This window comes from Glandiceps talaboti, chromosome 7 (assembly GCF_964340395.1).
Source record: "Glandiceps talaboti chromosome 7, keGlaTala1.1, whole genome shotgun sequence".
Lineage (NCBI taxonomy): Eukaryota > Metazoa > Hemichordata > Enteropneusta > Spengelidae > Glandiceps > Glandiceps talaboti.
Window position 1 is genome coordinate 16,936,115 of NC_135555.1, and position 144,179 is coordinate 17,080,293.

Below are 144,179 nucleotides of genomic sequence, written 5' to 3' on the forward strand. Positions count from 1 at the left end.
AATAGCCTAAAATGGGCTTTAAGAGTAAAAAAATACACCTGTAGAGCTTCTAGGGGAGACTCCCTAGGACCCCCAAACACACACACACACACACACACACACACACACAGAAGAGGTGGACATATCCTAGTCTTAAGCTCTTCCCCTATCTCTAGCTGTCTATTAAACCTTATTTAAAAAATATGTCACCCCTACATTTGTATGTATAGTTACCTTTTACATGTTGGTGCTGTCTTGTAAAGCTGAAAAAGTATTGCCTAAATAAAGTTTAAAGTGTCTGAATAGTCTCAAAATTGCCTATTAAGAGTAGAAAAACCTCAAGGACTTTGAGGGGGAGATCCCCTAGGACCCCCATGAGAGGTGTGCATATTCCCTTCTCAAGCTTTCTCCTATCTTTCACTGTCTAGATGCTATTAAACTGCATTTTGAATATATTTACCCTGTGTTGTCAATAATTATGTGATAGAGCTATCCAAGGATCTTGTAAAGTATTTGTGAGACAGTCAAGCCTTCCACATTAAGTCACGAACAAAAATACCTATTATGTGAATATGGTAGATGGGGGGGGGGGGTCATCATGTTTTAGAATTAAGTTCGGAGGGGGGGGGTTCAGCCTGTTTTTAGTTTTACAGATGGGGGGTGGGTCAGTGACATTTGTCGGGCCAATGGCAAAATCCACCCCCGGCTGGAGAAACTGACCAGGCCCTAATTCTGTCAGCGAAAATCAATCAAAATGCCTCTATATGTTAGTTGACCCATTGGTCTTATCTGCCAATAATTTGCCATTGCATTGTAGTCATTAATTCGGTTACGCATGCATGTACACATACTGGATTGTGACACAACGGTTCCAGTTTTCTATTTAGTACCATCTCAGACAACTAAATTAGTTAGTGGTCTGTCGTACCATTCATATTTAAAAACTTAGATGGATCTTGTTAGACTGTCTTACAGTCCTTGGAGTTTTGCATCGCTAAAAGGGTTGTTTTGTGTGTACCGATATACTCTACTCGAATATCCTTGTACTTTGCGCCCTCATCAATCACATAGGGATAACCATTCGTTGACGTGTCATGACTCGTGAAGCCCGAGGGCTTCGGAATAACACAGAGCGTCTCTCTCTCTCTCTCTCTCTCTCTCTCTCTCTCTCTCTCTCTCTCTCTCTCTCTCTCTCTCTCTCTCTCTCTCTCTCTCTCTCTCTCTCTCTCTCTCTCTCTCTCTCTCTCTCTCTCTCTCTCTCTCTCTCTCTCTCTCTCTCTCTCTCTCTCTCTCTCTCCAATTATTATACCTGGATGACTGCTTTAAATTCAACTGTCATTTATTTATTTACAGAATCATTCCGATATATCTCGTACACATAATGGTAAAGTTGCCCTGGTAACTGGATCTAGTGACGCTGGAGGAATTGGGATAGCGATAGCCCGAAGTCTTGCACGCAGGGGGTGTTCTCTTATACTAACTGGCAGCCGACAACCTGAACATGTAAACAAATTAAAGACGGAACTTGAAGCGTATGTTAATGTGTTTCTACTAATTAATGATGTAGTTGCATTGTGAATAATTTTTCCTCTTTTAATGGTGCAGTGTTTATCGAATAATGTTATCTTTAGTGGTGCTTTTTACACAGTTATCTCTAAAAGTTCCATATAAGAAGATTGTGTATCAATCTTCCCTTATGAACAATATATTCAAGAAATAAATTTACGACACATTTCCAAGTTTGACACTATAGTATAGACAAAACATTTCGTTTCTCGTATTATATTCTGTAATCAGTCTTACATATATAGGTGTGTAGATATTCCACTGATGAAGTCAACCGGCTTGACTACCTATGTACAATTATTAAGATGTACACTACACCATGCCAATTCAATGCTCCTTGTCACAAAACATGCAATCATATATAACAGACTAATTCACGTATTTCACTAATGACATCCGTTCCTCTCTCTATCCGTTTTACATTTTTGTCAGACAATATGGAATACCAACTCATTATATCTCAGCTGATCTGAGTGACTTGACTTCAACAAAGAAATTGCACGAAGATGTCAAGTACATCTATTCTGATGGAGTGGATATACTTGTCAATAATGCAGGTAAGTACACCTATTCTGATAGAGTGGATATACTTGTCAAAAATGCAGGAAAGTACATCCATTCTGATAGAGTGGATATACTTGTCAAAAATGCAGGAAAGTACATCCATTCTGATAGAGTGGATATACTTGTCAATAATGCAGGTAAGTACATCCATTCTGATAGAGTGGATATACTTGTCAATAATGCATGTAAGTACATCTATTCTGATTGAGTGTATACACTGATGGAGTGGATATACTTGTCAATAATGCAGGTAAGTACATCTATACTGATAGAGTGGATATACTTTGTCTATAATGCAGGTAAGTACATCTATTCTGATAAAGTGGTATATACATGTGTACAATTCAGTTAAGTCAACACCTTAGCGGGTACAAAAGACTGCTCGTGGTGTTTACAATTCTGATAATAATGTGATATGATATGATTTCAGATCTGAATCCCCCTCCTAAAAAGGCAAATCATTCTACAGAATACTTGTCAACATCATAACATACGAAAACACATGATTGGTTCATTCTGATATCAAGACCATGAGTATTCAGTACTCCCACAGCAAAAGTATTTGAAGCTTAAGTCACCGGCTTTGAAATATGCAGATGATACATAGCTTATTTGCATATGTATTATCTTTATTTTGCAAATTCACAGGTATGGCGGTTGAGTTTAATCCAATTGAAGAAATACCCACTGACGACTTTGAAAAGTGCCTTCGAGTTAATTTAACAGCTGCCTTTTATCTAACGCAGTTGACCTTGGCGAACATGAAACAAAAAGGTTAGATAACTGTAAAAGCTTTTTTAAGTTACAATTATTATTAAAATTTTGTTATAAGTTCCCATTTCTCTACTCAAGTTTATTTCAATCAGTAGAAATTTATAGTAATGTCCATTAAACATATTTAGACCTTGTTACTTTCAGAATTACATTGTAACAACGAAAACAACAACAACAACAACAACAACAACAACAACAACAACAACAAATCATTACTCACATCTTATTTGATGTTTGTATGCTGTTAGTGTATTTATCATTCCATTTTTAGCCAGGATCATGGACTAGATTACTCCCAAGTGGACTATATCCATGGTCCTCACCAGAAACATGCTATCATTTATTGTGAACATGTACTTTAGGTACTATATTATTAGCTATTGTATTTTATTGTGGTATGTTATGTTCTCATTTTCTAAGTTCAATTCAATTTATTTTACCAAGTTGTCCTTTCCAGATTAAAATATTCAATATTCAAATGCTATAGATTAGAAATTTGTAGGAATCAGCAATGTGCATCACACCTATTTAGACCTTGGTAGTTATAATTTCAAATTAGAATACATAAGACATACAGGATCTGAAATGGTTACCTCCTTCTATAATGTACAGGTATCACATGTCTAGATCTCTTTAAAGAAGATATATTTGTCATGGTTATTTCATATCTTTTTACATCTTTCCATTTCTGTATTCGCATAGCATGGGGACGGGTAATCAACATCAGTTCAATCTTAGGACTGGCTGCATATGCCACAAATGGACCCTATACGGTAGCTAAGCATGGATTGCATGGTCTCACAAAGGTTCGTTCAATGTGTTGTCCGATATAGGTGATATTGATATTGTGGCGAGCGAACTCTCTCTCTCTCTCTCTCTCTCTCTCTCTCTCTCTCTCTCTCTCTCTCTCTCTCTCTCTCTCTCTCTCTCTCTCTCTCTCTCTCTCTCTCTCTCTCTCTCTCTCTCTCTCTCTCTCTCTCTCTCTCTCTCTCTCTCTCTCTCTCTCTCTCTCTCTCTCTCTCTCTCTCTCGACGACTGTTTACAAGCTTAAAATTAGTGATATAAGGAAGTCAGCCAGTCTCTGGTAGTTAGACCAACAGATCTATATTGGTTTGTTTTCGTATGGATATGGTTTCGTCTTACAGAGGAATCCATTATATATAAATATTATATTGTGTGTTTTAATTAACAGGTAGTTGCATTGGAAACTCTAGGTTCAGGAGTGACATGTAATGCCATCTGTCCAGCTCTTGTAAGAACAACCAGTAAGTTTTCTTTTATTAATTATGACCTCAACGTTTTGAAATAACGTTTAGAACTCACTTGGAATACCTTCGATCAATTAATAGATTTGTCACTTCATTTCTTTTTCTTTCTGTTATTTTCAACCATCATTACAATTTGACATTTCAATAATCCTAGTCAAGTAATCATGTGTGTACGTATCACCAAGCCCGCCTGGGTATACATATGTGTGTATGTATGTATGTATGTATGTATGTATGTATGTAATTATATAGTGTAATTATTGGTCGGAGGTATCTTCTCCTGATGGAGAGGAGGGAAATATGAAAAAAAAACTACATCCATACATACACATGGATGTGGGTTTTTTTTCACTGCCCTCTTAATACTTTGTCATGTATTTATTTATTTATTTTTAAGGAGACAGACTTGACTAGCAAGTAGCTATTTTTCTGTCTCCATTTACCTACCTCAAAACTTGTATTATTTTATTTTGTCTACAAATGTAAAATTTAATTAGTAGGTAATAAAGAAAATATGTATGTATGTATGTATGTATGTATGTATGTATGTACGTACGTACGTACGCACGTACGTGTGTGTATGTATGTATGTCTGTCTGTCTGTATGTATGTATGTATGTATGTATGTATGTATGTATGTATGTATGTATGTATGTATGTATTGTCACATACACTCCTAAGATAAAATTGACCTTAAAGTATTTTGTACCTAGTAAGCGTTCGGACACTATTGTCTTTAACCCAGCACTTTAACAAAACCAATTTCACAAGTTTAGATACAAAGAACAGTGTTCCAAATTGATACAATAAAACATGGATAACAAAAGAAGGCAACTGATGAAACAATGGTGAAAGCTATTATTGGTGAGAACAATGAGAATTTGAAATTCATCTCTGGTTGTATTTGTAAAGCCTTTGTTAGCTGTAACGTCAAGTTCAAGCTGAAGGTGCAGAACTTAAGACAAAAAAGACTATTTTATGCTATTCGGATGGGGGTGACAAAATGTCTACCTACGTCATTGACGAGTTGATGTCAAACAGACGTTATTACGATTTCATAGAATCTTATGGGTCATAAGTCGGTATCACCTGTCATAAGAATATTTTAATAGTATTTTTTATGTATTTCTTAAGAAGTAATGAGCGTCGGTACGCGGAGATGACAATCTGAATATCACGTCATTATATGCAAATTAAGTGTTATGAACTTCAATCCAATCAAATATCTAAAATTACTAGGGACGTGAAACTTCATGACACATTTAAATAAGGTTTGTGAAATGATTAAAAATATGCTTTACATAATTGAGAAACGCCCCTTTTCTTGGCTATATCTGTTGTAACTTAGAATGTATCTAGGTCTTATCCATCTTATCCGTCCAAGTTATTGATCTGTACCTCCTCTCCTACTGGTTGGACAGACAATGTGCAACGAAATAACTCATCTTGGCGTTTGTTTGTTTGTCTCTATAATTACAGTGGAGGAAAACAAAGTCAGCGAGCTCGCCATGAAGGCTGGAATCCCCGAAGAAGAGATGGAAGTAAGTCTGATGGATTGCTTTCATTATAAATGAGCGATACCACATCATTTGTGATGTGAGACCCTTTCGACTAACTACGTCTCTCTGTGGTAGTGTATATGCCTAGGATAGCATTATATATCATATTATTAAATAATTATAGATAGCAATATGTTCGTTGTAAGTTTTTTAATAATGAGACATATGACTACTCCAATATTCACCATTTTGACTTTACAATATCACTGTTAACATACTTTGCTATTAAAATCCCATTTCTTAACTTCGAGAAAATATCATTTGGACAACAGATGTACATGATGTCAAATACTGATATGAAACTTTACACATAGGTTGTTGTCTACGAATGCCAATGACGTAATATTTCAATCAGTACAAAATGTAAAAGGTAAATTTGCATAAATCACTAGAGTAAGGACTAAGCATTATTTTTTTAACACATTAAATTTACCATTCAAGAGGTTTTTAATTTCCTTGTCCCTTTTCTCCTCCTGTAAAGAAACAATTATTGGAGGCGTTAAATCCATCCGGCAAGTACATAGAAACGGATCAGGTAAGTAGGATTGTAACGTTTCCTTACTTTGTATTCAGGTTATCGTCAATCTAACATTACTTCGAATCCACCACTTAATACAATAGTAATGCTGTCTTGTGTGAAATTATTTAATGTAATATCAGAATAATACTGTTCTTTATATTAAAGACAGGTTTAAAATGTCATGTTCGTTTTTCTAATCTTTAAACAATGGACATCTCTTGTAAGGGTATAAACATGTATCTTGACGCTGTTGGAAAATACTTTTCAAATTTTCTGTTTAAAGAGCCACTCTGAAGAATTTTCTATTTGTTCACTTTCGATAACCCTGCCACTCACTTTTTCTTACAATTCCTGTTTTCAACAATTATATTCTACCAATAATCCATCAACATCAAACCAATCTACTTAAAACTTCTAATGTTGAAATAAACGAGTGAAACTATTCGAGATGTTTTGAATAGTTAACACTTATTGGTTCAATGACTTTATTTATCTTTCTCCTCTCCACAGATCGGCGAATTAGCAGCATTTCTGTGTTCTCCTGCTGCTGATCAGATAACTGGTACAACCATTCCTGTCGATGCAGGGTTTCGTGCTAAATAACCATAACACCGTTAATTTACAACTCAAAACCCATAGGAAACAACTAATTCTACATCTTTTATAATGCAATGTTGCTTATACTTCCAATAACAGTGACGATTAGTACATAATTACAGTCTCATCCAAACGGAGACTGTATAGGTACTAATCGCATCAACATAAAAATTATATAAAGTTGGTCTCAGATTCAGAATCAAATTCACACTGCAGGACAATATGATACTCGTCTGATATCGAGCCTCAGATTCAGCCTTATGTACGGAAAAAAAGCTGTCATACAAGAAATAATACCATACGGACTACAGGAAACGTCTAAATTCACACACCACCATAAAATATTACTTCTCTAGAATGAATAGGCCTTTCTAAAAATTTGCCATGGTGGCGCACTACATCCTGTCTGTGTGTACTTTGGGGGTATACATGGTATCGGTTACTCAGTTAATCATAGAGCACTACTGCTTTCCTCGATGTATGAACAATACGAAACACATCGCCGATCTAGACTTCGACAGAATACCAAGTTTAAAAAACGGTACAATGACGTCAGCTGAACTTTGACCTCTCACAAATGTCTCGGTGACAAATTTTTATCAATGATTTTCAGATAAGTTTCCCGTACAAGCTGAGACATCCCATCTTCCATCAAGTGAGTGTGAAGAGGGAACATTTTATGTAGTCACAACATTATCATTTCTTGCTTGACTGCTTTTATTTGGTGTCATCGTGAGACCAACTTTACTGTTCTAATTGTGCATTGATATCTTTTGCTATTGTGGTATTTTGGTAGATGTAGTTACTTCTAGCTAATATTATACGTGACAGCCTTTCCATTGATATGTTTTGCTACCATAGTATTTTGGTAGAGGTATTTACTTCTAGCTAATATTATACTTGACAGCCTTTTGTTTGTCCTACTCGATCAGTTCTCAAGTGATTTCATTATTGTATCACAACGTATTCCAACATTTATATATTCTGCTACATTCAATAAATGATTACAACAACATGGGTAGTGCCAAACTTGCAATCATAGTTTCATTTGTTGTCTGTGTTTTTGCCTAATTTAGTATAACATCAGTGGATATGATGAATACATGATATACCAGCATGAGTCTGTATCGTGTAAAATAGACAAGAAAAGAATTACCAATGAGAAAAAGGAAAGGATGAGAAACACATGAAATGTTCATAACATTGAGGAAGGCGGTCACTTTTCACGATAAAATTCAAATTATATTATATCATGCTACTATGCGCCATTCTGATTGGATAATAACTGTGGTAAAATCCCATTTTACCACGGCTGGCAGTGGTAAAATGGGCCCCTAAACTAGCATATGAATAGTATATACAAGCTGAATGTGGAAACCAAAGGGGGGGGGGGGAGTGCGTTTGACTATTAGGAAAATATGGGGTTTAAAACAAATAAATAAATAAAATATAGCATATGAATAGACTCTGTAATGTCACGTCTCAGATTTACTGTCTCGAGCTTTCTCCGATTCAACTGATTCAATGCCGAGACATCTATTTTTAGCAGTGTACAAGATTGTATTGTTCTTATGTAAATATCCAAACAAAATTGTTACTTTCTTAGACCTCTTGCCCCGTTTTCTTTGTTCCTAGTTTTCGTTATGCATTGTATGATGTAAATAAAGTAATTTATCAATGTAATGCAATGCAGTGTATGGTTTGTGTTCATGCAGTGTGTGTGTGTGGGCGACATGAACGTATCCACTCATCAAAATATGCTCGTTCCCGACGACCTATTACCGACGATCTTTTTCTGTACGTGCGAATTCGCCTTTTCAGGCATATAAATAACCACAGAATCACATTTAGAAGAAATAGACACATATTTTGATATAATATAATAGCAATAACCCCCGCCGAAGGCGGGTATACACTCGAATTTGGTACAATTCGCTCCATATAGCACTCGCCATTCGGCTTGTAAATTCGTCTCGTTTGCACGACAAATACGTTCAAGTAAAATAAAGCTATATGTGGTTCAGATTGCTAGAGTCTACATAGTTTCTTGCCCACCGACCATACACTTCTTTAAATAATCAAATACATTTCTCTTAAATTCCACTCAAAGCTATACACCCTTATTGGCAGTTTTGGCCAATACATACAATTTAATGCCTTTGAAAAAGAAATCGTGTGCAAAGTGCATCTATGGTTGCACCCTTAGTAGTGTTCGAGATATCACATCGTATCAGACAGACAGACATACAGACAGGCAGGCAGGCAGGCAGGCAGGCAGGCAGGCAGGCAGGCAGACAGACAGACAGACAGACAGACAGACAGACAGACAGACAGACAGACAGACAGACAGACAGACAGACAGACAGATATAATGGCATTCCCAAAATATGCGACGTGCAGAAAAGATTAACATGATTATGATGTTTTTGATAAACGAAGTTGAGAGAGTAAACTCAAAATTGAGAGTAAAAATGTTATAGATGCCAAGATAATGTCAGTGAAATTTTCTCTCATATTCTAGTCTTAATTTGCATTCAAAATAAACAAAATAGGGCAACTCTGTCCTTTAAGCCAAACATTGACAGTCTTGTATGTATTCCAAGCAAATAAATACACACCATGGTAGCTATGATGCAGATCCATGGAAATAGCAGGTAAAATGGTGGCCATTATTGTACATAATGTTTCAGTTTGCAACAATTCTTTTGTAATTGACTTTTGTACAACTATTCATCAATTCTTCTGGTCTTCCATGTTGATGCTCTCCGGCCTGATCTTGTATACATATAAATTTCACTCTCACTGACTTCAGGTGACCCAAACTCCCTTTCCACTATATCTGAGTCAGATGAATCATTGTCACTGTCAGAATAACTGTCAGTATCAGAGCTGGTTGAAGAATCACTTATGTTCTGTTGGTGGTAGAAGTGGGATCTAATAGCTTCTATCTTGTCAGCTTTTATCATTCCTGGTGCTATGGGAATGTTTATTTTTTGGATAGGAGAAAGTTTCACTCAATAGTACTACACAATCTAGACATTTTAGATGAGCCTAATTTGCAAATACTATTAGTCCGTGTGGTTATTAGCCCCATGAAGGGTCTCAACAACAATCTTATTTGTAACTATGTATTTGTATTAGTATCAAACCTGTTGATCCACCACCACCAACCAAATATCAGTGACAGGCTATTTATACTCATTTCACATTTATCAAAATGTGCCTTCAGATGCAGAGCTTGATGTCCTTTGCTCAAAACTTTCAGTAATCAATCAGGTACAAATGGATAACAAATAATTAAGGGATGGTGCAAATTTAACTTTTAAACGATTAAACTATCTAATTTTTACAAAATTTATTTATATTTATACATTTTTTATTTACCAGTTTACATTCATTTTACAAATATAAATTGTAAGAAATGTCACAAGTACTTTCTGCCTGAAATCATAAAGGATTTTATATACATGTTTTTTGGAAGAGTTTTATGTATCGTTGTTATTTATTTATCTATTTATGTATGTAGTTCAAGATAGTTCAAAACGTTTATTTAAAAGATTAAAATTCACTTCAGGACAGTTCAACATGCCATCAGCCGATGTCGAGTATGATAAACAGTTGAAATTGTCAATAGACTATGTCATACTCATTTTGCAGTGATTTTGGGCTATCTATATTGTGCAGTCTCTTCCTGTGCTCATTTTACAGTTGGTTTAATAGTTGTGATCAACAATGGGCGAGATAAGCAACTCAACACACACTTAAGTTATTAAAAAGACACTGGGTATCTCAAAATGTGAAAAATATTTTAGGACCCCCCCCCCCAAAAAAAAAAAAAAAAAAAAAAAAAACCACCAACAATTTTCAAGTCCCCCCTCCCTCCACCAACCTCCAAATTTTCAAGGTTCCCCCTCCCCTCAATTCCTCCGACCCCTCCCCCTCCCATTATTTGTGAATACAGCCTTATGCTTTGCCACCGGACCTCGTTTGCTAGACCATAATTCTTTGCTACCCATCACCCTAGTGGATCACCATAGAATTACGTATGCATTTAGGTCACTCTACAGTCTGATTTTACCATTACAAATTCTAGTGTTAAGATTTGCTTAAAATGTCTCTCTTAAGATGCATCACCTCAAGAAGATATTTAAGAAGTGTGTACCTTGTAGTGAGAGGACTATCAAGTTCAACGGTAAGCTAAAACCAGTTTACTTGAATGACCTTTACGAAGACCCCGAAACATTACCATAATAGTGTCGCAAAACAAGAATTGATATTTGATCAGAGCACGGACCACTACAGGACATTGCTATAGTGGTCTCAAATTACAGCAACTTTAGCTGCATTTTAGGGTAATTCTGTCAGAGAATGGATCTGCATAATTAATTGGCACCGCCACCGTAGGAGTATCACGCCACTGGGGGGGGGGGGGGTCAAGGGTTAAGAATCTTGTCTTGAATAAATATGTCGAAGGCGATTAGATGACAGAAGAGGGTAGTGAATTCCAGTCAACAATTGTTGTGGTGAAAAATGAGTTCTTTAACATTTCAGTTTTTAAATCCAGGTGTTAATATCTAGCTGGATGGAGTCGTGTACTTTAGTTGGTACAAGACGTTTCTTTGCTGCAGTGACATTCAGTTCACCTTTTCTGATTTTGTATAGATTCGTAAGTTTAGCAGCTTTTCTACGGGTTTGTAATGTAGGCCACTCAAGATTTTCAGGCATAATTGTTACACTGCTATGTCGATTATAGTCACCGCAAACGAGTCTGGCTGCAGACCGTTGTACTTTCTCCAACTTTGTTATGTTCTTTTGTGTGCATGGGTCCCATATGGGGGCCCGTTCTGGTCACAATTATGTAGAAATAATAAAACTACTGCTGTAATTAATATTATGTATTCCTTGAATTACTTAAATGTGTTTTGATTAATTTTATGTACCGGTCTTAATTTTATGTAGTCTTATGTATTCCTTGAATTAAATTTATGTATTCCTGGAATTGATTTCATGTAGTCTAGAATTAATTTACGTACGCCCCGAATTAATTTATATATGTCCCGAATTAATTTTATGTATGTGCCGAATTATTTTTATGTATGTGCTAAATTATTTGTATTTATGTCGTGAAGTAATTTTTTGTATGTCCTGAATTAATTTTGTATATGTCACGAATTAATTTTGTGTATGTTCCGAATTAATTTTATGTATGTGCTGAATTAATTTTGTGTATGTGTCGAATTAATTTTGCCCTATCCTTTGCGCGAGATTTCTTATTCAAAATTATTCAAAGCTCGCAGTGCAATCTGATTAAAATCCGATGTAGATGTCGGCTAATCGTTCATTGCTATTTTACCTTCGTTATTTTGCCTGAATTGACCTTCTTGGTACATGTTTACATTTTTTAGCCTGATCGCCTCCTCTACAGGAGAGAGAACCCGCCGAGCATTATGTACAGATTTTATTTAGAAAACTACATATTTCATACATGTTTGATTTTCAATTGAATAAACATCATTAACAGTTTTTATGCCATGGTATGATGACACACTGAAAATACAAATCGGAAACTTGATTGGTGAGCTCAAACATTCAGATAGACCGGTCAGTTTCTCCAGCTTGGGGGGATGGGGGGATGTCAGTATTTTTTTCCATTGGGCCAACAAAAAGTCACTGACCCCTGTGAATAAAGTTTCATAGCATCTGCCAGTAAGCTGTAGAGGGAAGAGCTTTGAGACTGAGATATGTCCACCTCTTGTGTGAGAGAGTGTGTGTGTGTGTGTGTGTGTGTGTGTGTGTGTGTGTGTGTGTGTGTGTGTGTGTGTGTGTGTGTGAATGGGGGGGGGGGGTTCTAGGGTCCTAGGGGTCTCCCCTAGAAGTTTTTCAAATTTTTTTACCAATTTTGGTGCATCTTATTGTTGGTTAAACGAATGAGTGGCCACTGGGGTGTTGGAGTCCAAGGGGTTCCCCCCTGCCAGACCTGCAGTTATTTGTTTCTATTTAGGCAATTTTTAGGTTATTCATAGCCTCTGAGATATATATTGCCAAGCATCGAAAAGCTAAAGTAAATATAACTTTTTAAAAAGGTTTTCCATGTTATAAAAGTGGGCCTGTAACATTGGTATAGGGGCATTGATATTGCATGCATAGTAAAGTTACTGATGTGTGAGAGCACTTTAGGAGGTCATACCTAGTGTATAATACAAACTTGAATTTGAGTTGTGATGTCGATACATGTAATGTCTGAAATAGGAAGTATATCATCCCTTCTGACAAATTCATACTGAAGAGACTAGAACAATTTAGATGAAGTTCTTTTATAAACTATCCAATAGTATGAAGATTACCATTACAAAACCTTCAAGTTCACTTTTGCCCCAAAGTGCAAGATAAGTGAAGCACTGATTGTGAAACAGCTGAACACGGCATGTTCTGTAACTAGTGTGGTAGCTAGGTAATACATGTATTATATATATAATTTTATGTATAGTTATGTTTGAACCCTTACATGAAGTAATATTTCAACCATTTATGAAAGAAACAGAGACAAGAACAAATATATATATATGTACCACAGGCTAACGAAACTGACTGGTCCCTGACATGTGTTTGAAACTGTTTGTCATGATTTGATATATGTACCACAGGCTAACGGAACTGAGTGGTCCCTGACATGTGTTTGAAACTGTTTGTCATGATTTGACAAGTGTCCTGGTTGGAGAGGTGCAAGCAGGTTGAACAGTATACTCGAACTTGTGCATCATTTCTCTGGCAAGGAATTTTTTTTCAAGCAGCAGTGGTCCATCTTTTTTTTTCTGTCACCCACTCATATCCGAAATTTTTTTTAAGCAAATCCGTTTGGCATCTTTTTCCCCCCGAAATCTTCCAAGCCCCCCCCCCTCAGGATATCAAATGGTCCACCCCTTAGTGCGATGACTGTAAACGAAATCACTTTGTGTTGGCTGCAAAAGTCGCCATTCGAATCAAGGTTATCAATCGTCACAGAGCATAGTACAACATGTCCCTCGCTAATAGTAATACACCCATGGTTCACAACAGCGAAAGAGGTAACAACTGCTGTGACTGAATTCAGAATTTGTACGATTAGAAAACACATGAATTCACGTTTATATATATATATATATATATATATATATATATATATATATATATATATATATATATATATATATATATATATATATATATATATATATATAGTCGAGATGTCGACGTCGAGCGTGTTGCATGGCTTGTCGAAAGTTAAACTGGGCATAACGACCACGAGTGAAATTGTTAACATGCATGAGAAGACGTCTTCACTTATTTCTCGAACGCATGAACGTATACAGCGATAAAGAACACAAGGCAGTCTCTACAACGTCAGACATGTTGTTCACATGCGTTTACGCCGGCGGATAATGGTGTGTGAACACATACAACTGATCCCCTCTGTTTACTTATCGTTCTCACCTTTTTACATCAAAGAAGAAAAAACGCACGAAAAAAGCAATATGAACATGTCTATTGTCTTTTAAGATGTGAAATGTTTGCCAAGATAATCATAAAATTACCTTAAAACTCCAAATCTCCCTTCACAATGATACTAAAATTAGATGTGCTGACCTTTACTGAAATTATTGCCTGAAAGTGTCGGAATAGCCTAAAATGGGCTTTAAGAGTAAAAAAAACCAGTAGTAGTAGGACCCCCCCCCCCCAACAAACAAACACACACACACACACAAACACACACACACACACACACACACACACACACACACACAGAAGAGGTGCACATATCCTAGTATTAAGCGCTTCCCCTATCTTTTACTGTAAAGATGCCATTAAACCTTATTTGAAAAATATGTCAACCCTACATTTGTATGTATAGTTAACTTTTACACGTTGGTGCTGTCTTGTAAAGCTGAACAATTATTGCCTGAAGTTTAAAGTGTCTGAATAGTCTCAATATTGCCTATTGAGAGTAAAAAAAGTTCCAGGACTTCGAGGGGGAGATCCCCTAGGACCCCATGAGAGGTGTGCATATTCCCTTCTCAAGCTTTCCCCTATCTTTCACTGTCTAGATGCTATTAAACTGTATTTTGAATATATTTACCCTGTGTTGTCAACAATTATGTGATAGTGCTATCCCAGGATCTTGTAAAGTATTTGTGAGAGACAGTCATCATGTTTTAGAATTAAGTTTGGAAGGGGGTTCAGCCTGTTTTGGTTTTACCATAGATGGGGGAGGGGTCAATGACATTTTGTCGGCCCAATGGCAAACCCCCCCCCCCAGGCAGAAGAAACTGACCAGGCCCTAATTCTGTCTGTGAAAATAAATCAAAATGCCTCTATATGTTAGTTGACCCATTTGTCTTGTCTGCCATCGCATTATAGCCATTAATTCGGTTAAACATGCATGTACACATACAGGATTGTGACACAATGGTTCCACCATCTGAGACCAATAAATTAGTTAGTGGTCTGTGGTACCATTCATGTTTTAAAAACTTAGATGGATCTGGTCAGACTATCTTACAGTCCTTGGAGGTTTGCATCGCTCAAAGGGTTAAAAGGGTTGTTTTATGTGTACCGATATCTAAACTATACTCGAATATCCTTGTACTTTGCACCCTCATCAATCACATAACCATACGTTGACGTGTCATGACTCGTGAAGCCCGGGAGGGGCTCTCTCTCTCTCTCTCTCTCTCTCTCTCTCTCTCTCTCTCTCTCTCTCTCTCTCTCTCTCTCTCTCTCTCTCTCTCTCTCTCTCTCTCTCTCTCTCTCTATCGATGACTCTCTATCGATGACTCTCTCTCTCTCTCTCTCTCTCTCTCTCTCTCTCTCTCTCTCTCTCTCTCTCTCTCTCTCTCTCTCTCTATGGCTGCTTTATGGACAATTGCAATTCAATTGTCATTTTTAATATTTACAGAACCATTCTGACATATCTCGTATACATAATGGTAAAGTTGCCCTGGTAACTGGATCTAGTGACTCTGGAGGCATTGGTATAGCGATAGCCCGAAGTCTTGCACGCAGGGGGTGTTCTCTTATACTAACTGGCAGCCGACAACCTGAACATGTAAACAAATTAAAGACGGAACTTGAAGCGTATGTTAATGTGTTTCTACTAATTAATGATGTAGTTGCATTGTGAATAATTTTTCCTCTTTAATGGTGCAGTGTTTATCGAATAATGTTATCTTTAGTGGTGAGTTTTACACAGTTATCTCTAAAGTTAAAGAAATTCCATAAGAAGATTGTGTATCAATCTTCCCTTATGAACAATGTATTCAAGAAACAAATTTACGACACATTTCCAAGTTTGACACTATAGTATAGATAAAACATTTCGTTTCTCGTACTTTATTCTGTAATCAGTCTTACATATATAGGTGTGTAGATATTCCACTGATGAAGTCGACCGGCTTGACTACCTATGTACAATTATTAAGATGTACACTACACCATGATAATTGAATGCTCCTTGTCACAACACATGCAATCATATACAACAGACTAATTCACGTATTCCACTAGTGACATCCTTCCCTATCTCTATCCGTTTTACATTGCTGTCAGACAATATGGAATACCGACTCATTATATCTCAGCTGATCTGAGTAACTTGACTTCAACAAAGAAACTGCACGAAGATGTCAAGTACATCTATTCTGACGGAGTGGATATACTTGTCAATAATGCAGGTAAGTACATCTATACTGATAGAGTGGATATACTTGTCTATAATGCAGGTAAGTACATTTATTCTGATGGAGTGGTATATACATGTGTACAATTCACATAGCGGGTACAAAAGACTGCTCGTGGTGTTTACAATTCTGATAATAATGTGATATGATATGATTCCATATCTGAATCCCCCTCTTAAAAAGGCAAATCATTCTACCGAATACCGAAAACACATGATTGGTTCATTCTGATATCAAGAGCATAAGTATTCAGTATTCCCACAGCGAAATTATTTGAAGCTTAAGTCACCGACTTTGAAATACGCAGATGAGATATAACTTATTTCCATATATATGCATTATCTTTATTTTGCAAACTCCCAGGTATGATGGTTGAGTTTAATCCAATTGAAGAAATACCCATTGACGACTTCGAAAAATGCCTTCGAGTTAATTTAACAGCTGGCTTTTATCTAACGCAGTTGACCTTGGCGAACATGAAACAAAAAGGTTAGATAACTGTAGAAGCTTTTTTAAATTTTGCTTTAAGTTGCTATTTCTCTACTCAAGTTTATTTCAACCAGTAGAAATCTATAGTAATGTCCATTAAACATATTTAGACCTTGTTACTTTCAGAATTACATTGTAACAACGAAAACAACAACAACAACAACAACAACAACAGCAGCATCAACAACAACAACAACAACGACGACGACGACGACGACGACGACGATGACGACGACGACGACGACTACGACAACAACAACAAATCATTGTTCACATCCTATTTGATGTTTATATGTTGTTAGTGTATTTATCATTCCATTATTAGCCAGGATCAGGGACTAGATTACTCCTAGTGGACTATATCCACAGTCCTCACCAGAAACAGGCTATCATTTATTGTAAACATGTACTTTAGGTACTATATTATTAGCTATTGTATTTTATTGTGGTATGTTATGTTCTCATTTTCTAATAAGTCCAATTCAATTTATTTTACCAAGTTGACCCTTCCAGATTAAAAATATTCAATTCAAATAATATAGCTTAGAAATTTATAGGAAACAGCAATGTGCATCAAACCTATTTAGACCTTGGTACGTATAATTTCAAATTAGAATACGAAAGATATACAGGATCTGAAATGGTTACCTCCCTCTATCATGTACAAGTATCACATGTCTAGATCTCTTTACAGAAGATATAACCAAGTAGTATATTTTTTAATGATTATGTCATAATGTCTGTTTATATATTTTCATTTCTGTATTCACATAGCATGGGGACGGGTAATCAACATTAGTTCAGTCGTTGGCCTGACTGGATATGCCACACATGGACCTTATACGGCAGCTAAGCATGGAATGAATGGTCTCACAAAGGTTCGTCGAATGTGTTGTCTGATATAGGTGATGTTGATATTGTGGCGACCTCTCTCTCTCTCTCTCTCTCTCTCTCTCTCTCTCTCTCTCTCTCTCTCTCTCTCTCTCTCTCTCTCTCTCTCTCTCTCTCTCTCTCTCTCTCTCTCTCTCTCTCTCTCTCTCTCTCTCTCTCTCTCTCTCTCTCTCTCTCTCTCTGTCCCTCTGACAAATAAATAAAACAACCCCGATCTGTTGACAAGAAACACTCATTTTGATCTTACAAAGGACACTATATTCTCAAAGCATAATACCTCACACTTCATAGTTAATTTTACATGTTACATTTTCAGTAATTTTAAGTGTATCTGGTAAATTGCTAACCAAAATCCATTGCTTCACATGTATAAAGCTCTTTAGATAGGAACCCTATGAGAAGTATGATTGTCTGTTCAAGGACATACAAAATATTCATGGATTTAAATAACTATGGTTTGCGATTATCTATATACACGTCACAGACGCCGCCATAATCCGCGAAGCGACATAAAGCGCGAAAATAAAGAACGATTATTCATGACGTCCCAAATGAATAATGGAAGATTATAACTTCAGGCAAACAAACGAATTCTTTGTTTAGAGTAGGTTTTGAAACCGAGAATGAAGCTCTCTCTTTCTTTCTTTCTCTCTCTCTCTCTCTATCGATGACTCTCTCTCTCTATCTCTCTCTCTCTCTCTCAATGATCGAGACGACCATTTACAAGCTTAAAATCACTACAATTAGTGATATAAGGAAGTCAGCCAGTCTCTGGTAGTTAGACCCAGAGATCTATATGGGTTTGTTTTCGTATGGATATGGTTTCGTCTTACAGAGGAGTCTATTATATATAAATAATATATTGTATGTTTTAATTAACAGGTAGTTGCATTGGAAACCCTTGGTTCTGGAGTGACATGTAATGCCATTTGTCCATCTCTTGTAAAAACAACCAGTGAGTTGTCTTATATTATGATCTCAACGTTTTGAAATAACGTTTAGAACTCACTTGGAATACCTTCGAACAATTAATAGATTTGTCACTTTATTTCTTTTTCTTTATTATTTTCAACCATCATTACAATTTGACATTTCAATAATCCTAGTCAAATAATCATGTGCATACGTATCACCAAGCATGCCTGAGTGTGTGTGTGTGTGTGTGTGTGTGTGTATGTATGTATGTATGTATGTATGTATGTATGTATGTATGTATGTATGTATGTGTATTCATTGTCACATACATTCCTAAAATAAAATTGAACTTAGTGTATTTTGTACCCAGAAAGCGTTCGGATACTATTAAAAAATCACTTTGGTATGGATTTAATGGCTTCTGTTGTCTTTAACCCAGCACTTTAACAAAACCAATTTCGCAAGTTTAGATACAAAGAACAGCGTTCCAAATTGATACAATAAAACATGAATAAAAAAGAAGGCAACTGATGAAACAATGGTGAAAGCTATTATTAGTCAGAACAATGAGAATTTGAAATTGATCTCTGGTTGTATTTGTAAAGCCTTTGTTAGCTGTAAAGTCAAGTTCAAACTGAAGGTGCAGAACTCAAGACAAAAGAGACTATTATATGCTATGCCCATGTGGGTGACAAAATGTCTACCTACGTCATTGACGGGTTGATGTCAAACAGACTTATTACGTGCTTTCCCCAATGCTGCAGCGGTCTTATGGAACAGTCTCTTTAAATTGTCAGTGAACTTTGAGACTCTTTTAGTATGTTTCCACTAGTAGTTTTTATTGCTTTTGTAGTGTTTCAGCTCCTATGAACTTTTAGGATATATGGCGCTATACAAGTGCTATTATCGTTATTATTATTATTATTATTATCACGATTTCATAGAATCTGTATGGGTCATAACTCGGTATCACCTGTCATAAGAATATTTTAATAGTAAAGTATTTTTGATGTATTTCTTAAGAGGTAATGAGCGTCGGTACGCGGAGATGACAATCTGAATATCACGTCATTATATGCAAATTAAGTGTTATGAACTTCAATCCAATCAAATATCTAAAATGACTAGGGACGTGAAACTTCATGACACATTTAAATAAGAATTGTGATATGATTATAATATGCTTTACATAATTGAGAAACGCCCCTTTTCTTGGCTATATCTGTTGTAACTTAGAATGTATCTAGGTCTTATCCATCTTATCCGTCTATCTTATTGATCTGTACCTCCTCTCCTACTGGTAGGACAGACAATGTGCAACGAAATAACTCATCTTGACGTTTGTTTGTGTGTTTGTTTGTTTGTTTGTCTCTATAATTACAGTGGTGGAAAACAAAGTCAGAGAGCTCGCCATGAAGGCTGGAATCCCCGTGGAAGAGATGGGAGTAAGTCTGATGAATTGCTTCCATTATAAATGAGCGATACAACATCATTTGTGATGTGAAACCCTTTTGACTAACCACGTCTTTCTGTGGCAGTGTATATGCCTAGGATAGCATTATATATCATATTATTAAATAATTATAGATAGCAATATGTTCGTTGTAAGTTTTTTTATAATGAGAAATACGACTACTCCAATATTCACCATTTTGACTTTGCAATATCATTGTTAACACACTTTGCTATTAAAATCCCATTTGTTAACTTCGAGAAAATATCATTTGGACAATAGATGTACATGATGTCAAATACTGATATGAAACTTTACACATAGGTTGTTGTCTACGAATGCCAATGACGTAATGTTTCAATCAGTACAAAATCTAAAAGGTAAATTTCCATAAATCATTTGAGTAAGGACTAAGCATTATTTTTTTAACACATTAAATTTACCATTCAAGAGGTTTTTAATTCCCTTGTCCCTTTTCTCCTCCTGTAAAGAAACAAATATTGGAGGCGTTAAACCCATCCGGCAAGTACATAGAAACCGATCAGGTAAGTAGGATTGTAACGTTTCCTTACTTTGTATTCAGGATATTGTCAATCTAACATTACTTCGAATCCACCACTTAATATATAATAGTAATGTTGTCTTCTGTGATATTATTTAATGTAATACCAGAATAATACTATTCTTTATATTAAAGACAGGTTTAAAATGTCATGTTCGTTTTTCTAATCTTTAAACAATGGACATCTCTTGTTAGGGTATAAACATGTATCTTGACGCTGTTGGAAAATACTTTTCAAATTTTCTGTTTAAAGAGCCACTCTGAACAATTTTCTATTCGTTCACTTTCGATAACCCTGCCACTCACTTTTTCTTACAATTCCTGTTTTCAACAATTATATTCTACCAATAACCCATCAACCCAAACCAACCTATTTAAAACCTCTCATGTTGAAATAAACGAGTGAAGACATTAAAGATGTTTTGATATTTAACACTTATTGTTTATATGACTTTATCTATCTATCTCCTCTCCACAGATCGGCGAATTAGCAGCATTTCTGTGTTCTCCTGCTGCTGACCAGATAACTGGTACAACCATTCCTATCGATGCAGGGTTTCGTGCTAAATAGCCGTAACACCGTTAATTTACAACTCAAAACCAATAGGAATCAACTAATTATACATCTTTTATAATGAAATGTTGCTTATACTTCCACTAACAGTGACGATTAGTACCTATACAGTCTCATCCAAACGGAGACTGTATAGGTACTAATCGCATCAACATAAACATCATATAAAGTTGGTCTCAGATTCAGAATAAAATTCACACTGCAGGACAATATGATACTAGTCTGATATCGAGCCTCAGATTCAGCCTTATATACGGAAAATAACGATGACACACAACGAAAGCTGTCATACAAGAAATAATACCATACGGACTACAGGAAACGTCTCAATTCACACACCACCATAAAAAGAATGAATAGGCCTTTCTAAAAATTTGCCATGGTGGCGCTCTACTTCCTGCCTGTGTGTGCTTTGGGGGTATACATGGTATCGGTTACTCAATTAATCATAGAGCACTACTGTTTTCCTCAATGTATGAACAATACGAAACACATCCCCGATCTAGACTTCGACAGAATACCAAGTTTAAGAAACCGTACAATGAGTTCAGCTGAACTTTGACCTCTCACAAATGTCTCGGTGACAAATTTTTATCACTGATTTTCAGATAAGTTTCCCGTACAAGCTGAGACATCCCATCTTCCATCAAGTAAGTGTGAAGATGGAACATTTTATGTAGCCACAACATTATCATTTCTTGCTTGGTGTCATCGAGATTTTTCGAATATAAGACTATATGAGGCCGAATCTAAGACTATTTAATTCTGAGACCAACTTTACTGTTGTACTTGTGTATTGATATCTTTTGCTATTGTGGTGTTTTGGTAGATGTAGTTACTTCTAGCTAATATTATACGTGACAGCCTTTACATTGATACGTTTTGCTACCATAGTATTTTGGTAGAGGTAAATTCAAAATAGAAGCTAATTCGTCTGTTAATTCGTCTCGTTTGCACGACAACTACGTTCAAGTAAAATAAAGCTATATGTGGTTCAGATTACTAGAGTCTACATAGTTTTTGCCCACCGACCATACACTTCTCAAATACATTTCTCGTAAATTCCACTCAAAGCTATACACACTACCGATTCCTTTCTATTCTCCCCTGCCCACTCTGCTGATATAGTTTTATTGGCAGTTTTGGCCAATACATACAATTTAATGCCTTTGAAAAAGAAATCGTGTGCAAAGTGCATCTATGGTTGCACCCTTAGTAGTGTTCTAGATATCACATCGTATCAGACAGACAGACAGACAGACAGACAGACAGACAGACAGACAGACAGACAGACAGACAGACAGACAGACAGATATATAATCACATTCCCAAAAGATTGAAGTGATTATAATGTTTTTGATAAATGAACTTCAGAGAGTAAACTCAAAATTGAGAGTAAAAATGTTTACATACAGAATAGATGCCAGATATAAGAAAGTAGCATCAGAATTAAATCTGGGTAAAAGATATTAAACTTTGCACAAAGAAGAATAAAAGATCGAAATAAAAAAGTCTCTATTTTCAAGAAGTACAATGTATAACATGTCATTTTTGTCGTAGACTATTTGATACTGTATTCTGTATTTGGTACATACCAAGATATTATCTGGTTTGATGTAATAATTATTCCAAACTCATGTAGAGCTGAAACGCCATTAGCAAATGCTACCAACAGTTTAATTTTCTCAACTAACGACATCTGCAAACCACCAACATTATTATTATGTTAAGTAACAGTATTTAACATGTATTGGTGACGTTAACATTACAACCACTCCAAGAGAACAGTAGTGCACTGTTCAAATAATCAGCAAAATAGTTCGTGCCGCCACTTTCCTGCCACTCCCCTTCGTACCCCGTTTTTTCATGCCCCCTTTTCTCCGCAGCCCCCCCCCCCCCTCCGCTGTCGTAAATTCTGCTTGTTCCCTTAGATTATGATAGAGGATGTTCCGCAGACTTCATTGACTTTGGTAAAGTAGGAAATCATGCACAACACCTCGGTAGTCATGCAGTATCTCACCTAACGTTCACGTTTGCGTAATTCCCAGAAAAAAATATTTATACTTACAAACTATATGACAAATGTCATTTTGATTACAATTATCACAACTTACAGGATCTCTTATTCGGTATACCAACTTCTCGAGATCCATTCAATTTGCAAGTTCCAGAGTCGTACCAAAGATGTGGTCATTGCAAACACCACAACCCTTGACTATGTTCTCATACTGGAGATGTCGAAGTTTACTAGAAACAGAATACTAGTAGTCATAAGAATGTGGTCAATGATATACTAATAATGACCCATGTAAAATAACTGAGAGCGGAGGAACTCAGTCTACGCTTAGTAAACATTTTCAAGAAGAGACACACAACGTACACACGTAGAACAATATGTTTGCAAGAGTTTAGCAATATGTTGAAATTACATGTATTTGTATCAGTGCCAAGTACATATATATTCTTATGTTCCTATAAACCCTGAAATCGTGTACAAATTTGTACAATTACGTTCACATGTGACTCTCTAAATAATGATGTATTTCGCTTTGAAAGTATAAAACGGTGTGGGTGTTTGTCAAACTTTTTTACTACTCATTTAATGTGTGAAGATATGTAAAATTGAAAACTCACCTCATGATTATTATTTCATTTTCAGCTGGGAAGGTTTTTGTGCTATTAAAGCATTTCATGGCGAATCAAGTTCTTATTCCTGTCAATTCTCGTATACTGTACCAAAAGCACCGGTGCCGAGTTTGTCCCATGGGTCAAAGCACACGTCGTGTATATCAAAGTCTGTGGTTCAATCGAAAGAAAGGGTTTAATCTTTTAAAACTACAAATAATTTAGCAAATGCATTACATTTATTAGACTGGGTTTCAAGATTGAATATGTTTCAAAGGAACAGCGATTTTTGAGTAACGTTTTGTTCATGCCATTTTTTAGGTAACTTCAACCTCTAAGCTAATTAATCTCTCGTAAAAGCCTATACTCCAACCGGAAGAGGAGCACTACGGGGCATTAATGTGCGTCTTCACTCTACACTCTACATATACGTTCACATAAGTAGTACAATACAATACAATACAATACAATACAATACAATACAATACAATACAATACAATACAATACAATACAATACAATACAAGCAAATTTAAAGTTGACTTGATTTCGTATTCTCAAAAAGTATTCCACCACTGTGCCATTGAGTTCCCCTTCTCGTCGTAGTTAAATGTAGTATTCCCCATTAACATTGCCGAAAATCGAGACGACATCGTCCTTGGCATCATACTCACTTCATTATTATGCTTGGGTTCGTCGCCATGGATACATTCCTCACTATGCTCTTCTACTTTCTTTTAATGTTTTGATTTTCGCCCACAATATCCCTCGCAATCCTTTACCAATCCGACGAAAAAATCTACGGATTGGACCTTTACTATTTGTACTTCTACCCTCTTGTTCCTTCTCCTCGGTGTCAACAACAGCTACAACGGCACTATTGTTAAATACACCTGAGAGAGAGAGAGAGAGAGAGAGAGAGAGAGAGAGAGAGAGAGAGAGAGAGAGAGAGAGAGAGAGAGAGAGAGAGAGAGAGAGAGAGAGAGAGAGAGAGAAATAATTTCGTGGAGGGTTTATGATTTATTCAATATCATGTATACGTAGAACAATTTCCAATTTCGAACTGAAAGTTTTCTTGGTTAAATGTACCTTAAATGTTTTCTGGATGAAAATATTTCATTTACTTTACTCAACACCAACTGTAATAACACGAGTATCAAAACAATCAGCATTCGATTCATATTTACAAGTATGCTAGTACAGAAATCGTTCGGTTGCAAAACCTGCTTTAAACAAAGAATTCATTTGTTTACCTGCACTTGTAATCTTCCATTATTCTATTTGTGACGTCATGAATAATTATTCTTTCCTTTTTGGGCGCTTTGTGTCGCTTCGCGGATTATGGTGGCGTCTGTGGCTCGTGCGTATACTACAGAAATATGTAACACATGAATTTAAATATACGTTTATTTGCAAATTCAACAGCCAAACAACGCAAACTCTGCACAAGACTGTGTACATATTTCATGCACACGAATTTGACTAGAAAAACTACCCATGCCCTTGCCAATAACTATCAAAAATACAGAAATGAACTTGAAATTACTAAATTCAATGTACATCTTGTCTATTCTGTCACCTATTTGCAATTGTTGTCTAATGTTCACTTGAACCACAAAACGGAAAACAGCAAGTCATGCAGATTGGCACAGTCCTCATTCAGATATATTCATTTATCTGTGGCGTTTTCTTATCGGTTTGCCAATAAATAAACAAAAGAAATCTCTGACTGAGAAACGAAAACGATATTTTACAATCATGCGAGCTTCGGCAGTCTCGCGAGATTTTAGCTTTATTCAAATGAAGTAATCGGTGATAATTAACTTAAAATGGGATCCTAAGCGAAATTCTAACTTATCGTATACATTACTATGCTCTCAATAATCTATTCTGTGGCAAAACCATGAGATTATATTTACACTCGACTGTTCACAAAATGTAATCAATGCCTAGTAGTCTACTGTCAATCTATAAGAGCCAGGGTTAAAACTATTGGTTAAATAGCTCAATTTTACAAGTGAATTAAAAATACTTTCAGACAAGGAAACGAAATTGCCTAAATATTAAATAGTCAAATATTGGTCTATGACATATTCCCCTCCGCTCCATCAGGAGAAGATACCTCCGACCAATAATTACATTACATAATTACAAACATACATACATACATTGTTCATACATACATACATACATACATACATACATACATACATACATACAAACATACATACATACATACATACATACATACATACATACATACATACATGCATGCGCATGCATGCATGCATGCATGTATACATACATACATACATACATACATACATACATACATACATACATACATATTTCTCTTATCAATATGAACAATTGCACAAGTTTAGAAAATGGCCATAAGTTATGCTTTGCGACCTCGTTTACTAGACCATAATTCTGTGAACTACCCATCACCCCATAGGATAACCATACATAATATTACGTATGCATTTAGGTCACTCTACAGTCTGGTTTTACCTGTATATAACAAATTCTAGTGTTACGATTTGTTTAAAATGTCTCTCTCAAGATACATCACGTCAGGAAGAGATTTAAAAAGTCTGTACCTTGTAGTGAGAGGATTAACAAGTTCAACGGTAAGCTAACACCAGTTTCCTTGAATGACCTTTACGATGACCCCTAACCAACATAATGGTGTAGCAAAACAAGAATTGAATATTTGATTAGAGCACGGACCACTACAGAACATTGCTATAGTGCTCTCAAATTACAGCAACGGTAGCTGCATTTTAGGGTAACTCTGTCTGAGGAAATCAATCAGGATCTGGATCTGGATCTGGATCTGGATAATTACATTTGTAATTGGCACCGCCTCCTTAGGAGTATCACGTAACTGGGGGTTAAGGGTTAAAGTATGAATACTACTGATCTCTAAGTCTTGTCTTGAATGAATATGTCGAAGGCGATTCAATGACAGAAGAGGGTATCCGGTAGTTCATTCCAGTCAACGATTGTTCTGGTGAAAAATGAGTTCTTGAAAATTTCAGTTTTTGAATCAAGGTGTTTTCCAGCTGGATGGAGTCGTGTACTCTAGTTGGTGAAAGACGTTTCTTAGCTGCAGTGACATACAGTTCACCTTTTCTGATTTTGTATAGATTCGTAAGTCTAGCAGCTTTTCTACGGGTTTGTAATGTAGGTTACTCAAGAATTCTTTATGTACAGTTCTCATTTATTTACAGAATCATTCTGATACACATCATGGTAAAGTTGCCCTGGTAACTGGATCTAGCGACGCTGGAGGAATTGGGATAGCGATAGCCCGAAGTCTTGCACGGAGAGGGTGTTCTCTTATACTAACTGGCAGCCGACAACCTGAACATGGAAATAAATTAAAGATGGAACTTGAAGTGTATGTTAATGTGTTTCTACTGAGATGACCTTATAATGGGGATTGAGCATAGCGCTCTCAGTGGCAATTATGTACGGTTCGAGCAGAGCATGCTGCGGTTTGGTGTCTGCCATATTGTTTTTGTATCGTTTGATGTCTGTGTTGTGTGTCGTCGTCTATGTAATAAAGCATGTACATGATGTAGTTGCATTGTGAATAATTGTTTCCTCTTTTAATGGTGCAGTGTTTATCGAATAATTTTATCTTTAGTGGTGATTTGTACATGGTTAAAAAGTTAAAGAAATTCCATAAGAAGATTGTGTATCCATGAGGGGAACATCGCCTTTACCAGCAAAGTGCAATTCTTGCACTTTCTTATCAATCCTTATCAGCTCATTACTATAACTAAGTGTTTGCTTTTTGTAATTACATCTGATAAGCCTGAGTCGTTGCTAGTACAGGTGCTAGGTCAAGACTAAAATGCTGTCGACCGAATGTGTGCAAGTACTATAGTGAGTGTGCTACTCCACCACGGGGCACAACTGGCTTGGGTGAGAAAGGTCACGATCCAATCACGATCATAACATTAGGATACATCGTGCACCGTACATTGACGATGTTACATGTGGTATATGGACATCAGATATGGGAATTTGCTATTTAAGTATCTCTGTGCTTAGTTTTTCAAAAAATATTTAACTAACTATGGAACGAGAAAAACTGTAGTTCCGAGTGCAAGGTTACTTTCAAGGAGTGAATCGTTTGACTCAAGGGACGTTATCAGCTGTTACAACTTTTATAATCCTATTACAGTTGACATTGCAAACAGATTTAGAGATTGTCAACAACCAGACTTGCCTATTGATGAACTCGGGTTATCCGTAGTTTGGTTTTACTGAGGCGTTTCCGACATGCAATCTTCCCTTATGAACAATATATTCAAGAAACAAATTTACGACACATTTCCAAGTTTGATACTATAGTAAAGATAAAACATTTCGTTTTTGTCGTACTATATTCTGTAATCAGTCTTACATAGGTGTTTAGATATTCCACTGCTGAAGTCGACCGGCTTGACTAACTATGTACAATTATTAAGACAATTGAATGCTCCTTGTCACAAAACATGCAATCATATACAACAGACTAATTCACGTATTTCACTAATGACATCCGTTCCTCTCTCAATCCGTTTTACATTTTTGTCAGACAATATGGAATACCAACTCATTATATCTCAGCTGATCTGAGTGACTTGACTTCAACAAAGAAACTGCACGAAGATGTCAAGTACATCTATTCTGATGGAGTGGATATACTTGTCAATAATGCAGGTAAGAACATCTATTCTGAAGGAGTGTATATACTTTGTCTATAATGCAGGTAAGTACATCTATTCTGATAAAGTGGTATATACATGTGTACAATTCAGTTAAGTCAACACCTTAGCGGGTACAAAAGACTGCTCGTGGTGTTTACAATTCTGATAATAATGTGATATGATATGATTTCAGATCTGAATCCCCCTCCTAATAAGGCAAATCATTCTACCGAATACTTATCAACATCATAACATACGAAAACACATGATTGGTTCATTCTGATATCAAGACCATGAGTATTCAGTACTCCCACAGCAAAAGTATTTGAAGCTTAAGTCACCGACTTTGAAATATTCAGATGAAACATAGCTTATTTGCATATGTATTTTCTTTATTTTGCAAATTCACAGGTATGGCGGTTGAGTTTAATCCAATTGAAGAAATAAACATTGACGACTTTGAAAAGTGCCTTCGAGTTAATTTAACAGCTGCCTTTTATCTAACGCAGTTGACCTTGGCGAACATGAAACAAAAAGGTTAGATAACTGTAAAAGCTTTTTTAAGTTAAAATTATTATTAAAATTTTGTTTTAAGTTGCCATTTCTCTACTCAAGTTTATTTCAATCAGTAGAAATTTATAGTAATGTCCATTAAACATATTTAGACCTTGTTACTTTCAGAATTACATTGTAACAACGAAAACAACAACAACAACAACAACAACAACAACAACAACAACAACAACAATAACATCTTATTTGATGTTTGTATGCTGTTAGTGTATTTATCATTCCATTTTTAGCCGGGATCATGGACTAGATTACTCCCAAGTGGACTATATCCATGGTCCTAACCAGAAACATGCTATCATTTATTGTAAACATGTACCTCAGGTACTGTATTGTTAGCTATTGTATTTTATTGTGGTATGTTATGTTCTCGTTTTCTAAGTTCAATTCAATTTATTTTACCAAGTTGTCCCTTCCAGATTAAAATATTCAATATTCAAATGCTATCGATTAGAAATTTATAGAAATCAGCAATGTGCATCAAACCTATTTAGACCTTGGTACGTATAATTTCAAATTAGAATACGAAAGATATACAGGATCTGAAATGGTTACCTCCTTCTATAATGTACAAGTATCACATGTCTAGATCTCTTTAAAGAAGATATATTTGCCATGGTTATTTCATGATATCTTTTTGCATCTTTCCATTTCTGTATTCGCATAGCATGGGGACGGGTAATCAACATCAGTTCAATCTTAGGACTGGCTGCATATGCCACAAATGGACCCTATACGGTAGCTAAGCATGGATTGAATGGTCTCACAAAGGTTCGTTCAGTGTGTTGTCCGATATAGGTGATGTTGTTATTGTAACTCTCTCTCTCTCTCTCTCTCTCTCTCTCTCTCTCTCTCTCTCTCTCTCTCTCTCTCTCTCTCTCTCTCTCTCTCTCTCTCTCTCTCTCTCTCTCTCTCTCTCTCTCTCTCTCTCCGACTGTTTACAAGCTTAAAATTAGTGATATAAGGAGGTCAGCCAGTCTCTGCTAGTTAAACCAACAGATCTATATTGGTTTGTTTTTATATGGATATGGTTTCGTCTTACAGAGGAATTCATTATATATAAATATTATATTTTGTGTTTTAATTAACAGGTAGTTGCATTGGAAACTCTAGGTTCAGGAGTGACATGTAATGCCATCTGTCCAGCTCTTGTAAAAACAACCAGTAAGTTTTCTGATATTAATTATGACCTCAACCTTCGAACAATTAATAGATTTGTCACTTCATTTCTTTTTCTTTCTGTTATTTTCAACCATCATTACAATTTGACATTTCAATAATCCTAGTCAAGTAATCATGTGTGTACGTATCACCAAGCCCGCCTGGGTATACATATGTATGTATGTATGTATGTATGTATGTATGTATGTATGTATGTATGTATGTATGTATGTATGTAATTATATAATGTAATTATTGGTCGGAGGTATCTTCTCCTGATGGAGAGGAGGGAAATATGAATAAAAAACTACATACATACATACATACATACATACATACATACATACATACATACATACATACATACATACATACACACGTATGTAGTTTTTTTTACTGCCCTCTTTATACTTTGTCATGTATTTATTTTTAAGGAGACAGGCTTGACTAGCAAGTAGCTATTTTTCTGTCTCCATTTACCTACCTCAAAACTTGTATTATTTTATTTTGTCTACAAATGTAAAATTTAATTAGTAGGTAATAAAGAAAATATGTATGTATGTATGTATGTATGTATGTATGTATGTATGTATGTATGTATGTATGTATGTACGTACGTACGTACGTACGTGTGTGTATGTATGTATGTATGTATGTATGTATGTATGTATGTATGTATTGTCACATACACTCCTAAGATAAAATTGACCTTAAAGTATTTTGTACCTAGTAAGCGTTCGGACACTATTGTCTTTAACCCAGCACTTTATCAAAACCAATTTCACAAGTTTAGATACAAAGAACAGTGTTCCAAATTGACACAATAAAACATGGATAACAAAAGAAGGCAACTGATGAAACAATGGTGAAAGCTATTATTGGAGAGAACAATGAGAATTTGAAATTCATCTCTGGTTGTATTTGTAAAGCCTTTGTTAGCTGTAAAGTCAAGTTCAAGCTGAAGGTACATAACTTAAGACAAAAAAGACTTTATGCTATGCGGATGTGGGTGACAAAATGTCTACCTACGTCATTGACGGGTTGATGTCAAACAGACGTTATTACGATTTCATAGAATCTTATGGGTCATAAGTCGGTATCACCTGTCATAAGAATATTTTAATAGTATTTTTTATGTATTTCTTAAGAAGTAATGAGCGTCAGTACGCGGAGATGACAATCTGAATATCACGTCATTATATGCAAATTAAGTGTTATGAACTTCAATCCAATCAAATATCTAAAATGACTAGGGACGTGAAACTTCATGACACATTTAAATAAGAATTGTGATATGATTATAATATGCTTTACATAATTGAGAAACACCCCTTTTCTTTTGTAACTTAGAATGTATCTAGGTCTTATCCATCTTATCTTATCGATCTGTACCTCCTCTCCTACTGGTTGGACAGACAATGTACAACGAAATAACTCATCTTGACGTTTGTTTGTTTTGTCTCTATAATTACAGTTTACGAAAACAAAGTCAGAGAGCTCGCCATGAAGGCTGGAATCCCCGAAGAAGAGATGGAAGTAAGTATGATGAATTGCTTTCATTATAAATGAGCGATACCACATCATTTTGTGATGTGAAACCCTGCCCTTTTGACTAACTACGTCTTTGTGTGCCAGTGTATATGCCTAGGATAGCATTATATATCATATTATTAAATAATTATAGATAGCAATATGTTCGTTGTAAGTTTTTTTTATAATGAGAAATATGACTACTCCAATATTCACCATTTTGACTTTACAATATCACTGTTAACATACTTTGCTATTAAAATCGCATTTGTTAACTTCGAGAAAATATCATTTGGAGACAACAGATGTACTTGATGTCAAAAACCGATATGAAACTTTACACATAGGTTGTTGTCTACGAATGTCAATGGAGTAATATTTCAATCAGTACAAAATGTAAAAGGTAAATTTGCATAAATCACTTGAGTAAGGACTAAGCATTATTTTTATTAACAAATTAAATTTATAATTCAAGAGGTTTTTAATTTCCTTGTCCTTTTTCTCCTCCTGTAAAGAAACAATTTCTTGCGGCGCTAAACCCATCCGGCAAATACGTAGAAACCGATCAGGTAAGTAGGATTGTAACGTTTCCTTACTTTGTATTCAGGGTATCGTCAATCTAACATTACTTCGAATCCACCACTTAATACAATAGTAATGTTGTCTTCTGTGATATTATTGAATGCCATACCAGAATAATACCGTTCTTTATAAGACAGGTTTAAAATGTCAAATTCGTTTTTCTAATGTTTGGACATCTCTTGTAAGGGTATAAACATGTATCTTGACGCTGTTGGAAAATACTTTTCAAATTGTCTGTATAAAGAGCCACGCTGAACTTTATCTTAAAATTTCTATTATTTCACTTTAGATAACCCTGCAACTCACTTTTCTTACAATTCTTGTGTTCAAGAATTATATTCTACCAATAACCCATCAACATCAAACCAACCTACTTAAAACTTCTTACATTGAATAAACGAGTGAAGATTCGGGATGTTTTGATATTTAACACATTGGTTCTATGACGTTATCTATCTATCTCCTCTCCATAGATCAGTGAATTAGCAACATTTCTGTGTTCTCCTGCTGCTGACCAGATAACTGGTACAACCATTCCTATCGATGCAGGGTATGGCGCTAAATAATAGCGTAACATCTTTTCATATATTTACAACTCAAAACTCACAGGAAACAACCGGTTTTACACCTTTTATAATGAACTGTTTGTTATATTATTATTTTATTCCAATAACAGGGACTGGGTTTCATTCGTCACATCAAAACAGAGACTGTATAAGTACTAATTGCATTAACATAAAAATTAACAGGTTATTATGAGTACTAAAAATTAGTTTGATTTAAGAGAATTGTCCTAAAAATATCGTTAGTTATGAGTGTACATAAGACGAAAGAATGCTAATAGGGTTTCCAAATATATAATTCACAGTTTTTCGAAGATTTTTTTTTCTATTGTTCATTTCAAAACTTGCAATTGCTGCTTTCCTCGATGTATGATCAGTACAAACAAATCCCCGAGTTAGTCTTCTACAGAAACAAAAAGAAAAGGTTTTTAACAAACCGTACAATGAGTTCAGCTGAACTTTGACCTCTCACAAATGTCTCGGTGACAAATTTTTATAAATGATTTTCAGATAAGTTTCCCGTACAAGCTGAGACATCACATCTTCCATCAAGTGAGTGTGAAGAGGGAACATTTTATGTAGCCACAACATTATCATTTCTTGCTTGGTGTCATCGTGATTTTTCGAACATAAGACTATATGAGGCCGAATCTAAGACTATTTGATTCTGAGACCATCTTTACTGTTGTACTTGTGCATTAACAGTTAATATCTTTTGCTATTGTGGTATTTTGATAGACGTAGTTACTTCTAGCTAATATTATACGTGACAACATTTTACATTGATATGTTTTGTTATCATAGTATTTTGTTAGAGGTATTTACTTCTAGCTAAAAATATACTTGACAGCCTTTAAAGTCCTAATAGATAAGTTCTCAAGTGATTCCATTATTGTATCACAACGTATTCCTTCATTTATATATTCTGTTACATTCGATAAATGATTACAACAACATGGGTAGGGCCAAACTTGCAATCATAGCTTCATTTGTTGTCTGTGTTTTTGCATAATTTAGTATAACATCAGTGGATATGATGAATACATGATATACCAGCGTGAGTCTGTATCGTGTAAAATAGACAAGAAAAGAAGCCAATGAGAAAAAGGAAAGGATGAGAAACACATGAAATGTTCATAACATTGAGGAAGGCGGTCACTTTTCACGATAAAATTCAAAATAGAGGCTAGGGTTGTAAATTCGTCTCGTTTGCACGACAAATACGTTCAAGTAAAATAAAGCTATATGTGGTTCAGATTACTAGAGTCTACATAGTCTTTGCCCACCGATCGCGACCATACACTTCTTTAAATAATCAAATACATTTCTCTTAAATTCCACTTAAAGCTATACACCCTTTCTATTCTCCCCTGTCCCCTGCTGATATAATTTTATTGGCAGTTTTGGCCAAAACATAAAATTTAATGCCTTTGGAAAAGAAATCGTGTGTAAAGTGCTTCGATGGTTGCACCCAAGTGTTCTGGATATCACATCGCATCAGACAGACAGACAGACAGACAGACAGACAGACAGATATAATCGCATTCCCAAAATATGCGACGTGCAGAAAAGATTAACGTGATTATGATGTTTTTGATAAATGAAGTTGAGAGAGTAAACTCAAAATTGAGAGTAAAATGTTATAGATGCCAAGATAATGTCAGTGAAATTTTCTCTGTCGTTATATTCAAGTGGAGTACTGAAATGACGTCACTTGCTAAAGGTCATTTACACTACATAAACAATCATCAAATTACTTCGTCTTTCCTTCATCTCAAAAACCTATCAAATATGCAAAATAGACAGAATGCACAAACATACACAAACAATGGTTTAAATAATGAAAATAGCATTTTCTGTGTATTTATTTTCAGGAATCGTCAGAGAGGCTTTAAAGGGTATCTTATAACTCGTCACTAACGGTCTTGCCTCTTTTCACCCTTTTTCTTATAATTGTGGTTTTGATTATTTTGGTCATGTCCATAAATTGTGAAAAGGCGATCGGAGACAGACTACCTCCGCCATGCTACAACCCAGTGCCCGTACATTCATCGGGGTGTCTTTTAGAGAGAGAGAGAGAGAGAGAGAGAGAGAGAGAGAGAGAGAGAGAGAGAGAGAGAGAGAGAGAGAGAGAGAGAGAGAGAGAGAGAGAGAGAGAGACAGACAGACAGACAGACAGACAGACAGACAGACAGACAGACAGACAGACAGACAGACAGACAGACAGACAGACAGACAGACAGACAGACAGACAGACAGACAGAGAGAGAGTGTGTGTGTGTGTGTGTGTGTGTGTGTGTGTTACGCTCGGTTGCAAAACCTGCTCGAAACATAGAATTGTTTTCCTGAAGTTATAGTCTTCCATTAGTCTATTTGTGACGTCATGAATTATTCTTTATTTGCGCGCTTCATGTAGCTTCGCGGATTATGGCGGCGATGTTTATCGTAGCTTGTAATATAAAAGAAATTAGACGAATAAACTTACTAACAGACAGTGAACGTGAAAGTGTCTGCCCTCGCAGACAATTTGCGCTTTTTCTTTTCTTTTTTCTTCACGCCATATCAATTTCCACGCTCATGTATGCACACGTCAAGTCTTTTCAATTTTCTTTTTACAAGCGGTTTGTTCTTGACATTGTTGTAAAATATATTTATAAATAGGCCTATAGGTCCCATGACAATGTTATTTTCACCTGTTGCAAGGTATGTATGATGAATAAAATGCATATCCACCTTGGTGGTTCTGTTGGGAGAATATCTAAACACTGGAAACCATGTAGCAACAACAAAACTACATATTTATGGTATGACTTAACTCTGGATATGGTTCCTCCTATAAGGAAAACGCGCGACTATGTGCTTGTTTCATGAGTAGAAAAACTACCTATGCCCTTGCCAATACCTATCAAAAATACACAAATTAACTTTAAATTCAACCTACGTCTTGTCTATTCTGTCGTTTCTTGTGTCTAATATTCACTTGAGCCACAACACGGACAACAGTAAGTCATGTAGACTGGCGCAGTCCTCATTCAGATATATTCATTTATCTGCGATGTTTTCTCATCGGTTTGCCAATAAATAAACAAACGAAATATCTGAATGAGATGAAAACGATATTTCGCTTTGGCAATCTCGCGAGATTTCAGTTTTATTCAAATGAAGTCATCGGTGATAATCACTATACGAAAAGTCAAATTTACCCACCTTCACCCAACCTGTGACCCACCTAACTACCAACTCTGTCAAGGGGTAGTATGAGACGAAGTGACACTTTTGACCGCATACAACCCCAGGGGAGAGATCACAGGAGGTAATTTATGTCAAAGGTGTCACTTCGTCTCATACTCACCACATTTACACATCCTCTGCTAAAGATTTACCCCGGTGGAAAGACATGGTCAAATATGACTTTTCATATAGTGAATTAACTTAAAATGGGATCCGAAGCGAAATTCTAACTTATTGTATACATTAAGACCATAGGCTCTTATTAATCTGTTCTGTGACAAAACCATGAGATTATATTTATACTCGACTGTTCACAACATGTCATCAATGCCTAGTTATCGCCTGTCAATCTATAAGAGCCAGGGTTAAAACTATTGGTCTGATAACTCAATTTTATAAGTGAATTAAAAATACTTTCAGACAAGGAAACGAAATTGCCTAAATAGTAAATATTTAAGTATTGGTCCGTGATTTATTCCCCTCCGCTCCATCAGGAGAAGATACCTCCGACAACTAGTTAGATTATGTATGTGCTGCATAAATGCCTGCCACAATTGCATTAAAGACGTATGTACGTACAGTATATAATAGTAAATGTATTAACTTAAGGGTAAAGAACCCAGCTGAATGTAAACTATAACACAGAAAGATAATCTTACAGATAGAATTAAAACACAACCATTTTGACTTTGTTCTTATAAATTTAGACAGTAAGAGGTAATTGTAAAACAATCCATGTTTTATTTATTGTATAGTACTTACAGTCTCATATACATACATACATACATACATACATACATACATACATACACACACACACACACACATACATACATACATACATACATACACACACACATACATACATACACAAACACACACACACACACACATACATACATACATACATACATACACACACACACATACATACATACATACATACATACATACATACATACATACACACACACACATACATACACATACATACATACATACATACATACATACACACCTACATCCATTCATACATACATACATACATACATACATACATACATACATACATACATACATACATACACACACACACACACACACTCATACATACATACATACATACACACACACACACATACATACATACATACATATACACCTACATCCATTCATACATACATACATACATACATACATACATACATACATACATACATACACACACACACACACACACACACACACTCATACATACATACACACACACACACACACACACATACATACATACATACATACATAGCATACATACATACATACATACATACATATTTGTCTTTAGAAAATGGCCATAGGTTATGCTTTGCCACCGGACCTCGTTTGCTAGACCATAATTCTATGCTACCCATCACCCCAGTGAATTAACATAGCATTGCATTTGCATATAGGTCACTCTACAGTCTGATTTTACCATTACAAATTCTAGTGTTAAGAATTGCTTAAAAATGTCTCTCTCGAGATGCATCACCTCAAGAAGAGATTTAAGAAGTATGTACCTTGTAGTGAGAGGACTATCAAGTTCAACGGTAAGCTAACACTAGTTTACTTGAATGACCTTTACGAAGACCCCGAAACATTACCATAATGGTGTCGCAAAACAAGAATTGAATGTTTGATTAGAGCACGGACCACTACAGAACATTGCTATAGTGCTCTCAAATTACAGCAACTTTAGCTGCATTTTAGGGTAATTCTGTCAGAGAAAATTAATCTGGATCTGGATCTGCATAATTAATTGGCACCGCCACCGTAGGAGTATCACGCCACTGGGGGGGGGGGGTCAAGGGTTAAGAATCTTGTCTTGAATAAATATGTCGAAGGCGATTAGATGACAGAAGAGGGTAGTGAATTCCAGTCAACAATTGTTGTGGTGAAAAATGAGTTCTTTAACATTTCAGTTTTTAAATCCAGGTGTATCTAGCTGGATGGAGTCGTGTACTTTAGTTGGTGAAAGACGTTTCTTAGCTGCAGTGACATATAGTTCACCTTTTCTGATTTTGTATAGATTTGTAAGTTTAGCAGCTTTTCTACAAGTTTCTAATGTACGTCACCGATTTTCAAGCATAATTGTTACACTGCTAAGTCGATTATAGTCACCGCAAACGAATCTGGCTGCTGACCATGGTACTTTCTCCAACTTTGATATGTTCTTTTGTGTGCAAGGCCAATGACACAATTAATTTGCTTTCTTCACTGTGTAGTCTCTATATAGTCAGGGCGCCAAGGCTGACATTTTGAAAAAAAAGTACAATTCCGCCATATGTCTAAGGTCTCTCTCTCTCTCTCTCTCTCTCTCTCTCTCTCTCTCTCTCTCTCTCTCTCTCTCTCTCTCTCTCTCTCTCTCTCTCTCTCTCTCTCTCTCTCTCTCTCTCTCTCTCTCTCTCTCTCTCTCTCTCTCTCTCTCTCTCTCGTTTCACACATATACCTGGATGACTGCTTTATGTACAGTTCTCATTTATTTACAGAATCATTCTGAAACACATCATGGTATGGTTGCCCTGGTAACTGGATCTAGTGACTCGGGAGGTATTGGGATTGCTATAGCCCGAAGTCTTGCACGGAGGGGGTGTTCTCTTATACTAACTGGCAGCCGACAACCTGAACATGTAAACAAATTAAAGACGGAACTTGAAATGTATGTTGATGTGGTTGTACTCAATTAATGATATACTTGCATAGTGAATAATTGTTTCTATTTTGAATGGTCAAGTTATTATCGAATAATGTTATTTTTAGTAGGTGATAAACAATTGAGTATACCTGTATTTTTACACGGTTATCGCCAAAGGTTAAAGAAATTCCATAAGAAGATTCTGCTTGCTTATGTATCAATCTTTTCTCATGGACAATATTTTCAAGAAACAAAATTACGACATATTTTCAAGTTTGACAATATCAATAAAACATTTTGTTTCTAGTACAGACTGCAATCTGTCTTACATAAGTGTATGTTTGTACGATTAAGTTGAGATCAGCTATTTCACTCACTGACACAAATATTCAAACTACTATATTTCTAAAATTTACGACTACTTATGTACAATTATTAAGATGTACACTACACCAAAACAATTGAATGCTCCTTGTCACAAAACATGCAATCATATACAACAACTAATTGAAGTATTTCATAAGTGACAGCTTTTCCATTCTCTATTCCTTTTTACATCTTTGGCAGACAATATGGAATACCAACTCATTATATCTCAGCTGATCTGAGTGACTTGACTTCAACAAAGAAACTTTACGAAGATGTCAAGTGTATCTATTCTGATGGAGTGGATATACTTGTCAATAATGCAGGTAAGTACATCTATTCTGATAGAGTGGATATACTTGTCAATAATGCAGGTAAGTACATCTATTCTGATAGAGTGGATATACCTGTCAATAATGCAGATAAGTACATCTCTTCTGAAGAAGTGGATATACTCTTATATAATGCAGGTAAGTACATCTATGCTGATAGAGTGGATATACTTGTCAATAATGCAGGTAAGTACATCCATTCTGATAGAGTGGATATACTTGTTAATAATGCAGGTAAGTACATCTATTCTGATGGAGTGGATATACCTGTCAATAATGCAAATAAGTACATCTATTCTGAAGAAGTGGATATACTCGTATATAATGCAGGTAAGTACATCTATTCTGATGGAGTGGATATACCTGTCAATAATGCAGGTAAGAACATCTATTCTGACAGAGTGGATATACTTGTTAATAATGTCGGTAAGTACATCTATTCTGAAGAAGTGGATATACGAAGCAAAATTATTTGAAGCTTAAGTCACCGTCTTTGAAATACGCAGATGAGACATAACTTATTTCCATATCCATCATTTTTATTTTGCAAATTTTCAGGTATAACGGTTGCGTTAAATCCAATTGAAGAAATACCCATTGACGTCTTCGAAAAATGCCTTCGAGTTAATTTGACAGCTGGCTTTTATCTAACGCAATTGACCTTGGCGAACATGAAACAAAAAGGTTAGCTAACTTTAGAGGTTACAATTTTTGTAACTTTTGTTTTAAGTTGCTATTTCTCTGCTCAAGTTTATTTCAATAAGTAGAAATTTATAGTAATGTCATTAAATGTATTTTAGTGGACACTGTTACTTTCAAAATTATATTGTAACAGCAAAAAAAAAAAAAAAAAAAAAAAAAAAAACCACTAACAACAATAATAACAATAGCAAATCAGTTACCTAGTGGTCCTATCCAGATGAAAATATTCAATATTCAATGTTGAAATACTGTAGATTAGAAATTTATCAGCAATGTGCATCAAACCTATTTAGACCTTGGTAATTATAAGTAGAATACGGAAGACATACAGGATCAGAAATGGTTACTCCTTCTATCATGTACAAGTGTCACGTGTCTCTTTAAAGAAGGTATAATATAACTAAGTAGTCTCAATTTGAATAATTGAATAATTACGTCATAATGTCTGTTTATTTTTATTTCCTTATATTTATACACATAGCATGGGGACGGGTAATCAACATCAGTTCAATCTTTGGACTCACTGGATATACTACATGTGCTGCTTATACAGCAATTAGGCATGCAATGAATGGTCTCACAAAGGTTCGTCCAATGTGTTGTCCGATATAGGTGATGTTGCACACACACACACACACACACACACACACACACACACACACACACACTCTCTCTCACTCTCTCTCTCTCTCTCTCTCTCTCTCTCTCCCTCATAATATACTCTCTCTCATAATTTACAAGTATAAAATCACTACAATTAGTGATATAAAGAAGTCTCTGGTAGTTAGACACACATATCTATATATGTTTGCATTCTTACGCATAAGGTTTCGTCCTAGACAGGGGTCTATTGTTTCTAATTGACACATAACGTGCGTGTGTTTTAATTAACAGGTAGTTGCATTGGAAACCCTTGGTTCTGGAGTGACATGTAATGCCATTTGTCCAGCTCTTGTAAATACAACCCGTGAGTTGTTGCATATTATGATCTCAACGTTTTGAAAAAAATTGATACCACTTGACTTACGTTCGAACAATAATAGATGTGTTAGTTAATTTAATTTTCCTTTATGTTATTTCAACCAACATTTTGAATTTGATATTTCAATAATCCTAGTCCATTAATCACGTGCGTATGTATGACCAAGCATGCCTGAGTATATGTACGTACGTATGTATGTATGTATGTATGTATGTATGTATGTATGTATGTATATATATATATATATATATATATATATATATATATATATATATATATATATATATATATATATATATATATATATATATATATATATATATATATTTGTCTATATGTTTACAGTGGCGAAAAACATGACTAGAGAGATTTCCATTAAGACGGGAAAACCCAAAGAAGAGATAGACGTAAGTCAGGCGAATTGCTTTCATTATAAATCAGTGTTACCACATCAGTTATGATGTGAGGCCCTCATCTCTTCTTTTTGCAGTGTATATGACCAGGATTAGCATTATATATCAAATAATTGAATAATTATGGGTAGAAAATATCAATACAGTCGTTGTAATGTTCTTTTATAAAGAAAAATATGAATACTCCAATATTCATCATTTTACTTTACAATATTATCGTTAACATGCTTTGCTATTTCAATTGAACACATTTGTTATTTCAACAACAGACGTACATGATGTCAAATACCGATATAAAACTTAGATTTGACGCATAGCTAATTGTCCACGAATCATAATGATGTAATATCTCAAAATGTACAAGGAAAATTTGCATATTTCCATAAATCACTTGAGTAAGGCCTAAGCCTATATAACAAAAACACACATTAAATTTACCATTCAAGAGGTTTTTAATTCCCTTGTCCTTTTTCTCCTCCTGTAAAGAAACAATTATTCAAGGGGTTAAACCCATCCGGCAAATACATAGAAACCGATCAGGTAAGTAGGAGAGTGTAATGTTGCCTTACTTTGTATTCAGGGTATCGTCAATCTAACATTACTTGGAATCCACCACTTAATACAATAGTAATGTTGTCTTGTGTAATATTGTGTAATTTGATACAAGAATAACAGCGTTCTGATAAGACGGGTTTAACATGTCAAGTTCGTTTTTCTTATTAAAAAAATAATATCTTGGTAAGGGTATATAAATGTATCCTGACGCTGTTGGAAAATAACCATATACTACTTTCCAGATTTTCTCTATAAAAAAGCCACTCTGAACTTTATCTTATATTTTCTATTCTTTCACTTTCGATAACCCTGCCACTCACTTGTTCTTACAATTTCTGTGTTCAACAATTATATTCTACCAATAACCAGGAACATCAAAACAACCCACTTCAACATCTCATGTTGAAATAAACGAGTGAAGATATTCAAGGTGTTTTGATAGTTAATACTTATTGGTTCTATGACGTTATCTATCTATCTCCTCTCCACAGATTGGCGAATTAGCAGCATTTCTGTGTTCTCCTGCTGCTGACCAGATAACTGGTACAGCCATTCCTATCGATGCAGGGTTTGGCGCTCAATAATAGCGTATATTTACAACAACTCAAAATCCATAGCTTGCTTGGCGGAAACAGCCAATTGTACACATTATACTACTTCCCATGACAGGGACAGACAGGGTTCGTACACTTAAAGCAAAACAAAATTCCAGGACTTTCCAGGGGTTTTTCGTCAGTTTTCCAGGCGTATTCATATTGATTTTGGCCATTTTCCAGGGGTGTTGACACTAAAGTATATTTTTTGAATGACATCTAATTGTCTGATGTGGACGAGAAAAATCAACAACAGTTCCCATATGTCACAAAACATTTTAAAGACAATCGACACTATGCAAGATATTGATTTAAAAACCACGTTTACACGCTAAGATTAACGGAGAAACCTCTGTCCTACCCCTAGCTAAGTAGCCGTTTCGTCAAGCTGGTGCATTGCTCGTGTAAGATTGAGTCGCAGCATTCGTCAGTCTAATTCAGACATATCCAGAAAAATAAATCAAAAAGTAAAGTTTGTCCTCATTATTGTTTGGTTTGATGTTACTAGATTTATAAGCCACCTAAAATAATTTTTTTCTTCAAAATTTAGAATAAAAACGTCATTTACGTAACGAAATTTCTAGCTATGAATAACTGAATACATTCATCGCTTGCGTCTCGATGTTTATGTACCGATGCCACGAGTTGCGGAACATCGCGATTTCAACTCAAATTTGACCATTGACGAATGTTACTGTACCGACAACATAAAACAGTAGTTTATTCTTTTAGAACATGTAACACAAATACCCATTTATCGACAAAATAAAAGTCACAACCGTACTTCCACAACCCGGAAATTCAACTGCACTTCTCTATAGCCCTAGCTTGTAGTATCAGTCGACTCGTGCGCCGAACTTGTAACAATTTCTAATCGAGGTTGATGATGCTTTGATACTCGCTACAGTGTTACGATAATCTTGTTAACAGACCTACTGTACATGTTACCCCGGCCGGGACTGTTACAATATCATGTCCCTGAAATGACGACTGGGAGATGTACGGAGTAGCAATATATGCAAGATCGAAAGGAACACTGCGGCGCCCATTCAACTAATACGCACGGTCTGTGGGGCAAAGTGTCTCGTGGAACGATCGCTTGACTGTCTGGGTTCAATCGGCGTGAATTTTGATTCATCACCCAGCGTGGCGAAAGACTTTGAAAATATTTTCGCGATTTCACATTTACGAGATTCAGAATCATATGAATGGGTGGCTCGAGCACGGACATGACGATCGTCAATATTAATCGATCGATTGAAAATGATCATTTTCCAGGGTTTTCCAGGGGTAGGGCGCATTTTTCCAGGGTTTTCCAGGGTTTTCCAGGGAGGGTTTGAAATTCCAGGGTTTTCCAGGGTTTTCCAGGACCGTGCGAACCCTGGACAGAGTTGTTTTCATCTCATCAAAACAGAGACTGTATAGGTCTGGTACTAATCGCATCAACCAAAATTCACATGTCATCATGAGTTCTAGAAATTTGTTTAATTTAAGAGAATTTTGCTGGTGTATTTACATTGGCCTAATTATAAAATATCGTCAGCTATGACGTCACTTATGAGTGCATAAAGGGCAAAAGACAGCTAATAGGGTTTCCGTGTATCTCATTCACAAAATTTCGAAGATTTATTTATATTGTTCATTTCAAAACATGCTTGTCTTGACGTGTATGAAGTTGGTCTCAGATTCAGAATCAAATTCACACTGCAGGACAATATATAATACTAGTCACATATCGAGCCTGAGATTCAACCTCATGAACGGAAAATCACGATGACAATGTACACGTAACGAAAGCTGTCATACAAGAAATAATACCATAGGGACGACTTGAAACGTCTCAATTCACACACCACCATAAAATATTACCTCTACAGAATGACTTTTAAATAAGACTAAACTCTTTTTAAACAGCTGCAATACAGATACATCTTTGGAATAGGCCTTTCCAAAATTTGCCATGTTGGCGCTCTACTTACTGTCTGTAAGTTGATGTGTTTTGGTAGAGGTATTTACTTCTAGCTAAAAATATCCTTGGCAGCCTTTTGTTTGTCCTAATAGATCAGTTCTCAAAGTGATTTCATTATTATATCACAACGTATTCCTTCAGTTATATATTGTTACATTCAATAAATGATTACAACATGGGTAGTGCCAAACTTGCAATGATAGTTTCCATTGTTGTCATACACACATACATACATGCACGCACGCACGCCACGCACGCACACACACACACACACACAAATACAGAGTGTAGCTGGGTATTTCATTTGTGCATTTATATTTCATCTCAAAATGTACACTGGATAAAAGTTTACTGCAATCATTTGATGTGATCACACCTTTAGTTTCAAAGATTGAAATAGCAGGTAGTAGTGAAAGAAGTAATTGGAGCACACAAAACATACTTGTCCATATTACCCCCTACATGACATTATGTTGACAACAGTTATTTTACCTGGGTCATCCAAAAAAAATAACAAAGGAAAGTGAGTACGTAAAATACAAGCTGGTTTTCAGATGTACCATTCTCTTGACAGCCTCACTCTTAAATACAACATATCCTAAAAAATGGAAAGAATTATTGAGGTTTATTTTTCAGCACATCGTTCTTTTCACTTTATTCTTAGCACTTACCATAATCACTTGAAACATTTGTACCACAGATGCTGAACTTTTAACCTTGATGGTGAACTCTGACCTCTCACAGCTGGAGATGGAGAAATCTGACACTGGACAAACAGCTTCAGAACTTAGTCCAAACAGCCGAGGTGAACTTTGACCTTTGATAAAAGGCCTGATGAACTGCGACCTCACTGACTGTTGATAGTAAAGTCTGACCCCTGACGAACTGCCGTAACCTCTGACCCGCTGCTAATCAGCTCTCAAATTTCTCCACTAAACCTACAGCTACAGTCTCAAAGACTACTGATGGTGAACTCTGGATGACCCACCCCCACCCTAAGGTCTGACCCGTGATCTCTTACATAGCTGTTTTCAAATCACATGTACACATGACTAATCCCACTCTATATCGGACCTAATTGATATCCGCAAACACAATGATGATTATAAATCAATGCTACTACAATTATGCTCCCTTAAAAATACAACAAAAATTGACAGCATACATTGTTCTCATTTTATCCAAGTATGCTGTACAGTATAAAAATCTATCCTATAAACGATCTCAATATTTCAGTCAGTTCGTCATAGCTAACAAACGTTTAGATGCAGGGATGTTCAGGACATATTCACAAAGAACTCACAATAATGGCAAATCATCTCAACATCAACTTAAATAGAAAAACCTGACATCTGACAACAACGAAACTGACTTTCCAAAAAAGTGTTTTCTGATAGCCTAGAACTGCATTTCCTACATGTCAACCCCCTTTGTATCAATTCATCACTGTCTATATGACAGTCCTTTTCTTTCTTTTTTCAATTCAGTCTCCACTCTTTTTTTCGAATAAGTAATTGGAGTCATTTGTTTTACATTTACCCAAAGTGATTATCACTTCTCCAACACAAAGTCTAAAATGTTGGTATAAAATAACAGGTTTTTGAAGATGCGCACTACGAATAGATAAGAGTTATCGTTTTGGTATGTAGGTATTCAACATTCACTTCTTTGGGTTTTTTTCGTCCATATGATACTGAGTGGAATAAACAGAAAAGTATATATCTGAGATAATCAATGCCAGCTTCTGTAAAATCACCTCATTGAAACTCCACATTAACTTGCCTTATCAGTTTCTGTAAGGTATGCCATGTTAGAGTGCCCTCACACATCAGCCAATCCCTTTCAAGACCGTTGAGGGCACAGCAACTCGACTTCTTACTCTATGTTCTTTTCCTTTCAACTGGGGATATATGCATAGCTGATTTATCACAAAGGCATCTCAAATGATTACAAGACAGCATTTGAGAAAAGGAGTGTTTTCTGAAATAGAGTACTGAAGATGTCCATGCAGTTGTTCAAAATTTGCAGCTCATTACTGGAACACAACTTGTGCCATGGTGCTTCATTTGCATTAAAACTACATGGTGCTTCATTTGCATGAAACTACATGGTGCTTCATTTGCATGAAACTACATGGTGCTTCATTTGCATGAAACTACATGGTGCTTCATTTGCATGAAACTACATGGTGCTTCATTTGCATGAAACTACATGGTGCTTCATTTGCATGAAACTACACGGTGCTTCATTTACATAAAACGACATGGTGCTTCATTTGCATGAAACTACATGGTGCTTCATTTGCATGAAACTACACGGTGCTTCATTTGCATGAAACTACATGGTACTTCATTTGCATGAAACTACATGGTGCTTCATTTGCATGAAACTACATGGTACTTCATTTGCATGAAAGTACATGGTGCTTCATTTGCATAAAACTACATGGTGCTTCATTTGCATGAAACTACTTGGTGCTTCATTTGCATGAAACTACATGGTGCTTTGTTTCCAAGAAACATTATGGCACTTTGTTTGCACGAAACACAAAAGATACAACTTGTATACAAAAACATATGCATGGCAGACAGTAGACAGCAAGATATGTCGTGATAGGTTGATGGCAGCATGGCACACTGCCAGACAGACTTGTCAGGGAGTAGGAAATCAAGAAAATTTATCAGATATAATTCAAAGCACCAGTTGACGGCTATTGTACCACATTGGTTAATCAATTAATGAAGAAACCTTCACTACTAAAATTCAGTCGAAATGCATGGTGCAAAACGGTAAGAAAAAATGCATTCCCTGGTTTTAAAACCATTTAAAGGCATTTATGACAAAACAATACTGATATTTCCTATTTTAATACATCTCGTTAATCCTCCGAAACTTTCCTCTATCCTGCCTAGTACAAACACTTAAAGACTATTCCATCATTTGTATTTGTCAACATTTTTCTTCTATAATTCATGACTTTACAAGCAATTTTGGGTATTTTTTTCCTGGCTGAATTTATTGAATTACCAGATCAATTTTTTTCTTTAGTTCTTAAATGTACGAATGGTTGAAAATCTTGCACCTTACTACAGAGTGGACATTATCTGTTCTCAAATATTACAGTCCTCGTTACAACAACTTGAGGAGTCTTACTTCCAGACACCTCTCACTGTGTTATCTTGGGAGAAATAAAAGACAAACATTTCATACATCACAAAATTAAGACGAAAAAAAATTGCTTTCTATTATACAGGACGTAAAGTTATTTCAAAACTGTACCACTATACTGTGATGTTATTATTTTGCATTGAAAAAAAAAAGATATCCCTTTGTACTTTACTTTCTTTCCTGTTTTTTTTTTTTAAGTTTTATAATTTTAGACGTTTTAAAAAATGCAATAAATGCACAATTTTGGCAGTTGTATAAATCTCCTGAAAATAGAAAGTCAACAAATCTTGTCAACCTGAACTTGAAAAAAACAACCAGACTGGTTAGCAGAAATTATCGAGTGTCTATTACTGCATTTTTGCTCGCTTTCTCGCAATAGCATCCTCAACTGCTCGCAACTGCTTCAACAATTCCTCTCTGCGTGATGTAGTCTTGGATTTGGAAGATCCAGATGCACCAGATTTTGTGGGCGCAGGTGCCGCTGGTTTGGCAGCTGGTTTTGATGGTGGCGCTGCCATTTTCTTTTCCATTGGGGGTTTTGCTGGTTTGCTGGCAGGTTGAGATTGCGAGGGTTTGGTACCTGAGGGTTTGGAGGTTGACACATCCTTTGCTGTGGGTTTCTTTGCAGTAGACGATGGCTTCGCTGGTATTTTACGGTCTAAAAAAGAATGAAAAGAACATTAACGATCGAGAGAAAGATGATGTTCAGGGACTACTTAAGGAAACATGACAAACTCTTTTGAGCTAAAGATGACTGAAACAATACTATAAACTTTACTCCATTTCGGCAACAGCAGTCTGGTAATAAACATCCCTACCATATACCCAGTGTCACATCCATACCGCCTCCATTGTAATTCAGTGGGCAACAGGGTCAGTGCCCTCACATTTATGCAATAATTTGCCATATCCTGCCCAGGCACATTTTGCCCAAATAAGGCCAGTTGCGGGAATTGTCGAACCATTATTATGTTTGCTAATGTTTTTAAAAGCTCCATAGGATACATGATAAAACCTTCACAAACCAGGGATGGGTTTTGTGGACCTTGCTAGTACAGCTTATGAACCCTCTCAAGGTTGGGCCTTGACGCTGTACAATCTTGACTGCAAAACCCATATCGATTGCGTAAACATTATTTCATACTGACATTAATTACGATGTTGGGTCATCTGGTTGTTTTTGCCAGCACCTTATTGCAGTGGTAGGATTACCAATGGTAAATACAAAAAAATGTAGGCACTAATAACTAGCCTGCTTCATCCATTGCTCATGAATTTGACTGGGCAGCGGCATGACGTCCAGTCAGTTGTACATGATTTTCACAAATTTCTGAAGTCAAGAAAGATTTCACTTTTGGGGGGCAAACTTTAAAAAAGATCACTGAAACAAATTTTTGTGATTCAAATAAGTCATCTTAGCCAGATTTTCTCCTCAATGTAAAGAGTTAGGTTATAAATTGCATGGCCTGCTTTACATAGTCCATAATCCTTACCTTTGTCTGATGATGATGTTGGCATACTTTTAGTAGCAGGAGATAGCGGTCTGGCCTTCTTACTTGGTGGACCACCTTCACCAGAGGCTGTGTATCTTTTCTTACTTGCTGTTGATGGTGTAGTTGATGATGGCTTCTCAGCAGGCTGAAAGTTATGATACATCACATACAGAAAGAGGGTCAATAGAAAATAAAAATTCTTTACTTTTCAGCAAATTTACTGAAATCACTTGTCTTTAAATAGGGAACTTGCAAACCTGCCATGTTGAATGTTGCATCGTGGGAAATGTGCTAATGAATTGGTATTCTAAACAATACTGTATTGTTTGCAACCACAAATGATCAATGCAGTTACCCTGACCACTGACACTGTGGGAGGTTTATTTTATCGGTAGCTCCAGATTAGGTATTACGATAACCACAAATAATCCCATAGTCCTTTGCGCCTGAGCATGCTCAGTCTGGATTGCAAGTTCCCTATTGTTCCCTCTTTCTGCTATATAGCATTGCATCTAGCAAGAAGACAATTTGACGCATTTATGCCCCATTTGTAAAACTATTAAGTGGGCCACAAATCAATGATAATTGTTGAATAAGTTGTTTAAATCACAGAGACATCATCCACTTAGAGAACAGATTATATGCTTTGGACACAGAGGGCAGCACCCTCCTTCTTGGAAAAATGACTTCAAGGTGGGAACTCAAGTCTGGGGCCACTGAAGGAGAAGAACACTGAGCAGGCGTTTTGGATACATGTACATAATATGCATTAGAAATATGAATTACAGATATCGACTATGTCATGTCATTAGCCTATTACATGGGTGTTCAAATTGGTAGAGATAAAAAACCAACTGAAATTATCATTTGGTCCTTAATAATACAAATGTACATGTAATGAGTAGCACTAGAATGAAGCTGTGAAAGTTGGAATAATAGATGTCTGCTAACATGGTACATTTTTTGTATGTTTGTATTTACATTAGTTGTGCAGGTGTGCATGAGGCTATACTGAAATCCCACACAGACTATAATTCTAATCCTAATTTTTTATTTTTTTTATTTACATACCATCCAACAGGCATTGCCCAATAACAGGACGAAGGTTCAGTTTTAGTGCAGGAGGAAACCGAGTACCCAGGGAAAAACCTGCATTGCTTGATAGAGTCAAACTGAACGACACTCTTCTTACTTACAGTGTGGTAAATTTAAGCAAACCCTGAATGGGTTTGAACCCTGACCGCAGTGTTAAGAGGCAATTAAGTGGTTTAACCACTCGGCCACTGACAACCCAAATATTTTGTATATGCAAACACTAATCCAAGTATTCTGCACCTGAACCTGAAGTTGTCCCTAGTGTCTTAGATTAACATGGAGGAATGAAAGTAATACATGAACAACTTGTACGTGTACATACCTTTTTGAGTAGAGTCAGTTTGATATCTTTGTGGGCACTGATTTTCAATGGATTCGGTCTGGAAGAGGAAGCCTGGGAGCTTGAACTTGAACTTGCAGGTGGCTTTGTTCTGTGATTATGGTGAGGGTAAGAAATAGGTTACTTTCCACATTATACCACACATAAGTGGAGCAATTTCATTGCTGGTCATGTTCAAACGAGACATTGTTACTGGTAACTAACTGTAAGGTGTGTTTTGATTGGCTAGCATACATGTTAGATTTGAACATAACTGATAATTAGAATCAGGCAGCTGTAGGATGTGTCAACATGATGCAACATGGAATCATGTCTTACTAAGAACAATTCAAGCAAAAAAACAAGAATAATAGGAAACAAATAGGTGATCACTTAAAAGAATTCGATAGACCTGTTACCGGTTCCAAGATGCATTACGTGTCTCTCTATACAATACCTTGGGTTCACCTGTAAAATCACTCTCTGTCATTGATGGTGTTTAGTTTTTATTCTATAAAATCTCTCATAATCAAAGAGTTCAACATGTCTTCCATTATTTCCTGAAATATGAAAATGTTATTTCAAATGTAATAAAGACAAAAACAAGACTAAATGTAACAACATAAACGACATCCTCTCAAGCAATGCATCTTGGAACTGGAAAATCGACTATTCAGATTCACTGAGAACCAAACTTACTTAGAAACATCCGCGGATTTTTCATTCTTCACCTTCACTTTGGATTCTGTTGATTTAGGTGGTTTCGATGATGATTTGGATGGACCTGACTGACTGTCACTCTTACTAGACGATTTCTTCACAGATGGCTGTTTACTTCTGGGTGCAGGAGGTGGTGGTTCTTTAGGTGGAGGTTTGGGTGATTCTTTGGGTTCTATTGACGTCTTCTTAGGAGGCTTGACTTCTAGGACAAAGAGACAGTATTATTCATCTCTAACTGACAGCACTTGATCGGTATTTTTGCTAGGGTTTGGGACAGTGATGGGGGTTCAGGCCAGTAAAAGTTGCATTGACTTCTGTATGTTATTCTTAAATTTTTGGTGGGAAGCACAGATAATGTGACTGGGGAACACTGGTACAATTGACCTACCTATTGCCCTTGGCATAAAGACTGATTTGAAATAAAATATTCTTAACTCCAGATACAATTTTCTAAGCTATGGGGTCAAAGGTCAATTTGTATATTCTCAAATAAAAAAAGTTCAATCTCATAATAGACACTTCCAACTCTTGGTAGCTGAAATCAAATTAAACTGACTTGGCACATCATCAAAATAAGGATCATGCAATTTCTTGGTCAACATGATGACTTCCATTCCATGCATTACTATAGGTACGCATGAGAATAAGTCCACCTTCTTGTTCTATTTTGACCCCCTACCATGAGGTAAAATCATTACTGCAGTTTAAGAGAATTTAGTCTATATCTGTCATTGGTCCTGAGAATTAGGACAATAGCACTCTTGGACATAAAACTGACATCATTTTTAAGCTCCATTATCACAGATTTTTCAGTCTGTATGTACCATAGTTCCTGAGACACTATTCAAAAGTCAACTTAGGTATGAAACTGAAGTCATTTTTACTCTAAGTTACCACATACAAAGCACACTATGTTGAGAAACCGAGATTTTTTTTTTTTCCACACTTAATTACCACGCATGTATTTAGTCAACTCACCATTCCTAGCTGGAGGTGGAGTAGCCTTCTCTGAGCTTGCAGAAGACACAGGACTAGCAAGATCCCTGTACATGTGTTCTGAGTCAGCACTAGCACTGGACTTACTGGAGGTGATACTAGAATCAGACGACACGCTGCTCACACTCATGCTACGAGAACGTGACCTCGACGACAAAGATCGTGACCTGCTACGTGAACTAAAGGAGCTCCAACTACTATGACTGCTGTGACTACTATAACTACTAACACTTCGGCTTCTGCTTCTTTTTCTCTTGACAGCCTTGGTCTAACAATGAAGAATAAAACGATTGAATTATTACATATTTACCCAAAGATTCCTTGCATCAATGCAAGCGTATACTTTTGGTATTTGCTCTACAGTGCAATACTACAAACATTATTGCAAAGCTGTATGCAAATGTACACCAAATCATGTAAATGCAGTTGCATTTTTTTCCAATAAAAATTGTTAATTTGGATACACACATATAGCCATAACAGACCTCATGAGTGCCAGTGGGTAATCTAGGAGTAGCTGTGGAGTTTTCTGCCGAGCTTTCTGGGCATACACCACAAAGAACATCACAAGCACTTGGGCAGATACCTCACATATGCTACAGTAGCACTCGTGCATCATTCATGGGGTGCTGTCAAATCACTGAATAGTTTCATCTCAGTATTATGATATTTTTACAGCATGACAAAGTAACGCCATCTTTTTATCGTCAACCACCATTTCAACAATTTTTCATCTAGACACCCAAAGCAATGTCTCAAACAAATCTCAAGGCGATTGGTCAGGCATTTTTTATGACTCGAAGTCATTTACACACACACACACACACACACACACACACACACACACACACACACACACACACACACACACACACACACACACACACAGACGCCTATAGCCCTAATGAATTACTTTACATTCGTATTCTGTTGTGCTAATAAAAATTTGCAACGAAACTTCGAAAGTGTTACTACATAGACAATATTCATAAATTCAACTTCATTTTGCACATGCATGTGTTGTGACTATAGAAAACACTGACGAAACCATGTTGAAAGCTTTGGTGAACGATTACTATTTCTTGGTGCAAAATGAAGTTAAATTTATGAAAATATACTGAACATTATTTGCACAGACAACCTTTCATCATACAACATATACAATGCTTGAAATCAGGGATGTTTAAACTTAAATCAATGACTGAACTTCATATAGATTTTACTGTTACACATAGCTCTTACCGATGGTCTTCGAGGACTTGGTGTTTTAGGTCCAGGTTTAGACACTTGTTTCTTGGGTGCAGACGGTGCCGACTTCTTGGTTTGGGGAGGTGGTGGTAGCTTATTGTCACTGAAAACAACAGAACAGGAAAGCAAATCTAGTCTTTGCAATCAGGCAAAATTCCTTCACCCATACATAACAACACAGTAGTTGATAAGATTACTAATCAGGGGAACACTGTATCCATAAAATCAAAAATGATGTCAAGGGTTATTGTGACAGGTGTATATAACTTACCTTGTCTTTGATGCTTGTTTCTGTTGAGGGGGCTGTTTACCTGCTGGTTTAGTAGATTTACTGACTGGTTTGCTGGGAGCTTTAGCAGGTGCCTTACTGACTGGTTTGCTGGGAGGTTTACCAGGCTGCTTAGATGCCGGCTTTGTGGTAATACTAGGCTGTTTGCCGGCTGTTTTGTTAGCCGATGCTGATGACACAGCTGGAGAGGGTGCTGGTTTTGTACTACCCTTCTTCTTTGGTGAGGGTGTTGGTGACAGTGACCTTGAACTTGAACGTGAGTAGGAACCGCTTCGGTACGAACTACCGGATGATGACATGGAGCGACTGGAACGACTTGATAAGGAAGAGTACGATGATGATCTGGAACGTGATCTTGATGAGCTGGAATAAACAACATCATATTTTGATTATGACCACAGTTCAAAAAGTTGCTTTGATTCATAACTTAATGGTTCTGAGGACTGCATGTACGTGTATGTACGTAAACGCTAGCATGGGCTCCTCAAGGTAATTTTACCAAGTTTCTTCACCAAATTAAAGAACGAGTTAAACTAAATCAGCACCCCACCCCAGCATATCACTTCCAAAGACAAATCAGTACTAGTAATTAAATGTTGTGCTAGTTTTTTCATAAACTAACCCTATCCCTAACTGCCTTGGGTAATGCCTAAACGTCTTGGATAGTGCTGCCAGAAGTATAGGGGTGAGGCCGAATTGTCTCGGGCCAAAACGGTCCCAAAATGACCAGTTACCCCAGGTTCAACCAGCAGTCATTTTTCACACAAGGTCAATGTAAAACAGACCTTATTCAAGTTTAGAATGTTTTTCACACAATGTCAATGTAAAACAGACCTTATTCAAGTTTAGAATGTTTGACCTAATATCTTCACCCGTGTTTTCAAATCTGTAAATTTGGCATCTTTCATAAATGCTCACCCTTCACCAAATCCTCTATATAACAGACCTAAAACCTGCTAGACATAATTTGTTCTGCCTGCATGTACATGTTGCTAAAATGAATGTGTATTCAGCCAAAAATATCTAAACCCACTTTGCTGTTCAATGATGGCCAATACTTACTATGATGAAGAGTATGATGACCGTGATGAATATGAGGAATACGATGACTTGCGCCGCCTTCGTCCTCGCGACCGAGATCTCCTAGGAGAAGGCAATCTCTTCTTTGGTGACTTTGATCTTCTCCATGGGTCTGTCCACTCATCAGCACGTCTCGTTGCTGGGGTAGGTTCGTTCCTCTCCTCCCTGTAATTTCGTCCATTCCTGACGTCTGCCCTCGTGTCGCGTGGTTTGTCACGTCTTCGTACTTCAGGTGAATGAGAGTATCGCTTCCTTGCTGGTCTCTCTCGATCCCTTCTTTCCCTCTCTCGTTCTCTTTCTCTTTCACGTTCCCTTTCTCGGTCTCGCTGCCTGTCCTATATACCAAACGAAATTTTAAAAAAAGTCATATCGCAGGATCTCACATCACAGAAAAATGACACTTTTCACTGCAATTGTAATAAGTGGAACTTCACACCAAAACCTTTCTGCACAACAGGACAACAATTTTCAACTTGCAATCTTTTAATACCAAAACTATTAACACTTTGGCCAATCTTGCAGTTTTGTGGCCGATGTAAACATCACACAATACATGTCATTAGACTGAAATAGAAAGGTCTTCCTTGCAGAAAATACACAAAAAATATAGCAGTCATGATCAAATGAACACAATAGCTATTTTGGCTAAGAATTCTCTTACCCTATAGTTGTGATAAAATGAACACACTGAAACAATTTTAGCTAAGAATCTGTTTACCCTTTCACAGTAAAATGAACGCAGTGAAACTATTTCGGCTAAGAATCTGTTTACCCTGTCGCAGTAAAATGAACACAGTGAAACTATTTCGGTAGAGAATCTGCTTACCCTATTACAGTTGTGATAAAATGAACACAGAATTGACTTCTTACCCTGTAATGGTCATACATAGGCATAGGTTGTTCTGGTTCTCTGGTCCATCTTACACTAAAGTTTTCATACTGTCCTGCTTGCCAGTATTGAGACGACTCAGGCTCAGCATAGTAACCTTGCTCATAACTATAAAAATAACACAGAGTCAGATTTTTAACATAAATGCAAAATAATACAAAATTTGAAAAAATGTTTTTAACAGCAGTAAAATTTACAAGTAAAATGATGCTAATGTAAAATCTTAGAAAGCACTTCTTTTTCTATTACCCAAATTTCGAGCTTTGGCCAAAAACTGCAGTCATAATTTTCATTTCTGTGAGGATGGTGTTTGGTTTGTAATTACCAGACATTTTACATAGGGGACAATACTTAACTGTGGGTTTACAAAGATTGATTCAATTACTTCAAACAAAAAAATTGACATCAGAAATTTTTATATAACCTAAATATTCTATCTCGTCAGTAGTTTGACCATTTCACTCGTCAAAATAGAAAGTTTTATTCACAACAAAAACACTCAAAATTTTATGGCTGATTCAAGTTTCACTTTTCAAGAGTCAGATGTAGTGTTCTGCATCCTGGCAGTTATGTAGAACATACCACCAAGGCAGAGGAGTAACTTTCCCTCATTGAGATGCACTAGGACATAGACTGCCCTTTTGTATAAATGGCACAACAAAAGTTTGATACAGAAGTATACTCATTGCGTTTGCAACCCCTCTGACATAATGGTAAGGTCAAGATCACAGCCATGGTGCAAAATACCACACTTGCTATGACATTTTTTGACATGTGAGCAAATTTTACAGTACATAATGAATAATGGAAAATGTGTGACTGAAGTATGACATTAAACTTCAGTCACCTTCGATACACACATCTGGATAGTAATGTTGGTTTTTATATAGCGCTTTCCCATTCTTTTACACCTGAAGTGGATGAAGTGGTGTTTGTTTGTTTGTTGACAAACACGATGTAAACTCTTACCACTAAATTAGTTTGAGCGTATCTGCATGACACAAGAGTTCACTAGCAGAATAATTGTATTGTAACTCTACTCAGAAATACAGTTTGCTTGAGTGCCCCTGTGTCAACTGAGTTTTGGTAGAATGGGCCATGGCATGACGTGTGTGTGAATCAGACAACCTGGGCTCTCTTAAGATGATTGTACAAGATGTAAATTCTTACTTGGCATAATAGTCATCCCTGTATCTAGCTCTCTGATAATATTCATTCTCCTTGTCATGGTCTCTATCCTCTTCAAAACTTCCAGGCATACGTTTGTCTTCCAGGTCAGAACCTTGTTCTTTCTTCTTTTGGGCTTTCTTCCTCAACTACAATGTTACAAGAATGGACAAACCTCATCAACACTCTGTCATCTTCTGTCACCATGTACGGTAACACATATCATATCACACACAAACCAAGTTGTATGCATTTGCACAAAAAATATGGGATATAAAGCCTGTTCAACATGCAACAATGCACCTTTCACTGGTCCCTGCATCACCGTGTGACCTATCAGTTTGTGTGAGACTGCAGGTAACTAGTAATTGCTATCTTGGTTCCGCCATATTGAATTACCATGGAAATGTGTATAAAAATATTTGGAATATATACTCTGGTCATTCTATGTCACACAACACATGTCTATGTCACTGGTTCTGCTGTGTTCGAAATACATGTATGAGTCAGAACGTTCAAAATTGTTATTACTTTCCTCGATTTATCTTTAATAGTACTGGCGTTTGTATAATTATGTTATTCTCCAATATTTCTCTTCATTCAACCAGGAAACACTTGTGACCTAAGGGTTGTCATCACTACTAGTCTCGCGACTCGTAATGACAAAGGTCCCTTTGGTCACTCAAAAATTTCCCTTGGCTGAATGAAAAAAAACTACTTTTGAATAACATCTAATTAATATTTGATCTACATGTCAGGTTCTAAAATATAGAAGTCTTACCTCCTTTGCATGCCTTAGACCGCGTTCCCATGCAGACTCTATCTGTGGTTCCTCAGGAGGAGGTGGTGGAATGTAGGGTTCTTCCTCAGGGCCCTGTAAGACATGACATGAACAATTCCTTGTTTCAGAATGCCAAGTAAAGGGAGAGAGGAGTATTCTAGGACTCGTATTCATATTTGCTATAATATCCCCAAAATTTGAACCATTTGTGGTATGTGGTATTACAGTACAAATAACTTTGCCTTGGTGTTTCACCCATGTACCGTGACATTTTTTACACATGCTCAGACAACTTTAAATGCAAAAGAAACAATTATAAACTAGGTGTCGTGCACAGTGGGGATGTAGAAGTAGACATGTTGATATGCTGATTACCAGGTGGATAATAAACAAATGGAGCCATTAAAATCATCAAGTTCATGTGTAATGTGTTCATCAAAAACCTGTTTTTACTGCAATGTGAAAGAATAGCAATGCTTATCAGTGTTCAATGTGATTGGACAAAGGATCCTGCTGTGTGTGTTATGTGTGTCTAGAGTTGAAATATGTCTATCTTTGTCTCAAAAACATAACGTCCCATGTGTGAAACACCAAGTCAACATAATTTGTACTGTATTTTGTGTGAGGGCAAACACACCCTTACTATATTTGGTACATACCATGGTACACTCTACCACTATTGGTTACCATGGTATTACCAATAGAGTAAGACAGAATACAAAAGTTCAACATATTGTCAATCAAATCAACAAGTGATATTTTTCAGCTTCTACATGTGCAGAACACTAAAAGTAACTAGAGTATCGCTGGCCTTTACTTATAAGCCAGTCTGGTGTTAACACTGAGCTACATGTAACTAAATTTGATGCAGTTAGGAAGTGATTCTTACATTGTATTGAGCGCCCTCATGAGAGACAAACAAGAGAGGATACAAATGTACACATCAATACCAACTTACCTGTCCCCATGATGACCCACCATACATGCCAATCTTCAGTGGTTGTGGTTTATTCTTGTCAGGAATTAGAGAGTAATTGCCTGTTGAAAAAATAAAATCATATACATAATAATATCATCTTTTATGACAACAAAGAAAAAATATAAACAGAAAATGAAAGTTACGAAATGAACAAATGAGTAAAGCATGTAAATATCCTAAAATAATTTCAGTGTTCATTTCTTTAAAAAACCACAGTTCCCAGGATGTCTTTTTCCTTCTACACTACATTTTGTATAGTGCTTTTCCATGTTGTTCCCTGCAATCACTTCCCCTGGTGCAGACCTACATGTAGTGACAACACACCCAACTGCATTGTATACCTTTACCAAGTAACCTCCTTAATCCTCTGGGATGAATACAATCATTTGAAATATTTCTGACTGTCAGCCAGTGTGCCCTCTAGGTCAATTTGACATGCCACTGATGCACGCAATTTCTAGCGAGTCCGAGTGACGCACCAAAACTTGGTGTTCCCCTTTTTCTTACTATGTGGTGACTCACAACCAGTTTTTATCATTTTAACGCGCAACAACAAAACTTGTCTAACATAAGAGGGCACTGATAGCACACAGAATTTACAACGACAACCCTATCCTACCAGGTCCAAAATGTTACAGCTGGGTTGACTACAGTATACATTACATGCAATTACCTTTATCGTTGATTCCTGGGTGGAGAAATCGACACGACTCTCCCCACGTACAATGCCCCTTGTTAAAAAATCTACACACTGGTCTCACTTGAGGTTTTCTACCAGTTGGGTCTTTTAATTCACCTTCTTCTAGGTCATCATCCTGAAAAAAGTCAAGTCAGTCATTCAGTTACACACTTATCTATACTTAATAATTAACCAACAGTTTACACGTTAATAAATTTCTTACTTTTCACCTTTCCTCTCCCCACCCCCTGAAAAGTAAATTATGTTTATTTTGCTACATGCACTTGCTTGTAACTGTCATTACCAAGAGATAAATCATCATCTGAGACTGATCATAACTCCAATTCTATAACAAATAAATTATCAAAATACCAGTCATGAGTGACATCTATAGACATTTACAGGGTAAAGGTGTAACCCCACCCCACCCCACCCCACCCCCACCCCCACCACCTTCACCACCACCACCACATCATCTTCAAAAAAGTAACCAATGATATTATGCAAATTTCAAGCAGTTCTACAACTACTTTCTCGGAACACTCTTTGTAAATAATGTATTGTAAAATTCATTGTGGAAAGGCACTTAATATAATTCATAATCATATATATACATTGTATGGGCAGTACGAGCATGGTACAATAATTGACATCTCAGTAAACCATGGCTCAATTACCAGAATCATACAAAATGTACATGTACTAATGTGCTTGAAATGTCACACTGACCACAGCTGACTGATCACAACACATGACGTAGATACAATGATTGTTAAGACAAATATTAAGACTGCACGAAACTTGAAAACAAAAGTCGCTTTTCAAATCAGTGTCTTCTGAAACTGTATGGAAATTTCCATGGCATAAGTTACAACTGTTCAAAGTCAAAGTGATACCTGACAAAACATCAAAACAGATTAGGATTGCTGTGAACACAAGTGTCCTGTCTGTAATTTACATAAAACTGTAAGGTGTGAAAGTGATTGACAGGTGGTTGTCATTATGTCACCAATCTCAGACTCCAAGCAACAAAGTGGTTGGATCTCGTCAAATTTCAAGTTTCCTTTTCATCTTAAACAGTCACAATTTTGGTAGGGAAACTGTCAGACAGATATGGGGGATTTTTACTTGCAAATACATGATGATCCGGCAAAAAGATGATAATACATGTAGATAGTAAAATACTGGTAAAAATCAACAGATGACCAAAAACAACCAAATTTGGTGAAAGAGAATTGATAATGGCAACTCAATTACTATATTGATTATGTGTACATATAAGCATTTTCGACATTCTGAATTTAATTTTTTTTTTTTAAAAAGAGATTTTTTGTTTCACTCACATCTAAAAGTTCACCATCATCCTCATCATCTCCATCATCATCTTTGACTTCCCCATCATCTTCATCATCATCTTCTGCCCCTTCTTCTGCCTCTTTCTTCTTGTCCTCACTTTTAGTTTCCTCTGTTTTCTCACTATCCTTACCACTGTCTTTGTTAGCATCCTTTTTTTGAGGACTGTCTTTGTCAGTTTCTGACGTATCTTCTTCAGTTTTATTTTGTTCCTGAGTAGGATGGTCCTCCACGACTTCTTCATCATAGTCAAGTTCTGCTGCTTCTTCTCCATGCACCTCGAGATGATGCATGGGTTTATTTTCCGTCTTAGATTCACTTTTTGGAGATTCCTCTCGAAGCGGTGATTTTTCATGTAAAGGAACTTTTTCTGTGAGAACCTCTTTTGTTGGCTCTATACTGTCTATAGGTTTTTCAAAATCTTCTCTTGATTCCCCCTCTTCTAATGTCTCTGTTTCCATGGCAACTGGGTCCTTGTCTATACTTTCCTCACTTTTATCAAATGCATTATTATCATCCTCTGGCTGTTCTTGTATCTCCTGTGTTACAACAACACTTTCTTCCTCATTTTTCTCTGGCTTTTCAACATTTTCACTTTTATCTGATACTTCAAAATCGTCATCGGGAATTTCCCCATCTGAATCCTTCTCCTCGACAGAATCATTGAGCACACCAGACTCGTCGGTAGTGTTTTGCACATTTTCACTAACAGAAGTGTCCAAAGTTTGTAAATGATCCGTCTCAGCCACATCTTCAGTGTCACTTATTTGCTCAACTGGTTCAACTATTTCCTTACTTGAGATCTCATTTTCTTCTGTGTCTTCATGTATTGAATGAACTGTATCTATAGATTCCTCCGGTCTCTCAGCAACCGCAGTTTCATCTTCCATATCACTGTCACTTTTATTGTCACTTGTTGTTGAATGCCGGGGTGATTTTACACCCTCAGGGTCACAAACACCAGGTACAATAACAGTCTCTGATTGTTCATCAATCTTTTCTTCATCATCTTCGACATCTTGTAAAGTGACTTGTGATGTGTCTTGCTGGATATCAGCTATTACTGATGATGACTCAATGTCCGAGTGGTTTTGATTCTCCTCAACCTCGTCATCATTTACATCAGATTGCTCATTGTTAGACACACAGCTTTCTGAATCACTGGAAATCGGTTCCACTGCAGCGCTAGCTGAATCAGCTGCAGGGGTTTCTTCCTCCATAGCAGTTAAACTTTGAAGCAATTCTAGGTGATCTAATCAAGTTTACGTCGAATCTGTAAGTGAACGGAAAACAAAGAATTATTTCACATTATCCCCCTCTCATCAGTTATTGGGTGAAAAAAAAATGTGCCAACACAAGACCACTAAAACAGAACTCCACTACAAAAATTAACGTCTATAAAATCTCGCATCTAAAACAAACTTGCTATGGTTTGTTCGATGCAATTTTCCCTACATAAATAAAAGATAATTTGGTGAGTGTGAACGTTTCAGTCGGCACTTCACAAATGCATGCTGGGATGTCACTTGTGCTTCCTCTCCTGAAATCTTACAATAACAACATGATATTCGTTCGAAGGTACACTTAGGCCAAACATTACTGTAATGATTAACAATTCTAGCAAATTTGGATATCGACAGACGACTGCGGATCCCGGAGGCGTGCACGGCAACAATGCATTTTCGACAGCACACAACCGCAAACGCGATGTCAGGTTGCCACCAATCTCATAATCAGCTGTCGTTACGATGGTAAAATTTGAATATTACCTATTGCCAGTGTAAAAGCAAGATTGGATGGTTCCAAAAGACTTCTCTTAGTCTATACGAACGCTTTTGCAAACGAGAAAAAATCAGCGTAAATTTACAAAAACACAAGAACTGCATCCACGAGTAGAGGAGATCCCGGAGACAAAATGGTGGAATTTTACACAGACGCGATTCGTTCAGATGTGTCACATGGCTTCTTCAGCGCCCGTATTTTTACCCCCTAACAAGAGCAACATTACTGAGTCAAGAGATGTAATAATATACATTGTGCAGAGTTAAATTGACCAATATCCATGTTTTCGTGATTTTATTATTGTTTTAACGCTCATATATGGTAGAAGGGAAATGAAATAACATTTTTTCTTAGTTTACAATAATAAATATTCCGAGGTTTTAGTCAGCGAGTGTTATTTATTGTACTCTTAGGTGGTTTTACAAAATCTCTGACGTCACAAGTGCACTCTCCGCCATCTTGGACTTCCCGGCATCGATTAGACATTTTCGCGTGCTAAAACCGGCGAAATGATGTCTGTAACAGCCCGCAGTGGAGCCTTGGGCCCTTATTTGTCAGCGACAGCTCAGGCAGTGGCTTCACATCTTCGTCCACCTGTGTACTGTGTTTCTTCGGCTGCTCAGATCGTATTACCCCAACAGAAACTAAGTTTATCGTCAGATTCGTTACGAAATTTAGCTCCACGCAGCGGAAACGTAAAAGTTACAGCCGGTCCACACGGTAAGATATCGTATACTAGTATTTTCAACTGAAAATGCCGGTTTTAAATGATACCTCAGCATATATCTTTCTTTTTTTTGTTAAGATAGTCACGGACGTCAGAAAATTAACCTTATGTAAACTTTAACCTTGGCCTCTACAAAGGTCAAACCATGAGTTGTTTTACGTGTAAAGTGTTTACCGTTTACTTGCCATGCAATAAATTGATAACTATCGAAACACAAGGAATCAGGATTCCCCTTTCACCACATGTCATTCCTAGTCTGGATGCCAACGTGGTTTCAAAATTCACTGAGTCGGTGTGTAATTGGTAACGATACTGTAGAGGAACTAGACTACCACATTCGTATTCCCTACCTCACCCTGCCATACATGTACATGTAGTTCTCAGACTTCAAATTTAGTTTAAAAAAAAAAAACTGTAAATTTGGAACACTACATGTAACTACAAACATAAGAGTATTGTAACCGGAAAGTAATGGCAATCTCACCCAATGTATTACAGGTCCAATGCAAGTTAGGTATGCACACAGTGATGTCAAAGTTCCAGATTTCTCATACTACCGCCGGGAACCAGTATCTGATCCAAAGGAACCATCTCAACCTAGTGCAGCAGGTCGTCGTGTCTTCACATATGCCCTGGTTGGCTCAAGTGGTGTGGCTGGAGCCTATGCTGCCAAGAATGTGGTGACAGACCTTGTCAGCTCAATGAGTGCATCAGCTGACGTCTTAGCTTTAGCCAAAATAGAAGTTAATTTATCAGAAATCCCAGAGGTAAGGACAACTGGAGCAACACTGTACCATTATATTTCTACAACAGAAATATTATTTGTATGTGTACGAGTATAAAGTTGGCGTCAGATTCAGATTCAAATTCAGCTAGCGTCAGATTCAGCGTCAGATAGCCTCAGATCCGAAGACACCCGACGGACTCAATCAAACCTGAAATAATACCGTTGAGACTACAGGGAAAGATTCTGCTTCACAACCCTTTGATGGAAGATGGAATGTCTCTGCTTGCACAATTTTAAATTTTAAATTCAAATTTTTAAAAATGATAACATATTACATACGTAAACTTAGCTTTTACTGACACCATGTACATTATTGGCAAAACGTATCAACCAACGAACATACAGTGGCTGAACTTGGGGCTATCAATGTCTCGATTGCAAGTATTTCAACTCTATTTCACATATTTTTCCCAAATAAAAATTGTGCAAGCAGAGGCATTCCAACTTCCATCAAAAGGCTGTGAAGCGGAATCTTTCCCTGTAGTCTCAACAGTATTATTTCAGGTTTGATTGAGTCCGTCGGATGTCTTCGGATCTGACGCTGAATCTGACGCTCAATATGACGCTAGCTGAATCTGAATCTGAATCTGACGCCAACTTTATATTCGTTGTATTGTGTGTGTGTGTGTGTGTGTACATTGTAAGTGTGTGTGCTCGCGTGCACGTGTGTGTGTGTGTGTGTGTGTGTGTGTGAAGAGAGGGTGTTTACATTGTATGTCTATGTTAGTACTAGTAGTAGTTTGATAGTCAGTTACATGTAGCTGGTTACATGTAGTTAGTTTACTATAATTAGAAGGAAGTGACTATAGACCAAGATGATATCCTGGCTTGTGAGAATGAGAGTTACATGTAGTTAGTTAGTTGCTTACTTACATACTTTATACTTACTTACTTACTTACTTACTTACTTACTTACTTACTTCATGTATATAAAGGTCCCAAAATTGTCAAAGTGCTCAGTTAGTTGACTATGATTGGAGAGGAAGCTGTTACAGACCAAGGTGAAGTGGTTAGCTTAATCTTTACATTCTGTCTTTTAACGTACATGTATGATCTTCTTTCAGGGCAAAAGTATAACAGTGAAGTGGCGTGGTAAGCCTTTGTTCATCCGTCACCGCACACAAGAAGAAATTGAAACAGAGCAAGCTGTTGATCCAAATTCACTCCGGCATGCCGAGCATGATAACGAGCGTGTCCAGAAACCTGAATGGCTCATCACCGTTGGTGTGTGTACCCATTTAGGTTGCGTACCAATTGCTCATGCCGGAGAATATGGCGGTTACTTCTGTCCCTGTCATGGTTCACATTACGACACGTCAGGGAGAATCCGCAAGGGGCCAGCCCCAGAGAATTTGGAAGTTCCTTACTACGAATTCATGGATGAGAACACAGTTGTTGTTGGTTGATTTTTAAACACAAAGGACCATCTCTCAGGGATGCCTAGCATTTCCATTCTCAACTTCAACAAATCTAATCTCAAATTGTATAAAAGAAAAAGTTAGAAAAAAATCCCTCTACATTGTATTGTGTGCACATCTAACTACATGAGGTAGTGCATAGTGTTGGTTTCAGATTCAATGGGTGCCGATAATGATTGTGTGTTTTTTTTACAATTGTCAAACGTGAAAGATGTTGTATCTTTGTGTACGGCTAACGTGTGAGTTCACTCTGTTAACAAATGCAATGAAATGTATTAATGATGGTATTAAAGATAAGTTATTTTAAAGCAAACTTAGAAATAGTTCTTGTGGTTGTGTTTTATGTCAAATTTAACAGTGACAGTTGGAGTTGTAGAAATATCCATTTAGTGTTTGTACTGAAGTTGAGGAACCCTGGTGACAGGAGGGGGGGGGGGGGGGTAAAGTGACGACATACATGTAGTTTACTACAGAATCTACAGTTACTTTGTTTGGGAACCTTGGGGACGTGGCTAGGAAACCCTGGTAGAATTTGCCTTTTTAGTGACCAGTCACCTTATTCAAAACCACTATCATTGCATCCCAGACATTAACAGTGGATAGGTCAGCCAAATTTACAACTGGTTATTATTTGGTCAATGTAAAGAGTCTTTTACAAGAGTTGTAGCCTCGGGATCATGACCGTTTCATTGTAAGTTACACCAGCACTGTCATTGAGTGGGAAATAGTAAAAGTCACTATGAAACTTGGATCTCCTAAACTCATAGGCATTCAAATGAAATTCTGATGAAGAACTTGTTCATTTGCCATGTATCACTTCATCTCAAAAGTCATTAAATTTTGTACCAGCATTTCTGAGCTCAAATTACGGGTTGTAATTGAGTTGTAATACTGTATGCATACATGTGAGAAGCAGAAGAGTTATGTGGTGGTGTATGACACTATGGGAATGTCTCACCAAATACAAATACACTCAACTGTGAACTGGCTTGAGTTCTTGAGCGAAACGCATGATAAATTTTTGGACAAGTTTTAAATCTAAATTGTGTCTTTATACATAATTACACACACATGCACGTCATTGTACATGTACATTCATATATGCGTAAAACGAAGATGTTCAAAAAATTGTTGCACTGGGGAACCCCAGATTATGGGGAATGTGAGTGAAGATTTGATTGTGGCTCCATGCATGGTGCATGATACAGAACAACGCTTGTAAATCCTTTAACATTATATCTTTCCAAATGTTATGATCTGAATAGCGTTATTTGGACAGGCTGAGCGTGCCACTTTGAAATGATTTTTCATAGGAGACTGTTAACTGAAAGATCAGCTGTTGAGGAAGCTCTTCTCACCCTCATCAAATAGCACTCCTAGTGGTCAAACTTTACAATCTTTTGTCTTTATTGAAACCTTACTTCCTTTTACACAAGTAAGGGGAGGGATGATAAGGTCACTCCTGGCAATGTGTTTTACAGTCCAAGCACGCCTCAGTACTCAAAGATCATGATCATCACAGCCCAAGCTCCTACCAAACAGCACTCCTAGTGGACAAACTTTACAATCTTTTGTCTTTATTGAATCCGCACTTCCTTTTATCGAAAATAAGTCCAGTTTGGTGACAATCTAAAAGCTATCACAATCACTATCTTGCTACAATAATTTTTTTTTAATATTCATTTATTGTCTCTATTTACATCGCTACTAATATGAAAGTGACACAAACTTGCAAATGTATGGTTGCAATTTGCCAATACAAAAAAGTCAAGCACAGTAAAAAAATCTTTTCAATACACTTCATGGGTATCTTACACTGCTTTCAGTCTTGTTATAAAAAAAATGAAATAATGTATTGAAATATTTGATAACGCAAAGTTTCCATAATTTAATTAACATGTCTTCTGCTGAGGTCAGTTGTAACTATAAAATTTGGCATCGGATTGTAAACCAGGACAAATCATACTGCCACCTAGAGGTCAGCTGTGTCTATGGAGTCTGTCATCAAATTGTCAACCAGGACAAATCAGAAGGTCAATGCTTAAATAAGTTTTCAGCTTGTGCGTTATAGCCTTTGTAAATCATCAACAATATGATACACTGTGTTTACTATCCTGTCAGAAAATTCAGTTTACTACAAGAAGAACATTAAGTGCATAATATATTACAGCTAAAATGATGTAGGTTTGGTGTTTCACTCGTGTGACATGACATTTTTACAGCTAAAATGATGTAGGCTTGGTGTTACACGACTAACAGCTAAAATGATGTAGGCTTGATGTTTCACTCAAGCATGTGACATGACATTTACAGCTAAAATGATGTAGGCTTGGTGTTTCACTCATGTGACATGACATTTATAGCTAAAGTAATGTAGGCTTGGTGTTTCACTCATGCACTTGACGTGACATTTACAGCTAAAATGATGTAGGCTTGATGTTTCACTCACTCATGTGACATGACATTTACAGCTAAACTGATGTAGGCTTGATATTTCACTCATGCATGTGACATGACATTTACAGCTAAACTGATGTAGGCTTGGTGTTTCACTGATGTGACACAACATTTAGTCTACACCCTCACACAACTTCTTATGGTGTCGACCAGCAAGAAATCAAATAGTTGTTAAATTTTATGACAAAAACCTAGGTGGTAGAATTCTACTGCAGGTACCGAGAATTATCAATGTTTTCAAAATTCCATTTTACTTCCATACAAACCCTTGAAGACTTTGCATTGATGAATGCATCCATTTACTGTGCATGTGAAGATACAACTTCTGCAAAGTGGCTAGTAGAAAAGGACCTTACTGACTGGTCAAATAAGATACAGAACAGTGGCATTTTGTGGCAGAATGTTCCATGTACTATGATTCAAAAGTGGCGCATATTTCAAAATATCTTTAATCAGTAATTTATCATATGATGGGGTGGGGGAAGTATATTAAAAGATGCCATAGACTTTTCATGCAAAAGACTCCCTAGGCTAAGGACTTTTTCCACTACAGAGTAGGATCTTACCTTCTCTACAATTGTCAACTTTAACTTGAAAGGAATAATAAAACATACAATCAATCCTAGTTTTTTCCTTATCCACCCATGACATATATATTGTCAAAAAAATATGAGGTGAAGAGGTGAAAATTGGGCTTATGCAAATGAGTAAACTTTTGTCTACATATATGCAGACGTGGCCTAGCACCTAGAAACCTGGAAGGGACTGTCTGCATATATGCAGACATGACATTGTACGTTTTAACATTGGTGGCATTTTGATAGTTAATCCGTATACTATACTTCCATTGGAATTCTGTTTGTAGTTTTTACAATTGGAAGCCTTTATATGCATAGCTACTTAGGTTTCATGAAGATGAAAGTGTCATAAAAAAAAACAGCAAAACTTTTCAGTTGACAGTTTTGAAATAAAAAAAATCATTCGTAGACTTCTGTTGCACTCTTAGGTATAGAAACGGTTCTTGCAATTTACCGTAGAGGAAAATCATAAGACATATATCTGATGTTCTCAGTCAGGTTTGTCCAGTATAATATTGCTCAGTGTTGTCCCCTGACTGGGCAGAAACATAAACGGAGGTGAGATGTTGTTATGTCACAGGTTGCAGATGTAAAGCTCATGGTAGATACATGGTGAGATTTTATGTCAAATATTCAAAACAGGTTATACTTGAAATGTTACAGATGTGGAACTCAGTTCTTGCAATTTACAGTTTGAGGAGAGCCACAGAGAGTTCTCTGTGGCTGCAGTAAGGTCAGACTGTCCAGTAAGACTATGACGATTGTTCTGTGTTGTCTTCAGCTAAGAATGGTGTTGGGATGTTATGTCAAAAAGTTCAGAAGGTTATAGTTGAAAGGTCGCAGATGTGGAGCTCATAGCGTTGTAGATGAAAGTGTTGTTGAATGGGACAAATTGTTTGCTGACAATCTTGATAATTTCTTGTGCTGCTGCACCACCCATGAATGCTGCAACTGTGTGCAGTTCAGAGGCTCCGTATCGACACCTAGAAAATAGAAACCATCAGAAAGATTGTAACTTTGTAAACTGGTTATTGAAAAGGGCAATGCACCTCAGAGACCAACTTACATGAAAATCTAAGTTTGCTAGGTAAAAATTTGTGCCTGGTCGTTTTGAACTGATAAAAGAAACTGTTCACTGTCTCTACAGTTACCACAATATTTGGCAGCCATATTGGATTCTAAAAATGAAAAAATTGACCAGCTTTTATTTTCCCTACAGTTACCACAATATTTGGCAGCCATATTGGATTCTAAAATGACAAAATTGACCAGCTTTTATTTTCCCTACAGTTACCACAATATTTGGCAGCCATATTGGATTCTAAAATGACAAAATTGACCAGCTTTTATTTTCCCTACAGTTACCACAATATTTGGCAGCCATATTGGATTCTAAAATGACTTAACTTGGATGTTATATTGACTACTACTTCAAAAATTTGTACAATGAATCTTAATTGTTCTTCTTCTTTCTGCTTTCTTCTTTAGAAATGATTTAAGTTTTCTTAAAGTAACAGCAAATGTTTAAGATTTCTATTCCAAGGAATATAAAGATTGAATGTATTTCTTCAGGTTCTCTCATAGCAAAGGATGTCATCATGTTAGCCTACATGTAGACTCGAAGGACTAGCGCTACCCCCTCTATTTGCTATCCTAACCAACATATTGAGTTTGAATTTCGCTGTCCTTCCTGATAGCAGTGTTCCACTGGTCTAGAAGCCATGCCCAGCCACACACACATAACGTGTGCAAAATATTCCCGACATTTGAATAGGACACGACATACATAATTACAGTGAGGTTGCATTTCCATGACGACACCTAATTGTGGATTCAGCATGCGAGTTGATGGCATGATTTAAATATGTCTTATTATGTATTCGACCAATAACGGTCTACAAAAGGAATGCCACTTGAGACCAGTGTGACACTGCCACGAGGAAGGACAACGAAATTCAAATCAAAAGGTCAGTTAGGATAGCAATAGAGTGGTAGTGCTAGTACCTCAAGTCTACATGTAGGCTAGTAATTATATGGTATACAATACAAAATGCAAGAGATTAAAATCACTGACTACTCATCATGCAGGCCAACAGGTCAGCAACACAAATGTTGCATAATCTAGGGAGTCATCTCCATTGCTAATCCTTACCTAACCCGAAACGTAACTCCTTAGGTTCATAATATAAATACACAACATTGTTCTGGGTCTAACAAATTACACTAAGTCTTGTATAAACTCCGACTCAAATACCTCTACATTTTCATACTTACATTTCATGTATGTAGTCATCTTTGATAAACGAGAGTGACAATCCCCATTCTTGTAGAATGGTATTCATACAATTCTGTTGATGAGAGCGAAATGAAAAAAAAAAAAATAATTCACTTGCCAAAGTGTAAGGCTACAACAACGTACATGACACAGAATAAGAAACACATTTTAATCGTTTGAGATTAAATAAAGGAGATGCAAAGAAATGGTTTATTTCTGCAAACTCAGTAATTTCAATTTTGTTTTTTTTTCCCCTCTACAATGTATGGAAGCTGATTGGTTGAGTTTAGTCATGTGATACCTATATTATGTTGATTAAGTCACATGATGCCTGTATTATGTTGATTGTGTCAAGTTACCTGGATGTGACCATGTTGACCTTATACCATTGCGACTAAAATTGTACAAATAACATCAGACATCAACAGGTGATATGCTAATATGCTGATATTTGATGGGGTGTGGCCAAAAATGCTAAATTTGAATTACTGAGTTCACAGTTCAGAGTGGAGAGAATACCTTCCAAGTCAACTACCCAACCTACTATGGGGGAAGGGGGGGCTGCATTCACACAGATACGAAACTATCCATGTTCTTAGCTGACATTGGAGGGGTTTTTGTCGGTTAACTGGGTTATCTATCATATTGTCACCAAGTTTGTCTAAGCAAGACTCTACTCTAAGTATATATATATATATCAAGCCATATATTACCTTGAGTTTGGGGATATCAACCTCTACCTGGTCGTCATAGAAACCTGGGTATCTACTGTACTGACTGTAAAACCTGTCAACAGCCCTGAGTAAGATGTAGAAGACAATTTCACTATCTGGATTCTCTAGGAAAGATGCTGTGTAGAGAACAAAGAAATTTCACTCAGTTTGTGAGACTAGATTTTCTTTGCTATGTGTGATAAAGTACAAAAATTGCATTTTTTTTACCCAAAACGCACACGTCTGGTGCAATCATTTTGATTTGAACAATTTCCCAACTGTAGACACCAAAGGGAACATCCTCATCAAATATCAAAACAATCGGCTCAGTTGCTTTTGAGTTCAAATTGTACACACACACACACACACACACACACACACACACATACATGTACCCATGGACAGATGGAGAGACACCACTTCATCAGTTCAGTTGTGCTAAAAATGGTTTGAATTTCTGCTTAGTTTTGCATATACATGTCAACAACAGGCTTTTTTGATGAGAGTGCACATGTAGTAATGCATGTGAAGCACATGGAGCAGAAGTTATGGTGTCGACCAAGAAATTGAAAGTTTGTTATATTTTTATGATGGGCTCAGACAGTAATCTTCTATTTCAGTTAGTGAGAAAATTCATAAAAGCGTGAACAAAAAGAAATGCTTGAAACATCAACTATCAGTGATATGAAGGAAATACACTTCTCAATTTTGTAACCATAGTCAAGAGACCAACTTCTATCATGGTCTACTCACATATATCTGTAGATTTGGCTTTTTCTGGATTGTATTCTTGGTTTAATGATCGGCACCTGACAACTCGTAGAAAGTGTGCATTTTTACAATACATTCTGATGTCTGCTTCTGCTATGTAATCAAGTGGCTGTAGAAGAATTAAATAGGAAAAATACATCATTGAATTTCTCACTTCCAGATTTCATAGCACACTGCTACACCACCTACTGCTACACAGAACACTTCTACACACACTCATTTATAGAATACTGCTACACACACTGCTATACACACTGCTACATCAAACGCTGCTACACACACTGCAACATAGAACACTGCTACACACACTGCTATATCGAACGCTGCTACACACACTGCTACATAGAACACTGCTATACACACACTGCTAAAAGAAAATGCTACATACAACAATATACTTACCAACCCAAGTGAATTTAAAATATGGTGCACTCTACTAGTAACTGCCTGGACATCCTGTAGGGCTTGATCACGATATCTGAAATATTCAAAAAAAGGTATACCGTTCTAATTCACTGCAAATTTAAAATTATGCTTTGATTTCAAACACATTGTATATATCTTGTGTATGACAAATTTGAAGAAAGTTTAGGACTCATCACCTGGTCGGATGTAGGTTGCAATGTGAGGCTTTAATCCTATGCGCTTAAATGGCTGCAATGGATTGTATGCTCCCCGGGGAGTTGAGGAAGACTTAAGGGCCATTGTGCTGTTCTGATCCGAGCCAGGGGTAATAATTGTAAAGCACTTTGAGCACGGTGTGGGAAAGTGCTATATAAGAACCCAACATTATTATTATTATTATCATTATTATTATTTCAGAACAAAGTTTGACACATTTAGGTCACTTGGCCCACCTTTCTGTACGGTAACAATTTCATAATGAACAAAGTTTCTGACTATCATTGTATCAACATATACTTGTAATCTTGGCATCCCTAACCCTAATATTACTTGTCATAAATAGGTGGGGGTGGGGGTGGGGGGGGGTACGAAACAGGATGAAGTACATAGATATATATATTGACTGGGTTGTCTATTCTATAATCTTGCCAAAAGATTTACTATTAAACATTTTCTGTGCCAGAAGACACCCACGGAATAAATGTGTCCTGAAAAAATCTGGATATTTTCTTGAGTTGACATATAAATTTAACAATACTCTGAATGACAAAAAAGTATCGTTTACTCACACATTTTGTAGCTGTATATATCTCTTGGAGTCTGCTGTCATATCTGGTATAGAACCTCTTAGAGGTAATGCACCTTTACCTTCATTCTCTACAAACTGTTTTGTAGCCTGTGCCATGATCCAAAATGGCATACTCTGTGAAAACACACATGGTAAGGAGTAATGTGCCAATGTCTAAGAATAATTGCATGTTGACAATACTTGAATGTGTATTGTTGGTGTTTCTATGCCATAGGATGCATCCATCTATGGTTTCTGAGGTTGTGTAAATTAGGGCATTGAGAATGTGTGACGACTTGGGGGAAAATATGGGCTTGTGGATAAATGACAGAATGAGTCAAAGAAAAAGAATGTCACTTAGAAATTAAATTTGCAGAATTGTTATAGTTTAAAAATATTCTTGACTCCGGACTTCTTGCGGGGGGTTGGATGAAAATGTGTGAAGGAACCTCTGAAGTTAAATTTGTAAAACTAAGATCATTAAAATATTCTTGACTCATAACTTCTTGACAATGTGGTGAGGAAGGAGGGGTATGAGTTGGTCTGGAAGAGAGGAAATGAGCAATTCTCTCACCTCTGAAGTTAAATTTGTACAATTATCATCATTAAAAATATTCTTGACTTCGGTAGGTATGGTGGTTGGTACTAAGGAGTTGTTGACGTTCTTGATGGCTTCTTCAAAGTTTTCTTCAAGTTGTTCAACACCTTCTTCATTTGTCCACATTCCTTCTCTAATAAAATCTTTAAACTGTTGTTTTTCTTTGTAATTTTTGGGTGGAGAACCATCATGCTGTATAGGATGAGAAAACTTGGCTTTAACATTGAAATAGTTGTTGTATCTACACCTTATCTTGATTTGATTTAGCAAAAGTTTTCAGTTTCATTTTCTCCATTTCAACCCTTTGAAACTAAGGGATATTCATGTATCAAGTCCCCCTAGGCTACCCATTCTTGGTACTCGGTAACCTGCTGTAGCATTTTAACCCATACTAGGGGGTCAGAATAAAACAAGAAGGTTGACTTATTTTCATATACACCTGTAGTAGTGTATATGTTATGTGTGGACGGGAGTTATTGTATAGACCAAAAAATTGAACGATTGTCACTTTTATGATGTGCCTAGGGAGTAAACTTCTATATCAGGTAATGAGAATTGATGACAATCATCCAATTAGATGATTCCTTTTTGTGGCTTTTATTTCAAAATGGTTGAGTTAATTTGTCATGTATAGGAACATAAGACCTCCAAAATGGTGATGGTTGTTACTGATTTGAAATAAGCTTCTGATTGGTCAGAAAGTGACAGGATAATGGCAATTATTGGTCATGTGAGGGCGTGCTTCTGACCTAAAAATCCCTCCTGTGTTGTCAGAGGTTTTAAAATAACAAAACTTGATGAGGAAAAAACCTGTGATAATCAACAATTCATCACCAATGTAGTGTTTTCCAGAATTTTTTTAAAGAAATGATAAAATTTACCTGTTCTTTCCATGATTGTAAATATTTTGCCATGATGACCAAATAAGGAGTGTGGCTATGTTCCTGTAAAGAAAATGAAAGCATTATTTGATATACTTACTATTAAAGATGAATGTACAATGCATACAAGAAAAGTCAGACCAGATAAGGCATGTGACTGGTATTTACTGAATCTTTTCGATTAAATGGCCACCGTATTAAAACAAGTGCTGAATAAAAACTATAAAATCAGTTAGTCAGTTTCAAACACTAATTTTTGACCTCTGCAAAGTCAAGTTGATATTACAGTCAATATGGAGACTAAGAACAACAAAAAAATCATCATATTCTGTTTATCGGAAAAACAAAAGATAGTATTATAGTTTTGCCACTAGAGGGCACTGTTCCATAGCAGATTTTGATCAAAAGTGTGGGTCAGCATCATGCATACTCTGAAAATCATCCATTTGCAATGTTTCATGGCGAATGTCAGCAACATTCTTGGTTCATTCAACTAGTTTTGATTCATCATTTTTCACCATGTGGATGAGGATTGGGTATTTATTTTGGGAATTTATAAAACAATTTCATCATGGCTTCCTACTTGGAAAATTAATGTGAAACAACATAGACCAAGTCTGTATTTGTAAATCAAATAAATTGCAAAATCATAATCTCTAAAATGTTTGTTATTGTACACATTTTTTAGCTTTTTACAACGTACTGAGTTACAAACAAGGACTTAGTCAATATTGTTCCATATTGATTTTTCAAGTAGGAAGCCATGATAAAATTGTTTTATAAATTGTTTTATAAATTAAAAATCTAAAATACCCAATCCTCATCCATATGACCACTTTACGATACAAATGAGATTTATTTACACTCACATCTTTTACTCCTTCTTGTACTGCCACAGTGATGCATTTGGTACACACGACGAAAAGTGAATGCTCGTTTTCCTAAATTTGGGGCGCCCTTTACACAAGATTTTTCTTTTGAAAATGGCTGCAAAGTGATGTATGAACTAAGAAAGATATGTTTTTTACAAATAAATAGCGATTACTCCTACCTGTTTGGTCATTGACTGTAAATCCATACTTTCAATGTAACTAACTAGACCAGGAAATAGTCTATCTAGTCGGATATCTTCATGGGCATTGTCTGGATGGGACTCAATCACTGGGTGGGAAATTGATAAAAAGTACAATATAAATAATTGAAATATACTGAAGGCTTGAATTGTATAATAATGGTTCACTTCTCCAAAAGTATTGTGACCTCATTGTCAACTTGCATTATTAAAGTTACATTGCTCAGAAAACAGCAATTGATAAAATAGCGCAAATATTGCGTTGCCGCACAACTTCATGTTCAGGGCAATGATAGATATATAATTTTTTGAAGATTTAAAGTTGTAACCAAAACAAAATTTTCATACCTAATTTCCATCATCATAATCCAGCCATCCTATGTTGGAAGTGTACAAGACAAGTATAGCAACATCCTAATCAAACTTTAAGGGATGTGTCTACAAGGTTTTGTACTTCTTTATTTTTTAAAATCAATTTGGAACCAAGTCATACCAATGTAACAGGTTTATCTTTCTTGGTTGTCTTATTGTAATATTGTAAAAGCCAGCTACATTCAGTTTATATGTGTAGGTGATGAAACAGCTGTCTTACAATATATTACATAATCCAGTCATAAACCAAACTGGCCATGCTGCAGGCTTTACCACCAGAGGAAATAGTAAAGTAAACATTATAGTTAATTAACAATGTACTGTTCTCACTGTGTCAGCTATTAATGAGGACAAATCTACACATTCTCAACAAAGTTAAGCTCAATCTACTGGGTAATTTCAGAGTTGAAGATTTTTGAGGAAAAGCAATGACAAAGAATAACACTTCTAGAAACATCTCACCAAGTTTCAAACTCATTCACTTAGTATTTTTTGAGATATAAGTTTTTGACCAAAATTCACATTTTTACACCTTAATTCCATATCACTCATGGAATCATGGTATGCTTAACATATCTTCGTCCATACATCCCTAAATGCATTTCCATTAAATTTCAGCCCAATCTGCTCAGTGGTTTTGGAATTATAGATTTTTAACCAAAAAGACACATTTTCAGCCCTAATTTGCATATCACTGATGGAATCATCCCGTCATGAACAAATCTTACTTTACACCCCCTTAAGAATGTTCCCACCAAATTTTGCACCAATCTGCCCAGTAGTTTCTGAGTTTAAGTTTTTTGACCAAAAATCACATTTTTTGACCCAAAACCCACATCCTTGATGCAATCACTTTCATTTGAACAATTTCCCAACTAGACACCAGAAGTAACATGACCACCAAATATCAAAGCAATCGGTCCAGCAGTTTTTGACTTTAAGTTGTTTACACACATACACACACACAGACAGACAGACACACAGACAGACACTTTGCCATGCCTATAGCACTACTGAACCTTATCAGTTCAGTTGTGCTAAAAAACTGAGAATCATGTTTTTTTTCTCTACGAGTGAAAATTAACGAACAAAATTTAAATAGAGAAATGATAAAGCGACTGGGTTTGTTAACACAATCATACATGTTGTTAGTCTAGCTGCTAGACCTCGGGCTTTCCTCTGTTACAAGTAGCTGAAGGTCGCTTTCCACCTGAAAGAGAGTGGACGCCAGTACTAGCGTCAGTAGTGATCTTCAGTTGCCTTCACAGTGCGCAGAATAGCCCAAGGGGTCTATCAGCAAGACTAACATGTTGCCTGATGTGTTATATATTACCTGTATGTTCTTTGATTGCCATTCTCATGTAGCCAATGAAACCATAACTACGACAAACTAACAGGGGCACATGGGCCTCCCAAAGTGTGTTTGCCAAGTCCAACAATGTCCTGAAAAAAATAACAATACAGTCCACATGTACATGCCCATACAGACATAAATACATGTACTTAATGCTTGAATGAATACAGAAAACTAAAGTAGTTTAGAACATGCTAAAAGTTTGAAGAATATACTGAAATGCTACTCTAACCTCAAGCAATGTTCATCACCCTTGTTTAGCAATGGCAACTTAGGAGGAAATAAGCAACAAACAATCTTGTCGACAAATCCAATATGGCATCAGGGAAAAGTGCCAAACACAACAAAACTTAGAAATACAGCTGGCTTCCAATGCTTGTACTTCATACATGTAGTATAGATTCTACACATACAATCTCAGAAACACTTTCATTTTTGTTTTTTAGTTTTTACTGTGCAATTAAATACCTAGTCCTAGAGGCATGTAAATTTTCAATCATAACCACTTGTAGACAATTCATGTGAAATGTTTGCAATAATATAATTGCAACAGAACCTGTTGGCACGCCAACCATGGATCATCATACTATCCATCCATCCCCAACAGACATCTATTACTTTAAATGCAAACTTATACCAGTGTTAGTTTCCATCTTTGAACACACAGCCATATTAATTAACATCCTATTATAAACAATCATAAATGTGTCCTCACACTGTCCTTAACACTATCCAAACTTCTGTAAAATGTAAGTCTCCCAACATGGTGAAATAACAACATAATTATTTCACTGTCAGCAAAGTCATCTAGTAACTTTTTCCTCACAACATTTCTTGTGTCGAGATTCTCTTACATAAAAGACACTGAATTGTGTATGTCTACATGACTAGTAAACACTTTACCACAGATATGACCTGTAACCTGTGACCTGTGACCTTACCTTTCTGGAAGCTCTGTGACAACAACAATATCAAATGCTTTGAAGATCAGAGGATTACTTTCCAACAGCTGTTCAACTGTCTATAAAATCAAATAAGGAACTATTACTCTCTGTGCTGACATACACCACACTCACTGTCTATGAATATGAACTGGGCCTTTTAATACCAGATCACTGCGTAAGTGTTATCTGACTAAGAATTTACATCGTATCATTTGTAGCTTAACCTTAAGCTGCTAAAGAACTGGTTTTCACAACTAGGTTTTAATCCTAATCCAAACCATAGATCCTACACAAAACATGTTGGGTCTCTGTCCAAGCTGGGCATTTAAACCACATAGACCCCAGCTGTGATATCCGTAAGGAGATTAGCTGGTATTATATAGATAGATAGACCCTGCACGAAATCGTCTATGATTTAAAATACTTCTAATAGTTCTATAGACTGTTGTATTCTATGGACATCAACAAGTCGCTAACTTAGAGCTGAACTTTATACTCATGAAGGGTTCTGTCTACAAATTTTGACAGCATATTTTTGTTAAGAGTGATCACATGACATACATATGCAAATGAGTTCTCGAGTCAATTTACTGGGGTTCCCAATAAAAATCATGGTACAGTACATGGGAAACTACACAAGTTTTAATGGAAGTGTTGTGCATCTTATTACCTGCGTTTCCCTCATCTTAGAAAAAAACATTGACTTTGTATTATTCAGATACCCTACATATCACTATGAATCTAGGGTCACACAAAAGTGCATAAAAGTGGTTGTTTGGTTCTCACCTCCTCCACTGAGTCACCTCGTACATCTGTGTTCAACTCACATAATAAATCTGTTGCTACTTTGGCACGGGATTGACCAAGGTTGTCCTTATGCAGAAAGAAACTTTCATAATGTAGGGAGAAAAAAATCAAAATGAGTCATTAAATTTCATACATTCATTTCCAGAACAACAAAAGGTAGAATTTAACACAATTCCTTCTAGTTATGTAAAAGTCCTAGGTTCATTTATAAAAGTGGCAACATTACATATTTATACTATTCCAGCATTAAATGTTTGAAGTTTGAACTTGAACTTGTTTCTTTCAGTGAATGAACACTGTGTAGATTATTTGATGGCTTTTTAAGTAATAAATCTCTTTGCAAAACCTAGTTATCGTAAAGAATCACTGAGTTGACCTTTCGCCTTTCTTTATCTTCAATCACTATAGAACAGAGTACGTTACAATGGATGTAAAATTCATAATTAGAATTTAATTAATTAATTAATTGGAGGGTGGGGGGGGGGGGGGGTTTAGGGGAAGAAAACGAGAAAATTGCACTCACTTATTGCCGACATCTTGACCAGATATCCGATGTCCATCAATGATGGTAAATGAACCGATTCCTGGTAAAACTAAGTTCTTCAAGATTTCTGTTCCTGTGGCTGTTGCATTAATGAGACAGATCCGAGCTGACTCCAATGCTGCCTGACCATGATCTCCCCATAATCTGTCAAGGTCAAAAGTAGTGAGCATATACAATGTACGATCCTGATATCCAGTAACTGACCAGCACATCACAGGGTGGGGAGTACCCCAGAAAAATATGCAAAATTTGGAAATTGTAAACAATTTTAAGTGCCTGTTAACATTTCTAGAAACATAAAATAATATAGGCTTAAATTACAGCTACACACAATAACAAACAAACAAACAAACAAACAAACAAACAAACAAAAAGTAGAATAAAAAAAATAAAATAAAATTAACTCCGGTAAAGTGTTATTTCGTGTAAACTATCATGTGACGTTACGGATGAATGGCCACACAATATAATTTAAACATAACAAATGTAACTAACAACAAAGACACGACTTTTTCTTTGACTGGCCTGTCACGTTACAAATCGAAAATTAAAGCGACACTGACACTACACAGTCCATCTTATTCAAAATCCTTGAGCTTACATACGTCTATCACATAATCAAATACGAATGTATCATTACTTTTGATCCATCATTCATCATCATCCCCCATATGCAATTGAAAGTTAATCAGCTCAAAGCTTACCGAAGCTGTCTGTCGTATTTCTTTTCCTTGTCCATTCGCATTCCAGTTTCGCTGGGGGCAGCCATTTTTTTTTCTCCTGACACCTGCTTATATTGTTAGTATAATAGTCTCAAGATTCGTAGCAAACAGAAAAAAAGTTATAACTGCCATTGCTCTCTCCAAAGATTATTTTAGCAGATTATTATTCACACTTATTCATTTTGTCATAGTATGTAATACCTAATATTGAATGTTATGAATTATACGAAATTGTGTTTACGAATTTGAGTCTGTTTACAATAACATGTATATTTCTCGTTTATTTTGGGTCAACTGCTGGGTCAGGCAAGCTTCGTTCAAAATTGCATCACTTGTTAATAATGTAACCGTTGCAGAATTTCCCTCCAAACGGTGTTCTGGAAGATTCTGAGACACCTCACTCTTTTCGGGATGCCAGTTGCCAAGGAAAGGTGATGCGATTTGTGTAGCGTCAGATCCGAACATTTACGATGGATTATTATATTACACTATTTTGCAACAGTACCAAGGAAGTCCAAAGTCGGTTGTTGGTACCCGTGCGAACTCTCCGGCTGGCGGAGCTGAGTTGACTTTTTATCAGTGTTCGAGTCAACAGTGACTCAGAGTACAGTAACCTACAAACCATAGCATTCAAAAAACGAAGAAAATATGTTTGGGAAAAAGACACTTACAAAACTGGAACGGAAAGTTCCACAAACTCTGAAGACGTTCGACGGTAAGTTTGAAAGCAGTGTGTCGTCAACGTTGCAGCGAGTATGGGTACAGTTGGCAAGCAGCACTGAGTACTACTAACTTTGCCCGGGGGGGGGGGGGGGGGGGGGGGTAGAAGGCAAAATGTCCACATGAGATGATGACTGCATTATCAGTCTTGTAACGATGTGGTGTACATAGGTTATGGTATATGCAATTGTTTTTTGATCATGTACATATGCATGTACATGTATGTTGTTTGATTTTGATTACGTTTTGTTGTTGTTTACAAATCACTTTCTGTTGGTATAATAACAATCTTTTGCACACATACACATTTAGAGATGATTTTATGGGAGATCAACAAGATACAACTTGTACTTTTCTGTAAAATGATACATTTTCTGTAAAGGGATAATTATAAAGATAGTAAACTTTGATCAATTTTAAACTGAAATTTGTTTTAAAAAATTCTCAGATTCTGACCTGACAGAGAGACAGTCATCTGTATCATCAGAATCCAAGCAACCTAAAGAAAGACATCGTGGAAGACGAATACAAAGACTAGATCTCGCTAAAAGAACAGTGCCAGATCACTTACTTGTTGTTTCTTTACTGGAACAACTGTGTACATTGTATGAAAGTGAACCCAACAGATCATACCAACTGTTTAGAATCATATGTCAACAACTTACAGCTATGAAGGTAAGGCTCTAAATTGTCCCTAACAGTGTAATGTAATGCTGTATTTGCCAATTTTGATATTTACTGTATTACAGCATGCATACCAGTGTTCTCTCCAGGACAGACTGTAAGGATGGCAGCTAATTTGCATATTAATTAACATATTTAAAAACTAGGTAATTTGCATATTGGTTTGCATAGTGATCAGCATAAATAAATATGCATGTCTTCAACACTGGAACAAAGTTTGGCATGTTTATTTTATTAACACATAAACATGTACATTGGGGATCAGCCATTTCTCTTCATGTGAAAGTATTATGATTTTGTCTTTAAAAGATTATTAAAGCTTGAAGGGTGGTAAACATTTTTGAAGCACAGTAAAAACCTGCCAAGCATGGCGGCCTAGATGACAAGGATGGTGTTTGCACCATGCTTTCTCTATAGTGGGGAGAACAATGCATACATAGTGCTTTTCACCAACTTGAAAATCAAAAAAATTATTAAAGAAAATAGTAGATGTCAGTGTTCTCCCCACAGAACAAACATCGTCCTTGCCATCTAGGCTTCTACAGTTCTAGGCTGCTGTGCTTCAAAAATGTTCAACAATCCTTGAGCTTTAGTAATCTTTGAATGACAATATGATAATAATACTTGCACACAAAGAGAAATGGCTAATTGTCAATGTACATGATTTGTACATGTGTGTATGTGTTAAAGTAAACATGTCACAGTTTGTTCCAGGCATATTATATAATGGTGATCACTATGCACTTCTGTATATATGATAATATTTTTGAAATATATAATATTATAACACCATGTATGGGAGAAATGGAAAAAAAAATCTTAACAAAATGTATGCAAATATGCCTAGCAACAAGACCACATAATCATAGGACAAAATTAAAGTTTACCATCAACAGTTGTGCTACAACACCAGTGGCGCTTTTATTTGTTCTGTGAGTGAGTGAGTGAGTGAGTGCCTTGTTCCTGCATCTTAAAATATACTGTAGGAGTTAATCAAATCTCGAGTGCTGAGACGAGTGAGTGGATTTACTCAACAATGAGAATGCATTTTATGCTGAGACTTACAGTTACAATACCTCAGAATGCTACATGTTCGAAAAGATCTTGAGCTCCAGTGCAGACAACAATGTAACTTGTTATTATTATTGTTTGGTCCATCCCTTTGTTTCAGTTTCGATCCTTAAGTGTTGTATTGTATTGAGGGCAGATTCTGGTTAGTGTGACTCTTTGTCTTTGTCTTTTCCCCCCTATTCAGATCTTACCACAGGTGTATCACCTTGAAGAGTTCAGTTCAGTAAGAGCACAGTATAAAACAGCTTTGACCAATCTAATGACGGCTGCAGTTGCTACATTACCTAAAGAGGTAAAGTACATCTAACCTACATGTAGTATATCTACTTTAAAAGATGGCACAGCTAAATTAAAGTTAAGTAGTGTTTTAGGCAAGTAATGAATGTGTCTATGTGTCTGTCTGTCTGTCTGTCTGTCAGTTTAATTGTGTGTAATATGTGTGTGTCTGTCCGCTTGTCTCATTGTTTGTGTGTTTTGTCTGGATCTATGTTTCTGCATATCTACGTGTCTGTGTATATATAAACAACTAAGTTGAAAACCATTGGACATATTGTCACCATTTGTAGGGTTATTGTTATTTTAGGTATGTACATGTTGAATTTGGCTGTGATCAAATTAATGGTTTATGGTATCAAATAAACCTCAAAAACTACTGAGGGAATTGGTGGGGATGTTTCAAGGGGTGTCTAGATGAAGAATTGTTCAAGACAAAATTATATCCCATCATTGATTTACATGTATCATTTTACCAAAACTATGGTAGCATCTCTCAGGATGATGTACTTAATGTACCTGACTGAATATCTACATTTGTTCCACTATTTCAGCCAAGACATCTAGCCCTCCCCTCAACTCGACAAGAGAGGGCAGCATTGTTACTACAAAGTAGTAGTCTTGTCCCTCGACATGTGCAAATGAGGAAGGAAGAATTCTTCAAAGCATTCACAAGCAGATACCATGAGGAATTCATAGAACTTGGAACACTGGGAAAAGGTGGATTTGGTAGTGTGTATAAGGTAACGATAGAGATTGGAATTCTTACTGATGTATATATTCTGGCAAGGTTGGAAGTGAAAGTCAATATGCATGTATGTATGTATGTGCGCATGTATATATGTATGTATGTATGTATGTATGTATGTATGTATGTATGTGTGCATGTATGTATGTATGTATGTATGTATGTATGTATGTATGTATGTGTGCATGTATATATGTATGTATGTGTGTATGTATGTGTGTGTATGTATGTATGTATGTATGTATGTATGTATGTATGCGTGTACATGTATGTGTGTAGGTGTATATGTGTGTATGTATGTGTGTGCATGTATATGTATGTGTGTATGTATGTGTGTGTGCATGTATGTATGTAATAAATGTCGTCCGGGTAAATAAACGCCGACGTAGGAGGCGTGTATTGCCAGGATGTCATTTATCTTGTACCCGGCAAATAATTCAATGGTGTCATATTCTTCCCAGGAAAAAATTCATACACCCAATGTTTATGTTTTTATTTTCGACAAGACACCCTGACTCCAACGTGACTTCCAATCGAAGCTGACACCTGTCAACAAACTGAATACACGTCTGTGTCAACATTCAATGTCACACACGTTACTATATCGCTATGTTGCACGACAAAAATAGCAATTACATCCCAATGTACAGTGTATTTCATACCACTATGTATTTGCTTGATATTATTATGTAGGACATTCATATTACAAACTACTCAATACAATCACATCCATCATGTGTATGCAACTAGTGATATGAAATTTAATCGCCACTGATAAAACAAAACATGGCTACTGACATCCAAAATACAACTTTCATCGAAATTGTTTATCTGTGTCTAGCGTAAATAAACAGAATATTAATTACATGCAAATGAAATGCATCATTCAAACTTTTGAAATGTCGTGTATTACGAAGCAATAGTAGTACCGTCTACCTCTCGCAAGTTGTAGTAAAATACACCATTCAAACTACAGTGCAATATCGTCCTCAATTATTGTGACTTATTTGTCCATTCCGTCTTCATCCCTCTCCTCAGCCCAACTATTCCAAACTTGCATGATGAGCTAGTATTTTTTTCTGTGTATTTCTGTGTATTTTTCAGTACACTTGTCTTCAGTTTCTGATCTATGTCCTCAAATGTCATAACAGCAAACCGTCGCTTTCTCCCTGCCATTATACCGTCTACCTTGCAAGTACAAGTTGTAGTATGTGTATTTTATTCACCTTCTAAATACACTCTGAGGTAATGTTTATTATTACGAAAATAGTGTTCAACTTGTGAACAGAAGTCTTATCTGTTCAGTCACAGTCAGGGGTCATGTTTTTGTTATGATTGTCTGCATCTAATCACTCTTCCCTGGATGCCATTAATTGGATCTCATACACAGCAAATACACTCCCGCCACCGACATTTGATAAATTTGCTACTCTGCTGATACACCGGTCTTCACGTTTTTCCCTGATTGGTCAATAGCCCTCATTTGTAACTGTCAGTCGAAATTTAACGCCCAGCCGGAGTACAAGTATGTATGTACATTGTATGTATGTATGTACATGTATGTATATATTTATGTATGTATGTGTATGTGAGTGTGCGTGCATGCATGCATGTATGTATGTATGTATCACTATGTATTTATGTATGTGTGTATGTATGTACATACAACAATGTATATGTATGTAATAAATGCTGTCCGGGTAAATACACGCCGACGTAGGAGGCGTGTATTGCCAGGATGGCATTTATCTTGTACCCCGGCTAATAATTCAATGGTGTCATATTCTTACCAGGAAAAAGTTCATACACCCATTGTTTATGTTTTGATTTTCGACAAGACACCCTGACGCCAACGTGACTTCCATTCGAAGCTGACACGTGTCAACAAACTGGATACACGCCTGTGTCAACATTCAATGTCACACACGTATATCGCTGTGTTGCACGACGAAAATAGCAATTTACATCCCAATGTACAGTGTATTTCATACCACTATGTATTTGCTCGATAATATTATGCAGGACATTCATACTACAAACTACTCAATACAATCACATCCACCAGGTGTATGCAACTAGTGATATGAAATTTAATCGCCACTGATAAAACAAAACATGGCTACTGACATCAAAAATACAACTTTCAGCGAAATTGTTTATCTGTGTCTAGTGTAAAGAAACAGCATATTAATTACATGCAAATGACATACATCATTCAAACTTTTGAAATGTCATGTATTACGAAGCAATAGTAGTACCGTCTACCGTTGTAGTAAAATACACCATTCAAACTACAATGCAATACCGTCCACAATTATTGTGACTTTTTGTCCATTCCGTCTTCATCCCTATCTTTGGCCCAACTATTCCAAACTTGCATGATGAGCTAGTATTTTTTTCAATGTATTTCTGTGTGTTTTTCAGTACACTTGCCTTCAGTTTCTGATCTATGTCCTCAGCTGTCATAACAGCAAACCGTCGCTTTCCCCCTGCCATTATACCGTCTATCTTGTAGTATGTGTATTTTATTCACCTTCTAAATACACTCTGAGGTAATGTTTATTATTACGAAAATAGTGTTCAACGTGTGAACGGAAGTCTTATCTGTTCAGTCACAGTCTGGGGTCATGTTTTTGTTATGATTGTCTGCGTCTAATCACTCTTCCCTGGATGGCATTAATTGGATCTCATACACAGAAAATACACTCCCGCCACTAACATTTGATAAATTTGCTACTCTGCTCATACACCTGTCTTCACGCTTTTCCCTGATTGGTCAATAGCCCTCATTTGTAACTGTCAGTCGAAATTTAACGCCCAGCCGGAGTACAAGTATGTATGTACATTGTATGTATGTATGTATGTATGTATGCATGCGCGTGTGTGTATACGTATGTACATATGTATGTATGTATGTATGCATGCATGCCTGTGTAGTATGTGTATGTACATGTATATGTATGTATGTATGTATGTATGTAAGCACAATTTAAATGTATGTTTTACACTGAGTCTCATTACAATTTAACTTAATTATATGGCTTATACTTTGGTCAGGGTTATTTTATAATCAGCTTATTGATAATTTACATTATTATTATTATTTTTATGAAAGGTAAGAAATAAACTAGATGGCAGGGAGTATGCAGTCAAGAAAATCAGACTAAAAGACAATAATCCTGATGTGTGTCTCAAGGTAAGATTTTACAAAATAGTTACATACATGTAAATCTTTGTCCATTCGGTAATTGAGATATTTCCACTATTTGTGCCATGCCTTAGTGTTAATGAAGGGGAAAACTGGTAGGCTCAAACTGAGCATCAAACTTCTCACATACAGAACTGGTTGATTTTTCATTCAAACCCTGGTGGTTCTCAAACCCAGACAGAGACGGTAGTGGTAAGAGGCATACGAGCGAGCCATTAGACCACCAACAACCTCATATTATTAATACATATGATTCATGAAATTCATTGTTTCGTTGTCTTTTTAAAGTAAATCAATATGTATGTATGGGCAGAAGACTTTGGTGACAATGTCATTGCCACCTTCATTGAGCATAGACAGATGCTGTTATCTTAGTGTGTCCCAGGAATGCACGAATGAAAATTGAAGTGGGTCCTGGACATTGAAATGTATTGCGTCCCCGACGTGGAATAACACATTAACACGAACACTGATGAATCATAGTCACCAACACAACACAGTGCTACTCACCAACTGGTAACACTACATTCTGTACTCTTGATTCTAAGTCTGGTGTCAGCAAGACAAACAACAAATTGCATTATTTTTCAGATCTTGAGGGAAGTCAAACTACTTGCAAGTATGCGACATGAACACATAGTAGGGTACAACAGTGCCTGGCTAGAAACTGTGGCACCAAAGATGAATAATATGTTATCTTACCACAGTGTACCAGCTATAGAAATGAAACAAGACTCCTACTCAAGGTTAGTGCAATTTACGACTTGTCTGGATTTAGGGCTAGAGGGTTAATTGGTGCAAGATTTGAGGGATAGAGGGCTGGGAACAAACTGTGACTGTGTTATAATTTTAAATTGCATATTTAACCTAGTTTTGGAGTTTAGCCCACCCTGCTTAAAAGCTATATTTTCTGGGCACGTAAACAGTCAACTCCATCACATCATTACTATTAGCCTAAGGGCAAACTAACTGGCTTTTAACTTCCATCCTTAATGTATATTTGGAACCCTGTTGTTTTTCATCCAAGATGCCAGGACACAAACACTGGAATTATTTCTATATTTTGTTCATTTTTCAGCTCCAATGATATCATTTTTACGAATGACTCGCATCCAAACATACAAGGACCAACAGTGGAATTGTACCATCGACACAGTTCACATGGAGTACATCTCAGAGAACAACACGCGTTTGCAAACCCACACAGTGGGAACAGTACAGACTTCTTTGAAACGCCACAGAACTCACCAAAAGTGAGTCACAGGAGTGTGAAAATAAAAGACTATGATGATGGAGAAAGCGTTGAGACTCCTGTGAATTCACCCAAACAGACATCCTACATTGGAACTGTAACATCAACAAGAGTACAAAATCAGTCAACAGAAGTTGATATTCAGACAACCAGTATTACATCAAATCGCAATTCAAAAGTAGTTCACACTGAGAATAGCATTAGCACATATTTTGAAAAAGTTGTGCACTTCCAAGACTCTAATGAGAAGGTTGCACTACACACCAAAGACAGAAATGCAAATAGTGAAATGAAAATCTCCAACTATAAAAATGATACAGAGAAATTAACTCTTGATGAATTCTCTAGTTCGTCAGATGTACATATACATGACGATTATGAGGACAGTTCAGATGAAGGAGATGATTTTGATATTATTGACCTTAGCTTGTCAGAATCTGCCAAGGGATTCAGTAACAGTGGTAGTTTCACAGCTAACTACAGTGGTCGGGTTCTTCATCGGAGTTCTAGTGTAGAACCCGGCTTTACGCTTCCCCATGACAACCCTAAGTATGAGAACTATTGTTCTGATGGTGGAAGGAGCTTTGAAGGAAGAGGCGGCCTCTTTAATTTTGTGAGTACACAATTTCTATCCTTCTTTGTGTGCATGAAGTGAGTGAGTGCATGGTTTTTTGTTACCTCAGCTGAATAAAGGTATTTACTTTTAAAGTGGTACATTCTGTAACTAGCTGTCTGTGGTAAATGACTCCAAAAACAGTTTGTATGTTTGACTAGATTTGCACCGGAGTAGGCTTTAGTAAGATGTGTGATCTAAATTACATTGTGTAACTGTAGGTGGTAATAAATGAGTCCAAAAAAACCGGCAGATACAGAATTCACACTATAAGCAAATTCACATGAACACATGTAGCAAGAATTAGGAGTTGTTCAGTATGCACAATTAGATCCAAGACCACTTGGTTCACATTGAGGTACAATGTAATACTGAAAGTAGGTAAATGTTACCTAAGTTTTTCAGATACTTTGCTATTGTTCCACACTGAAGCAAAATTATGGTACACTGTATGGAAATATATGCAAATTGCAAGTTGTTATTATAATACCAGATTTCCCCCACTGTTACTGAACTTACCAAACCCTAGCCAAAAACACTGCTTACTTCAGCTGTACTTGTTGGATGATTAATTATGCATATTAAAAAGAAAGTGATATTATCACACTGCATGAAAGTTTTTGCCACCAGTGTTGTTAACAAGATAATTGCAACCCACCACCTATTTACAGTAGTCTACTGCCAGGTGATGCCAATAGAAGGTCACCTGACCAAACCAGATGACATCATTACAATTATGACGTCTAAGAGATCTGACAAAAGCTACTTAGTAGCTTCAAAACTAGATTCCAAAAATGGGTAATTGTGTCGCTAAAAGTAAAGATAATGTTGACATCTCTGTTTTAATTACAGCAATGTGGTATCATGCTATTCATCCAAATGCAGTTATGTTCCCATACCCTAAGGCAATGGATAGCAGAGAGGAACAGTTCAACACCACAATCAGTATCAGGTTAGTGTGCTTAGCTAGCTATGTTCCCATACCCTAAGACAATGGATAGCTGAGAGGAACAGTGCTACCCTACCATCAGTAACTGTTAGTGTGCTTAGCTAGCATTAGTTGTTGTGGCCAAGTGGTTAGCTTGTATGCACATATCTACTGCAATCTGGGTTGGAACCCACTCAGCGATGGCTGGATTTGATTTGATTTTTTTTTTAAAAACCAAGTATATGAGAACGTTGATACTCAATTCAATCCTTTCCCCAAAACACTCTCTCAGTTAACCAGTTTTCTCCTGCTTTAAAACTAAGGCACTAAGGGCACTAAGGGTTCAGTGCTGAACATTCAACAGACTTTAAAATTAGTTGGCTGGCATACTGCGTAGAAGTTGATTGGTTGAATGAGTCACATGATAACTACATTATGTTGATTAAGTCATGTGATGCATGTGTCAAATTATCCAAATGTGACCAAGCTGGTCGTAGATTAAAACATGTGACCCTTGTACAAATAACCTCGACTGTCAACTTATAGTATGCTAATTTTATGCTAATTTTTCCTCCTCCCACTTTGGGTTGGGTTATGAGAAATATAATTAAAAAGGTCACCTTTTGGGGTTAGTTGCTATTATATCCAAAGTGTAGACATCAGTATTTTATTGTTGTACTTCTAGTATAAGTAATTGTTTTGTCAAATATTTCATTTCAGATCCTTTTTCAGTCGTCAGTGAATGTAAAAATATGAAGATTTTCAAGGAGCTATTGGAAGGTGTTCACTACATTCACGAACAGGGACTTATACACAGAGATTTAAAGGTAAAGTGAAACCATTATTGGAACTAATGTAAACTTTTGTCTTTTATTACCTTCAAAGGAAATATAAGCATTTTCATAAACTTTGATTTTTTTGAGTCATTTCATGATTTCACATCACATAAATTTTGGCTCAGTTGCCAAGAAAGACTACAGTTAAATTGAAAGTCTTTTTCACCTCAATTGTTTTTTCAGTGGTATACTGTTGCATCATGGGTCTTATACAACATGAATATGGATTAGATGAACACTGCATATTCATGAATTTATCTGAAGGAAATGGGTGCTTAGGAGTGATGAATATTCATTGTACAGCTTAGTTACATTTCATGTCTGATAAGACCCATTATACAACAATGCACCAACAAAAGAACAATAGAGGTGATTCAGAAGAAAGGGTTTAAATTCCTGGAGCTTCTTGTGGCGATAGGCCATTCCAGACTGCAAACAGGAAATTGAGAATACAGCGCCCTCGCTGAAATTAGGGGTATCATCACCTCATTGTACCGTTTCTTAAGAGGTTTGTCCCTTGGTATTCTGTAGAAATGTAAATCAGGGATGTTTTCATATTGTTCAGACATCGAGAAAAGCAGTGTTCTATGATTAACCTGAGTAACCTATACCATGTATACCCCCAAGGTACACAGACAGGAAGTAGAGCATCACCATGGCAAATTTTGAAAAGGCCTATTGAGTGAAATTTATGTGATGTGAAATCATGACATGACTCTCGAGAGACTAAAGTTTATGAAAATGTCTTTTATTTCCTGCAGTGGTGCTCCCCAGTAAGGTAATTATAAGCACTTAGGAGTCATGAATATTTATGATCTGGTATTACAGTATGTATGTTTGCTGATCAACATGTGACAATTATTTATGTCAACTCCATAGTAAGAACCTCCACCAAACAATGAACAAGTTTCTATGCAGTGGTTTTTGACAATTGCTGATGTGTATGATGTGGTATCATGAAATTACTCTCCAGAACCCAAAGTTTATGAACATGTCTTTGTTTCCTCTGATTTCCTAGACTGGTGTTCCCCTGTTCCCCATAATTAGTTTCAATTGGCACTAACTAATTTGCTCCAAAACATTTTATATGTAATTATCCTGTAAGGACTTTTAAGAAAGAGTATATTTTTATACTACATGTATTTTTATGAACAACTTTTTAAAAAACCTGTCTCCACAAACTGCAGAATAGCACAACAGTGATTCTTTAAAGTATTCAAAAGTTCACAAATGTGATTGAGACGAAATGGTTGTATTTTTTTCTAATTCTTGTCCACAGCCAAGAAATGTATTCCTAGAAATGGAAGCCGGGGATTATTGTGTTCGTATTGGTGATTTTGGTCTAGCAAGAGAAGACGTCATTGATTCGGAGACACCGTTGACGCCTCTTCATACAGGTAAGGATACATTATACCTGTCACATATTCATGCTTACAAAATGCCAATAACGCCAGATTCTCATTTATGGATAAGAAGACTGAAAGAACACAAAAAATTTCAGCTGTTTATCAATCGTATTTTCAATATGCATATTACTTCATGATTGAATTTTGCCTGATGAGAAATTAACTAATGTTTGACAAAGTATTTAGATCTGTATTGTTGTATGTAGTTGTATATAGCAATTTTGTGACTTGTCCTTTGTCACTGCTCACATAAAGTACATTAGAAATTTCTAATAAAATCCTCTGTCTACAATAACCACACCAATAGCATTGCACAACTAAAGTGTCTTAGGTTAAGGTTAAGGCTAAAAAAAATAGAATTGTTTCTGGTCAGGACATTTTGTTGAAAGTGGTGCAACAATGCAAATTTTTTTTCCAACCCGTCACTAAATCTGCTGTTAATGGCTGTCACAGTTACTGTTGTTTTTATATTTAGTACTTTAGAGCAAGTGTGTATATGGGGCAGATGTCATTTGCTTGTTCATGATTGGTTCTGCAGTTGTCTTCACTGAAGTAGGGAGGGTTATTTTTGTGTTTCCCCTGGATCTGCAGACTGCATGAACTGGACAAACACACACAAAAAGACTGACGCGAGGGTGATGCATATGCTGACTAGAAACAATTCTTTTTTTTTGCCTTATAACAAATTTATCTTTGGCTTTTGCAAACACATGTCATATGAACTTTTCAAAATGAGTAGCTTCACATAGATTAATTTCAGTACAGTCAGTAGTGCTGCTGTTCCTTTGTGTTTACTTGTTATCACCGCTGAAATGTGCTCTCATTTTGACAATTTTTCTTCTTCTTTTTTTTTTAATTATTTTTTTTTTTGCATAGGTTTTAGTAGTCAGGACACCAACCACACATCAGGAGTTGGAACACATACCTATGCCTCTCCTGAACAACAGCAGGGTTCATTCTATGATAACAAGGTACATGTATGGTCATACTATTTATAAATAAATAATTTAATATCTATATCTATCTTCACCATCTAACTACCTATTATTTGAGCCTTTTTGTGTACTGCATGTATTTGCACTTCTTTTTAGGCTGCGTTTACAAGACGACGTTTTCAAAAAAAATGCTAATAATATAATTTTCTATGTAAGTCAAACTGTATGGTATTAGCCATATGAATGTAATGTAAAATGTTCAGTGTCCAACACAAACAGTTTTAGAAAGCTGTGTCTGAAGCTTTCATCCTTCATCAGCAGACTGAAGTCATTACTATGCATTAAAACAAAGGTGTTAATTACTAGTTTAGAATATCATTATCATTTTCATGCATTTACATGATAGGCCATGCCAATAAGCATTTTAGAATGTTTATATGGAAACACCAAAGACAGAACAATTTGAAAACAATGCTGTTGCACATGCCAAACATAAAGATAATGATTTAAGCATGTGCATTAGTATGTGATCAATATTGGCATTAGTATGTGATCAATTGGCTCAATCCTGAGGTCATGTATGTACATATTCAAATTGTTGCATTTGCTGTTGTTTGTATGAAAACAATCCACTTTTAGGAGTATTTCCAAGTAGTTGCATTTTCATGTGTCTTTTTGTCACCCACGTGTAGATGGTACGTACAAATGCAACACAATAGTTATGTTTTCATTTAAAAATCACATCTTGTACATGGACCCTCCTCCCCTGACCCCTTGTGTGTATGATTCTTGAAATCTCTCCACATCAATTCTACTGTTATATCCTAACTATTCACAATTTATCATTCTTTTCTGTGTGAGTGGTTTTTGTACACATGAATATTTTTCTTCAAAATATGAGTCTACATTGTATGGTGGTACCAACGACTCTTGCACTCTTAAAAGAGTACTTGTACCAATTGAAATGTGGTACAGTCATTAATTAATTAGTTAATTAATTAATAATAAATATAAAAATGAAAAATGAAATAACTTCATTAAAAAAACTTTCTAAATCAGCTAATTGCAGTATCGTCTATATTGATCTACTTTCAGTCTGATATGTTCAGTCTTGGAATCATACTGTTTGAGATGTTTCATCCATTTGGAACAGAAATGGAAAGAGCAAAATGGATGTCAACTGTCCGAGATGGAATCATCCCAGAAATCATCAAGGAAAAATGGCCTCTACAGCACAATATGATACAGAGACTGTTATCAAAGCAGAGCACAGAGAGACCAAGTGCCCTGGAAGTACTAAATAGTGAACTGTATACCAGTAAAGATGATATCATTGCCAAGTTAGAAAACAAAATATCAGAACAAGAACAAGAACTTAATAAATTAAGGATATTGCTGAAAGAGAAAGATGAACACATAAAAATGATGTACAGATTGTCAGACAAGTAAAAATTGCTTTTTGTAACATCAATATTTCGATAAATGGCTTTTACAGTGATTCAATCAAAGTATAAACAATAAACTACTGCAACATATTGATATATTACCAAAGTAGGTCTGTGTATTTTGTACAGAATTTAGTAGGCTCAGATCAAAGATGTTCTGCAATTGTGTGTGTCATTACTGATAACTTCAATGTAACAAATTTCAAATTGAGCACCTCTTACAGTTACCGAGGTTTGTTATCTTATACATCATTCTGTACATCTCATCATGATGATATCTACAAATAGATAGGGTTTATTTGCAACAATAAATATTGTGTGCCTGTTAATCAGCGTTATCAAAGTAAACTGTTCTTCAACTTTGCCACTGTGTAGGCAATGTTGTGACTACTGTAACTAAATCTATGTCAATGCATCAGGACAAGTTCAGTAATGTATCAATATGTTGCAGTACTTCATTGTTCATACTTCAATTGAAAACACTGTATAGTCGAATTTCCAGATTGCAATTCATTTCATCCCAATTTCAACTTTAACCTATTAAAATTGCCCCAAATTTCAACTTGTCCCATTTTCAAGATCACATAGGAAAGTAATTTGCAGACCTTTGCAATATGACATGCAAGTATTTTAGTAATATAAAACATGGCACGATACTAATCGGTAAAAAACCATACATCCAATATACTGACTTTTCAGTTTGGTTTATCCCTCCCTTGTTTTGGTAGGAAAACCATACCATTAATGTTGACAGATACTGAAAAATATAACAAACAATCGGCCCAGAAATCTGAAGCATTGAAATCAGGGAGTTGAAAATGGGACGAGTTGAAATCGGACGAGCTGAAATTGGGATGAAAGGTCTGTCACCGAATTTGCCTCACCTACCAATTTTCTGAAAAAAATCAGCATTCTTGAATACTCTCCAAACTTTGTTATATGGAAGTTTACTCCTGGTCCTTTTGAAATAATGATATTATATCTATTCCTCACTACACCATCTCAACCCTCAAAACAGAGAAACTCATAATATTCAAAAAGTAAAAAAGCGGACTGACCATGTACGATGACTACTTTCATATTACTGTGATGTCAGTTTCTGTTGTTACTTTTTATACAATTTTTCATTGAGCTTTGAAATTATACAGAGTGTGTCATATCACACTTTTTAACTAACGGACAATCACGCAATATCACACAAGCTCAATAAACAAATGTTGTTTATTATGGGGGGGGGAGACCCCCTGGCATCAATGCCAGACAGAATGTACTCATGAACATATTTTTACACAAGTGTAAATAACTTTATATATTGTATGGTTTTCTAAAGATAATAAAAGTAAAATATAACTTATTTGTGTAAATTGTACAGTATTTTATTTACTGGGTTTGGGTTTGCTGATGGAATACCATAACATATATAGAGAGACAGACAGACAGACAAACAAACAAACAGACAGACAGACAGACAGACAGACAGACAGAGACACATACAGAGGGACAGACAGGCAGGTAGAGAGAGGTGTTCAATGTTACCTCATTACGTTTGATGGTCCATATTTTATAGTGCGTCTTGCCACAATATGCCATATTTCAGTGACCAAAGTTCCAGCCATGTTGCAGGTATATAAGTACCACAGGAGGGCTACAGTTTTCGTCAGGACCACTTGTTGCACAGCAATCCAAAATATGTAATGTTCTTAAAGTGGTAGTTGGACATGTTTTGATTACTGGTAGTCGCTAATAAAACAGTACAATGGGAAGAACATGGAAAATGAGTGATAGGATAAAGTCTGCTGTGTACATTAAACTACCTGAATATTCTTCTATGAAAAAGAACAAATTAACAAAATATATCACTACTGACAAACATGACATATGAATGGTAATGCTATTAGCCCTAAACATCAACATTAACGTATCTATGTACCCATAATTACTATATACTTTCATACTTTTTCATTCTTTTACCACTACAGTTATATTGCATCGACCCTCAAGTTTATATTTCTGTAAAAATAAAACTTCCCCTATCTTTGTGCATGGCTCCCATTTTGTAACATTATATTTCACTACTTCAGGTATTATTAAGGTCAATATTTCTAGGGTCATTATATCAGGCATTCTCATTCTGAAGGTTGGTATAAACAGTGTTTGAATACATGCATGCATGCATGCATGCATACATACATACATACATACATACATACATACATACATACATACATACATAAATGGAAGATTTTTTCAGCTAGTGTTAGTCTCCACTTTTGCACTGTGTGAAAGTGATTTAACAATACGTTATCTCGCGTGACTTTACTTATTGATAGCTAAATAAAGAAGGTCAACACGGAAATAGGTAGAAAAAAATAAATTGTGACGCACGACAGTTCCGAAGGCTTATCAGTTCGTTTTTGACCATAAAGTGAATTCTTGGAGACAAAAGTGGATTTTGGCTATTAAGCATTCTCAAGGTTGGTATACAATGTTTTTAGTAACAAATACTATTTCGGTGTACATTTTACACTTTTCAGACAAACAGCAGTCAAGTCGATTTTCTCTAAATAGACTGAGTCGTTTGGAGTGTTTTTTGGACTTAAAACATTTATTACAAAAATCTACGATTGTCGATAACGCCTTGTCCTTAACGATAAACGTTATTTTGAACCAACATTACACTCTTTGCAATTGATTCGTAGCAGGTTTCAAAGACTCGGCAATTCAAATACAAATAGGATTGTTGCAAGCAACTCGACTTTAAACAAACTACATCAGTAGTTTTATACTTTATTTTTTTAACTCTGTAGCTAGAAGTCATTCCTTTGGTCTGCACAGACAAAGGAAGGTGAAATACGAAACTCATACATTGTTCAGGAAAAGCTTTGTAATATGTGATATACCACAGACAAGTAAGAAAACTTACTTGTCTGTGGTTATTTCACCCTGCACTATTTTTCGCAGACAACGAATCACCTGAAGTGATTTTATCATTTTACTCGTGCCATGTGAAATTAAGGAGAACAATCATAATTTTCAGTTTCACTCTGTAGTTGACGTAGAACTACGTTGGCCCTAATAAATGATATTTTCAACACGGGCTGTTATAAACGTGTCGCAGTAGTACACTAGCAACGCGACTGTACTTTCCCAAGTAGAACCAATCACGGACCTTTCACAGACAATGTACGTAGGTCCTTGTCTGTCAAGCAATGAATGTAGGGTCAAAAGGGTCGATATAACAAAAGTAAAAGACAACGTACGTCTTTGTCGCAATTGTCTTTGTGTATATACCTCGTAAATATAAATATATACAATGGAGAAAGTTTTAACCATACTATACTCCGTTACGGTTGGGTGGCGTATAGCAAACGTGAAATGAAATGACACAATCACCCTGTAATAACTATGGACATTAGTTTTCTTACTGAGAATGGTGATAAAAGCTCTTAATAACACGATTATCATAACTATGGAAAAATCACATAACTGTTCGAATCGCTATCTAGTCTATCCCAGTCATGTGACTTGATATCATGTCGCCTACATCTTACCAAACTATTATCTACAATGAAGTAATGCTAAAAGAAATACTTTAAAGTGGCCATATGGATGAGAATTTGGTATTTATTTTGGATTTTTATTTGGTAAAACAGCTTCACCATGTTTTTCTACTGGAAAAAATATTGTGAAAGAACATATACCAAGTCCATGTTCATAACTCAATATATTGCAAAAAGTGTAAAAAGTTTGTTATTGTATGTACAGTAACAAACATTTTACACATTGTTTAATGTTTTGCGGTTTATCGAGATGCGAACACGGACTTGATATATGTTATTTCACAATATTTTTTTCCAGTAGAAAAAACATGGTGAAGCTGTTTTATCAAATAAAAATCCAAAATAAATACCAAATTCCCATCCATATGGCCAAATGGTCGAAAGTGAATGCGTATTTACATAGTAGTTACATATATCATGAGGAGACAAATCATCGGCACACCTTCAAACATATACTTTATTATTGTTGTTAATTCCTTCTGAATACAAAATGTATTATTTCTATTTTTATAGGATAGTGTCTTGAAGTGTAAACACAATGGGTTACCTTAACGTCATGGTGTTAGCCATTGCTGTCTGGGTTGTTAACCTGTATGTGGCACACAGTTGTCCATTGGTGTGTCACTGTCAATCAAATGGTTACGTGTATTGTAACGGTGAATTTCTGACAGAAATTCCACCAAATATACCAACTAACACAGTGGAGCTGTACTTGAATCATAATAACCTAACGTCAATCAATGCTGAATCTTTTCAAGGACTACCAATGCTGGAATATTTATCTCTGTCCAACAACAATATAGATTATGTTTCCAGTGATGCATTTCGAGGTTTAGACAAACTACAAAGGTTGTATCTGCAGTGGAACCAAATCAAGGATTTTCCATGGCACGTCTTGAGTGGACTACGCAGTTTAAGAAGCTTCGAAATACAATATAATGCTCTGGAAACTTTGCCTATTATCAGTAACCTACCCAATGTGACGTATATGTCTTTTTATGACAACAACATTACGGATATCGGTGGTTTTCACAATTTACCAGAATTGCATTCATTGTATTTACGGAACAATAACATTTCATCATTATCTCGATCTGATAACGTCTTTCATGGATTACCAAGACTAAGTTACATCCGACTAAGCAATAACGACATAGAATATATTCAAAGCAATGTTTTTAATTCACTCACAAACCTGCAAAGTCTAGAACTCGATAACAACAGACTGTCAGAACCACCAAACATTACATCACTCCATAAGTTACTATACCTGTCTTTATCACATAACAGCATTCACGATATACCGGAGAGTTTCTTCAGTGGTATTTCGAACATTTATTGTCTAGATCTCAGTTACAACCAACTGACAAAGATCCCACCCTTCAACAATCCAACTGCTATATGGCATAGTGACTATAGAAAAAAAGTTTATTTGAATCATAACCTGATAGAGTCAATTGGACCTCATGCGTTTCAAGGATTTAATGAAACCGGTAGTGATTTATCTTTGTATATGACGGATAATAAAATCCTTGATGTAGATGAAATGGCGTTTGATGGGTTACACTTCAGATATGTGTACATAAATCTTGCTAGAAACAATTTGACGACACTCCCCCCATTGACGATTTCCCAGGGTGGTAATACTTACATGGATCTTTACGTAAGTGACAATCCTTGGTCATGTGACTGCCGTTTGGGAGTATTCAAAAGATGGTTGGAAGAGTCTAATAGAGTTCTTACTACATCAGTGAACATTTACGGCTTGATATGTCAATACCCTAACCTATACTTAGATGTGAATATGATGGATATCCCAGCTGAAAATATGACTTGTACTCATCCTACATTTAACGATCTCCTTGTTCAGTGGATATCAATCGATGAGGGCGAGCAAGTTGAACTTTATTGTGAAACGGAAGGAATTCCACAACCAAGCATCTATTGGATTAATATTACATCGTATGGGAATACTACAATACCCGGTGACGATATAACTAATACTTTCGATTCAACACAGATTGTCCACAGCTCTTTGAAGATCAATAAAGCAGAAGCTGGACATCAAGCGACGTATGCATGTGTTGCTACCAACACGGCAGGTTCCACGATTGCGATGAGATATCTACAGGTAGTGTTACAACAAGAAACAGAGATAACAACTATGGAAGTAAAAGTCGACAATCAAACCGTGCCTACTACAGTTCATGCATTGGAGGCATCATATGTAAATCCAGCAGGTATTATAGCTGGGTCATTCATTGGTGGAACTATTTTTGGAGCCCTATGCATCCTCTTCGTTTTGGTAATTTGTTACTGTTGCGTATTAAGAAAAGGTGCCAATGGAAAGACAAATAGTACACCGAGCACTCGTATGAAATTCAGTGACCTGAAAGAGATGTTCACAAATAAAGATCGGCGGGAAACTAGCGATGGCATCGAACAGAAAGTGGATACTACAACAAGTGAGGAAGTCATGCGAAATGCCTATACTGAACCACGTCCTACACCTGATGACAAGCTTTAAGGATTACAATAAAATCTACATAAATGTTGATGCAACCCCTACCACTGAATCACCATACACGTCGTTATCTCCTGATACACAATCTCCTGAAAGTGTTTACCAAACTCTGTCAAAGTAAATTAAAGGCCAGGTTTTTCAATTCCAAGTTCTCGTATTAGTGATGTTACATACAACATTTGTTTATTTTAGTGCAACCTTTTCCATATTCTGTCAGACAACTTTGTTTTACATGTAAATTATAATTGTAATCTATAAACAAATTAATGTATGTGTATGTAATTATGAGAAGGGCAATTTTTTTTTTACATTTTTCTCTTCACCTAAGCCAGCTCGTTCGTTCATTCATTCATTCATTCATTCATTCATTCATTCATTCATTCATTCTTTCCTTAGTTCGTTTGTCCGTTCGTGTGTTAGTTTGTTCATTCGTTCATTCATCCATCCATCTATCCATTCATTCATTCATTCATTCATTCATTCATTCATCGTGGATTTGGAAACGGCAATGAAGGGACTACACCAGTTAGGATTCACTTGACTGTTTGCATACCTCTTACAACTAATGGACGGAAGTGAAGCAATAATGAATCAACACTCTGTTTCCATAATATTGTACACATGTATATTATTCACACTTTATGAAATCAGTATTTCTCCTTTTATCAATTTCAATTTAATCCAACATCATTAAAAGATAGAGTTTATATATGCACAGAAACGTACTCACTTTACAAATACAGATTTGGTCAGTGTTGTTTTCACATTGATTTTTAAAGTAGGAATCCAGGATAAGATTATTTCAAAAATTATAATTCCAAAATAAATACCCATGAGGTTAATTATTTGTAATTCTTGTTCTTGATCTAGTCAGAAGACAGGGAGACCATGAGCTGTGTTACAAACAAACAAAACAAACAAATATGCATTGGTATATGGAATATCATTTTAGACTCATGGTAAACTATCTATAACATTTATATATGTATAGACGAGCCTGGATACTATTGAAATAATGTAATTATGTTGTTTGTATATATGGTACATTTAAAAACATAGTATATTTTTTCAATATTATCCAGCCACGTATATACGTATACACCTGTTTATAGTCAGTTATCAAAATGAGTTCAAAATAATATTTCATTTACACATGTATATTTGTTTGTTTGTTTGTTTGATTATTTGTTTGTTTGTTTGTTTGTTTGTTTGTTTGTTTTTAAGGCGGTTCCTGAGCTTCCTGTGTCAGAACAATGGAACTGTCTCATTTGCTGTAACCTCATTCTGACTGTCTACCGAAATGTATAATGCCTATGCTAAGTTACTTATGATATCTACATATATATTTGATCAATAACCCTTTTGAATGATTTCAGAATTATTTTTAGAATAAGTCAGTTTTATTGAGAATGTTTACGCACTTAATTGTGTGTATTGTTCACTTTCACATTCTGTATTTTGTTTAGTTGTATTTATTGGAAGAAATTAATATCATTTCAACGAGAAATGTTATAACAATTAGAAAATTGTGACGGTATTTGAGCTAACAAAAATAATGAGGTTTAATTATTTGTCAGTATTAGTGAAAGCTGCAGCAGCTGCAACAGAACATTATTTTTGAATTTTTACACGAAAAGTGTTCAATCACCTGTGGGTGAACGTGATTTTTGTAGATACACTTAACTTGCTTCAGTTGTTGTTGTAGACAGATGGAAGTAGTCTTACACTCTGTATACAGAGTGAGTAGTTAGTCTTGTTATTAAATGTTTGGAGAGGAAGCTACTTACAACAGACTGTAATGAGAACAACTATCTTCAATTTCAGTCCAAAATGGTTTGTGAACAGCATTCCTTGAGGTGAAATAATGATATTTTCCAAAATATACATTTAATAATCCATATCCTATCAGGTACCTATTTGCACAACTTGGTTGAGGATGGAAACATGATGGTCGGTCAAATCTTTCGCAGGGATTTGAGACAATCAGGAACAAATGGTAGCAGGAAGGACTTAATTAGCAATTCCATTTACATATAGTATTAATTGGTGTGTATTTTATTAGGTCTAAAAATGCATTTAAGTTTATACAAAGTTCTTTAAAACAAAATACTTTGGTGTGTTGTTTCCTGTTGTTATGCAATCAGCAGATCCATTATGTGTATGGAGAGAGAGAGAGAGAGAGAGAGAGAGAGAGAGAGAGAGAGAGAGAGAGAGAGAGCGACAGACAGACAGACAGACAGACAGAAGAGGGGGAAAGAAAGGGAGGGAGGAGAGAGAAGGAGATGGAGGGAAAGAGTGGTTGGGAGGAAGAGAGAAGGGGAGAGAGACACACACACAGATCTAGAGGTGGGAGAAGAAATCAGTCAACAACTTATGAATCTGATATGAAAGTATGTACCATGAAGGTATACATGGTATAGGTTTAGTCTGTTGATCATGGAACACTGCTGCTTTACAATACGAAAAACATCCTGATTAACACTTCTACAGAATACCAAGGGACAACGTTCATAAGAAATGATACTATTAGGTGATCATACCCCTAATTTGAGTGAGGGCGCTGTATTCTCAATTTCCTGTTTGCAGTCTGAAATTGCCTGTTGATTACCATTTACGATGACACTATCGTAAAGGAAGAGATTAGGAAATGCAATATAAGGTGACTACTCTTGGAGAATATCTTGTACATGATTCCAAAAGTCTATATGCATAATCCATAATCAATAAATGTCAACCAACACCAAACTATAGCCAACATAATTCAGACATAGCAGACACAATCTAGAATATACTCTAAACTTAGATATTTTTGCCAATACAAAATTTTGTGATTTTACATTCTTCAGCTAGTTCTCGGAAACTAATTTCTACTAATAACCAGACTGGAACATTGTGTTCATGTATAAGAAGACATTGTAGTCACTGCTTATTTGTGTGTTTTTTAGTGTCGGGCGAAAAAAGGCGAAATAAGTATTTAGTGAAAATTTTCAGGTTTACACAATTTGAAACGTTTCATTTCTGCAAATCTGAAAATAAACAGAAAGTAAATTAATTTCAGTACGAGAGATAAGAAGTCTCGATTGTGTCACCAAAATTCAACAATGTTTCATTTCTGCAAATCTTAAATGCAAAACGTAATAGTGTCACTCATTTCAGTAAAACAGAAATCTCAATCGTGTCACTAAAATTCTATTAGGTTTCTATTAAACATTTCCTTTTTTTCCACAGAGCATCATAGTTCAATGCTATAGTTGACATTTACTGATAAAACCATTTCACCATACTATCGGCATTTTGACAAAAACAAGGTAAAATTTTATGTGACAAGTTCTGTCCGATACCTGGGGGGGGGGGGTGTTACTGATTATGATTTATTTTCAGTGTTGGCGTCACAGAATGATTGGACATAATTTGTCACGGACTGAAAACCACAAGCTATTTACACTATCTAAAATGTATACGACTGTCAACATGTACTTGTCAAGTTTGATGCGTTGTTACCTATGGTTTCTGGTTGACTTTAGAAACGGGAAATCAGAATTGGTTTTGTTAGCATTAGATATAAAGGGTCCAAACTATTCCCATAGGCTCTCATATGAAAAAAATGTAAATATTGTGACGTCATCAGATGATATAAAGGAAGGTGGTGCTTACATTTCGCTTCAATCCAGTGACTGTTATAGTACCTTGTATCATGCTTAGTTTATACACTTCAAAGGTGTGAGTACTCCTTGGTGACAGATTTCTACCAGTACTTTCTTGGCTTATAACTGCATTCACCATAACAATGTCGTCCACACATCTCATTCTTGCATTTGGAACGTTACTATTTATCGTTTACATTCCTGTGGTGACATCTGATGCAATATGTAAAGTTTTCAACCATACATACGTTGATTGTAGTCAGAGAGAATTGGACCATATTCCGGGGACTTTGCCATCCTTTTCAACACACCTATACTTACAAAGTAACAAAGTCACATCTGTACCATCAGCCAGTTTTGCAGGACTCAGGAACCTGCAGCACCTTATTCTCGCCAGGAACCAAATAGAATCTCTAAGTTCTGGCTCTCTGCGAGGACTTCGTCGGTTGAAAACTCTAGACGCATCATTGAACAGGATATCCTACGTTGAAACTAATGTTTTCAGGGACGTCTCTGAGTTAGAAACTCTGGACTTGTCTGGGAACAATCTCACCACCCTTTCAGATTACCTGTTCACCCCTTTGCAAAAGTTACAGACACTGGATATCTCTAATAATACCATTGGTACCATTTACGATTCTTCGCTTCAAGGGTTGGTCAATTTACAAACGCTAAAGCTCCCCAAGAACCAAATATCTCGATTGGCTGATAACGCGTTCCAAGATCTCAAAAAAGTCACATATTTAGATTTTAAATACAACAAACTGGCTTGCTTTCCAAATGATCCATTGCAGCCTTTGACAAACATCCAGAGTATGCATTTTGACAAATATTGGTTCGGAAGTACATGCAACGATAGTGGCATTGATTTGAGAACTTTTAGGAAACTGCAGATGACATCTTTCTTCATGAGTGATATCAACGACTTGATGATGCATAACATGAAATTTGGAGACAATATTTTCCATGAGTTGAATTTAGCAGGGAATAGTCTGCGGTGTCCCATCAACAGTTCTTTTACAGCAATTAAGGTCACAAGGCTGTACCTTGATGTTAACGTGATCGGCGATGAATGTATGCAGAAGTTATTCTATGATCTTAAAAGTTCAAATATCAAAGTCTTGAGTTTGAGGAATCAAATGGCAGGCCCGACAGCGCTCACAACAGAGACATTCAGAGGATTGAAAGAAACACGGTTAGAAGAGCTAAGCTTATCATATATGACTTCGAATCTCGACAGCGTCGCCCCTGGGGCTTTCCAGTGGCTCCCTTTTTTGAAAACACTGGAGTTAAGTAAAACTCTGTTGCCTAGGTTTCATAAGAGAGCGTTTGACGGTCTACAGAATTTGAAAACTTTGATACTTAACGAAAACGAGATTTATGATTTAACAGTGGGAATTTTCAACGATTTCACCCATCTCACAACACTGCATATGGAGAGGAATACATTTGAGCGATCGTACACCATGATGAATTTGCTGCAAAATCTACAGAACATAACAACTTTGGAATATTTGTATCTCAGCCACAACAGACTACTAGGTGAATTAACGTTAGATTCTTTCGCTACGTTCAGTTCTCTAGTAGAAGTAGATATGTCCTACAATCGTTTGACGCATTTCTGGCCTGGAGGTTACGGTTTAACTTCACTGAAAAGGATCGATTTGTCGCACAATAATTTACAAGGTTTCCGTTACGAAGTTTTCTCTCACATACTTTCGCTTGAGTCACTAAACGTTACCGGTAATGATGACTACACTGTAATATATCCTTTTACGATTCCCTTCAAAAATCTCCACAACCTTACTACACTGCATGTGCCTGCTTTTCCATTTGGAGAACCGGGAGCAGAGTTAGAGATTCCATCCCTCCAAGACCTATTCATCGTGAATATGTCGGTGAATACCGTTTGTCTTCTTTTTGACAAGTCGTTCTACAATATATCAACCCTTAGAAGATTGAATATTGAGAACAATTGCATAGGCAATCTCATACGCAACTCGAAATCATTCCCTACTGTGATTTCCTTGTCACTAAAGCAAGTACATGTTACCAACCCAACAGATGCTTCTGAGTTTCTCAAGCTATTTCCTAACGTACATGAACTCTCTCTCTCGTCAGTGTGCCGGACATTACGGATGCGTTTCTGGAAGACACTCTGTCAGCATTTTCGCACTTGGAAAATTTAACCCTAATAGATACCAAGATCAGTGAAGTTAGCGTCAAAGTACTGACAAACTTACAGAGTTTGACGTCTTTCAGAATTCAGCAGAATCCACTTGATTGTTCAAAGTGCAAGATGGAGAAATTTCTTGACTGGTTGAAAAATGACAAAAAAGTACAACTACTGCCACCCTTAATACGGTGCGTAGAACCAAATGAAATGAAAGGAAAGTCTGTCTTAACTTTGACCTTTGGACTGGAATGTAATCTTGCATTTATGATTTCAGTACCTATTGCTTGTATTCTTGCCTTTTCAGCAATTTGTATTGGACTTTGTGTTCATTTTCGTTGGTATATACGCTATTGTTGTTTCCTCATCAAACTAAAGCGTGGTGGTTATCAACTCCAAGTCAATGATGAGGAGCAGCCAATGAATATGATATATGATGCATTTGTTTGTTACAATGAAAATGACAGAGATTGGATCATGCAGCAATTAGTTCCTCATTTGGAAAATATTGATCCACCTAATTTCAAACTATGTTTACATGATCGTGATTTTATGCCAGGTATTGATATTTTTGACAACATTCTTGAAAGTATAGAGACTAGTCACAAAACTATGTTGATACTGTCACCTGGCTTTGCACAAAGTGAGTGGTGTTATTTTGAGATGAGAATGGCTCAAGATCATTTATTTCGACAGAAGAGAAATCTTCTCCTCCTTGTGTTGTTACGTGAAATTCCTGATAATGACATGCCACGAATTTTACGAAAGATGTTACTGACCCAGAAATATATCAAATGGACTGAAAATGAAGTTGGTCAGAGACTTTTCTGGGAGAAATTAAAAGTTGCATTGAGATCTGACAACAGAGTTAACAGAATTGCAAATATTTAAATTTCAAAATATAGCTGATTGTGTATAGTTTTTATTGACCATTTGTTGATATTTACAGTTACAATTCAAATGTCGAATTTAACTTTTAAAATGGGCAAGTTACAGCAATCTCAGGCTAAGGTCATGCATCCTGGCAAGAAATCTGACGATTACGTATAACGTGGACAAGCATAACGTCACTATTTCATTATAAAACTTGTTAGAATGAAATATTCATGGTCAACAAAGTTATAGATAGCTGACGTTCTGTGAGTAACATCTTTTTATAGTCATAATATCCAGTGTGATGTTCCATCATACAATCCCATTGGAATGTGATGACGTCATTTGTTTGCTTCTCTTATTTTAGAATCATATGTTAGGACATTCTCGCAAGACAGACGACTTATTTCTGCTAACGCAACGAGCACGTTTGGACGGTGCCGTAAAGAGGCGTGCGGTTTACGACTTTATGGTAAAATTGTGAATAAAAGAAGTAGAATCAACGAGGTGAGGGAGAGCGATGTTTAGGAGTTCTAACACAGAGGTCATGTAGAATCAACGAAGTGAGGGAGAGCGATGTGTAGGAGGTCTGTCACAGAGGTGATGTAGAATCAACGAAGTGAGGGACAGCGATGTGTAGGAGGTCTGTCACAGAGGTGATGTAGAATCAACGAAGTGAGGGACAGCGATGTGTAGGAGGTCTGTCACAGAGGTGATGTAGAATCAACGAAGTGAAGGAGAGCAGTGTGTAGGAGTACTGTCACAGAGATCAGATATGTGCAATAACTCTTGCATAGACTTTTGCACGTCACGTACTGAGAGTGATGACGTGAATGTGATTCTGCCGATCCCAGGTTGCGTTACTTCCGAAATCTGAACCAATACGACTCCAGTACGGTGTAGTTCGGCATGATACAATGTGAGTGCACACATCTTTTCGAGATTAGAGTAGACTGGTACTGTCAAAAACAATCGTCTTGAATTTTTTTTAATAACTTATCTTTAATACTATTTTTGTTGATGTGCGATGTACGTTCGATTGGATTCGATATCTCTATTTATGTGTTAGAATCCTCAGTGTATAGCGTGTTCTGTATCATGTGTATAGAACAGAGAATGTGCACTGGACATGCTGATTATTATATCGCATGTTGTGGGTTACATATGTGTACATAATTAGTAATAAATAACAAATATTTCAGAAGGCTTTTTAAAGAAATATGACAAAATATAATCCGCGTCTGAATACACACTAAGATTAGAATTATAACAACGATAGTCGCGGTTATCCAGACTCTGGGGTCTCTGCCTTGTGGGGGAGGTCTCGTAGGCAGAGCCCCCAGCGGTGAGAGTCTGGGTAACCGAGACTATATCAACTATGGTACATTTCCACAGTATATGGTGGAGAATTCAGACCCAAGTTACCAGTGGTGGAAAATCCAATAGGTGGTGCAGTTGGTGATATCATCATTAGGATATCCTTGACTGGCATTTTGCCACAGATATTATGAGTTTAACCCCGGTACTTATATATCCAATCATCTTCTTTCTAAATAATGTTATTAAATCTTCTTTATGTTGTTGTTTGAATATTTCCGATGGTATTTTTTGAAATGATTACTCTTGTTTATTACATTTTGATATGCACTCGATAATATCATTTTGCACTTCGTTCAAAATAAAAATACACACATTGTTATTATTAGATATCGTATCGCTCAGCCCTCACCGGCCTCCTCTCTCACTCTTGACCGACCTGTGAGGGCGCCCCGTCACGGCGTACCTTACAGACTGACATTATTATGCGTGTCAGATACACCTTTATTGGTATGCTATTATTATTGAGCACAATTTCCTTTAGAAATTCTTTTTTGATACTTTCCTTTCCACATTTTTCAATGGAATGTTTATAAAAATATAAGTGTGTGTTTCCCTTTTTTTTTGTCTTCCTCCACTAGGAATTTTGTGATTTTATACACTTTGCTTGGATTTTCACACGTTGTAGTACATTTTATTTTCTATTTAATAAGCAACCCCTTTTGTACATCGATTAATATTTCCAGATATTTCCTTTATTTTCCAAGCAGCATGATACAAAAGGTCTGATATTCATTGTGACGTCAATATCTTGTGATCTAGCAGTGACGCTTCGTAGTGTAGATGAGTGTAGTGTAATCACTTGGTGGAGTCCTATACCTGTTACCGACGACAGAACACGTACAAATCGCTGATATTTGATGTGACGCGAGCTCACAGTAAATTCTCAGCTGTCATGAAGTAGTAATATTTAGAACAAATGTTTGCATTTCGCGAATAGTATTCTGAGATGACAGCACTAAGAGTTATTAAAAGATCAGTAGTGTCAAATAATGACTAATTACAGGCAGATGGAAGAGCAATGGCGCGATCACGTTGTCTAGCTACTTTTCATATTTGTCAATATCATTTGCATTAAATTAAGGGCAACAACAACACTTCCGTTTTATTCATTTATGGTGCTGATTATCTTATCACCCAATCATTTGATTATTGTATATTTTATGTTTATGAGAATTTAATGTTGAAATAAAGTATGGATTCACTTTAGAGAAGTGAGCGAGTTGAAGGCAAGTCAAGGAGCGTCCATCTGCTCCCTGGCTACTTCTAAAATGGTTCCAAGTTAATCATGAATATTGTATGGAGTCTGAGTTGATTCCCGAATAAAGCCCAATGTGATCCCGTTTACGTACACGTGGAGATATGAGAATGATTCTAGTATAGTTACATGATCTACCAGCTAGGTGCGGAGATCAATTGCAAAGAGTAACACATCCGCGTTTTATCCTTCTTGGCAATTATGGTCTCTTCCCTTTCAAATTCTATCCCAGACACCTGACCAGGCTTTACGATGTCGTTCGCCAGAACACAAGCCAGTTTGAGTCGAGTTCTAAAGCACAAAGGGTTGGTGGAACTCGAAGGGTGAAATCGAAGTTCCATAATCTATTGTAGAAGACATTATTTGCTGGTGTAGAAATCAAACAGACATAAGTAGAAATTATACTGTCACAAAGTAATGATGTTTTTTGTGACAGAAACCTAGCTGCTACATTCACAATCCTGAATAGTTACATATGTGTGTGTAATTTTTATTTGGTCTGGAGATTTAACATCTTACAACTTCAAAGACGTTTGGTGATAACAAGCAAGAGAAACAAACACACACACATACACACACACACACACACACACACACACACACACACACACACAAACAAACAAACAAACACATAAACAAACAAACAAACAAATACTGACCAAGCCGCTTTTTATGATACAACATAGTTTCGCCGTATAACAGGCCAACTAATCTTCCTGAAAAACTTGAAAACTCAAAAAAAAGAAGTGAAAATGCGGCTTGACTTATTATCATAAGTCCAAAATAGCCCTACAGTGAATCAGTTTTATTTATCACTTGTTCTTCTCTACAATACCTTTTTATAAAAAAAATTATACGTTTAGATCATGCCTGAAAATATAATCGTTTTCGACGTTGGTGGCGCGCTTTACTATATCCGACTGTATACGTCACATGGTAAAGCGCCACGAATGGTCGGAGTGTGGGAAATACTGTTAGGAATAAACAATGTATGCATTTATGTATGTATTTATGTATGTATTTATTGATACTATAACGTTAAAAGTGGCATTATGGATGAGGATTGGGTATTTATTTTGTATTTTTAGTTTATAAAACAATGGTATCGTGACTTCATACTTACAAAATCGATGTGAAGCAATATATACCAAGTCCTTGTTTGTAACTCAATAAATTCAAAAAGCATAATAAATATGTAAGATGTTTGTTAGTGTGGGTATAATAACAAACATTTTACATATTTCGTAGCTTTTTGCAATATATTGAGTGACAAACACAAACTTTGTCAATGTTGTTTCACATTAATTTTTCAAGTAGGAAGCCATGATAAAATTGTTTCATAAATTAAAAATCCAAAATAAATAACCGATTATTTTGGATTTTTATATATATGGCCACTTTCGGCACAGCATAGATCAAGCCCATGTTTCAGTGAGAGTTAAAGGAAAGGTGCAATCAACTGGTATTGCAATTTCTAATAAAAAAATATATGTTCGAAAACTTTGCTATAATTGTATAGAAGTTATTTGGAAACAAAGTTTGTAAACGCAAATATCATTTAGATTCCGAGTATGTCATATTGTATATTAACACAACACTAGTTTATGTTGGAATCAAATGTTGCAAACCGTAGTCGTAGCTTGGGAGACAGAAATAATGTAACAGATCTGTTGTTTAGCGCCCTCTCTAGTTGCTGACGTGGTTTTACTTTCCGTCTCCGGTATGCATGACATGCCTGGACTAAATGTCTTGTACCTTTCACTTTTATTATTTTTCATTTGGTTGTTTCTGATTTCTTTCTGACGATATTTAGACTTTTTGCTCCCGGTTTTGAAGAAAATTTAGGCCAAAGATGACATTTTCGTCGATTAATTCATATTACTTTTTTCTAACTTCAAGAAACAATTATAGTTATGCAAATATTATATACAATAACGAAATTAAAATCACTCATCAATTGGTAAACTGTCCAGCTTATGGCTTTTTTTGGCGTATTTTCTTTTGTCCCTTTGTGCGGGCTGACGAAAGCTGACGTCACTCTACACAAAGTAAGGAGGTAGGAACCGCCTTTGGGACCTAGCAACACCGGTGAAATCCCGCCACTTCATCACGTTCCGCCGCAAGTTCTAGCCACGCATGCGTTTTTAAACAAGCTGACGATCGATACCTGCGTTTGAGATGAAACTTGCGATTTTTTGTAGCGAAAAAGTGACCGAATATGAAATTGGTGACGTTGACGATAATTTTGAGCGCAGACAAGAACTGAATGGTTTAATTGAGAATATGACGTCATCAAGGTGATGTTGAGAGTTCAAGTTCCTTAAGTATAGGGCCCACACCGTGCACATGCACCAGTTTATAACATTCAACAAATTCACTGTAACAATAGCTGATGATGTCATGTTCAGTTCTTAAATTACTAAACAGCGAAGTTGTTATTCTTCAAAATCTTGCTCAGTGACACCTCAGCCGCTGTGCCCTGTGACCATAAGTTCGCCTACCCGATGACGTCACATGTTTTGTCAAGGGAATACTTGGCGTAGTATTTCGATTTGTTATTCATTTTTTTGGCGAATTAAAAAAATGTTATTGATGGTTGTAATTTTTAAGTAATAAGGATAAATGAGTATAGCACAAACAATTTCCCTCATGCATATTTTCCTACACGCCGATGTACGGGTTCGTCCCGACCTATTCGCAAGACTTAGTGTCAAGAAATTAATATTGCCCGTCTGCGAGTACTTAATATAAACAGGTATCACACATGGAAAACCCATCATAAGAGAAGTAGGAATGAAATAAAATAAAAACAAAAATGAAATTAACTAGCTAAGGCCTAAGGCCTAACAAAAACAATTGTGTGGTTCCGATTACGCTCAATTTTAGAATAGGTGGGGTAGGTAGATTTTTTGTTGTATTTTTCATTATATATATATATTTCATGTGTGAGAGTCTAGTTCAAGTAGTTATGTTTTCTGTTGTTTTCCATATGGTCTCTGTGTTATTGGTTTGTTCTCACCAGATGTACAGCCATAACAGATTGGAAGAACAGTTTTACATTGTCTTTTTAAGTTGATGTCAGTTTCCGCATCCACTTGCGAGACTTCACAATTTCTCGAAAACGTGAAAAAAGTTTAGGGTCGGCGTGAAAAACTAGGCGGGGTCTGGTAACCACAACCAAACTAGGCATAATTGTATGTGTGTCCAGAGAGGCTGATATGTTATTTTCTAGAGTCGAGGAAGTGTAAATGATCATTGTACCACTATAGGTCCGTGCCAGGGGTAATTATTTGTAAAACACTTTGAAAACATTGTGTGTTTAGCCAAGTCTGTGTTTTAAAAAAAACGTCATCTTGCATAGATATACATGTATTATGAGGAAGTGACAGATGCCCTGTGTAGATTACGTGAAGTACTGATTGCCAAGTTCATTTTATTGACAAATCACTTCCTGTACGTACAATAACAAACGGTTTCATTTTACATTTGTTGAGTTACAAACACGGATTTTGTCTGTTTACTAAAAACATCCAAAATAGATAACCATTTCTCCGGTCCGTCATCCGTACAATCGTTTTAAATTACAATAAAGAATGAAATGCAAGCGTACAGATTAATGACAGTTTCTCTGATTTGGGTTGACATAGAGGTCAAAGGTTAATATAAACCAATTATAATAACTTCAAAGTAATGAATAAGACAAAATACCATTTACAATGTTATGAGACCCGTGATAATCAAATCGTTGCATCTATTTACATTTTTTGATTGTTTTCTAGAGAAGGAAATTAATTGCTATGAGATATAATCAAATTGATTAATTTTTTTGGTATAATTTTACTAATTATTCACATTAATTAAAGTGGCCATATGGATGATGATTGGGTATCTATTTTTTTAATTTATAAAATAATGTTATCATGACGTCCTACTTGAAAAATCAAATGTGAAACAACATAAGCCAAGTCCTTGTTTGTAACTCAATACATTCTAGAAGCATAATAAATATGTAAAATGTTTGTTATTGTACGTACAATAACAATCTTTTTACATACTTTTTCAGCTTTATGCTCAGTATTAGTTAAGTTACAAACACAGACTTGATCTATATTGTTTCACGTTGATTTTTCAAGTAGGAAGTCGTGATAAAATTGTTTTTATAAATTAAAAATCCAAAATAAATACCCAAACTTTATCCATATAGCCACTTTAAATTGTGTTGATTAATATTTAACATCAATATCTGATTGACTATGTTACAATTTCCATGCTTTTTAATCTTTTTTAACTGTCGTAGATGTTTTTTTAACCTTTTGTTAATATGGTTTAATATATCAACTTTTTAATGTTTACGTCGTCTGTTTTCATTTTGCTAAAGTAACAATCTTGAACTATAATTAAATTAGATATCAGATTAATTTAATGACAAAACGAGTAGATAAAGTAACAATTTGTTTTAAAATAGCAACAGCAGCAACAACAACAACAGCAGCAGCAGCAATAACAACAACAACAACAATAGCAGCAGCAACAACAAGAGCAACCACAACTATTACTATTACTACTACTACTACTACTACTATTACTATTACTACTACTACTACTACTTCTACTACTACTACTACTACTACTACTACTACTACTACTACTACTACCACCACCACCACCACCACCACCACCACTACTACTACTACTACTACTACCATTGCCACTATTACTACCACTAATTCTACTACCACTACTACTACTACTACCACCACCACCATCATCACCACTACTACTACTACTACTACTACTACTACTACTACTACCACTACTACCACCACCTCCACCACCACCACCACCATTAAATTAGATATCAGATTAATTTAATGACAAAACGAGTAGATAAAGTAACAATTTGTTTTAAAATAGCAGCAACAACAACAATAGCAGCAGTAGCAATAATTACTACAATAGCAGCAGCAACAACAAGAGCAACCACAACAACTATTACTATTACTACTACTACTACTACTACTACTACTACTATTACTATTACTATTACTACTACTACTACTACTACTACTACTACTTCTACTACTACTACTACTACTACTACTACTACTACCACCACCACCACCACCACTACTACTACTACTACTACTACTACTACTACTACTACTACCATTGCCACTATTACTACCACTAATTCTACTACCACTACTACTACTACCACCACCACCATCATCACCACCACCACTACTACTACTACTACTACTACCACCACCACCATCATCACCACCACTACTACTACTACTACTACTACTACTACTACCACTACTACCACCACCTCCACCACCACCATCACCACTACTACTACTGCTACTACTACTACTACTACTACTACTACTACTACTACTACTACTACTACTATTAATACTTAACTAATATTGATTGATTGAATAATTGATTGATTGATTGAGTGAGTGAGTGAGTGAGTGAGTGAGTGAGTGAGTGAGTGAGTGAGTGAGTGAGTGAGTGAGTGAGTGAGTGAGTGAGTGAGTGAGTGAGTGAGTGAGTGAGTGAGTGAGTGAGTGAGTGAGTGAGTGAGTGAGTGAGTGAGTGAGTGAGTGATAAAATGTTATTTTGACCTCTATAGTAAAAAGTTGTAGAGTGCCCCATGTTTTTCCCTTTATTTCAACTCAGAACTGGGTTGAGTTTTCTTGAATCTAGTAACAATTTATATTCCCCAATAATTGTTTTCGCTCTGCCACGGGAAAAAACGAGTGACCTAAGGAGGCTTTGTCACAAGACTCGCTAGTCGAGTAGTAATAACCCATACACTTAGCTCACAAGGATTTTCCGGCTGAATGAAGAAAAATATTGGAGAAAAACATAATTATACCGGCGCCTGTAGCATCAAGTAGTATCGGGAAAGTAATGTCAATTTTGAAAGTTTCGACTTATATTTCGAACACAGCAAAACCAGTGACGTAGACACGCGTTGTCGTGACGTAGAACGACTAGGGTATATATTCCATATTTTCTATTCAACTTGGCTCGTGCATGGTATAGCACAAAAATAGAAGATTTTGATGTGAACACTATATTGTACTTAATTTCAAACATGACAACGATTTCATTTCGACTATAGATAAAATCAAGACTGACAAAATGTGCATTTGCTAATAACATCAGATATTTCAGACACTTTCAGTAGTGGTAGGTTTTAACACATGCAAAGGTTAATTCCGAAACGTAAGCTATCTATCACTGTATTGGACTGAGGACATTTTATCTCTTACTATGTTTTTTTCATTTGTTTTTGTTTTTGTTTTTTCAAAGGATAGGTTTCCTGGGGGTAATTTTCTGCCGAAATCAAGCAGTTATCAAATAAAAGTGTAATAACCGACTAAAAACTACAGAAACAACAACAACTAACAAGGAGTCGTTACATTCTTCACATCTAATTATCCAAGCCGTTAATCACATTTTACGTGGAAATAATTGCAGTAATCCCAAAAATATATGCATATGTAGCAAACCAAACTACAGCAATTAAACGGACTGTAAAGCGAAACAAAAGAGCGGCCTTGAGACGGCTAACGGCGACAACTAAACCCGGTGTTTTTGCGAGTGTTGCATTTGCATATACCAATTACCTTTTCAAAAAGTAAAACAGAAAGTCGATGGAAGGTATCAATGACATGTTTTCAGACAGCCAATTTCCATTTAAAGTTAAAACGGTTGCATAAGAAGATTTTTGAATTTAAGACAAAAGGGTTTAATTTTAGGAATCAGGAAATTAACATTACAATTAACGACGACGACTGTCGACAGACACGTTACGTCACTGAGTCGTGAGGTTATTAGAGTTCACTTGATGAAGTTGACCACAAACCTTAGAATTTAGAATTTAGAAATACTAAAAAAAGAAATTGACATTATTTCCACAAGAGTGAAATTGTTCATACACTGCAGCTCTTCTGAAAAAAAAAAACTGTTACAGCGTAAAGCGCTCATAAAATAAATCGTTCATGCACAGACAAGAAAAATGTTTCTTCCTTGCCTGTGGATTATGCAACTTCGTCAACTTACTGGGCATCCGGTTTAACAAACTTTATATATAAACTTTAGAACATTTCTAGGATTAATCAAAGTATTTCTAATATCGAGGATAACGTTTTGTTCTCTCTTGGTAACGTAATGTGGTAAATTTACGAACAGCTGACATAGAGTCAAATATATATATATATATATTCAACAGAAAATGTCTACAAATTAAGGGTTTGAATTTTCAATAGAGAGAGAGAGAGAGAGAGAGAGAGAGAGAGAGAGAGAGAGAGAGAGAGGGGGGGGGAGGGAGGGAGGGAGGGAGGGAGGGAAAGAGAGAGGGCGGGGGCGGGGGGAAATAGAGGGGAGAGGCACACACACAAAAAGTCTAGAGACACACAGACAGAGACAGACAGACAGACAGCCAGGCAGACAGACAGACAGACAGACAGACAGACAGACAGACACAGACAGACAGACATACAGACAGACAGAGAGTGGAGGGGGAGGGGTATACCACAGGCACGGAATCTGGCTGTGAGCATTTAATACATGGCATAATGTCATTCCAACAAGATTGTTTTGATCTTTTTATTGTTTCTCTTACATGTCGCTCTTGTTTTTATCTCATTGTCCGGTAAATGTCGGATTCTTTTGTGTCTATTCTTCCTGTTGAATTGTAAATAACGTTGTGTAACAGTACCACCAGACACGTATTTATAGACTTTATCAGGTTTACAAAATATTCATTCATCGTATTAAAAAAACGCAACAGCAGACTTCTTTGCGGCAAGGCACGACACGTCGTGTATAAGTATAAGCTTCCTATCAATTTACGGCAAAGGTACGCCAGTGGAAAACTGAATTGCGCTAAAACACGGAGAATTTCAAAAAACATTCAAGTATAACCTGTTGCCAGGACAACGAAAAAATAACTTAAAAAACACGTGAAATTGAACCAAACATTTAATTTGTGGAAAAATTTGGCAAATTCAAGTCTTGGTAGGCATACGTCTTTATTATGAACCGGAAATATCGAGATTATAGCGCATCTGGTTGAGAGGCAGTCGATGAGACAATACTACTAGTGCTATCTATCTATCTTTGTTCTCCATCGCAATCCTTTTTTTTGTTCATCTTTGTTTCATAAAAGTAAAAAAAAAGCAGTTTTAAAAGAGATAAAACTAAAGATGCCATTTGTCGAAACGTCAGATTTGTAACGATTACTTAAATAACGCGGACCCAAGTTTGATCGGTATCCTCGTTCCAGAACAATTTACCGTCATTAATCATGGCCGACGATCATCATAACAAAATGCTCACTTCTACAGAAAAAAAGTATTATCGAATACCAGGAAATGGCCATTAAGTATGAATATATAGAGTAAACGTTCATTTTAGTAATGTGAACGTGATGTTAGCAATTTCGTACAGTAATTTAATATAAAACTGAGATACTATGTTCACAGGCCAATGTTTACGATGTTCTATTTCTCAATAAAAACATTTCTGAAAACTTAAGGTTTGTTCAAAACCAGATAAGGCCGGTTAAGGCACAGAGATTTTATTACAAGGGCTATTTTCAGTGATAACTTTTTCGTTTCATTTCTTGATCGTCACCAGAAAAAAAAAGGAGGAAAACAGAAACTAAAATGTTATTTTACTCTAATTCTATTTTTTCAATTTTTTTTTGGTGGGGGGGGGGGGGGTAATCTTGAATTGGTGACTTAGGCATTTGTAACACTAACAGTATGAACGTGTACTGTTATTTTCACTTTTTGCACCAAAGCATATGAGCTCAATGCATCCTAGGAAATTTCCCAAAATGGAGGTTAGAGTTAATAACACATTTTCTATGCATTGTGAAATGCTACAAACTACACGAGAGCCATCTTTAACAATAAAATCATCCTTACTTTAATTTTATTTTAAAAAAAACCCGTAATATTTTAGTCTGAAGCCCGTGACCTTTGACCCAATTAAACATAGCAGTAAACCGATATATACGTGAACGTTTGATTGGGTCGGTTATATTTCAACGTTTAATCACACTATTGATATTTATGTCTTTGTGTGTGTCTGTGTGTCATAACAGTAGTCTTGATTCAAATCTCCAATAATGCACGAGGCTAGGCTGCTAATTGGTTTGTGTTCTTGTATCAATCTCGTCAGAGTGTGACTTTTATCTGATCACGCGCTCGTAAGTCGACAAGAAGGACATCCGAGATTTCATGATAAGCGTCAAGGTGTAAATTCTAGAGAGAGAGAGAGAAAAAAAAATATGAAGGCGAGTTAAGATCAGTGCGCCAAATCGGTATAAACTATCTGTTAAATGACGACGATCTGTTCCATCATGAAATTTGGCGGGAAAATGCCAAACAAAAAGTTGCTGAATTGTATTTGGACACCGTTGATGTTCATATCGTTTCGTTATCCAAGATGTTTCAATTGAACAAATTTCGCATGTTTTTTTACCTTCCTTATTTAAAAACAACAATTTCAACAAAACAATTAACTAGAACCCCCCCCCCCCTACAATGATGTCAAAATATATCTAACAAGGAAAGTTAAAACTGATTAAATTTCCAAAACGCGCAGAAAAGTGAGGAGTTTATGGAGGTAAGTTTATAAGCGTGGCGGAACACACTATAAATGTTCACTGTTCTAAAGAGTGTGTATTTCTTTCTCCAAGACAATTTTGTCATTTTTGTACTTGACATTTTTTTCAGAGAGCTTATCCTATGACAATACATTTTGCACGAAAGAAATTTAAGTTACGCGTCAAACGCAATTCTTGTGACAATTGGATGTTAACAATGACACGTTTCTGTGTTTATTTGCCGGTCTGTCTGTCTGTCTGTCTGTCTGTCTGTCTGTCTGTCTGTCTGTCTGTCTGTCTGTCTGTCTGTGTGCGTGTGCCTATATACGGACATGCTGTACATCAACATATTTCTTGATGCAATTGATAAAGAGATAAATAAACATGTAAATAAATAATATAATCAATCACAAAATAAATCAAATATTGTGAACTGCCAATATGAGAAAGGTTGTGTTGTTATTTTTAATATATTTGCATACTTATTAGCATGACCGATATCGATATGTTACAGGATGTTGTTGCCTAGGGTGTTCGTATTACTTTGAAATCACTTTCACAAATTATAAAACAATATTGTTATTACATTTTTTCAATATTTCACTCGAGATGGGACAGTATGCTTCATTTGCTACGGCCAATTATCTTTTCATTGGTCGTCTTAATACTGTCTGTATATTTGGTACGGTTTCAATGTTCACTAGGCTACGAGTACCAGGTTTCTTGCGCTACGTTTCATTACACTTGAAGCCAATTAAGTTGAAACAAAAAAACCGCTAACTGTTCGACAAAGTCTTACTAACATTCGACAAAACTTTAAAGTACAATGTTGCCTTTTAATATGTGCCTGAACAAAACACACGATACATTGTTACAATGTATATGATTTGGGGACGGTCTGATAAAATAATGGTAGCTCATGCTAAAACTTAACCAAATTCGTTACATTTCCTTTGCATGAGCTACCATTATCTTAATTCTTATCAGACCGTCCCCAAATCATATACATATTACTAACATTGCTAAATATCACCATCTACTTCGACAAATGTCTTACTAACATTGCTATTATCTAATCTATACTAAACAAAACCTTTAAAATGTCTAATATCAATGATTAAATGTTTCAATAACGTCATGTTGTATTCATTTGAAGTTAACTCTCAAATGTTAAAGGGAAATCAACTGAGTTTATACGTATTCTGTGGTAATTTTTGCTGCATGTTAAAAAGTCACAAAGGGCAAATGAAATAGTGTACGCACTGAAACACTGACAGTACACAACTCAAACCCGGTATTCGATATTCAGGCATAATATGTAAATATCGCGATGGCGTACTTTAGTATACACAAAACTCAAATGTCGACGAAATTCATATACTATCAACTGTACTGATGATGTCAGAGGATAATTTTAAGATCATAGCATCTAGAAGGCATGCACCGCTGTTAACGCTATACCACTGCAGAGTACTTTGAAAGAGTTTACCTGTATATATTTTCACTCTGATACAAGAACTCTAACTTCGGCTTGTATTATCAACATTAAAGCAACATAGTTTAAAAGAGTTTACATGTATATATTTTCACTCGGATACAGGAAATCTAAAGTCAGCTTGTACTTTTTATTTTTAAACTGTCACAATCTTAGTTCATAAGCTTTTTACTCAAAATAAAAAGTTAATGTCAATGCATGATTTCTATAGATAGAACATTATATGATTATGACTGTCATTGTTCGAACAGTTGACTGTACACAGCGGGGATTTCCTGAACATTTTTTGGTACGTGTAATAAATTACGTCATCGGATCGTTTATGAGTTATATCTTAATAATAATATACCAGGTTTGAGTTCAGTCAATTGCAAATGGTGATTTTAAATGTGCTTTAGTAAGTACAATATTACGAGAACCTTTTAAAGATACAGTAAAAACTACACCTGAACACGTGTAAACTCACCCTGTGCCCCTTTAATGTAATATTCTCCAAGATTGTTACCAGATAAAAGATCACAGTGAATTCGTAACAAGTAATTACTGCCTTGTAATCATTAACTTAATTACAATTATTATTAATAAAAATAATGTATCAAAGCCATCTCCAATCACAGTAATTATTATACACAAAAGGTAACTACTAACTGTAAGCACCTATTATTTAATTAAACTAGGATTAATTAAAATTTTCTAATTTCGAGGGTAACGTTTTGTTCTCTCTTGGTAACGTAATATGGTAAGTTTACGAACTGCTGACGTAGAACGAGTCAACTATGCAGAATCTAATCAGCAGAAAATGTGTGCATAAAGGATTTGAATTTTCATTTTCCATAAGCTGCATTTGAATTAAGTGAAATACAATTAATGAATTAATGTGACCAAATAGAGAGAGAGAGAGAGAGAGAGAGAGAGAGAGAGAGAGAGAGAGAGAGAGAGAGAGCGAGAGAGAGAGAGAGAGAGAGAGAGAGAGAGAGAGAGAGAGAGAGAGAGAGAGAGAGAGAGAGAGGGAGGGAGGGAGGGAGGGAGGGAGGGAGGGAGAGAGAGAGAGAGAGAGAGAGAGAGAGGGGGGGAGGGAGGGAGACAGTCAGAGAGGAAGGGAGGGAGGGGGAGGGAGGGAGGGAGGGAAAGGGAGAGGGCGGGGGCGGGGGAGGGGAGAGAGAGATAGAGGGGAGAGGCAACGTGTTTTCGGATTGTATTCAGTACCTTGAAAAAACGTTTACTCCAGCAAATTTAAAAAAAACAAAACAATGTTTTTATTTCGCCGGATTTCAATAATACGCTCAGGATGGGGTGTCATGTCTCACTTGCTGTGCAAAATTTGTATATGAAAATTTCAGTGTCGACCCTGCAGCTCCAGGGGCCGGCCTCGCCTTGGCTTCAGTAGTTGTCGATACAAAGACCCATACACAGATTCCACGATTGATGAACTGTCCTAGATTTGGCGTGATATGATATGATATGATATGATATGATATGATATGATATAACTACAACGAAAGTAACGAAACTTGACAGAAATATCGTCTGGCTCGACAATAATCTTATCATCATGATTGCTACATTTTATCGTTTGGCCAGACAAATATCTCAGAGATATTGCTAAATCTTATCGTCTGCACCATCACCACCACCACCACCACCACCACCACCACCACCAACAACAACAACAACAACAACAACAACAACAACAACAACACCACCACCACCAACAACAACAACAACAACAACAACAACTGCTGCTCGTACTGGAAACGAGCTATTATTTGATGTAAACAACATGATTACTGTAACAGTAGTAATTGCTGTCTGTGCGCATGGTGTGTGATATATAATTTTAACATTATGAATATACCTCTGCATACCTCATCAAAGAGTAAAAAGCAAATTGACCACAACCAACAACGATAAACTTTATTAATTAAATAATCAAGCCGACTACGTGTCCTGTCTCTTTAAACGCTGTTGCCATGGTCACGCCAGTCTTGGGCGATATGGATATATTTTTTCCCATGAGGGTTAAAGAAAGAACAAACAATGTCCTCAATCTTCTGTATTTCTCTCAGAAGGCTCATTAATTTTAATTATTCATTACTGGTATCAACAAGTTTCAAATTAAAATTGTCGGAGAATGTCGATACCGTAGCTTAAATAATCAACATGCTTATGAGAAAATTCCGTTGCTATTGTTCGCCCCAGACTCAAACATATTTTAATTCAACTGTTGTTTTGAAAATTGCTATAAAATAATGGAATTTTTTTCTTTTGTCTGTATTTTTTCCTCTAGTTACCTATTGTTTATTTTACTGTAAAGAATTTGGTTCTTATGTAAACCGTCTGTGATGTTAATTGTCATTAATTTCTGCATTCACTACAGCAAATATTTCGATTTAAAACTCAAGTTGAATCACCTTGTCTGCAACAAAAACTGCACCCCGGAATTGAATATATTAATAAGGCATACGCCTTTAATATAGTCTGTATTTTGACGCGGATTATATTTTGTCATATTCTTAAAAAGCATTCTGAAATATTTTTTTGAAAATTTAAATACTGATTGTGTGCACATAACCTATAATATGCGATATAATAATCAGCATGTATAATGCACATTCTCTGTTCTATACACATGTTACAGAACGCGCACTACTCACTGAGGATTCGAACACATTAAATATAACCCGTTTTAATGCTATAATTTCAGCAGCGAAAATAGTATTAAAGATAAATTACAAAAAACTCAAGACGACTGTTGACAGGTCTAGCCTTAATAGTGTGCAACTTTACTGTACTTTGGTGGCTAGTTTTGTATCGTATGCTATCGGAATAAACATAATTCAACAAGTTGAACTTGGAACTGAAACTATTTGAATCACGTCTGGCAACTGATAAAAACTTTGTCATCCATAGTATTCATATTATGGTATTAAAATAATATTGTGGGTGTATATTGTTCGAAAAGAACTGTGCTATTTCTAAACTGTACTCTCAAATGTGCTGTCAAACCAGCATTTGCATACTTCAAAAAACAAACATAAATGGGGAGATGATCCCCATAAATGGTAAAACAGCTTTTGGGGTCGAGATTACTTTTCAGGCACCGTATTCATCTGTATACACGGTCAAACACTTTCACTCAACAGTTCGATACATAATTATGATCACCTTAAATAGCAATGGTCAATTCAATCAGTTATTTCATACAGGATAAGAAAGAGAAACAAATCTCCAAAATAATTACTGTGTTTCTCGAAACAGGCCCTTCATTTCTCCTTGTTCAACTTGGTTGAAAATTGATATCATTTTGTGTTGGAAGCAAAATATTAGGTTAACTTTAGTCGTGGAAACGACTTGAACATCGATATCTTGATACATAATTATATAGATAGAGTTATTGAATACTGAACGATATATTAAGACTACCACAGAAGCCACACTTGGAAAAAATCTTCCTAGTATTGGTGCGTTTTACTGTAAATCTTACTAAGATTACTATATTTTATCATCTGGCTCCAGAAAAATCTTACTAACCTCGAAACATTTTATCGAATGATCCACACAATCTTAAATCTGACTAACATTGGTAAATTTGATCGCATGGCCCACAATACTTTTTATCGTATGGGCCCCTACACAAATCTTACTAACATCGCTACATTTTATCTTAAGGCCCACAAAATTCTTACTATAATTGCTACATTTTATCATATGGCGCCACAGAAATCTTACCATTGCAACACTGCTACGTTTTATTGTCTGCTTCCACTAATATCTCATTGACATTACTACATTGTATCGTTTGGCCCAACAAATATCTTACTGACATTGCTACATTGTGTCGTATGGCCCCACAACAATTTAACTAAAAATGCTGTATTTAATCCTGCTATGGGTGTCTATCACCTACCGGCCGCTTATAAATGCTAAGAAACTGTAGCAATTTTGGTAATATCTTTTGTTGCGCCAAGTATGAAATGTAGTAAAATTTTAGTCGAGCCCGAAGATAAAAGTAGCGAAATTTGTAAGACTTGCAAGATTGACATCGATCGCAACATTGTTCCAAGTTAGTAGACAACACGACTTCAAGTGTACAGAGAAGGAGATGGACACGTCCCCAATTTGAGTATAACACTGGAATGACAAAACTAACACCCAGCAAGGTTGGTATTTGGCCTTCTGGGGTAGAAGTTTCAAAACCACACATCTTTATAACAGTAGCCTGCCAAAGGATAAAGTATATTTCACTCATTGGCCAATCCTCTCCATGTAGAGTAGATTTACGTTTGTCATATCAAATCTTTCGTGTTATAAACTACAAGCCCCCCCCCCTCCCCCCTCCCCCCCTCTTTGGAAAGACTAGTACTGGCATTACCAACCTATACACCACCTTGCCCGGTACAACAGATGTTACTCTATTTATGATTATGTAAAAACAGTGCCAGGAAAAGTGGCTAATTTACATAAATTTGCATGTAATTTACATAATATTAGCATATCCAATTAAATATCATATGTAAGGCCAGAAAAAATAAAAAAGCTGGTCAACGGGCAACCTAATCCATCACATTGGGTAGGAAGGTCGATTTCATTTTAGGATAACACAAACCATATATAATGATAGCAAAATGTTTCAGGTCGAATTTAGATAGAACTTATTCAGTCATCTTGATACTATCTCTTGCAATTTGTCTGCATAGCTACAGTTAGGAAATGTACACAATTCACGGTTAAACAAATGGTGTAGTTCCTCTCACCTTCTCTTTTCAAAAAATGTTAAGCCCCGCCAACTGAAACTCAAGCATTATTTTAGCCACCCCTCCTGTCACCTACACTACAGTGGCGATATTAAATTATATGGTACAATGATGTATTAAAATAACAGTGATAGCCAACTACAATAATATATACTCCGAACGAGATTACTTTACACAGGATGTGGATTTCACATGCATAAGGAGATGTCTCTAATTATCTCTAACTTATACAGGGAGGTACTTAGCAAGACACCTTCAATCTTGTTTTGGGAGAAATACAATTATCACCTTGATTGTTACTGATTGGAAGGAGACAACTCCAAAGGCGAAAAAAGTTGAAAATAAGACAGTGTAGGAGGCCATTTAGAGGTGTAAATTATCAAACCATAGACACAATTTAAAGTCTTACAATGCTTGAATATGGTAATAAAATACCAGAATTGAAACAATTATGCTATGCATTACATATTATCTGGTAGTATATTTTGTTGTGGCAAAGCTGAAAGATATTTTGCGGATGTGCACTTGGTAAATGACTTCTACTGAAGTTTAATTTGGTTCCAAAAAATCTCGAATAAAGAGTAAAACATTTCAAGACTTTCAGACAATGACTGCTCAGCCCACTCCCATGCTAGCTAAATTCTTTTTAGTGCACAATGGATATGCAACAGCTTAATTTAATCTCAATTCATGCTTGTTTGCATCATCAGAGCCAAGTAAACCATTGTATAAGATATTATGTAATTTGGAATAGACTCAAATGTATATTATTATTATTACATGTGCTATTCAGAAAATATAAAGAAATATCCTTAATTTTGAAACAAAATGCCACGCCCGCATGAGGATATATTGCCCATCGCCAGAAAAAATATATGGGTATGTAGGTTGAACAGCTTTCTCAATTTGTCTGGCCTAATGTCGTATCTTTCAAAGTAGATGCCGAAAAGATGTCACATTCAAAGTTTTAAAAAAAAAAAAATAAATAAAAAAATTGGACGGTGCTTTCTCAAATAAGTAACACAACAAAATAATCATTTTCTTTACCCAACTCCCAAAACTGTTGTGGCCTCGTTTATGTCGGAACCCAAGGTGAACTCAGTGAATTCTCCTTGCCATTATCATTATAATGGAAATTGAAGTTTGGATTTTGATGTCGAAGGTACAGATCTGTTTACAAATTCAGGGCCATTCTTTCCATAGCAAACTGTCGCTTCAAAATGAATTGCGGAATAACGCTAGTGTCAGTGAAATGAGATAATTATATCAAACATTTTAACCAAAGACAACGTCGAACACAACTGAAAGTGGATCTTCAAACAGTGGATCTTAAACTGCGTTCCTAGTTTAATAGTTTTTCATGGCCACCAAATTATCCAAAAAGAGATCTGCCGTTTTATCAGTAAATGATTCAATATTTAATAAGGAACAAGATATAAATGAGATCGAGCGCATCTTCGGAGTCACTGCATGCAGCAGGAGACCTCACGTTGAACGACTTTTTCACTCTCTGACATACTCTCTGACATTATTGCGATTTGCTATCCGCAAATGAAGGAGACTTCCAAGACTACTGTTACTTGCGGAAAATGCACAGTACATGTGCGCATTTCTTTTGTACTTTCTCGCACAAAAGAATATTTAATTTCCTACACTGCAAAAAGTTACAATTTTTAACTGGATAAACTTTAAATTTTATTCAAAGTTAAGCCAGCGTACAATAGAGATATAAAGATACATATTAGCCCCCCCCCCCCCCCCCCTCCTGAGATTCTGGGGGGGGGGGGAAAGAAAGAAAAAAAGGTACTTTTTGAATACGTAGCGATGTTATTAAAATCATTTACGTGACGATTGCTAGCATGCGCGGCTACGGTAGTGAGTGCCAATGGCATTATAGCAGAACTTTACAAATTCTATTAATTTTTGAAATGTTCATCATCATACCCATTCTGTTACATCTGCAATATAGCCCATCAATTGGCCGTTGCGTTGGGCTTGATCTTGTTGCCAGGCATGTTTATTTTTTGAATGTATGTCAACTTGCCTATCCACCCCTGTCATTAGCTTTGAAATACACACAATTTGGCTGTTGCTATGGGCGTGGTCTTGTTTGCTAGGCACACATGCAAGTGCAATTGAACCCTGCTGACTACTGTACTGTTAGAGTAAGTGTATTCACTCCTGTTGACCACCGAGTAGTCAGTGTGTGTGCAAATGAACCTTGCCGACACCTGAGTGGTCTTGGGGAGTGCAATTGAACATTGCTGACACCAGAGTGGTCCAAGTGAGTGCAATCGAAACTTGATGACCAAGTGAGTATAAATCAACCATGCTGACCTGTATGTGGTCTGAGTGAGTGTAAATGAACCCTGTTGACTGCAGAGTGGTCTAGGTAAGTAAATGCAATTTAACACTACGGGCAGTGGAGTGGTTTGAGTTGAATGATCCCTGCTGAGTGAGTGCAATTGAAACTTACTAACTGATGAGTTTAGTCTGGATAAGCGCAATTGAACAGAGCAGATCACTGAATGGTCTGAGTGAGTCCAATTCAACCTTGCTTGCCCCCTTCCTCATGCAATAAACTCTTCTTACAACTGAGCCCTGCTAACCACTGAATGGTCAAAGCTAGTGCAATTGAACCCTCCTGACCACTGAATTGTCTAAGCGAGTGCAATTGACATGAACCCCCTGACCACTGAATGGTCTAAGAGAGTGCAATTGAACCCCCTGACCACTGAATGGTCTAAGCGAGTGCAATTGAACCCCCCTGACCACTGAATGGTCTAAGCGAGTGCAATTGAACCCTGCTGACCACTATATGGTCTAAGTGAATGCAACTGAACCCTGCTGACCACTGAATGGTCTAAGTGAATGCAATTGTACCCTCCTGACCACTAAATGGTCTAAACGAGTGCACTTGAATGATGCTGACCACTATATGGTCTAAGTGAGTGCAATTGAACCCCCCTGACCACTGAATGGTCTAAGTGAGTGCAATTGAACCCTGCTGACCACTATATGGTCTAAGTGAATGCAATTGAACCCTGCTGACCACTGAATGGTCTAAGTGAATGCAATTGAACCCCCTGACCACTGAATGGTGTAAGTGAATGCAATTGAACCCCCCTGACCACTGAATGGTCTAAATGAGTGCAATCAAGCCTCCGCTTACCACTGGATGGTCTATGTGAGTGCAATGAATCCTGCTGACCACTGAATAGTCAAAGTGAGTGCAATTAAACCCTGCTGACCAGTGAGGTCCTGAGAGTGCGACCACCACAGCATTGAAAAAGACAATCATATCATGTTATCACATCATTGCTTTTATTACACATAAACCATAAATATAAACTTCTTAGCCATAAAACTATAGCAGCCAATTAAATCTAAGTGTCAAAGATGAGATTAATTTTGTACCAATATAGCGCTTATCTAACAAGCATTACTCTCTTCTATTGAAGCCATAAAAATAAAGGGTATTTTTTGCTCATTGAATGAATTACACAATGCAAATAGGGAATGATCTGGAAAGCAGCAGTTTTTTTTTTTAATTCTTGATTTGCTTGAATACTTGGTACTCAAATTCATTTTTAATTTCATTAGTGCTATAGCAATCAAGGTATATAGTTAGTAACTTTCTATACTTTTTCCTCTAAAAATATGATTAATTATATCTTCCACAAAAAAAAGGGTCAAATCTTTTGCTCTAATTTTTGTAATCTGTGATACGTGTAGCTGATTAGTTTTCCTTAGTTCCTAAGATTCGCAGCATTGTCAAGAGTTTGTATCATTTCAGTGTTTTTAACTTCTTAAGTTTCAGATGGGAGAAAGTGTCCGTAAAGATTCGATATATAAACTAGATGAAAAAATGCAATTTTTTTTAAACATCTAAAATATGTTTACAAAATGAATCGTCTACCGTAATCGTTATATTCTCTGATTTGCTAAAATATGGCACTTTTTTTTTTTAAAAATGGGGTAGGACAATTGTGAATCTATATAGGTTACATCCAAAATCTATATACGTCAGAGTTAATATAGTTAAAATACAGGCCTATCTTAAATGTTTTCTCTTTCACTCACCAGAATGTTAGTCTGACTAGCACAACTAATTTGGAGTAAAATTTTTGGAAATTGTGCTACTGACGACACTGCAATATCTAGAAGTTTCCATTCTCTCCTTTTTTTTCACAAAAAAATGAGAGAAAAAAGTGAGGCTAGTAAATTCTTGCAAAATGCCAACGGGTAAAGTAATTAATTACAATCACCATCCCCTCCGTCGTTAGTGATTGAAAGAGTTCCTCCCTACTAATTTTCTACATCTGAACACTTTTACAAAGGCCATCTTTTCTTCTCTCTGTCCCATTACCATGGTAATGGCAGCCTCCCTTGCAGGCAGGTAGAAAAATAATCTTTGTGGTGTATTTTTCGCATCTCTGCTTCAAGACAGTGTATTCTTCCCAGAATGATAAAAAGTTCATTTGTAGGCTGCGTTGCAGATCATTCCACCTATACATATCTTTGTTCTTTTTGCACCTTTTGCTTTTCTATATTAAAATACAGGACTTTGACTCTTACACTGAATATCATTTTTTTTTGTCTTCTTCACAAAATGAAACGTACATCACGAGAACAGACAAAAGTCACTTTAAAAGGCGAACAGAGAGATAGCTGCACAGCTTCATTTTAAAACACAAAAAAAAATAAGATACTAAATTTTATAGTATAACCACTGATTAGACACATTCCAAATTAAAGGTGTTTAACTTCAAGTTCACTAAATTACAAACACATAAGGGAAAAAATTAACAATAACTTTCAATTGAAAACTTATACAAGTGAAGTCAGACTCTAATAATCGACAAAACATCACATAGTTTTTTGAAAAACACAGATTTCTTTCCAATCAACAATTTTTAAGTGCTGTTACCCACTATATTCACGATTCTAAATGTTTTTTAATTTAAAAACCATTTCAGTTACATCACTGAATGTTAAGGATGTCATTACAGCATTGGATATGACAGACAAAAAATTATCATACAAAATTTGTTTTCTTATAACAAATGTTGCTTACAGCTACAAGCCATGCTTTTTGACAGATAAAAATGCAAAACAGTCGCACTATCCCTCCTGTTTTGCTGAAAAAGATTGTATCCAGTTTCACAGCCTCCTGTTTTCGTTTCAAAAGCTTCGACTCTCTATGTACATCAAAGATAAGCAACTACATTTATGCATCACAGTTTTTTTTTAAATCCATACCAAGAAAACAACATCTGATGTTAGTAAAAAGTATGCTGTGATGAAAAACAAAACAAAAAAACTAAAACAAAATTGCTGTCATATTTCTTGAAGATGCAAAATACCGGAAATAAACGATGTTCTTGTAAGCAAATACCTTTTTTGTACAGCTAAAATATTTTCTTTAAACAGCATAGTGTGTAATATTGAAAACAAAGAAAAAAGCATGATCAGACCTATGGTGATTCAACAAACATTACTGAGTTCACGATACATTTAAAATTCAACCAACAGACGAGAACGACTGCAAGTAATAGCCAATTAACGAACACTTCTCAAAAAGACTCGACTACATGGCAACATTTATGATACACATGTGTTTTAAGACACCAATTTTAACACCTTCTTGCTTTTGCACGTTTTTGTTGTAAAATTATATATTTCTGCATTCATGTTTTTTTTTACTTCTCACAATGAATACGCCTTCTGTAATACACAACTATCATTTCCATTTTGAAAATGTGTTAGATCACATTCATACAGAAAAAAACAGAAGCATTTTCTATATGTGTAAGTGAGCATTTATAATGCCACATATTCACCAAAATATAGATATTTCTAAGGCAACTAATCCGTGCCCATCTTTCTATTTTTTTCATGTGAAATGATCTATTTTAGACCCTGCATCTCCTTTTGTGCAGGATACAACTACGAGAAATTTATGTAACATTTGGAATGCATGCAGTTGTTCTTTTTTGTTGACTTTTTTGTTTAACTCTTTGGAAAATACAGCTACTAGATACTAAAGCTTCTGTAAAAGCTTTGAATAGAATGATACTTAGTACAGAAAAAACAGCCAGAAAAAATGTACACTCAGCCTTGTGTGAATTATATTCATGTGTTTTTTTTTACCCATGATAATGGGTACTTGTGAAATGAGACATGATACAGTACATCAAGACTGTGAAAAACGATCTCAATTAGCAACAAAACAAGAAACGTCATAGACCTACGGTTTTTAACAAAAAAAATAAACAACACGATGAACGTGTGTCAGTTACAGTCAACAATTAAGATTATAAACACTACAGGTCTAAAGTCACTACTACACGAGTTAAAATTTGTTATTAAAATTTACTTTCTTACACCACAGGTGCGGAGACAAATACTTTAAAAAACTTTCACTTGATTAGATCAGTGATTAGCATGATAATTGGACTTCGTATTTGTGTTTTTGCACGATTTGTATTACACATCTAGGACTATATACTACTATATATACTACAAATATACTTAGTTTACTACTACTTCATAAAAATAAACTTTCTTCACAATTCATATAGAATGCCTATTTGATATGGTGGACACCACTTCCAGTTTCTCTCTCTCTCTCTCTCTACGCTGTACATGTTGGATGGTTGTGACAGTCAGAGAACCTTTTTAGTCTTAAAATTGTCCGAATTCAATACGATGATTCCATCTTTTCTTTCAAATGCAGGGACAGGTACCCGGGTCATGATGACTTCTCTGTACTTGATGATGATGATGGTTTTCTTGCTGCCTCCCTGTCTGCAGGAATGGAATGATCTGAAGTGCTAGCCTCGTTTGGGTGTGTTGCAGAGCTTCTGCTAGAGTGTGAGGTACTTGAAGAGTGCTTGTCTTCACTTCTGCTACGTCTAGTTTCCTGAGTAGTGCTTGAGGTACTTGTAGATTTCAGCATTGCTTCTCTGCTCTCCTTTGATGCTGATGACCCATAGGGAAGCTTAGTGCTCTCTCCCACAGATGGACTGAAACCAGCTACTGCAGCATGGTGTGGACTCATATGCTGTGCTTGTAGCAGGTGTGCCTGCAGCCCCATTTGTATCGACGGATCATATGGAAAGAATGCAGCCGCTTGCTCTGGAGAATATAGTGGGTAGACAAATGGCGCCTGGGTGTAGTACGGTGACATCCCTCCAAAGAAGTAGGGCATATAGGCTGCTTCAGCACCAGACATACTTGGCAGATAGCTGGCCTGGGATGCTGCTGCTGCTGCTGCAGCCAGAGCTGCAGCATCTTCACTGCTGTTACCACTTGTACTGCTCTCTGCACTCTCTTTTTTGGGTGTAGTTTCATCTTTCTTGCTCGTTTCTGCTTCTGTTGGTGATGCAACTTGGCCAAGGAATGCGGACATAGCAGCATGTGCCTGCATGGACTGTAGGCTACCCATGTGACCATGTCCGAGCAATGCTGCTTGGTGGTTTGGTAGGAAACTTGCTGCCATAGCTCGTTGGGCTTCAATGGGGCTGGCATGTTGAAGTAACTGACCGACTGAAGATGTTGAATCAGTAGTATCCTTTTCTAGTTGACCATTAACATGCTTCTTCACGTTGTGAATATGGGTCTCGGTGAAAACATGATCTCTTATTGACAGCTTAGCTGAATACTGTATGTCACACAGCTTACAGCAATCTTGACCTTCAAAACTGCTTCCTATCAGTCCAAAGTGTTTTGTGTACGTCTGTTTGGACTTCTTATCTTTAGCTCGAGCATTTTGAAACCACACTTGCACCACTCGTTTAGGTAGACCAATTTCTGTTCCCAGCAACTCACATTCATGCATGGTAGGTGTACGATAATCAGCAAAGCAACACTTTAGAACTTTCAACTGCACCTGACTCATCTGTGTACGGAAACGTTTTCCCAACTCTCTGGCTTGCCGGCGCTGCTCACTGTCTTCTCCTGTTCTTTCTGAAAGGCCGTTTGGGTCTTCTGAACTTTGGGTAATTGACATAGTTTCAGAATAATACAGACTGTCATTGTCACAATCGCCTTCATTTGAATCACCATCTCTTGTACTTTCACCTTCAACATCCATTGCTCTGTCATCCATATTACTACAACCTGTATCGGCAGCTGATGAGGTCATTGACTCTAGATCATCCCGCATACCATCACCGTTGCTCCCGGTGTCCTTCTGTCCATCTTCAATATCCTGACTATCATCATCCTGTGAATCAGATATAACAATGCAATCTTCTGACCCTGTTCTGGTTGAGGACGGTTTGTCACCACCCTTTGCAGTGGGACTAGATAAGCTAGAAACCTTTAAGTTATCACCATCCTCTGGTGTGGACCCTGTTTTCATAAAATCTTCATACAATCTTGGAGACATGGCAGTACTGGTTCCTTCTCCTAGCTCTCCATAGCTGAATGCATCACTCTGCTTCAGAAGACTATCAAGAGCGTTGCCATTGACAAGTTGATCCCAGTGACGAGCCTTTATGTGAGCTTCTAGAGCAGTTTTGGCTTTGAATATAGCACGGCAAAAAGGACATCTCTTATGAAGGTGGTTAGGCGCTGATAGCCGAAACTGGCCCTTCCGTTCTCTTGCTCTGGTGTTCTGGAACCAAACTTGCACAACACGTTTCTTTAGACCAACCTGTCTAGCAATCATATCCAGCATACGTCTTGTTGGATTACTGTCTTCTTGGTACTTCTGATACAATATTTCAAGTTGTTGTGGTGAGATAGTTGTGCGAAGACGCTTGTCACGTGGTTGGTCTTGATCAGCAGTAGAGTGGGTCTCAGAGGCTGTATCATCTGTCTCCGAGAGTTTTCTTTTTCCAGATGACATCTCACTCTTTGTTGGTTGAAATGCCGAGAAATACTGTTCTGCTGTCAGACCATTCATGCTTGTGTCAAACGGCATGTACATCATGTTGAATGGATTGTGTTGAGGCATGTATGAACGGAAAGACTGCATGAAGTGAACTTGTTGGTGTTCATTCCACTGGTCAAACTGGGGGAAAACAAGATCACACTTGTCACACTGGTAATGTACTTGTGGTGCTGATAATAACTCTGATTTACTGGATTCACTTTTCTTCTCCTCACTCTTCACACTAACTGGTGGCTCAGGCTGCATGTTGGTGGGTGTGTTTGGAGATGTTGGAGTTGAAGAGCCGGCATAGCTAGTTGTAGAACAATCATCATCTTTGTAACAGTGCTGCTTCTGATGCTTGATAAGCTCAAAGAATCTTTGAAATACCAACAGACATTTGTTACATTGATAGTTCAGGCCAGGAGTGCGACGATAACGAGCACCTCCACTTTCTGCATCAGTCTCAGGTGGTGGCTGATTCTCAAACATCTTCCTTGCTTTCTGCCGGGCATTTTGGAACCAAACTACTATTACTCGGGGACTCAAACCCAGTAACTTTGATAGATGTTCAAGATCATCATCTTTTGGATATGCATTATTTTCGAAGAACTCCTGCAACATCTTGATCTGGTAGTCAGTGAAGCGAGTGCGGCCAGCACGCTTTGATGATGATGAATTTGAATAGGAACAGGCTGGCGATGTTGGAGGTAGAGGTGGAGATACAGAATGTGGTGGAATGAGGCTGGAAGGTGTACTGCTAATTGGTATTGCAGCTGCGCTGGACACAAATGCAGTTTCAGATATAGTTGAAGCAACAGTTGTGGTATTGGTTGTGGCTGTGGTTACAGGTGGTGTTTCAGATGACACTTGAATTGCACTGGTTTCTGGGGTTGCACTGGCAGGTTCTGCCATAGAGGTAGTAGGTGTAATGACAGGACCCATAACTTCACTTCGTACTGGTGATACTGAACTCTCTGATATCATTGTTTCTGTGTCAGCTTTCTTCTCAGTTGTAGTCACAGTTGCACTGGTCTGTGTATCTGAAGACATTGGAAGAGTAGTGGAAGGTGGGTTGTTGAAATTGTAAGGTGAATCTTTGTTGCGCTGGCGCTCCTTAAATAAGGTGTTTCTGAACCAGTGTTTGATGACTTTGTGAGGAAGACCAGACTTTTCAGACATCTCACAGATTTGGTCTTCACTGGGTGAGTTGTTGATATCAAAATGTGCTCGCAAGATTTTGAGTTGCTCATCAGTGATTCGGGTTCTGGCACGTTTTGGCGACTTCTGCATGTAAGCTGACGGATCAATGTATGAAATTGTCTGCATGGGCTGCAGAGGTATTGGTATAGCACTGGGAAGAATAATCTGTGCTGATGGTGATGGAATTGCTGGTGGTGGCATTGCACTTGCTGTGCAAGATGGTGCTGCTGGTGATGGGACAGCAGGAGGTGGCATTGCACTTGCTGATCCTGTTGCTACAGCTGAACTTGTAGATTGTAACATCTCCATTTGTGAAGTTCCTGGTGCTTGTTCTGTTGCTGAACTTTGTCCAACTGTCGCTGTTGATTCTGTTGGGGTTGCTGGAGTGCTTGGGGAAGCTGCATTGGATGCTATAACACCACTCCTCTCACCCTGTAGTTTGTCATATTCTTCTCTGTAAACTTCAGAAAACTGTTGTATCTTGTCAGTTGGGAAGAATGACTTATGGTCTTGTTCAGCATGAGCTTTAAAAACCCAAACACTTGAGAATTCCCTGTCGCACTTATCACACTTGAACTTATCCTTTGGATCAACGTTGGGAGGGAGACCCTGGGCATACTCATTAAACTGCTGTACCAGATCAAATCCATAGTTTTCCAAGAATGATCTCATCATCGGATAACTTGGACGAGGAGTGTAGGTCATGTACGTTTTCTGCTGGGATGCAAACTGGGCAGCTGTTGCCGCATCATTCATACCACACTGGGTCTGATGTTGAGCTAATGCTTCTTGTGTCATAAAGAACGAGTTGCAACGGCCACAAGTGTACATACCACTGGACATTCCTGTAGACAGCAGTTGTTGTTGAAAGAAGGCTAGAGAGTTTGGATCCATCAACTGTTGTGTCAGAGCTGCACTTGCAATTGCATTAGCTGCAGCTGCACTTGCTGCATCACTTCCCTGTTGAGCCTGTAGATGTGCCAGCTGTTGAGTGGCCTCTGCAGCGGCTGCAGCCAATAACTGGTGTTGAAGAGTGACAGACTGTTTCTGCTCTTGACTAAGAGTAGAAGTGTAGGCATTGCTAGCATCAGGTTGTTGTCCAATATGCTGCAGACCTCCAAATGCTCCAGCAGATTCCAATTTTGCTGCTCTGGTTTGATGTAGAACTGATCTCATATGAATATCTAGTGTGGAACCCTGACTGTAGGCCACCTTACATATGTTGCACTTGAAAGGTTTCTTGTCATTACTTGGACTGGTGTCAGGAGGGCTTGATTCAGTCTCATTTTGGCTTCTCTTTAACTTGTGCAGATGAGAAACAGAGTTGTAGTGAACCAGCAAGATGTTCTTCTGGGTAAATGACTCTTTACAAGTCTCACACTTGTATGGTCTGTTTGGATCCAAATACTTATCCATAGTGTAAGCTGCTCTGCACCCTCTTCTATGCTGTAATGTCTTGTGATGGTTGCTCAGCTCACTTTGTTTTGTAAATCCTACTTTACAACGATGACATTTGTACTTTCTTGTTGGATCATGGTAAGTTTCTTCTGATATATGCATGCTATCCTGAACAACTTCTCCCTCTTCCAGATTAGTTTCGCCGTCACCATCCTGCTCACTTGACAAATCCATGGCTTGATTGCTGTCTTCCTGTAGCTCAGAGTACAGATCAGACGACATGCTATCTTGTGATTTTTCATCTAACACATCTGGGGTTACAGCCTGCATACTGCTATCACCTCCAGTTGACTGGGAGAAGATTCCACTGGTTGTTGCTGATACAGGAATACCCATACTGTTGACAACAGCTACTGCAGCTTCCGGTGTTGATGTTGTTGGTATGCCGAGGAATCCACTTGTGTTGTTGGTCATGCCAAAGTACTGGGCCATGTCAGCATTAGTTTCCATATGGCTGGTCTCCATATGTTTTCTGAGGGCTGCAATTGACCGGAAACTTCTATCACAGGTGCCACACTTTGTTGCAGCACGTATCATGTGATACTGTGAATGAATCTGTAGCTTCTCCATAGTCTTGAAAGCCAAGCTGCACTGGTTACACCTGTACTTGTACACATGACGATCCGAGACTGGTAACTGTGGTCTCTTGGCATGTATTTCTTTGAAGTGCATCTGTAGAGCTGCTGATGTCTTGAAGTACTGGTTACAGCCTTTCTTCCAGCAGAGGAAACCTGGTCCTCCTGGAGTTTCTTGTTCTTTCAATGGACATACTTCATTCTGATGTTTGTACAGGCCATCCAAGTTCTGGAATACTTGATGACATTTCTGGCATCGGTACTGGTCACCTGATTCAACATCACTACCTTGGTTTGCATCATTTGGTTCTTCAACTTTGCTGGCAAACATATTTGAACTTGGACTCTGGCTGGTCTGATTGGTGGGACTATCCAGGCCTTGAAGGTGTGAAATGCCTGGAGACATTAAACTGGTGGGTGAAGCACTAGGTGGGTTAGATGATCCTCCCATCCATTCATTCCTCTCTACAGTTGACATCAATCGTTGTATGCAATCCCGGGACACACTGTGAACTTGCACCAAATGGATTTCTAAATTGATCTTGTTAGTACACATATCTTGACACAGTGGGCATCTTAGTACTGCCTGTGGTTTCACACTATGTTGTGACAACACGTGGGCTCGGATTCGATCTTGATCGATGCTGCTGTATTTGCAGTATGGACAGGTGTATATCTGTGTTGTAGTTGTACGCATTAATGAAGAACTACCTGAAGCCTCTGAAGAAGAGATTGTTGACTTCTTAGAAGAAGAGTGCTCTGCATGGAGACTTTGTTGTGCAATTCTCTCAGTTTTCACTTCTTCAGCACCACTTTCAGAGAATGATCTATCTTTCTTTGAAAGATCCAACACTCCTTCATTAATAGGAGAGTCTGCTTCATCCATATTCACATCAGCCTTTCTTCTCAGATACTCTTCTTCCATCCTGAGATGTTTCATTGAACGGACATGTTGGATGAGGCTAAGCTTGGCTTTTGATGAGTAGTTGCACATATTACAGTGATAGTACTTGGTTTCAGAATTGATTGTGATTTTGATGTCTTGAAGATGGCGGAATAGCTTTAAACTGGTCTCATGACGGTAGTTGGCCACATGAGCTTTCAACTTCTCCACACTGTAAGTATAGTAGTCGCAAGCATTGCACTTCACTTGTGTAGGATTGCTGACATTCATGTATTTCAGCCGCCATTCGTTCTGAGGACCACCTTCTTTGATGTGATTGACTAGTTGAAGTTTCTGGATGTGTTTATCTGTCTTGCAGTGAAGTTGAAAATTTGCCTTCAGTTGAGTACTGTAACTGCAGAGATTGCAACGTATTACATCAGCAATTTGAATCTTCCAAGAGCTGTCAGTAGGTACACTTCTATCTTGATGTATATGATCATACAATGTATCCAAGTCATCAGAGATAAATCTGTTGCACACGGAACATTGAAACATTCGCAGTGGTTCATTCTTTGTAGGATCTTCATTGACTGGTGGTTGATCATCTCCCATTGTCTCCATCTCCATCATTTCTGGTGTTAACTGGCCGGCAATGGCAGCAGCATACATGGCTTGATCATACGGGTACTCTACCATCATAGCGTGTGGGTCTAAATGAGACTCGGTAGCAATTGAAATGGGCACCATGTTTTGTGTCATCAAACGGTACATGCTGTCATCATGTTGATAGTTCCCAAGATTCATCTGCAAATCGTGCTGCATCTGTGTCATGTTGTGTTGAACTGCTAACATGTTATGCATATGTTTTTCACTTGTCATGTGAATCCGTAGATTCCTTGCAACATTGGTTTCATACTCGCACACATCACATCTCCAGGTAGGCTTTGGTTTTTGTTTGTTGGATGTTGGATCATTCATTTTGGATTGTGTTAAAATGTGCTCACTACTTGCGGTACTACTAACTGTAGTAGCAGCAACAGCAGCCCCTCCACTCTGTAGCTCTTGGAAGTTGTTAAGATGTTTATCTGATTGCATGTGGATGCTCAGGTTACCCTTAGTAGTGGTTGAATAGTTGCAGATTTCACAACGGAAAGGCTTGTATCCACATGTATAGGTTTCGCCTCTAGCTAGTCTTGGGTGGGGTTGATTGGTTTGACAGTAGCCACACTTTGTTTCACTCTCAGGGTGTTTTTCTTTCATGTGAGCTTCAAGGGTCTGTTGATACTTGTAGTGCCAGTTACACTTGGGACACTTCAACGTTTTGCACGAGTTACGTGAATGCATCATTGTCATATGACCACCAAGGGACCTTGATGAGCCCAGAACCATATCACACTTTGGACATTCAACACTGCTTGAGATTTTACCATCGGCATTGGTGTAGTTGCTGAATACATGATGTGCTTCTTCAGGATGATCATGCTTGCATGTGCTTGGTCCTCTGTAGTTCAAGTCTTTTTCTTCTTTGGCAGTACTGTCTTCATTAACATAAGTACTGTTGTTACCATCCTCTTCTTCCTTGTGGGATGGTTCTGGCTGGTTGGATACATCAGCATTTGCTCTGGCTGGCGAGTTGGCGTTGGACACCTCAGGTGCCTGATTTGTAGCACAGCCGTTCTGCTGCTTACCAGTGTTTAACACTGATGAATTTGGAAAATGTAATGGTGGACTTTCAGCCTTACTTTCTTTACGGGAACTTTGAGTTCCTTTGCTATTATTATCTATGGCAGCACTATCCAAACTTTCTTCGTCTTCATTAGATGTAGCTGGATTAATCTTGCTTCCTTCAACTGATATGTTTTTGGGGAGATTACGTTGTTTGCTAGTGGCAGCTTCTACATTATCCTCATGAACATCTGAGGAGGAGTTGTGACCCTGTTCCTTGGTTTTCCCTTCAACAGGAGGACTAGGCCCTCTAAGTTGAGCGGTACTTGTTGTAACAAGCGAATTATTAGTACTGACAGCAACAGAAACTGGGTAGATATAACTAACACTTGGTTGAGTGGTACCCAACATTTGTTGATAATATGCTTGCCCATTTGTGTTATAGTTACTACCACTGGTAGTTTGAGTTTTTATGGGCTGTGGTTCTAGGAAGGATAGCAGTGGTTCTTTTTCTTTTCCAAGTCCTTGTATGATAGCTGATTGGTTCTTCCTAGACATTATGCTTTTCTCTTTTTCATTCAGGACAAGCTTGTGCTCATTAACTGCATGCCCAACAAAAGATTTGGCAAAGCCAAATGACAGTTTACAAAGGAAACACATAAGTATTGGTTTAGAGTTCTCAAAGATGAATTCCTTGTTGGACTGTTCATTTTCACCTTCGTCACCATCTCCGATCTTTTTGTTATTCTGGGTGCGTACATCATACACACGATAGCTCTGCATGACAGGTGCTGAAGTAATTCCTGGTAAAGTCATGCCGTATTCATGGGCCATGTTCATGTTCATGAAAGCTGTAGTACAAGGTATATGAAGAGAATTAACAATCGGTGGCTGTACTGTTAGCTGATTAGACTTGGAGTTAAATGGACGACTTGCCCCTTCAAAAACTTCTGGTAGATTGGGTAACAGCTCATCATCAGAATCGCCAACATTGTCAATGAGATAAGCTGACCCATCTGGCTGGTAGACAATTTTCCCTTCGAAATTTTCTATATCACTAAGTTCGCCATCGTCGTCATTAATTTCATATGTGAAATTATCATGTTGCTTGGTGGCACCACTTAACGATCCAGAACAGCTATGCTCCATGTATTTTTGTAAATTGGTAAATTTTTCCATGCATTCGCCACAGGTGACTCCATCAGTATCAAGAAGAGGATTGTCTGGTATTATTGGAGTACCATTACAGTTCTTTCTCGATTTGTAATCAGGTGATTTATGGTCAGATTTTTTGCCGTCTGCAACTGAAGAACCTGTAGCTGATGTTGACTTAGTTCGAGTTGTGATGTCTGGTTCCCTTGGTTGCTGACCTAGCCCATCATCTTCAAAATCATCTACCAAGTCTGACAAGTGGGGAGGGGCTGGCATCCCTTCCGACTGGTCAATATTAAGACTAAGGACCCCAGAGGTGGTTTCCATGGTACACTGCTTTATCAGAATCAATTCCTATTGTTCACCTATTCATTTCTATCGGCTCTGGACGGGTCTCGGTTCTGGAAGAGAAAAAAGAAGAAGAAATACAGTTTAGAAACTAGAATGATGAATATTTTCCTTCAAATAAAAACAAGCATGTATTTGACATTATAATAAATTTTAAATTCAAGAAATTAAATGGAGATGAATACACTATATTATGACTTGGGGACAATTTACTTTGAAAGCAAGAAGTGGTCCGAATAATAAACTTGGTTCATTTGATACATTTTTAATAAATATTCTTCAAATAGTTTTGGCTTGCTGCTTTTCCACTTCAGTTCAATCACTACGTTTTCAATTCAAACTTGAATTGATGATTACAAATGATGAAACTCTCTTTCGAATATCTAATACTAATTTCGTTTTTTGATAATGTTGGGGTGGGAGTGGTGGTGATAAGCTGGTACACACGTTCTCAAAGATCCCCAACCACCAGAATAATGGTACAAGAATGAGAATTTTACAAGAACCCCCACCCTATCAAGGTTGTTACAATAAGCAATATCACTGTGATTCAGATTTTAACAATTTTGTGAACACGTCCTACACCAGGATGCAAAATATATTGAGACTCCAACCCTCTCCTATTTTTGTTGCTGCATATGTGACCACTTCTATACAACTCCTTCAACATATAGCTATAAACAGACAAAGACTATAAATTTTGGATTCGATAGGGAACTTGCAATCCAGACTGAGCATACAAAGGACTGTGGGATTATCTGTGGTTATCGTTATACCTAATCTGCAGCTACTGATAAAATAAACCTCCCACAATTGTCAGGGTAACTATGAATTGATTATCTGTGGTTACAAACAATGTATCAACATTGTTTATAATACTAACTGATTAGTATTTATTATCACATTTCCAATGATGCAACATTCAACATAGCGGGTTTGCAAGTTCCCTATCCCAAATCTTTTTGACTGTGTAGAGGTTTTCACTTGTATATAAGTATTATTTCTCGGATAACAGTCTGAGACAAAGTTTTGTGTTAAACCTAAAAATTTAAACTGCTTTTAGATGGATAAAGGTTTTTGAACTGAATACAGTGAAATGATACACTTGTTGAGAAGAAAAATCAAATTGTCACTTGAGTCACAATGACTCACTCTTAGTATACAAACACTATACAAAAAAAATCACTTCAAAACAACACTATCATATATGGTGCAAATTTCCTCCTTGCACAAGATTTTAAACAAAAGTGTTACCTCACATAATATTGATGTGAATTTAAGATCATTCTTTTGCCTAAGCATTACCAGCAATTTTTATCCATAATACTCAAAATAGAAACTGGTAAAATTGAAACATTGACACCTGAATGTGG

The 144,179-nt window shown here is 36.6% G+C and overlaps 9 protein-coding genes across 10 annotated transcripts; 6 read left to right on the top strand and 3 right to left on the bottom strand.

Moving 5' to 3' along the window:
* Window positions 1-733: 733 nt before the first annotated feature.
* Window positions 734-6,833, top strand: LOC144438025 (D-beta-hydroxybutyrate dehydrogenase-like). Its single transcript, XM_078127057.1, has 9 exons — window positions 734-745; window positions 1,333-1,511; window positions 1,978-2,102; window positions 2,758-2,883; window positions 3,586-3,689; window positions 4,076-4,148; window positions 5,631-5,692; window positions 6,192-6,245; window positions 6,741-6,833. The coding sequence occupies exons 1-9, from the start codon at window positions 734-736 to the stop codon at window positions 6,831-6,833; spliced, it is 828 nt and encodes a 275-aa protein (XP_077983183.1).
* A 4,055-nt stretch (window positions 6,834-10,888) lies between these two features.
* On the top strand, window positions 10,889-22,122 carry LOC144437212 (D-beta-hydroxybutyrate dehydrogenase-like). The gene is made up of 9 exons (XM_078126107.1): window positions 10,889-11,019; window positions 15,760-15,938; window positions 16,410-16,534; window positions 16,904-17,029; window positions 17,804-17,907; window positions 18,803-18,875; window positions 20,219-20,280; window positions 20,780-20,833; window positions 21,329-22,122. Exons 1-9 carry the CDS (start codon window positions 10,939-10,941, stop codon window positions 21,419-21,421), a joined length of 897 nt encoding a protein of 298 aa, XP_077982233.1. The 5' UTR covers window positions 10,889-10,938; the 3' UTR covers window positions 21,422-22,122.
* A 4,422-nt stretch (window positions 22,123-26,544) lies between these two features.
* Window positions 26,545-33,268, top strand: LOC144437213 (D-beta-hydroxybutyrate dehydrogenase-like). The gene is made up of 9 exons (XM_078126108.1): window positions 26,545-26,681; window positions 27,285-27,454; window positions 28,643-28,767; window positions 29,166-29,291; window positions 29,992-30,095; window positions 30,416-30,488; window positions 31,960-32,021; window positions 32,531-32,584; window positions 33,071-33,268. Exons 1-9 carry the CDS (start codon window positions 26,601-26,603, stop codon window positions 33,161-33,163), a joined length of 888 nt encoding a protein of 295 aa, XP_077982234.1. The 5' UTR covers window positions 26,545-26,600; the 3' UTR covers window positions 33,164-33,268.
* Window positions 33,269-37,913: 4,645 nt separating this feature from the next.
* On the top strand, window positions 37,914-45,848 carry LOC144438026 (D-beta-hydroxybutyrate dehydrogenase-like). Its single transcript, XM_078127058.1, has 11 exons — window positions 37,914-37,980; window positions 38,366-38,463; window positions 38,920-39,089; window positions 39,633-39,757; window positions 40,322-40,447; window positions 40,947-41,050; window positions 41,360-41,432; window positions 41,793-41,854; window positions 42,347-42,400; window positions 42,907-43,095; window positions 45,678-45,848. The coding sequence occupies exons 1-10, from the start codon at window positions 37,914-37,916 to the stop codon at window positions 42,997-42,999; spliced, it is 972 nt and encodes a 323-aa protein (XP_077983184.1). The 3' UTR covers window positions 43,000-43,095; window positions 45,678-45,848.
* On the bottom strand, window positions 45,318-63,135 carry LOC144438027 (uncharacterized). Its single transcript, XM_078127059.1, has 15 exons — window positions 63,003-63,135; window positions 61,224-62,506; window positions 59,875-60,016; window positions 59,181-59,260; window positions 58,223-58,315; window positions 57,445-57,590; window positions 56,256-56,382; window positions 55,368-55,720; window positions 54,288-54,668; window positions 54,011-54,119; window positions 52,751-53,036; window positions 51,752-51,971; window positions 51,056-51,164; window positions 49,639-49,783; window positions 45,318-48,803 (listed from the first exon to the last, which is right to left on the bottom strand). The coding sequence occupies exons 2-15, from the start codon at window positions 62,451-62,453 to the stop codon at window positions 48,493-48,495; spliced, it is 3,732 nt and encodes a 1,243-aa protein (XP_077983185.1). The 5' UTR covers window positions 62,454-62,506; window positions 63,003-63,135; the 3' UTR covers window positions 45,318-48,492.
* A 304-nt stretch (window positions 63,136-63,439) lies between these two features.
* On the top strand, window positions 63,440-66,367 carry LOC144437418 (cytochrome b-c1 complex subunit Rieske, mitochondrial-like). Its single transcript, XM_078126350.1, has 3 exons — window positions 63,440-63,735; window positions 64,241-64,509; window positions 65,594-66,367. Exons 1-3 carry the CDS (start codon window positions 63,525-63,527, stop codon window positions 65,933-65,935), a joined length of 822 nt encoding a protein of 273 aa, XP_077982476.1. The 5' UTR covers window positions 63,440-63,524; the 3' UTR covers window positions 65,936-66,367.
* Window positions 66,368-69,317: 2,950 nt separating this feature from the next.
* On the bottom strand, window positions 69,318-81,276 carry LOC144437493 (NEDD8-activating enzyme E1 regulatory subunit-like). Its single transcript, XM_078126435.1, has 14 exons — window positions 81,210-81,276; window positions 80,485-80,649; window positions 79,941-80,043; window positions 79,152-79,231; window positions 78,190-78,299; window positions 76,464-76,573; window positions 75,413-75,475; window positions 74,508-74,723; window positions 73,935-74,068; window positions 73,144-73,219; window positions 72,724-72,850; window positions 71,971-72,107; window positions 71,257-71,330; window positions 69,318-69,965 (listed from the first exon to the last, which is right to left on the bottom strand). Exons 1-14 carry the CDS (start codon window positions 81,272-81,274, stop codon window positions 69,806-69,808), a joined length of 1,620 nt encoding a protein of 539 aa, XP_077982561.1. The 5' UTR covers window positions 81,275-81,276; the 3' UTR covers window positions 69,318-69,805.
* A 301-nt stretch (window positions 81,277-81,577) lies between these two features.
* On the top strand, window positions 81,578-96,652 carry LOC144437703 (eukaryotic translation initiation factor 2-alpha kinase 1-like). Of its 2 annotated transcripts, none has more exons than XM_078126708.1 (12): window positions 81,578-81,942; window positions 82,396-82,622; window positions 83,887-83,994; window positions 84,530-84,718; window positions 87,839-87,919; window positions 88,523-88,677; window positions 89,010-89,796; window positions 90,649-90,748; window positions 91,445-91,551; window positions 92,840-92,976; window positions 93,850-93,937; window positions 94,997-96,652. In XM_078126708.1, the coding sequence occupies exons 1-12, from the start codon at window positions 81,876-81,878 to the stop codon at window positions 95,348-95,350; spliced, it is 2,400 nt and encodes a 799-aa protein (XP_077982834.1). In that variant the 5' UTR covers window positions 81,578-81,875; the 3' UTR covers window positions 95,351-96,652. The 2 variants fall into 2 exon arrangements, with proteins under 2 accessions (XP_077982834.1, XP_077982833.1); XM_078126707.1 differs by having other exon boundaries at window positions 92,840-92,957; window positions 93,843-93,937.
* Window positions 96,653-129,961: 33,309 nt separating this feature from the next.
* On the bottom strand, window positions 129,962-142,785 carry LOC144437112 (zinc finger homeobox protein 3-like). Its single transcript, XM_078125964.1, has one exon. The coding sequence runs from the start codon at window positions 142,783-142,785 to the stop codon at window positions 133,393-133,395; it is 9,393 nt and encodes a 3,130-aa protein (XP_077982090.1). The 3' UTR covers window positions 129,962-133,392.
* Between the last annotated feature and the right edge of the window lie 1,394 nt (window positions 142,786-144,179).

Excerpts from the sequence above, each read along its gene's own strand:
- LOC144438025 (XM_078127057.1), top strand. Across the intron at positions 2,884-3,585 it reads GGCGAACATGAAACAAAAAG|CATGGGGACGGGTAATCAAC; the intron begins GTTAGATAACTG and ends GTATTCGCATAG. Across the intron at positions 5,693-6,191 it reads TCCCCGAAGAAGAGATGGAA|AAACAATTATTGGAGGCGTT; the intron begins GTAAGTCTGATG and ends CCTCCTGTAAAG.
- LOC144437212 (XM_078126107.1), top strand. The coding sequence starts at position 10,939 with ATGTCTCTCTTAAGATGCATCACCTCAAGAAGATATTTAAGAAGTGTG. Across the intron at positions 16,535-16,903 it reads TATACTTGTCAATAATGCAG|GTATGATGGTTGAGTTTAAT; the intron begins GTAAGTACATCT and ends GCAAACTCCCAG. Across the intron at positions 17,030-17,803 it reads GGCGAACATGAAACAAAAAG|CATGGGGACGGGTAATCAAC; the intron begins GTTAGATAACTG and ends GTATTCACATAG.
- LOC144437213 (XM_078126108.1), top strand. The coding sequence starts at position 26,601 with ATGTCTCTCTCAAGATACATCACGTCAGGAAGAGATTTAAAAAGTCTG. Across the intron at positions 28,768-29,165 it reads TATACTTGTCAATAATGCAG|GTATGGCGGTTGAGTTTAAT; the intron begins GTAAGAACATCT and ends GCAAATTCACAG. Across the intron at positions 30,489-31,959 it reads AGCTCTTGTAAAAACAACCA|TTTACGAAAACAAAGTCAGA; the intron begins GTAAGTTTTCTG and ends CTATAATTACAG.
- LOC144438026 (XM_078127058.1), top strand. The coding sequence starts at position 37,914 with ATGCATCACCTCAAGAAGAGATTTAAGAAGTATGTACCTTGTAGTGAG. Across the intron at positions 38,464-38,919 it reads TTCTGATTTTGTATAGATTT|AATCATTCTGAAACACATCA; the intron begins GTAAGTTTAGCA and ends ATTTATTTACAG. Across the intron at positions 39,758-40,321 it reads TATACTTGTCAATAATGCAG|GTATAACGGTTGCGTTAAAT; the intron begins GTAAGTACATCT and ends GCAAATTTTCAG.
- LOC144438027 (XM_078127059.1), bottom strand. The coding sequence starts at position 62,453 with ATGGAGGAAGAAACCCCTGCAGCTGATTCAGCTAGCGCTGCAGTGGAA. Across the intron at positions 59,261-59,874 it reads CCCAGGAATCAACGATAAAG|GCAATTACTCTCTAATTCCT; the intron begins GTAATTGCATGT and ends TTTTTTCAACAG. Across the intron at positions 54,669-55,367 it reads TCATCATACTCTTCATCATA|CTCATCAAGATCACGTTCCA; the intron begins GTAAGTATTGGC and ends TGTTTATTCCAG.
- LOC144437418 (XM_078126350.1), top strand. The coding sequence starts at position 63,525 with ATGATGTCTGTAACAGCCCGCAGTGGAGCCTTGGGCCCTTATTTGTCA. Across the intron at positions 63,736-64,240 it reads AGTTACAGCCGGTCCACACG|GTCCAATGCAAGTTAGGTAT; the intron begins GTAAGATATCGT and ends AATGTATTACAG. Across the intron at positions 64,510-65,593 it reads ATTTATCAGAAATCCCAGAG|GGCAAAAGTATAACAGTGAA; the intron begins GTAAGGACAACT and ends ATCTTCTTTCAG.
- LOC144437493 (XM_078126435.1), bottom strand. The coding sequence starts at position 81,274 with ATGGCTGCCCCCAGCGAAACTGGAATGCGAATGGACAAGGAAAAGAAA. Across the intron at positions 73,220-73,934 it reads TATATACAGCTACAAAATGT|ATATCGTGATCAAGCCCTAC; the intron begins GTGAGTAAACGA and ends TGAATATTTCAG. Across the intron at positions 72,108-72,723 it reads AGCCAAATCTACAGATATAT|CATCTTTCCTAGAGAATCCA; the intron begins GTGAGTAGACCA and ends TTCTCTACACAG.
- LOC144437703 (XM_078126708.1), top strand. The coding sequence starts at position 81,876 with ATGTTTGGGAAAAAGACACTTACAAAACTGGAACGGAAAGTTCCACAA. Across the intron at positions 90,749-91,444 it reads AACACCACAATCAGTATCAG|ATCCTTTTTCAGTCGTCAGT; the intron begins GTTAGTGTGCTT and ends ATTTCATTTCAG. Across the intron at positions 91,552-92,839 it reads TTATACACAGAGATTTAAAG|CCAAGAAATGTATTCCTAGA; the intron begins GTAAAGTGAAAC and ends TCTTGTCCACAG.
- LOC144437112 (XM_078125964.1), bottom strand. The coding sequence starts at position 142,785 with ATGGAAACCACCTCTGGGGTCCTTAGTCTTAATATTGACCAGTCGGAA.